Raw genomic sequence first — 144,179 nt, forward strand, 5'->3', positions numbered from 1 at the left:
AGGTTTGTCAGTGCGACTGGATTTTATTGGCCCTGTGGTTTCGTTTTCTGATATGCCCTTTCTGTCTGAAAGATCGAGGCCTTTTATGTCTTGAAGAGAAGATTCTACACTAGCAGGTTCTTCCAGCATTCTATTCATAACTATGGTATCTGAGGAATTGGAAATTGAACTACCGATTTTTACAGTATCTACATACAATGTTTTCTTAGCTTGTAGAGTGCTCTGATAGGGTACTAATTCCTGTGAGTAGTTAGTGCTATTGGTATGCTTAACCAACATATTTGCTTTGACTTTCTCAGCTTGTTTAGGCATGCCAAGAAACCCCCTCCACTAAAGGGAGATTGAGGTCTCTTTCGACGATAGGGAGCATGTGGGATTCAACTCCACTATCTGATTTTTTTTTCTAGAAGCCTACGCGATTGAACTTCATTATCTGACTTGTTCTCTGGCGGCCTGAAGGATTGAACTCTACTATCTGATTTGTTGTTACAAACATCCCAAGCATTCTGCATTGATACAAAACTGTAAATGAATAGCAATGAAATAGAATCTTTTACGCTTCTAAAGAAAATAGAAACGTTCCACACTAACCTTTTAAACAATTTGGTTGTTAGACAAGATGAAATCGAAGAGCGAGTCCTAACTTTTAATCAGATCACAGGAATAAAAAGGCACAAAAAGTTCATGAAGCCTAATCGAGACAACAAAGCACGTGTTGTTCTCGATAGATTTCCAGGACGCAGAATGATAATTGACTCGTATTGATTAACAATAGGTTCCCTGTCCCCATAAGCCACTTTCCTAACCTCTCTGGGTTTATTAAGAGACAGAGATCACTTCGTTGAAGCATGAGGTGTCTTCAGAGTCATTGCTCTGGCAGCAGGTAAAGTGCGACTCAGCTGTTGGTGATCTGTAGAGAATGTTCCTGATGCTTTCGCAACTGGTCCGCTTATACTACAATTCGTGAAGAAAGAATCCGTTTGAACATCAGAATAAACATCATCTTCATCCTCCAACTCAGAGATGTATTTCTCAGTCATTCCCTCGTTTGAACAGTCTAATCCAGACACATTATCATTCATAGACTGCGGGGGCCTGAGAACATATTGATTTCCAGATTCTCTCTCCACGTGATACTTTATGACATGAGAAACCCTCCCTGGCGGAAGCTTAGGAATAACAGAAGCTTCCTTATTAGGCTGAAACTCGTGCTGTGGGCTAACGTTTGCTTTCCCAGGGATTTGCTCCCATACAAAAGGAACTGCAACAGGTTCTGTCACCTGATCCAAACTCACATCCGAGTTATTGGAAGAAAGAATGTGTGCCCTTGTGTAAGAAGATTTCTCAACTATCTTCTGCTTATCACTAGCTGAAAAAGATTGCGTTGAAGAAATCCGCCTCACCGATAAAAGTGGTGCATTGAAATTTAATTTGTCTTCCTCAATCTTCAATCACCAATTCAAAACATCTCTAAACCAACATCACACACAACCCAGAACTGAGTTCTATTTCCAGTTTATTGTATACCTTTTGCAGGAAAAAATATCATTATATGATGCAAAAAGAAAAAGAGGACGTGGCTAGAAAAGAGTAAGGGAGAGGTGGATGAAACGTTTGACGTTTGGGGCTTTGGGGTGTCCTAAAATGATGGCAAGTACTCATGGAACGAGTAAGTATAAAGAAAAGTGAAGAAGGGAGAGGGACGTTGGGCACTGCTGCGCTTTTTGGCTTTCTTTGAGCTTTGCTTTCTTTGTATTTTGCATTTGTGAGACAGAGCCGAGTCATCGAGGGTGGATTGTACAACACTTAGGGCATCTCCTATGCATATTCAAAGTAGATAAAATCTCTATTTTGGAGATGAATTTCAACTCCAACTCATCTCTAGAGTAGAGTCTGAAATGTAAAGATGCTACAGTGATACTCTACATATAGCACAACACTGTAGTTTATCTCTAGAGTAGAGTCTGGTTTTTGTTTTTGTTTTTTATTTTTTTACTTTCTTTTGTTATTTTTTTTTTGTTACTTTGTGGAATAAATATTTTAATTTGAAGAATTAAAATATATAATTATGCAACTTATGTTTTTTAACATTATTATTATGAATCGTAATTTTTTTATTTATTTGTATTTTCGTAATGTTATTTATGAATATTTATTTATATTTTTTATCTTGATATTTATTAGAAATGCATATGTTTTATTTTATATTTACAAAATCAATATTATAATAGTTAAATATTGTGAATAAAGTAGAGTTGGTGGTAACGTAGAGATAGTGCTGGAGATGAATTGTTGTTTCATCTTTAGAGTAGAGATAGAGATGTTGTATAGTAGAGATGAGGGCTGGAGATGTCTTTAGACAGGGAAAAATGTTCTGTTATGCTAAAGAGCATTGCGTCTGCAAATCTCAATGTTTTTAAAATCAAACCAGACCTTAAACCGGTGAAGATACTGGTTCAACCGTGGTTAAACCGCGGTTGAACCTGTTTATATAAAATAATATTTTTTAAAAAATTTTACATAATATTTAAGTTCACAATATTAAAATGTATAAAAATATCACAAGTCATAACATATATAAGTTAAATACTATAATATCAAGCGAAACAAAATAATTCAAATCAACTATAACATACTATTTAAGGTCAATACCTAATGAAATTCATCAACAACTAAATAAAAAAAGTACATAATTGATACAAGTATTAATCATCATAATATTCATTGAAATTGATTCCCTCAAATTCTAAAATATTGGGAAAACATTCTTCATTAGTTGAACTACCACCGCCATCACCACTTTGAACTTGAAACTCCATAGCATCACTTTGAACTTGAAAGTCCACAGCATCAAGATCTTCATCACCTAGCAATATGATAAATAAATACAAAGTTAAATTTAAATTCCCAAACAATACTTAACAATTAAAGTTTCAATTGGTAGCTAGGTTTAGATGACACCTACTAAATGCATTTAAGGATCATCACTCTTAGCACCTCAACAAATAAAGCTATGCTTTCATCCTTTCAATTTGGACTTCGACTTGTTCCTTATTATATAAATAACATGACACAAGACTCTTCAGCGTCGGTGATGGAGGAGTAGGTTGTTGATGACGGAGTAAGACGCCGGTGAGGGAGTATGATGCTGGAGACGGAACGGTGATGAAGGAAACCAAAGTGGAAAAAAGATAGGGTTTACTGCTTGCAAACAGCCGTGAAAATGGCTTAACCTAGATGCAAAATCAGAAAATAAATTTGGGACTGAAAAAAATCATAACAAACGACGTCGTTTGGTTTAATTTAAAAAAAACATAATCGTGTGGTTCCCAATCGGTTTTATCTGTTCTTTAGCGGTTCATTATAAAACTGATTTTGGAGACTGATCGTACCTAACAGGTAACTGATTTTCAGTTCAACCGGTCGAACCAATCGATCCGGTCTGATTTTGATAACATTGGTAAATGTTAATAACAAAGTATTCTTCGAACGCATAGGAGAGGCAAATCTTTTACCCTCCGAACTCGAAAAGAATCACTTTTACCAAAACTCCCCTGCTAGATTTAAACCTAAAACCGAGCCTCCCATGAACATGCAAGCTCATATTCGACCCCTCATCTTTTACCCTCGACAGTTATAACGTCGGCGACGAACCACAACAGAAGGCAAACCAAACACTTCCTTTTTTCATTTTTCACTCGAATGTTCTATTTTTTTTTTTTTGCCCATTTTGGCTTTCTTTGAGCTTTGCTTTCTTTGTATTTTGCATTTGTGAGACAGAGCCGAGTCATCGAGGGTGGATTGTACTTAAAGACTTAGACAGGGAAAAATGTTCTGTTATGCTAAAGAGCATTGGCTGCAAATCTTGACAGTATGTAAATGTTAATAACAAAGTATTCTTCGAATGTATAGGAGAGACAAATCTTTTACCCCCGGAACTCGAAAAGAATCCCTTTTACCAAAACTCCCCTGCTAGATTTAAACCTAAAACCGAGCCTCCCATGAACATGCAAGCTCAGATTCGACCCCTCATCTTTTACCCTCGACAGTTATAACACCGGCGACGAACCACAACAGAAGGCAAACCAAACACTCCCTTTTTTCATTTTTCACTCGAATGGTTCTGTTTTTTTTTTGACCTTACACACACACAATGCTTTGAGAAAGAGAAAGAAGATGAGAATACTAAAAAATTGCTTTCGTATTGCTTCCTCGTAAATATGGGTCTCGAGTCCTTTTTTACATTTGTTTTTGTTTTTTCGAACGGTGAGAGAGGTTACAAAATTTTTAGGGTTTCCCTTTTCAATTGGAGGGCTTCCTTTACAAAATGTTTTTTTGTAGGTTTTTATAGACCCGATTAAAAAATTGAAAAGAAAATTAAAAATGAATTTACAATTATCCCTTTTTGTTTGTTGGTTTGTTTGTGCTGATGAGTGAAAATGGGTTATTGCTGTGGAGTTGCACGTGAGGAAGGCTGTTGGAAATCATTGTTGGAGCTGTCAAGATGGTTATGCTCGATGTATGGAAACCATGAGCTTGGTTCATGGTTTTGAAGTGTAATCAAATCTCGTATGGGTTTTGTGTGTAATGAAGAAAGTGTGTTTGTAAATTTAAATCAATATGGTGTTGACACGTGTCATTATTTTATTAGATAAAAAATATTAAATAAAAATATATAAATGTTAAGAATAATATTTTAATTTTTTAGTTAAAAGTCTGATGTGGTAGTGTCATGTCGTCATCTATCATGATTTAGACACGACACATCAGTATATGGGTTCGCGTGTTCTTATTTGGTTAGCATCATGTGTTGAACGTCAGTTGACTAACGATTTTTATCAAACAAAGATGTTTTTTTTATCCAAAATAAAATGTTTGGGGGTCAAATATTCTAAAAATATACGGATAAATTTAACAATATTGTCAAACGTTTAGATTATTTTATTATATTATGAAAAGAAAAGAAAAACATATATATCGGCCCATTATAAGAAAAGGAAAAACCTATGAAAGGTTCCGGTAATGGTGGAAAACTTGTTTATAGTCTCTCTTTTTAAACGAAGAAAAAGATTTAAAAAAAAATAATTAGAAATAGTATAGAGAAACTTTTAAAACTTAGCCATTTTTTCAGTTAGTGTAGCTAAAGACCTCAAGTTACACCCTATGATCATATCAGCAAAGCAGCAGGTATCCTCTTTGCTGTTCCCCACTGGAACGTCCACCACATACGACTCTACCACGACCGTTTACCCACCGTCGTTTCCTCCGTCCCTAATCTCATGCAGCGTAGTAGTAGAACGGTAATTAACAAGCCTATGATCACCTCCGATAATGCTAATCATCATAACATGACAGTCATCATCAAGTTCATCTAGTCTCTCCGTGCTGGTGGCAGCCGGCAACCCTGACACCACCACCACTTCACGTATACTCCCGATGCCTCCGTTGCCCGTACTCAACTTGCAGCTCTTCACGAATTGCTTGTACAATTGCGGGTTGTCAAAGCGCCGGATTATGGACCATACCAGAGGAAGTGGTGCATCGATGGTTTGAACTAAGCTGGAACCACATTGGTTGGATGATAGCATAGGGGTGTGATACTAAATTTTCATCGCTTCTGTTTTGGGATGGCGTTGAAGTTCTATGATTGGTCGGTTATATAGCATTTGAAGCATCAATTCTAGCATAAGGTCTGCATATTACGCACACGTATATAGCAGTAATGAATTCGAAGATGATAGATATTTTATTTTGGAAAACCTTTGCATTTATCGGTTATGTCGGTTAGTTTTTGTCTCAACATTAATTGTCTCCATGCATTGTTTTATGGTGCGAGGCCCATCGCCAATGTTATATCGTATTATTTTAGAACAAATATTAGATTAAAAATTTATTAAAAAATTAATCATACCTTTAATATTGTCCAATAAAATATTAATCCTTAAATTTTTAGATGTGAACGGAGGATGACAATCCGAATTATTTTCCAAGTTGGTTGAAATTTGAAGGCAGTGGGACTGTTTGCTGTATCGTCGAAATTGTCCTTTTGTAGTTTTAGCGGTTCATCTAGTCCAGATTGCTTTTCATGGGGTTATAAACAATAATATAATATAATAAGAATGGATCAATAACTGTTGGGGAATCATCGTATTTTCATAAAGTTTTCTATTTTTATATATTTTAAATGTTTTTCGTATTTATATTAATAATTTAATTTCACATATATTAAAATTTTATAATTTTATACTTGATATAATTCTCTAAAAGATTTTATTCTTAATCCTTCTTAATAAAGTAGCTAATTTTATTAAAACTAGAAAATATTCGAAACAATAATAAAGTTTGTAAATTAAATACACAATATAATATTTTCTATAAACCACAAACGCACAACAAATTAACCACTTGATATCATATATGAACCATACAAGGAAAATGTTAAAATCCATCTAAAAACCTCGAGCAAAAACAAATATGAACAAATTTTGTATATATCAACAAACGAACTACAAAATGAGATTAAACTACCGAAACACCACAAAAAACTGTGAATTAGAGTCGAGCATCGTGAGAAAATTATCTACGAACGTAAATTATGTGTCCGAGTCCTATCCGATACCCAAAGAATGTAAAATTATATATAGTGAATAAGCAACATCTTTATCGTCGGACGATATCAAATAATTTAATTTCACATATATTAAAATTTTATAATTTTATACTTGATATAATTCTCTAAAAGATTTTATTCTTAATCCTTCTTAAATAAAGTAGCTAATTTTATTAAAACTAGAAAATATTCGAAACAATAATAAAGTTTGTAAATTAAATACACAATTATAATATTTTCTTATAAACCACACGCACAACAATTAACCACTTGAGATCATATGAACCATACAAGGAAAATGTTAAAATCCATCTAAAAAACCTCGAGCAAAAAAACAAATATGAACAAATTTGTCTATATCAACAAAAGAACTACAAAATTAGATTAAACTACCGAAACACCACCAAAACTGTGAATTATAGTCGAGCATCGTAAGAAAATTATCTACGAACGTAATTGTGTGTCCGAGTCCTATCCGATACCCAAAGAATGTAAGATTAATATGATAGTGAATAAGCAACATCTTTATCAGTCGAGACGATATCAAATGCAATCATATAAGAATGAAACGAATAAAACGTCAAACAACCTATATCGAATACAAAAGATAGGAAAAATATATTTATTTAATATTAAAAGTGAAATCACTTAATTTAAGTAAAACAAGTACGAACACATGATTTTAGATGAAAAATACAATTATAATCTTTTTACCATCACGAAAGAAACACGAATGTGTTAATAATTATTCAAACCAATACAGAAGAAAGAAAAATCTATTTACACAAACTCGGTTCGTTTATATTGGTAAGTTAAAGAATATAAATCAATATTCAATATGAACTTATTTGTTTATATGAAGATTAAGGAGTTTGGTCCAGTAGGATTGATATAGGAGACTCTCCTATTTTTTAACATATAGTTTTGTATACACATGGTTAAAGGTGATTGAAAGTGTCTTAAAATTAGATCCCACAAACATTTAAACAAAAAATCAGAATCCAATGGACCCTCCTCTTTTTTCATACCATCACATGTTGCCCGCTAACTTTTAATTTGTAGGCCACAACTGGGATGTGACATTACTTGTATAAGATTATCAGGCAAAGGCGAGCAAACCATTCAAATTTAAGCAGTACTTAACTGCTAATAATGATAACAATCTTGTTTTCTTGTGTGGAAATTAAAATCATAGGCATCAAAACAAACCATCAATACCCCACTTTTAAGTGATCAACAAAAACATGGCATTAAGTCTCAAAGGCATATAGAGTGATTTGACAAATACATTGGAGCACGCCTTAGACTCTTACCACAAGACTAGTTATTATTTCTTAACATACTCATAAATACAAATGAGTTTAATAGGACTAGATTATTAATCACAAGTTTAATAAGTTCTTGACAGATCAAATTAAATGAGTTATTACACATGTTGTCGTTTGATAGATAATTACATAAACACGGGTTGTAGTTGTTATCAAAGAGTTTCATAAACACGTGTAGTTTGAAAAAGCTGCATGTATGATATAGGCGTCACGTGCCACTAGGATTAGATGTCGAAAAGATAACAACAATTAACCAAGATGTTTGTTCAAGATTATTCGTGATGTTGATTGAACACGAAGCATGAAGATCATATGAAGTTATCACAATTATCTTAATTATATTACTAAATAAAATATTTGAGTGTAAAGACCAATCTAAATTCCAATAAATCCAAGTGATTAGCGGGTTCGTAAATAATGGGATATGAATACTCGTGTACAGTGAGTTTTATCCAAAATTTTCCAAGTGAATCTTGATTTCCATGGACCTACAAATAATTTACCATTAAAATCACACACAATTTGGAAATAGTTTCCCAATAACCTTATTTTGAAAATTCATGTTTTAAGTTCACTAGTATTAATATTAGCAATTTATTATAGGTATGATGATAAAATAATACGTATATGATAATCTAGGAACCAAACCTTATGATAAGATTTAAATCTCATAATAAATTTAAAAAAAATACATGATAATCACGTGTGATGAAATTTGAACATAGAGGTTTAAAATGTTAACATTGTAACTTTAAAGAAAATTTAGTATTTAAAAAAATAGATGATAAAAGTGAAAATGTTTAATAAAAGTTACATAATTTGCGGTACTCACTTTAAATGATGGATCTAAAAAGCTAAGATGCAATTATTTATGGCAAGTGAAGGCAAAATTCCCTTTAAAAAGGAACCCTAAACTAAAGAAACCAAAAAGTGGGGGGGCTAGGACTAGTTTATATAATTCTTCATAATAAAAAATCATTAGTTATTTCGGATTCCCAACCTCTCGTTTGAGTTAGCCAAGGCGAAAGAAGAAAACGCACTTGTCTGTCGCTGCATACATTTCTCCAACACTGGGTTTATAGAGAGCGATGAACAGCATACGTTGCTGCATCTCTTGCATTCTTCCGTGTGGAGCTCTGGATGTGGTTCGAATAGTGCACTCCAATGGCCACGTTGAAGAGATCAGCGGCTCCATCATGGCCGGCGAGATCATGAAGGCTCACCCTAAACACGTCCTCAAGATACCCTCGTCTCCTTCCCACGATGGCATGGTTCCAAATATTGTCGTCGTCCCGCCTGACGCAATGCTCCAACGCGGGAAGATTTATTTCCTCCTGCCTCTGCCCTCTTCACCCCATAAATCTTCCTCGACAAACATGAACAATAGAAGCCAAGACAACGACAGTAACAGCCACAGAGGCCACCAGCATCGACAGAGCCGGAGTATGAGCAACGCCGACAACAATGACAGCAACACGGTTCGGTGGTGATTCTTTCGACAACGGATAGAAGAAGAGGAGAGTTGGGTGTGGAGACCACACTTAAAGATCATCTCCGAGACCCCAAGTGATGATGGTTGACCATCTCCAACTACGCTGTGTCATACTACTGTTAATTATTAGTATTAATTTGTATTACAAATATGCTGTTTTTTTTATTTTTCTATGTAGGAGGAGAAATAAAAATTTTGCTCACAATAGATCTTGAATCCACAATTTAGGGAGATAAAAATGTTACCGGATAACTTTAACTGTATGCATGCTCTAGAGATTGTATTCATATGGTATAATGAAAATAATATCATTTTAGAGGTTGAGTTTTTTTTACCAGATAGAAGTCGCTAGTTTTATTAAAATTAGAAAAATATTCAAAGTATAATAAAAGTTTACAATCATAACCGTGAACTAAACACATAATAAGAAATATTTTTCTATAATTGTTAACATAAGAAATTAGTCACTTAATTCACACAAGAACCACACAAAGAAAAGATTAAAAAAATATAATCAAATAAACTCAAACAAAAGGTATATACGAACATATTTTATTGCATCGATAAATGAACTACAAAAGTGAATCAAACTTTTGAAAGATCATAAAAAATCGTAAATCATAATCGAGCGACGTGAGAAAACTATCAACAAAAGCAAATCGCGTATCCAAATTCAATCCGAGGGTCTAAAGCGGGAAATATCAACATGATAACAAATAAGCGTCATCTTGATCAGTTGTGGCGATGACAAATCTAACCTTGAGAAAAGGATAAACAAAAATATCAAACAACCGAAAATGTGCCAAAGACATGGAGAAACATGGTATAAAGGCAAAGTTATTAAAACTAAAAAGCAAGAAAATAGCAAAGATGTGATATAATAAAATAAAGAAAGAAAGAAAATAGCAAAGATGTGATATAATAAAATAAAATAAAATAATAAATATTGACGATTGACATGGAGATTAGTGTCGTCATCAATCACAAAAATAAAAGAAAAAAAGAAACTAACAACAACGTAAAAAAAATTAAGTAAGAAAACCCTTAGAAGTCGAGTGCTAATTAACGTGTTTAGTCTATAAAAAATAGACAATGTAAACATTTGAGTTTGTATTGCTATAGCATAATGAAATTAATACAATTTTAATAAGTAAATATAAAAGTCTATATATTTTTTAAAATAAATAATACGTAAAATTTTATAATTAACCTTATCATCAGATCAGATGTTGTCATACCTACACGTGATTAAACGAAAATATTTTTGTAAAATTGATTTAAAAATGATTATGGATGGAGTAATAAAATTTGTATTATAAATCATTATATGCTTGATTTATAAATAATTTAACAATAATATTAAATATCTTTTGAAAAACATTTTAATGATTTTTCGTAGTTTGTACTCAATCAATTATTTTAAAGTGGTATACATAGATATTAAATGAAAAGAAAATGAATTTTACGTGTAAATTAATTTTTTGGGTATAGAAATACTCACAAGGTAATTTATATAGGTGCTGTGATGATAAGTTGGAGTTTTGTTGGAAGATGCTTTATTTTCTTTTCCTAAACCAAAAGAAAATCTTCGTGAAAATATAGCACAAAAATGTTAAAAGTTGGTAACAGTAGTAACATAATGGGTGTCAAATTAGCATCATTAATGGACGGCTAAATTGGTCATATATTGGCCACCAAATTATTGAAAAAGTTAAATGGAATAATTATAATTTAGTCATTGAACTTAGGGTATTTATAAATTAGTCCTTAAAACTTCAACTATAAATACCCTAGTTTATTTAGCTTCAAAATCATCCCAAAGCATTCTAACTTTCTTCCAATACTAGAGAGAATATTAGAGAGTTTTTTTAAAGTTGTTTTCTCCTTTTTATCAAGAGAGAATTATAATTGTTTTCTCCTTGGTTGATCGAGAGAAGTTGTAATTCCTATTTTCTCATAGTGAAATTCTTATACCTTTGCCCGTGGTTTTTACCCTATATTATTTAGGGGTTTTCCACGTAAATTTTGTGTCTTTATCTTCATTTTTATTTTCTCAAATTATCAGTTACGATTTTGCTCTATCCGATAGCCGTCTTCCGTAACAATTGGTATCCGAGCCAGATTTGAGTGTGTAATATCTGCTTATTGTCTTTGTGGTTGCCACCAAAAGGTGGATCCTCCAACATAAGAAAGTAAGAAGTTATTACCCATTCTTTGAAGGTTCTAGAGAACTATTCACGATAGTGAAATAGTGGGAGTTATCCGTAAAAGAAGCTATGGCAACGAAATTTGATATTGAAAAATTCAATGGGAGAAATTTCTCATTGTGGAAATTGAAGATGAAGGTCATCCTGAGGAAAGACGGTTGTCTAGCAGCTATCAATGAAAGGTCGGTGGATTTCGCAAATGACATCAAATGGAACGAGATGGACGGGAATGCTATGACAAACTTTCATCTAGCATTAGCAGATGAAGTATTGTCAAGCATCGAGGAGAAGAAGACAGCTAAAGAGATATGTGATCATCTCACCAAACTGTACGAGGCCACATCGCTGCACTATAAAATTTTCCTTAAGAGAAAATTGTACACTCTCCGTATGCCAGAATCTACTTCAGTGACGGAGTACTTAAATACACTGAACACTTTATTTTCTCAGCTTACATCCTTAAGCTGTAAAATAGGAGAACAAGAACGTGCTGAACTTCTACTTCAAAGTCTACCGAATTCGTATGATCAACTCATCATCAACTTGACAAATAGTAATGTCACCAGTCTAGTCTTCGATGACGTTGCAGCTGCTGTTCTACAAGAAGAAAATCGGCGCAAGAACAAGGAAGACAGACAAGTAAATCTGCAACACAAAGCGTTGACAACGATGACAACGATGAGAGGAGATCAACAGAACGTGGCCAAAGCAGCAGTCACAAACATGGTAGATCGAAGTCGAGAAGCAAGAAGAATTTAAAGTGTTATAACTGTGGAAAGAAGGGTCACTTGAAGAAGGATTGTTGGAGTCTAAATAAAAACTCCAATCCACAAGGCAATACCAGAAACACTTCAGATGATGGAGATGTTCTATGCTGTGAAGCGTCAACCACCGTGGAAGGAAGAAAATGATTTGCAGATATATGGCTCATTGATTCGGGAGCAACATATCACATGACCTCAAGAAGAGAATGGTTACATCATTATGAACCTGTCCTCAGGAGGATCTGTGTATAGTTGCAATGATCATGCCTTAGAGATCGTTGGCGTGGGAACCATCAAATTGAAGATGTATGATGGAACAATTAAAGTTTTTCGAGATGTGCGGCACGTGAAAGGTCTGAAGAAAAATTTATTATCCTACTGATTGTTGATAATATGCAAGCAAGATTGAAACACGGAAATGAATCATGAAGGTGTTCCGTGGAGCGCTTGTGGTGCTGAAAGGTGTAAAGATAGCTGCAAACTTGTACATGCTGAAGGGAGAGACTTTGGTAGAAGCAGAAGCCTCTGTTGCCTCATGTAGTTCAAATTCGGCAATGCTATGGCACCAGAAACTTGGACACATGTCAGAACAAGGAATGAAAGTCCTTGTGGAGCAAAAGCTACTTCCAGGCTTAACAAGGTATCACTTCCTTTGTGTGAGCATTGCAAACAAGAAACACCGGTTGAAATTTAACACATCAAATTCTAGAGGCAAAGGTGTTCTAGAATTGGTTCACTCTGACGTATGGCAAGCACCAGTTACATCCCTAGGCGGAGCAAAATACTTTGTCTCATTTATTGATGACTACTCCAGGAGATGTTGGTGTACCCTATTAAGAAGAATTCATACGTGTTTTCCACTTTCAAAAACTTCAAAGCGCGAGTGAACTTGATTCTGGAAATAAGATCAAGTGTTTCAGAAAGATAATGGAGGAGAATACACAAGCGAAGAATTTGACTTTGCAGGAAAAATGCATCAAAAGACATTTCACAGTGGCAAACACTCCTCAACAAAATGGAGTGGCAGAGCGGATGAACAGAACCTTGTTAGAAAGAACAAGAACATATGAGGATGCAGACCTAGAAAAATCATTATGGGCAGAAGCAGTCAATACCGCCTGTTATTTGGTGAATCGAGCTCCATCAACTGCAATAGAGCTGAAGACACCAATGGAGATGTGGACTGGTAAACCATTGATTATTCAAACCTCCATGTATTTGGAAGTATTGTGTACGTGATGTACAACTCCCAAGAAATCTCAAAGCTGGATCCAAAATCCAGGAATGCAAATTCTTGGGTATGCTGATGGAGTCAAGGGGTATCGCTTGTGGGATCCCACTGCCCGCAAAGTGATCATCAGCAGGGATGCTATCTTTGTAGAAAATAAACTACAGATAAAAGACGATGATAGCACTGAGAAGTCAGAGACTACACAGATACATGTGGAAAAGGAGTTAAAGAAGGAGATTCTTCTGAAGCAGAAGCAGAACAGCACATAATGAACAAGAACCAGAGAGTTCTGAAGCTCCAACAACTCGTCAATCAGATTATGTGAGAAGACGTCCCAATTGGCACTCAGATTATGTTATAGAAGGAAATATTGCATACTGCCTTTTAACAGAGGACGGTGACCATCAACATACGAGAGGTCAAGAGGTCTGGTGATAACATTTTGTTATATTACTGTTGTATGTGGATGACATGTTGGTTGCAGGACCCAACAAAGATCATATTGAAGAATTGAAGGCACAACTGGCTAGGGAATTTGAAATGAAGGACTTGGGATCAGCAAACAAGATTCTAGGGATGCAAATTCACTGAGACAGAAGTAATAGGAATATTGGCTTTCACAAAAGAATTACTTGAAAACTTGTCACGATTTAGCATGCAAGATTGTAAGCCAATTTCTACCCCTCTTCCTATTAACTTCAAATTATCCTCCAGTATGAGTCCTAGCAGTGAAGAAGAGATGATGGATATGTCTCGAGTACCATATGCATCAGCAGTGTGAAGTTTATGTTTGCTATGATATGCACAAGACCATACATTGCACAAGCAGTGGGAGTGGTTAGTCGGTACATGGCGAATCCAGGCAAAGAGCATTGGAATATAGTAAAGAGGATCCTGAGATACATCAAAGGAACCTCAAATGTTGCATTATGTTACGGAGGATCAAACTTACTAATAAATGGTTATGTAGATTCTGACTATGCAGGGGATTTGGATAAAAGCAAATCTACTACATGATATGCGTTCAAAGTTGCTGGTGGAGCTGTAAGCTGGGTTTCAAAATTACAGTCATTTGTGGCTACGTCCACAACAGAGGCAGAATATGTAGCAGCTACACAAGCCAGTAAAGAAACAATTTGGTTGAAGATGCTATTGGAGGAGCTTGGGCACAATCAAGAGTATGTCTCTCTGTTTTGTGACAGTCAAAGCGCATTGCATCTAGCAAGGAATCCAACATTTCATTCAAGGACAAAGCACATACGAGTTCAGTACCATTTTATTCATGAAAAGGTTGAAGAAGGGACAGTAGATATGCAGAAGATTCATACCAAAGACAACATGGCAGATTTCATGACGAAGGCGATCAACGCTGATAAATTTACCTGGTGTCGATCCTCTTGTGGCCTGACGGAAACATAAGCAACATGATGGTACAAGGTAGAAAGAATGGTGTGAAGATATGATTGTTCCAATCAAATCTTCAAGTGGAAGATTGTTAAAAGTTGGCAGCATTAGTCAACATAATGGGGTGGCAAATTGGCATCATTAATGGCGGCTAAATTGGTCAAATATTGGTCACCAAATTGTTGAACCAAATTGTTGAAAAAGTAAATGGAATAATCACATTTAGTCATTGAACTTAGGGTATTTACAAATTAGTCCTTAAAGCTTCAACTATAAATACCCTAGCTCATTTAGCTTCAAAATCATCCCAAAGCATTCTAGCTTTCTTCCAATACTAGAGAGAATATTAGAGAGTTTTTTTAGAGTTGTTTTATCCTTTTTATCAAGAGAGAATTATCATTGTCTTCTCCTCGGTTGATCGAGAGAAGTTGTAATTCCTATTTTCTCATAGTGAAATTCTTCTACCGTTGCCCGTGGTTTTTACCCTATATTATTTAGGGGTTTTCCACGTAAATTTTGTGTCTTCTTTATATTCATTTTTATTTTCTCAAATTATCAGTTGCGATTTTGCTCTATCCGATAGTCGTCTTCCGTAACAAAAAAATGCTTCCAATAAGAAAAGTGAAGTGGAATTTAATTATTGCCAAAGAATTTCCATTATTGAACGACAAAACCCATGGATTATAGGAAGGAATTGAGTCAATCTCATGTGTCATTTGTCATGAAAGGTGACACTTCATATATTGACATGTGATGCATCAGAGCACAAGATGAAGATCAATTCAAATATATATACGCGATGTTCCACAATCAAAATCTAAATTTATATGGTCACACAATCAAGATCAAATAATTTTACAGGATCATATATGCTTTAATATGCTGGAGCCCATAAATATTCATGGACATCGAAACAACAATAATAATATTTTCTGCTTTTTCATGAATGAAATGATAAATAAAAATATAAGAAATGAAAGTGGCTTGGGGGGTTGTGACTTGTGAGGAATAATAGTCCCCACAAAAAGACTTTTCAAGCAAAGAATAATTATAATTGAAAGCAGTTTCACTTGCTAGCTTGCACTAACAGAGTGGGGTTTGGGATGGCATATGTTCAGCCGTTTCTTGTTCTCTTACAAGGACAAGAGAATCATGTAAAGCTAATCTTAACAGTGGCGTTTGACCCTCTACATTGGCTGCTGGAATTTAGGTTCAGCTAGCCAGCTTCATCATCGCTCTCCTGTGCTGAATAGCAATTATCCCCATTCCTACAACTTTATTCGTACACATATTAGTGTGTGTTGCTGAATCCTGATCTGCAGATTTCTTTTTCTTTTGTGCCTTTTTGCAGTCCCACCATCTGAGGACAACAAAAAGGGCTACAAGAGTTGGATTAGGATAGATATCATATCATTGGATTGCCATCTATTTCAATGGATGCCTTGGCATGTCAGAATTTCACTTCCTTTTATCCACAACTATTCACTATGTCTTTTTCAATTCCTTTCTCATTTACAGATGAAACCCATTTTTTCTGTACGTTATGAACCATGAAAGGAACTGTTTGAGGCTACCCAACTGCTTTAGTTTTTTTTTCACTGTTTTTTGAAGCTTTTGAGATCATATTCATGAGACCAATATCTTGTTGTCACTTATCTTTACAAGTGGCAAATTAAGAAATTAGTCCATTTGGATTTATATATTGGAATGGACATGACTGGTAATGCTCAATTAACCATGAGAAAACCAAGTTTTGTCTTCCGCAACCCCACGATATTTATAATGGCTTTGTTGAGTTTGGAAAAGAGAAAAATTATCTTGCAATTTGAACGTAAACAACTCTACATTATCAAATCATTTCTTCTTCTTTCTTTCATACATGTAATCCACACTCAACCAGAGAGAAAAAAGGGGTTAATATAGCACACTTTTTTTGAACAGGGGGAGGGGTTATAATACTTTATGCAGTTGACACACATGTTGAGGCCCCAGCAGCATGCCAGCTAAGCGAATTCACGAGAACTGTTTGAAATCTAAATGATTATTTAAGTCAACAGTTTTTAAAGCTCGTGGTTAAAAAATCTCCATTGACACCTTCTTTGTATCTTGTGAGTTCAATGCTTGTTAATAGCAAAGTTTCTCTTTCCTTCCTCTTATGTAAACATTGTTAAAAAAATATTTATTTAAAATTTATACATTTAAATCACTAAACACTTTACATAAAAAAAATACAATATGTAACAGACATAGTATAAAATTGCAGTTGCGTATTTTGTTGCGGATGCGGTTGCGTTGTTAAGGTTACAGATGTTTCGGACGTTACGTAACGTGTTGCGGGTGTCTCGGGCGTGATCTCTTCCTCAAAAATCACAATACGTCTAAAATATTATATTTATATATTTTACAGTTATCTTTTAATGTACTAATATTAATATGCTCTTTTAATATTTATTTTTGAAAATAAAAATTTAATTTCATAGATAAAAAATTATTAAAAATATATATATAAAATATAGAAGTGCTATCATACTGGATAATGGATAATAACAATTATAATGTTAATGAATAACATATAACCAATATCACTAAAATCACATCAAATTTTTTATATTATAACATAAAAATGTTCATTTTACATAACTTAGAAAGAAAAAAAAATACATAACTACAAATATAAAAATTCCATATCTTACAGTTCACCACCAAAAAAAAAATAATTTAATTTAATTCAAATTTAAGTAACTAATTTTAAACATAACTATTACGATATTATTAATGATATATATTTATAATCATTTTAAGAATTAAATTAAAACAATTCATCTATGTAATTTTATATTTCAGATAATTTAAAGTTTGTTAATGCGCAATTTATAGCGTGTTGCGTAACGGTTTTTTACTGCAACAATCGTGATGCAGTTCCCTTATCACATTTTTTTTTGGATAAGCAAATTTTATTATCCAAGGAAAATTACATCAGAAACATCCCAATTAGGGTAAAAGCCTACTTACAACAAAATATTCACTCAATACCCCAATAATTACATAAATTTACATTGACATAATAAGTTCTATTGAAATTTCTATCACTGAGTTTGATTCGAACAAGATCCTTAATGGTCTTTAGGACTTGATCAGGTGATCTTGATTCTCTTCTGAAGATTCGTCTATTCCTTTCATCCCATATCGTGTATATGTAAGCTGTCCAAGAAAGTTTCTGAATGATGTTGAGAAGAGATTTACTTTTCCAGTGATGAGAAGCCCAACAAATCCTTGAATCCCAAGTGTTGTGCGTGTTGTGCATATTGTTGAGACGCATGATAGAGTTCCACAGAGTAGTAGCAAAAGAACAATCGACGAACAAGTGGTTTCGAGTTTCTGCCGAGTCAAGACAAAGGATACAAGAATCATCTGAAGCAATACCTATTCTAGAGAGTCTGTCCCTAGTAGGAAGACGATCCAAAATAGCCATCCATGAAATAATACTCAATTTTGGGATGTGAAGTGGGAACCATATTACTTTGTGCCATGGTACCTTAGCTTTATGATCTCTCATTTCCTCCCATAAGTCTCTGGTCTTTGAAATTCCAGTGCTAAGGGATAGGTAGTACTTCACTTCTAAGATTAATCAGTTTCCTGAAACACCAGCTATATGAAGAGCTATCATTGACATCATTGAAGTTACTACCTTTAAGCACATAGCAATGAATCCATGCAACCCACAAAGAACCTGTTCCTGCGAGAATTTTACGAATGAGATGAACCATGCAGGTTTTATTCCAAGATTTGAGGTCTTTTAAGCCTAGACCACCTTCAGATTTAGGGCAGCATAATTTTTCCCAACCGATTCTTGCTCCAGTAGCAGCTGTATCTGAACCTTTCCAAAGGAATCTGGAGCAGAGTTGGTCCAGTCGTTTAAGAACTTTCTGTGGCAATAAAAACTGTCTAGTCCAATAGTTAATCACACTGTGTAGGACAGTTTTAATCAGCTCAAGTCTACCTGCATAACTAAGAAGTTTCCCAGACCATTGATGAAGCCTATGTTTGTTATTATCAAGAAGAGGGAGACAATCTTTTTCGGTTAACTTTCTAGTAACAAGAGGAACACCAAGGTATCTAACAGGTAGATAACCATGTTTGAAACCTGTAGCAGATATGATGTTATCCAGGTTTCTAGATGGAATTCCGGCAGAAAACAATTATGTCTTGCTTATGTTAAGCTTTAATCCAGACAGATCATAGAAGTGATTTAGGACAGTCTTAACACCAACAATAGACTCAAGGTTTCCTTTGCAAAAAATTAAGAGATCATCAGCAAATGATAGGTGAGTAATGCCAATTTTTTTGCACTTAGGGTGAAAGCCGAATATTCCTCTTTTGGCAGCAATGTTAAGTAAATTTGAGAGAATATTCATTGCAAGAACAAATAAGATTGGTGATAAGGGATCACCTTGTCTTATGCCTCTTTGACCCTTAAAGTAGCCTATCAAACTCCCATTGAAGGAGATGGAATACCTAGCTCCTGTGAAACAAGCTTCGATCCACTTTATAAACGTGAGAGGCAACCCTATAGCATTAAGAACAGAAGAAAGAAAATTCCAGTGAAGGGAATCAAAGGCTTTATGAAGGTCAATTTTAAGGGCACACCTAGGGGAAATGTTTTTTCTACTGTAACCTTTCACTAATTCTTGAGCAAGAAGGGTGTTATCGAGAATCGATCTGCCTTTCACAAAAGTTGTTTGATTTAGAGATATAAGATCAGGCAACAGTAAATTTAATCTTTTGACAAGAATTTTAGTGACAATTTTATAAATCACTGAGCAACAGGAGATAGGTCTATAGTCATTGACTTTATTGGGGTTAGGAATTTTTGGAATCAAAGCAATTATTGTGGAGTTGAAAGCCGGGCTTATGTGAGCCTCTTTAAAGAAGTAATTAATAGCGTTAATGACATCCTCTCCTGTTATAGTCCAAGATTTTTTAAAAAACATAGGGGTGTAACCATCATGGCCAGGAGCTTTATCATTTCCTTGGCTAAATAATACCTCTTTAATCTCATCAGTAGTGACAGTTTTGATAAGATCAGAAACAGTCTCACTGGGTAAATTTACTTGGAGCAGGTTTTTTAGGTAGACAGGATTAGTATTATGAACTTTAGGATCGGACGTACCTAATTGTTGTTTGAAGAACCCAATTATTTCAGAAGTCATATCATCATAAGAATCAAGCCTTTTACCATCATTGTTAACAAGAACTCTGATGGTATCTCTCTTGTTTTTAGAGGCTATGGTAGAATGGAAAAATTTAGTGCATTTATCACCATCTTTAATCCATTGCATTTTAGATTTCTGTTTGAGGAACATATGCTCATTTTCCTCTAAAACCTTCAGCTCTTTTTGAGCTATCAATTCTTTATCAATTGAGATGGAGCCTTTAAGAGTTTCAATCTGAATTTGTTCCAACTCCAACTTCTTTTGATTTACCCTAGCAGAGATATTACTATAATGATCTTGGTTAAGCTTCTGCAAACAGGGTTTAAGACGTTTGAGTTTAGTAAATAATTTCTGCATAGGGTTGCCGTAGGAAGGATGTTGCCAAGACTGATGGACAACTTCAAGAAAGTTAGTGTGGGTGGACCAGAAGTTAAAAAATTTAAAAGGTTTGGGTTTATTGATTTGACTCTGTTTGTTGATCCATGCAAGACCCATACAGTGATCTGAAGGTCCAGGGGCAGTGAATTCAACAAAAGAATTCTGAAAAGTGGTAGCCCAAGGAGAGTTTATAAGAACTCTATCAAGTTTCCTTGCAAGGAAAGAATCTCTTTGTTTGTTGCTCCAAGTAAAAGTTGGACCAAAAAAAGGGTGGTCTTGTAAGGAAATATCTTGAATAGCATTTTGGAAATCAATCATATAAGAAGAAAGATAGGGACCTAAGAGATCAGAGTCAGTACTTTCTTTGGAGTCAAGAAAGGTATTGAAATCCCCTCCTAGGATCCAAGGAAGATAGCCAAACTTATGATCAATATCTCTAAGAGTTTGCCAAAGAATTCTACGGGTAATACCACAATTACTGCCGTAGACCGCAGTGATGATAAACGGATAGTTATTAAAAGAGCAATTGACAGTGATATTTTGGGCAGAAGAGTGGCAAAAAGAAATATCAATACCTTTCTTCCAAAGGAACCAGATTCTACCATTGGAAGCAAAATCGTAGTTAGTAAAGGCATTCCAGCTCGCAAAAGTAGAGTTTAAGATTTTATTAGAGTTTTCAGCTTTGACACGAGTTTCTAACAGGCATAAGACATCAACATTGTAAAGATTTGCTCTGTTGAGAACTTTTTTCTGTTTTTGAGGATTGTTAAATCCTCTGATATTCCAAAAGCAGATAATCATTGGGGAGTGGGGGAGTTTTGGTCCTCTAAGGCTACTTCTGAGGTACTAGTGAACTTAGAAATTTGTTCTTTCTTTTTCAATTTTAGTTCCTTGATCAGTTTTGCAACTCCAGCAGCAGCAGGTCTTTGTTTTTTAACTTGTACCTCGTTTAATGAAGGACTCTCATCAACAGTGGAAAGAATATCAAATCTGTTTGTTGTGCCTCTCATCACACTTTTAGAATTAACTTTAATAGGTCGACCTCTACCTCGTTTAGGGAGAGCATGAGACCCAGTTTCTTTAATAGTTTCCACTTGAGAAGAAAATTCGCAAGGAGGCGGATTTAGTTCATTTTCTTCAACTGCTTGCGAATCAGAAAGATCGACATTAGAAAATAGATTCGGATTGTGAGGAAGAGTTGAGTTTGAATCTTTCCCTGACTCTAGTTTATTGAGATCATTGTTAGCGCTGGAGGAGGAAGGTTCTGTCATTGTATCACCCTTAGGTAACAGGTTCGAATTGGAAGGAAGAATTGGTTTTAAAACTTTCCCCGTCTCTAGTTTATTTAGTTCATTATTAGCTCTAGAGGAGGATGGTTTTGACTCTGAGGCATGTTGTTCATCTACTGTTTCTGTAGATTTAGGGGCAGGGATTTCATTCTTTTTTCTCCATATTTTCGAAGTTTGGGGAGCAAGAATATGATTGTTTAAGCAGCCTTTTTCTGAATGGCCAAAGGTTTTGCAGTTAGTACATCTAGGAGGGAACCAAGGAACATCAACGTTGATAGTAGTGGATATTCCATTAGCAAGAACAACCTCTACAGATTCTGGTATTTTCTCCTGTGCACCTACCTCTATACAGACCTTAGCAAAATTAAGTCTGGATTTGTTAGCAGTAAACGAGTCCATAGTCAAAGGTATTCCTAAGGCACTAGCTATATAGCTAAGGCCTTTTCTAGAGAATAGTTCTAAAGGGACATTAAACAAGTGCACCCAAATAGGCAGACGAGTTAAATCAAATTCAAGATTATGCAAATTTGGTTCCCACTTTCGTAGGATTAGAGGTTTATTAAGAACATGCCATGGGCCATTTTCAAGAACCCAGTCCCGAGCATTAACAGAGTTGAAATTGAAAACATACAGGTTGTTGCCAACGATACTTACCTGAACCCTAACCCCTTGCGAAGGCTGATTCCAGAGGTTCTCGATGATACTTTGCAGATGGATGAATTTTGGAGCAGCACCTAGTATCTGGCCAACGAGAGAAGAAGACCATTCTGCAGAGCCAGCCTCGAGAACTTCTTGTGGGGGTTGTACAATAGGGATTTTATCCTTTGATTTTGGGGGAAAATACGATAGTTCTTGCCCGGCTTGACATCCGAAAAGCTTTCGCCAATCCATGGAAAAGCCGATTGAGTGAGGAAGACCCGTGGAGGAACTGTGACGGACAGAGGGTCACCGGCGAACGCGACGCGACGGAGTAAACTAGGTATCGTTAGTCCAGCTAACTTGCGCCTAGGCAAAGCGTATCGTGCGCCTTCAGAGAATATGACCGTTTTTTCCACTAAAGCTTTTTTTCCCTCCCTTATCATATTGCGCCGATATTATGTCACAGTAACTTTTAAAAACGTTACAATGTGGGCGTTACGCTGTGTTGTAGCTGCAATTTAGTACTATGATAACCGGCAAATCCCGAATTTGTGTGGTCAAAATACAGGCTAAGGGCTACGTCGAAGAGGCACAGAAGGAGAGCCTGAAATGATATTTTCCAGCAATATCATAGGGGGGCTAAGGCATAAATTAAACCCAAAAGACATGATAAAAGGACAAAAATGGTAATTGGACCTCTTCAACCTCCAAGTTTCTATTTTCAAACTACAAATAGCTAGTACGTAGAATAGCAAGCTAGCTGCAAATATTGAAGCAGAAGAGAAAACCCACTTCTGGTCCAATTCTGCTTTACTTTAAAGAAGAAACACAGAAACAAGAGGTACTTGATGTTTCTATAACCTTAATTAATAATTTGTACGTCTAATTCATGGGACTTAATGATAGAATAACTCAATAAACTTACAAAGTATCGATGGTAAGAACCGTAACTAACAACCGATGGACCCACAGATTTACTAAGACAGTAGCAGTACTTGTATAGTAGTAGTGCTAAATTTAACTTCATACTCCTTTGCCTTCTCCCCTTGGATCTTTTCCCTCCACTCTGCCATATTTTGCTACTTTTCTGAATGCCGATCATTCTGCACCAGCACAACAAAACCCAGAAACGATAAGCGTTACTTCTTGTCATATTATAAGTTATCTCACTTGTAAATTTTTTTTAAAAAAACTCCAATATATATAAGTTAATAAAAAAAATATGATACTTCTGCTGTCATTGAACCCCGTCTCGAACATATTAATCCTTGACAGAACAGTTTCCAGGGAAAATGGAACATTGATCATCAAATCTTCTAATTATTAAGCAACTAAAGCAAAATAGATGAAAAATGAAAATATAATCACAGAATATGGTACAATAATCTACCATGGTAAGTGGAGAGGAAAAATAGAAAAATTCATTATAATTAATTTGAATTATGTTTAAATAAATCTATAAAAGTATCTATTTATTAACTCTTTAGTTATTCTTGTTTTATTTTGCTCTGATTTATTGATGGTGTGTTGAATATTCTTCCTGACTGATATGGTGAAGGTGTATATAAGTTCATACTTGTTAGTAGTTAACTATATCTATCTGTTTTTAAATTTAATTAACTACTAAAAACAAAAACCAATTATTTATATTTGTTTTCAAGGGTTTTAATGAGTGTCTATATATCATAATAGAATTTAATTTATAGATATGTGAATAAATGCCTAAAACTTTATCTTTACCTGGTTTGTTAACAATCTCTTGGTCCTGAAAAGAGCACAAGACCTTTTGATGAAATGCGATTCATAAGACTATACTGACAGTTATAAACAATAAACTTAACCCTATAACTTATACATATAGGGTAATAAGGGATATGGTACCGATTGTGCTCCTCCATTTCATAGGCTATATATGCTTGCTAGTGGAAGTGTGGAACCCCTCTTGTACAAACTTTTCGGGTTATATGGTTTTACTTTTCAGATACCAAACGATGGTTCATGCCCTTTTCGAGATTGGGGACAAGTCTTAATCTAAAATAGATATGTAGAAAATACTAACAATTGTTAATGTTGATATTTAATTCTAATTAATTTTATAAATTCATATAATAACTTTTGAGAGATGATTCTTCACAAGATTTTCTTTAATAAAGTTGGATAAGATTTTTAATAATCGCACATAGAAATTCAAATTATTATGTGTATACAGAGTATAATGCTTGACATGATAATTATGACTCGTTTTGATTTGCACGACCGAGAAAGAAAAAATTTGTATATCTAGGGATGGACTGAGATGGAGTGGGTGAGGTGGTCGTCCCTCTAAAAAATTAATTTTTTATATATTTTAGATATTTTTATATTATAGATTGAAAATTATTTACGCTCTCTAAAATTTTATAAATTTGTTTTTTATATAATTTTATAAAAGATTTGTTCCCTAACATAAAATTATATGTTCGTCCCTAAGCATATTATATATATACTCCGTTCGAACATTCCAACTTAGAAACACTTTATATGTGCTGCTAAAATGATCCAAAGACCTAAGAATGCAAACGCATGAAAAATCTAGCGAACCAACAAGGTATTTGTTAGGTTCCTCATCATCATATTGATTCTGCTCTAATTCCTAGTGACACTGGTATGCTATGTATAATATTTTTCTGCTCATTAATATATATCAATACATACACCTATATCTACTCTTTCCAAAGGCATTGTAAGGAGGGGAAACTAGATTTCCTAAGAAAAAGTTGTTTCTTATTAATCTCCGTACTAATCAGAGCAAATAAAAGATAGAAAGAGCAGGGAAAAGAAAGGTAGCAGTACTAACATTATTCTCTCTGATATTCCGATTCAGTTGAACATAGAGTGGGTAATGGCAGTAGCTAGCTTTTTAGTGTTTAGAGCTCTTGGCTTTAGAAGCACGTGTGTACTTGCCCTCTCAACTCAACTTGCTTCCAAGAGGTCAAGCTAGTTGGCATTCACGGGCATTTAATTTCTTATTAACACCAAACAACAATACTATTACCATCTTTTTTTTCCTGTCCCTGCTTAACAATTTGAAATATTTGTACACCCAAAACCTAATTAAGATCGAAATCCAAATGTGTAATGAGGTTTCCGAAACCACTATCACAATCCGGACAGAGGAAAGCTAAGAGACTAAGAGATCTGTTATCATCTTCGGTATTATGGTTTTAGTGAGGTTGATTATTGCTTTGGGGTTTGCCTGTGTTTACATGGTGGGTTGACTCGGTTTAAACCATCGAAAAAGAAGAAGTTATCCAACAATTGAACTCAGAATTTACAATAAATATTGAAAGTTTGATGATAAATCATTCTATTTATTATTTAATTAATTTAATTATCAAAACTAATGATGTATCCCACTAGATTATATATGTTGACGAGAAGTGTAATTCCTTGTAAAACGCAATGTATAATTACACACCAATCGTACAAAATAAAATAAAATCATAAAATAAAGAAAAAAGTATATACGTAACGTAATGGCAATACCTTGCGACCACAAGTCCGCAATCGTTTGATATGGATTCTATTACCATTAGCTTATAAAGATGCAATCAAAGAAGGGATGCGATGACGTACCTACTGTTAAATAAATTAATTTAAACTGTTAATCTGCTATTGGAGAAAATCTAGTGTCCGTATGAATTGCCACCACTCAAATATTAATATAACTAATTTTGGACCATGTTTTCTACGAGAAATCACCAACATATAGATATTGATAATCTAACACACTCATAGAATATCAACATGGACATTCATTTCACGGGGAGCACAAAATCAAACAGAATCAGAAAAGACCCCCCAAAAAAAGCAAGGGGAAAAGTAAAGATTTGGGAAATATTTTTGTACGATATTTATTTGTTTATTTTGTGTGCATGATGGGGGGAGAGAGAAATAGAGAAAAGAAAGAGAGAGGGGGTAAGGGCAATCTTTCTCCTTCAATCAATGCCACGCAATAGTAAGAAATGATCGATGGGTAAAAATTTAGAATTAAAATTACTTGCCACACTTCTGCAATACTGCAGAGGCCCCCAAGGCCTGAGTTTAAGAATTAGGGTTTTGGATGTAAAGCTTTTAGGGTTTTTTACCATCGAAAGAAGATCCTATACTTAAAATACTATCTTCATTGCGGTTCTGAGTTAGACTGTAACTTTCTAATAAACCAACCAGTTCCAGTTATTCAAGCAGTCTAGTTTTATTGTTCTTGAAATTTTATTTATGCAGAATTTCTTTTTATATAGTTACTTTTTAATGCAGCTCACTAGATGGACTTGACTAGATTTTGAGTGAAAAAGAGAAAGAGAAACAAATTTTAAATGAAAAGCTAATGATGTGTGTGTGTATTGTATCAAAGTAAAAAGAAATACCATATATGTGAAGAATCCAAAGATCTTAGGCAGCTAGCGAGGAGGGCTGTTGCTGGGAAGATGGTATAGGTTCGTCGACGTTGGGTTTAATTTGAGTCCTCTTCTTCTTCTTCTTCCTATATGGAATCCCTCTGGCCTTAGCTTGACAGTCCCTCACTTCACGCAAATAAACCCGAATAGTTCCGTTTCCAAAAGGGTTAGTCTCCGGTGACCCACCATGCTCTTCATAAGCAGCTCTGAGACGTCCGATCAGTGCATCAAGGCTCCCCCAGGCTTGCCTAAGTGGACAAGTACAAGGAGCAGGCGGGTCAGGTTGTCCGAAAAAGATGCAGCCGTGTAGGTGAACCTTAGTCTTCCCGAACTGATCCAGATATCTAAGGAAATCAAGAACATGGTTGCAGTTGCACTGTGATAGTGCAACCGGGGGCCTTTGGTTCTTCAAATACTGCCCGAAAGTGTTCCAGTCTCGCCGTTTCTGTGACCCGTACCGGCTCAGCGGAGCCGTCGCCTGAGGTTGATTGTGGTGTTTACTGAAGGATCGTGAGGACCCTTCAGCAGAATCCCTGGCTATATCACCCGACATGATTACTGAGAAAAGATGTTCGTTCCAGAGGAATTATTGGGTATTTTTGGCAAGAAATGATCATTAAAAATTGAAAAAGAAAAAGGTGGAAGAATAGAGATACTGCAGTGGAGCGAAAGATGAAAATCACATCTCTGGGTCTAACTGAGGAGACATGTCATGGGCCCCCTATCAAGATGCTTTTGCTTCCTCCCCTTTTTCTTCTTAAATTTTCTCTCATTCTCTGTGTTTTTTTTCTTCTTTAAAGAAAAAAAAACATTAATAACTTTTTAATATAATGTATAATTACAATTATCGTATACCAATGCTACTGTCATCGTTTTCATATATATATATATATATATATATATATATATATATATATATATATATAACCCTTTTGGTGACTAGAGCTAGTATTTAGTCGGTGCAAGAAAAAAATATTTATAACCTGTAACTTGTAAACTTGAGTAGTTGTTTGATTTCACCTTCTTTTTTCACAAATAAAAAAGAAAAAAATTAAACCGAAAAGAAGTTGGTGGTGTTTGACTTAGTGCGAAGAGCAGTTTAAGAGTGTAGAAGAAATTGCTAACAAAAAATTATTACCACTTTGATATTCTATCCATCACCACTAATAAAATAATTATGACTGATAATACATACATTAATAGTTTAGTGCTATTGCTGATGTTTCCTTTATTTATAAATTTGGACGAGATCACCATCAAGAGTGTGAGTCGGTGGACTTCATAAAAAGATATTATTTTATATAAAATTTTTATGCAATATAAAAATATTTTACCTCATACAGATTTTATTTTCTATAAAACAATAAATTAAATTAAATAATAATATAAAACCTTTAAGCGCTTTCAATTTTTATACTCTTAATATTACAACAACTATATTCTTTAAGTTAAAATTTAATAATCTTATCATTTATATTTTATTATTTCACCTCTGTTGATAAGTACATAAAAATGTTAAGATATTATTTTTTAAAATATTAATTGAGATAATGTCCCTGTCTTCATATGTGCCTTTTAAGTTTAATCTCGAAAAGAAATTATTGATCCCAAACGTTTAATCTCGTCCATTTTAATAATGTTTACGACTACTTTTTGTCATTTGGGTGACAATGGTTGCATGCAATTTTAGTTTAAATGTAAAGATGTAATTTACTGTCGTAAATAACATTTTGGACGTAGCCGCTAGAATAGACGATCGATGACCCACTCCCCTTGCCCAATGACCATGCATCTTTATACATATTTGCATGTTACTCATTAATAGCGAATGACAAAGCTATCAATGTGTGTTGAAACATCTCGAAATTTAAAGGGATTCACCAGTAAACATGACAATGAAATTGGGAGAAAATTTTATGATCTATATTTAAATTAATTTATGACTATAAAAGATTAATGTCTAATAAATTATTATTATTATTGTTTGATTTGAGTTTTGGGAAGTTGATAAGAGTAGACCATAATGAGACCAACTTTTGCATGATAACGAATGAAATCCCACATGTGGGCAGTGGGGACACATGTTTCAAATGAGGGGCAACCAGTAAATGTGCAAATAGTTAGCCTCCCGTGAGGAATCCTACCACCCACCCTATTTAGTTCTTCATAATCTTTTCTACTTCTAGTCGTCTCTTATTCCCAGTCCTTTTTAAAAAGTAAAATTTGTGATGCATTTCTGTTATTATTGTAATTTGAGATTTTCTTTTCAATCATCCATTTTCGTCAAAAACAAGCTTAAAGTTAAAATCTATTTGTCAAGATAAAAGGGTTGTTAATATTTCCTCAATCAGTACACAGAATATAGATATATAATTAAGTAGTGGGAAGTGTATCAAAGACTGGAAAACGTGAACAAGTGAAGAGTGCCAAGTCAATGAATATTAATTATGAATGGGGTAGGTTAATGAATGAAAAGACAAGAGGTTATTCTCCACCTGCATCAGTTTTGCTTTCGTCCAAAAAGAGTTTGTGGAGGGGGGGGGGGTGCATCTATAAGCGGAGGTTCTTTTATAAGTGGACATCAATGGTGCTTTCTCTATCTCTGCCCATATCTGCTTCTATATATTAATATCAAATATTCACTTCAAATTAATAATAAGACACGATTGAGGCCAATGTGCAGTGTTTAGCCATTCAAAAGAAAAGCTAAACCCAACTTTCTGCTCAACTATTTGAGACAAAATCTTGTGTGAAATTATGCATCAGCTTTTAATTTCCCAGCAAACCTTTTAATTGCCTTAACCTAGATATTCCAACTTCTTCGCTTCCTTATTGTTTTTAATTATCTAACAGAAAGACGAGGCGATCCACGTGAATGGGTCCATCTCCTTCACCAATTGTCTTTGATTGCTCCATCGTGGACCCTAAGTATATGCAATCCAAAGTATATGTTGTAATTTTTTAAGACAAATTTGGATTTTCTTTTATACTCTGACCGACCATCGAGTTGTGATATAGGCACATTAGCATCTTAGCTTCACTGGGTTTGCATATATTTTTCCTCCCCCAACAAGTACGCCAAATCGACAGTTTCAGGCTTGTTTGAATCATCGGACCGTAGGGCTTGGCCCACCTAAAGTGTTTACGTTGAGTGGTCAAACTCTACTCAATAAAATTTTCTTTCTTATCGTACACACACCAACTTATCTTTAAGTGATAGATCCAATTAGGAAGGGCAATGGAGCATGAATTGTCTGTCATCTTCGCCGCGCATTTACACGGACATATCACTTTCATAATCACTCTATGTTATTTCACGTCACTCTACCTCGTTTCTTTTACTAATATTTTTTTTAAAGTTAATATAATAAAAATCCTGAAAATGCATTTACATTATTACACGAGTAGTAGGTCCATGATTTCTGAAACTGGTCCAAGATGTTGGGCCTCCTGAATTTTAAAGTATATCGATTCCATTCCCAATGCATGGCTTGGAGAACAGAGGTGTGTCGGGTTTAGAGGTGGGTATACGGGCTACCCACCCGTTTAGCCCACGGGTTTTGACGGTGCGGGCTTAAACGGAGCGGGCTAAAAAGCCGGCATTCATAAACGGTTTTAAATTTTAAGGCCCGCGGCCCGTTCATTTAACCCGCGGGCTAAACGGGCTTACCCATGGCCCGTTTAATAAAAATAATTTTAAATGTTTTAAATACAATAAAAAATAATGTTTTAACTTACTACACCTTTAAAAATGATCGAGCAACTTGAAAAGAAAGGTAACATCGTCAAAATAATAAATAATATTTAAATTTTATTTTAAATAGCCGGAAATGATTATAAAATAATATTTTTTTAAATTTTTTAATCATTAATATATATATATATATATATAATGATATAATTACTTAAACTCAAATTAAAAAAAAACAATATTCACTTATATCACCAAATTGAAAAACAAATAAAACAATAATCACATTATACTTTTATAAAACACGATTATTCAAGGCTATAATACGAAGACACAGAAGTGTCTGAAAGCATAAATTCAAACATAAAAATTCAACAAAGTCAAACATTATACAAATCTAACAAGAAAGTTGTCAAGTGTTCCTAATAATTGTATTTTATAGATACATTAGAGAAATACTAAAACATAATATGAAAATATGAAATAAAATACTTACATTATAAGAGTAAATTTGAAAGATACAATTATACTAAAATTGATAAAATATAAGTCATTAATTGTTAAAATATATTTATTTTGTAAAAGTCTTTAAAAGTTGAAAAGTATATTTTTAATTTTTCTTTTATTTTTCTTTCTTATTTTTAATCCAAATATTATGTGTCATGTGATATATTATTAGAATATCACGTGACTTTTTATAATTAAAGAACAAAATAGATAACATACTTCATGAAAAAAAAAATGTCAAAACTAAATAAAAAAATCTTTAAATACCAAAATGATAATGATGCATATTTAAATGAAAAAAATATCAAGCAACAGTAAAATTATGAAAAACGCCCTAATAAATTTAAGAACTACAATAGTTATAAGTAACATCATATTTATAGGTAATTTATTTTCTTTTTCTATAAAATTCTTTAAGTTTATTTTCTCTAAAATTTTATAAATTTTAAATTAAGTGGGCTTTAACGGATTTAACGGGTAGCCCGCGGTTATACCCATTAAACCCGCGGGTTTAACGGTCCGGGCTAAAAAACCCCGCAATTTAAACGATCTTCAATTTTTGAGGCCCGAAGCCCGCACGGATGGCGGGTTAAACGGGTAACCCGCGGGCCTTAACCCATATACCCAGCTCTAGTCGGGTTACATTTCATTTGGACAATCAATGAAAGCTTTTCACAAAAATTCATTAATTTATCCAGTAGCTAAGGATAATTATATTTTCCTATTCTTGTATGAGTTAAAATCCTATATTTTTTTCTTAAAAATATAATGTTTCTCTACTTAATAAAAAAAGGAAAGCTTTTCACATCTTTACTTATTATCCCATCATCCAAACTATTTTTACCATATGAAGTTGTAAAATGTTATTTATGAAAAGAGATCAGGTTGCATTAAAAAAATCTGCAACATGGACCGCATCTCTGCACATCATTGGCTGCATGTTCACTTCTTCACTTAAATTGCCAACCCTTCTCTCCTCTTCTCCTCTTCTCTATCGCTTCAATACCGTAGGTCCAATCTTCCTTTTATTTTCTCCTAATAGAAATTACACAACATTTTGTTTAAATAATATAGTTTTTTTATATAAATAAAAACACACACTAAGGAGAAAATGACCCATTGGCAGAATGGGAGGGCGTCCGTGTCTTAATTATGATGCGAAGAATGTGAGATGCAATGCTACATGCTAGGTAAGATGGGTTATGTTTGTTACTTCTGCAGAATATGGGCTCCAAATAGACTACCGCTCGATTATGATCTTCTAGGTATTTCCCCACTTTTCATAAAATAAATTCACTTTAAATCAAAATAAAAATAGAAAAAAAGTGAGGATTTAGTTTAACGTAATAAATATGTAAATGTTTAGTTAAAATAATACTAAGTTTAAAGTATTTTTTTTTATAATCAGATAAAAAACTAGTGATAATTGTCCAAATGGTCCAAACTTATATTAATGGATCGTCCTAGCTTTACATTGATGACTCATTTAATTTATGGGTCCATCGCTATTTGATGCTCTTCTAAATAAGAATGCATTTTATTTCTCATTAAAAAAAAAAGGGGTTTGGATCGAATCTCATGATGGACTTGGAATGGCCGATATTAATTTATATGGTAGGCAAGTGATTTTGAGTTTTTAATAATGGACAGTCAGTGCCAGAGTCAGAGTACGTACCTAAACCAAAAACAATAAGGGTTAAAATAAGTTATAATATTATACCGTGTTTTGATCCAACAACGTACTTGCTCTGCCACGCATTAACTTTGTTAATTTTAGGACATTTTTTCACCTTGGCTCAATACTTAGGGTGCGTTTGGTTCACGGAATATAAGATTACCAGTGGGAATGTAAGATTACCAAGGAATAGCATTACTGGGAATGTTGTATTTTGTATTTGGTTGGCTTAGCAGGAATGTAAGATTACCGTGTTTGGTTAAAGGAATAAAAGATTATTGGAATGTATATTTGACCAAATTGTTCTAATTATATATTTGTGTAATATTACAAGTTGGAAAATATTTATATATTTTCTTTAAAAAAATTAAATTCATAATATTTATATATTTTTTACAAAATTAAAAATAAAAAAGTTTAATGAAAGGGTACAATTTTATTTAAACCCTTGAACTTATATAAAATTTTAATTATAGATTTTTTTTTGTAAATCTAAATAATTTAAGGATAAATTTGTAATTAACATTCGTAAAATTTTATTATTCGATGACAGAATAAATATATTTTTGAAAAAAATAAAAATTTAAGGGCATTTTAGTCCAAAACGCCGGTAATCCAACAATACATAAGGAAAGGGAGGTAATGACATTCCCGGTAATATACCCCAAAAAATCCACTATTGGTAATCTTACATTACCGGGAATAGGATTCCCGGGCTAACCAAACGGGGGAATGTGGATTCCATTCCCATGGGAATCCCACATTCCCCAATCCAAACACCCCCTTAATACTTTCCAATAATTTACTTTTCAAAAATTATGATATTACTTTCGCTATTATTAATACAAAATCAAGACCAGGTTATGATATTACTCTTCAATAATTTTATGTAACAAATAAATTAAATTAATTAAAAAATCATCTTCCTAATAAATATTTACAATATTAATTCTTTTAAATTATTTATTGATATTTGATCTATTGACGGATTAATTCAAATTGAATTTTACGTAAATTCATTAAACGATGAAATTTCCGGTGTTCTTAAAGAATAAATATTGGTCTTGAAAAATTATAAAGATGAAATTATAATAACAAAATATTGTTCTTGGTTGACTGACTGGGTAAACTTAAACTTCCGTAATCCCAATATATTTGAAAATAGTGTGTTTGCTTGAGATTTTGGTTTTGCAGTTAAAAGGTCAGATCAGGAGAACCAACGGACTTTTGAAATTTTGATGCACTTGGGTTTCATTTCTCCGTCTGGGCTGATTTTCTTGTGCAATCGTAAATTATACTTGGAATACTTATTTTGTTAAACGGACTAACTCGTCCATTTTTTTATCTAATAATTATAATAAATTTATTATATTAGATAGATTTTAATATGCTTTTTTTATTGTATTACGCCTTTTCCTTTGACGATTTCTCATTGTATTACGTTTATACCATATTTTTGTTTACTTCTCATGTTGAATCAACGCCCAACTCGGCCTTTTGTTGCGTGAGAAGAAACTCACGTCATCCCTACTCAATTTATCTTTCAAAAATTGTTTACTACAGGCTGAATTTTTATACTTTATGATTTTTTTTTAAAATTTTAAAAAACATGGACAAAAGAAACATGACAAGAATTTTCACCTGCTTCTTTCCATTTCCTTTTTTTTTTGTTCATTCGCTACTTTCCATTTCATGAGTCTCTGTCGTTTTATAAAACACGAACCAGTATCACTATACATATTTAAAGTGAAAATCACAGCCAGATAAATCACTTTCTCTCATTTTTTTTCTTCACCGATTTCTCTAATAAATCAAATTCAAGGAAGAAAAGAAAATATGAATTTGAAATTTTAGAACTTTTTAAGAAAATTATTTAGAAGAAATATTTTTAAACATTTTATTATGAATCTAAAATAAATATTCAGTTAAAAGAATGTGATGGTCCCCACGTTCTTGCGAGTGTCAAGTCTCCGAACCAACCAACACAACCCAGAAATATATATATATATATATATATATTAACCGCTCTCTTCCCGGTTAATTTCATTGGAAATGGAAGGTCAATTCCGTCTTTTCCGAAAACAGAAGGATTTCCAGGTAAAGGGAATGGCTTTCAGTGTTGGCTCGGCTTCTTTCTCTTTGTCTTTCAGCAGTTTGTTAAGCTGCTCCAATCTCTTCACCCACTCTTTTGCAAATACCAAAATAGATTACTTCAATTTTATTTATTTTAATTTTGTATTTTTCCTTCTTTTATTTCCTAATTCGAAGTAGTTGTATTATAAATTATATATTTGCTGCTGCTGTTAGTACATATCTCTTCTTCTCTTTCCTTTCTTCTTCCCCTTTTCCCTTGTTGATTTTTTTTTAGAGCAAAACCCGAAAATGCCTCTGGTTAGAGCTCAAGTGAGGAATGAATACGGGCTTGGTCAGCCGGAGCTTTACAAGGAAGCTAATAGAGAGGATCCAAAAGCTGTTCTCGACGGTGTCGCCGTCGCTGGCCTCGTTGGGATCTTGCGCCAGTTAGGGGATCTTGCTGAGTACGTTTAATCTTTTAATGGTTTTATTGGCTTTAGGATATCTCTGGTTGGTTGCACGATGAGGAAGATGAAGGAATTAATAGAAATTGGAAGACATGGAGTTGATTAATGAACCTTTAAGCCTTTTGATCATAGGATATCTTCTTTGATTACTTAAGTTTTAGTTCTTATCTGCTTTTAAAATGTTATCTATTTTTTAAAACTGCGGTATTTAACTGGTGTAGCTTGGTTGTTATGAAGCAGATTTGCAGCAGAGGTTTTTCATGGATTACAAGAGCAAGTAATGAACACAGCTTCTAGGAGTCACAAGCTGAAAGTTCGTGTGCAACGGATTGAAGCTGCACTTCCGCCTCTTGAGAAGGCAGTTCTTGCCCAAACAAGTCATATTCACTTTTCTTACACAGCTGGTATGGTTTCTGTACATGTCTTTTGATTGAAATGCCTCTGATTTTTCTTGGTATATATTGCTTCTTCTACACTGGTTTCGCTGATAAGGAGATATATGAATTCAGTACATATTTACATTGTTTCTTTGATAGACACTTATTTTCTGAAGTTCAAATATTCAGTAAGAGCTTAATTTCAAGAACAACCTTGTTTTTAGTTAATCATGTGGCATCAGTTGTTGGTTGCTGCTGACAATTGAAGCAGTATCCTTGTAGAGGACTCTATTGAAGGAAAGTGGATCTATGGCAATGGAAAATTGTACGATGAAAAACATGCTTTATTTGTTTAAATCCTGGGAAGATTTCCATTGATTATAGACTAAATGGATTAGAAATATTTTTAAATGATTATTTTGTTATCAATATATATTTACAGCATTTAATATTAATATTATTGTCTTCGTGGTCTTTGCATTCAAGATAGAAGGAAAACAGTGATGTTGACACAAACTAGGTTCAAGTTTGCACTTTTTATAATGCAAGTTTGAATTTTTTGTATTAGGTATTGGGAATTTTTCATCTTTCTGTTCAAATCTTTATGAAAAGCAGTTTCCCTATAGGTTCTGAATGGCACCCACGGATCCGCAATGAGAAAAATCTTTTCATCTACAATGACTTGCCACGATTTGTTATGGACTCCTATGAAGTTTGTTGTGACCCTCCACGCCTCCATTTGCTTGACAAGTATCATTATTTACATCCGCTTCCACATTTTAGCAATGGCATTCATGTTTAAGAAATATATTTGTGATGTGTATATGTACATTGTTTTGGATTTTTACATCTGCTTTGCAATCAGATTTGATGCTGGTGGCCCGGGATCTTGTTTAAAGAGATATTCTGATCCGACCTTCTTTAAGAGAGCATCAGGTAGCCCTGAAGAAGATGCCGAAAAAGTCCCAAGAGATAAGAGGACTCGTAAAAGCAAGGTATCATTTACTCCATTAACCATCCAGGCAGAGAATCGTGTCTGTTTTGAGTCAATTTTTGCATCCCCTTTCAATTGACTCAGTTCATGTTAATTTATTTATTAAATAATTTAATCTTTAGTGGAATAAAATTCTTCACTACACAAATACTTGCTATGAATTTGTCCCTGGGACTCCTATGACATGGAGGTACACTTTGTATAAGTGCAACCTTTTCAGGTTCATGTTGCAACTGAATAAGCTATTTTATCTTTGGAATAATTTCTGAATAAGTTTTTCAAAAACTTACAGAAAAAAAGATCATCCCACAGGAATGGCAAACTACCACGTAGTGAATCATTATCAAGTCACAGTGGCAGGTAATTCATGTGTATGTATATGCATATAAAATGCATGTATGCACTCGCTTTCATGCAAACTAGCATATAAACACAAAAAACACAAACATGTTTACATTTATGTTTAAACTACTGTGTTGAATACAATTTGATTTAATTAAAATTTACTAAAAAGTGGACTTTGCAGAATGCAATTTACTTCTCCAATTGCTAATGGACGAATGTCCTCTCAAAATGTATCTATGGTCGACATGGCACTGAAATCTGATGTGGGAGGGCATTCAAGTTCTTGTGATTCAATAGCTGGGTCTGGATATATTGAATGTGCTTTCAATCTGGGTTCATCCATGCTCCCCGAGGAACTGGAACCCAAGGAACTGTCCTCTAGTTTGATGCAAGAAACAGATACCCCTGGTTCCAATTTTCCTGTCGAACAAACTGGGGTTCTAGATGATAATTTCTCTCATAGTTCATCACAGGAGCAGATTGCCCCTAGTGCATCTTGTGTAACATGGGATGAAAAGGAAGAAATAGTGGAGTCTAAAGCAGGAAATTGGGATATCGATGATGTTCCTGAGATGAACTTTGATGTAGATGTGCAGGAAATTGGAGCTTCCAATCTTGGAAATGGTGACCAAATGGATGTCCCCTTTAATGACATGGATGCCCTTCAATCAAGCACTATTGAGAACCAAAACGATGAAATTGAAAGTGAACCAGACAGTTACATGGATGCACTGAACACAATCGAGTCGGAATCTGAAAACGATATTGAGTGCCACAGAAAACTTGTGGAACTTTGTTCTGAAAAAGATGTTGAGTGCCAAACAAAATTGGAAGTGGAACGGACTGAAGATGCTAACATTCTCAGTAATGAGAATAGAGAAGATGAAATTCAGATGGTTGTAGATGATAATGCAGACCATAATTCATCTGTAATTGAACTGCCTGCCTCGACAGCTATTATTTCAAACAAGGGGATCTCCGAGAGTTTACCTGATTCAGTACCCTCTGAAACTTTTTCCTGTGAACAGATGCCTCAAGTCTCAGGCAAATTTTCTGAACCTGCTCATTCACCAAGTGCTAACGTAGGCATGGGTAATGAAATCTGCAGTGGCTCACTAGAAGAATCTGTCATCAGTGATCCACCATCATCCTCTAGCTCCCCAAAATCTAATATGCATGATCCAGCCAGTGATACGATCATAACCAGTGTTACTGACTCTCAAAACTCCCAGACTGAATTTTCTGTTGTGCATCCAGTTGGGTTCTGGACAAATGGTGGCCTTTTGGGACTTCAGCCATCAAAACCTCCTGATTTTGCCGTATCAGCTGGAGGTCAGGGTTCTGCAGCTAAAACTAGTGAAGCATCTGGTCCTCCAAATCAAATTCTGATGCCTTCGCATGATGGACCCAAAGGAAATTCAGGTTCAGTGGTTGAGAATGCGGAATTGAATGAGAAGGTTCCAGGTTTAAGTAGTGAGAAAACATCCCATCTGGTAACTGATTTTGGCGCCAACCTTGAAAAACCTGTTAATTCTCATTATAATGATAGTCTTCATAATTTAAATGTTGGCTTGAGCCTAAACACTTCATTGCCACATGGAAACAAGCACCCAGTCAATTCTAAAATCAAGGCTCCGTCTATTGAATCTGATGAGGAGAATGATGACAACTCATCTAGGACATTTGGACTTGGCCATAAATTACTTGTAAATGGTTTTCGCAGAAAGATGATGATTGGCCATGATGATGAATCTGAACCAGCAACTTCTACGAAAACTGGGGTATTGGAGCCAAGGAATTGGCAGCAGGCCTTGAATTGGCAGATTGGCAACGGATCTCCAGTAAATTCACTTACTTCTTCTCCTCCGCTTGAGCATATGAAAATATCTTTCAACCCTATAGATGGATTTGAGACTTCTAAACTCAAATTACAATTTCCTGATGGGAATCATCATCAAGAAAACATTAGAGACACGTTTCCTTCATTTCAGTTGGTCCCAGTGCCTGCTATTCCAGTGCATGTTGTTGCTTCAGACTCTGATGGTGATACTTTCTGCAGATCATCCCCTTATATGTCTGATGATTGCCTTAGTCATTGTTCCGACTCAAATTCTGAGCAGTGGGAATCTGGTGAAACACCTGAAAGCAAGGACCCTGAGCTGTATGATGCATTGAGCAGATTGTCATCAATAGGATCAGTTTCAAACTGTTTACAAGCTGGAGAAACAGCTAACTGTGGCATCCATGTTAATGAGATAAACAAAACTATGGTTCCTGGGTCTGATGCAGAACCATCACTTTCTATGTCACTTGATCTCCCCAGTTTTGATTTCATTAACCCTATTCTACATGATGAATCCAAAAGCTATTCTGATCAAAAGAATCTAAATGTGCAAAATACAACAGAACTCAAACCAGTGCCTCCACTCCTCCTCCTGCACGGTGGCGGATTTCAAAACCCTGCTTCATTGAGGCAGAAGAAAGACAACATGCTTTATCAGAGTCACTTAGACACGAGCTTGATCTGAAACTTTTGGGATCTTTTGCCTCTCAGAAGCCTGAGCCCCCTTCAGTTAATCAACAACAAACGAATGATGAGGCAATTGCATTAAAGCCTGAGAAGAAGGTACTTCAGTAATGTTGTCATTCTGTTTTTCTTTTTAAATAAATGTTGTGAAGTGGGCATGGTTGTGTATAAATGTAAAAAAATGATGAATGTGGCAGGTGGGACAAGAGAATATGAATCGGCAGAAAGAGGCAAAACAGCTCAGTGGTTACCGAGGAATGGATGAAAAGGAAGATTTCTTGCATCAGATCAGAACTAAAGTGAGTAGTCATTTCTTCTTGTTATGTCGCTAGTCATCATCGAGAATAATGATTCCTTAATTTAGATGCTCCTTTACAAATGTGAATTTTACTGTTTGAAGAAACAATTTATTTGATCAAAATCTGAAAAAAGAAAGAAAGTAAAGCTGTAAATAACTATGTTATTTCATAAAATATCATTGATTATATCACGGCTTTTTTGTCAATACTTCAAATTTAACACTATAATTCATATGCCCTATGGATTTGTTTTTTCAAATATAAAATTTTCCTGCCTCTCTTCCCTCTTATTATCTATAGAACAGGAAAGAGAGAAAGAAGTGCCTTTGCTACAAGAACGAGTTGGTGTCTGTGTGTGTAGCTTGGGCATTTATGTTCCTCTTGATTACGAGGATGAGAAAGATTTCGACTAGCAGCACTTCCAGAGTCAAGTAGACTTCCCTGCGTTCTCAAGGGCATCCCTTAGTATCCCTGGCCAGTAGCAAGACTATACGCTGCTCACGCTTTTCTTATTTTGAATTCCATCTTTCGTTCATTCACCTAGAAAGACAAAGTCATTCGATAGCTATTGAATATAGGATTGGAAAAGCTTAAATAAAATAGATAGCCCTTTACTTTAGAGATAGGTGCGGCACCGGACTGGGGCATGGTCTCTTGCCTGTATCTTCTCTTCTCTTTCCTGTTAAATGGAAGATTTAGGCTCAAAAGAAGGAAAGGAGGCCCTTTTGATTGAAGCTACCATTCTTCCGGGGATACTACTATTTGATCAATGATCATCATGTTGTAGAACTTGGATCTAGTTTCATTTATTTCAATTATTAGGCGCCCAAGTTTAAATGCATGGTCTCATGTATTCTCTGGAGTTGATGACTTTTGTGATAAAATGGAGTATAATTCATTCACTTACATTTTTTTTTCAGTCTTTCAACCTAAGACCTACAGTCACTGCAAGACCAACTGTTATTTCCGGTCCCACTACAAATGTCCAAGTCACCGCAATTTTGCAGAAAGCAAACGCAATCCGCCAGGTCTCCAATTGTTTCTCTTTCACTTTTTCCTCGTATTTCTTTTTTCCCTATTTTGTTCTCTTATGAATGACAACCTGGTTAACACTTTTGAAACTTGTTCAGGCTGTTGGGAGTGATGATGATGATAACTGGAGTGACAACTAATTATTTTGGAATATGGATGCAAAGGATAATCCGAAGTTCTCCGGGTCTCAGGTTTTCAAATTTGGGTGAGGCTGTTTGATTGTGTATTATCCTTGTTTCTTCTTGTAATTAGTTACTGGGGCCTATCTTGTTTCTGATAGTGATTACTCGCATTCATTTCTGGAATTGTTAATGTTTTGAACATGTATTTAGTTGAATCAAGATGCAAGGTAATTTACAACATTGAGGCAATGACTCGTGCATAATGCATGATAATACAACTTGATATAGATAAATTGTTCAGCGTCCGATAAGTTAGTCCATGTGTCTAAGGAATCGTTTCATTTTGGCCGTTAAAAAGAAGGAAAAGTTGGAGTCTTCGGTCGTCTTTAGAATAAGGATATTGCCAATTTATGAAGCAAATAAAGAATGATCGCAATAGTTTGGCCGTCTGTCTCTGTCTTGCGTAAAGTATAATCTCAAGGCAATTGTCAGCGGCAGCAAAATCAGGGAGGTGCAGTGCCGTGTGATTCCCTCAATAGTAACTGCTTTACATTCAAATTTCATTTTAATAACGGTGTTGAGTGTATTCAAGACAAGGCTAATGGTTAGAATATTGGGTTTTCGGATTTCGCTTAATGTGGCATATGGCAGTATGTTTTGCTCATTCAATTTAAATTTGCTTATTTTAATGCCAAAAATCAAGGGATAAGAATCCACCTCAAAAGAATAAGAAAGAACTAATATTATTTTGGGTAAATTACAATTTAGTAATTGAATTTTACTCTATTTATTTCACTCACCGTGCTTTTATTTTTTTCAATTTAATAACTGAACTTTATACATTGATTTTTTTTCACTGCTATTTTCCATCTGACTCTGTTATGATATGGCAATTTTTTTTTATCATTTTTAACCAATTATTAATATTATTTATATTTTTTTTTATTAACCCCCATTTGTCGCTCACCTTCCCCTTCATTTGTTGCTCACCTACAAAAGTCTAACTAGATGATTTGTACGAGTACAAAGACCTGTCGTTAACTGAACTTATTCCGATGGAATTAGAGATATTCTCTTAAGAGTTGAAGCTTCTTTCCCTCCCACACATTCTCTTCCTTCCATTTCCTTCTCTTCCCCTCGTACACTTTCATCGAATAAAAACTGGAATTGGAGTACGTAAACAAAAGTGCATAAAGTTAAATGAACGGTTAAAAAAATTTAGCTACCTTGGTTAATTAGTTCCAGTAGTTCGTTACACGGAAGCATGGATGGAGCTTTTGCGATTTGTCCATCTGCCACTGTTTAGAAGTTTGTGATAGCCGAAGAATTGGGTTCCACTCCTTTATTGCTTTGGCATGCGAGCCTGAAGCCTTTTCTTCCATGCGCCCAATGCAATAAAGAAGCTTTTACGTGATTAAACAAAGCAATTAAGTAATGTGGATCAACTTTCTTTATCAGTTCATTTTACTCAACCAACTTCACATTTGTCATCAATAACATTCAGAATTGCATTATTTTACCAATCACCCCCATTCTAAACCAAAATATCTTACAAAATTGATTAGACCACTGTCTTTTATTATATTTATATGCCTAACTTATATTAATTTTTATTGACCACCAATTAATCTAATAAGATGATGTATAAATTTAAAAAAATGAGCATTTATTTTGAGAAAAAGTTTACTATGAGAGATTATTAGAGTTTATTGTGTTATAAATATACGAGAATATCAATGAATTATGATAATGACCAACATCTATAAATAATTTAAAAAATAAATTTGAAAATCAAATTTCTCTTCTTGTTCATTTGTCGGAAAGAGAGAATTTCTTTTGATGGGTTTAATATTTAAATTAAATTTATGTTCCTTTTGAATATTACAAATTAAAAAATGTTTTTAATTTGAATATTTGTAGAATAATTATTCTTTAAATATGTCAAATTAAAAGGTTTTTGTTACCTATTTAATTTTGAATATTAAAGATAATTATATCCTTTTGAATAATTCAAATTAAAATAATATCTATTTAAGTTTAAATAGTAAAAATAGTTTATATCTTTTGAATATTTTAAATTAAAATATATTATTATCTGCTTAATTTTGAATATTAAAAGATATATAATTTTCTATATCTTATGATTCAATATCTTTTACTTTCTTGAAAATATTTGCCCTCCATAGTTTTCTGGTGATAGATAAGGTAAAAATAGTTTGTGATCTCTACAATTGCACTATTGTAGCTGATCATCTAGTTGTTGTATCCTGGAAGACAAATGACCAACGATCTCGAATACTAAAGGAGTGATCGATCGAAAATATGTCTTAAGAAAATTGTATAGTGAGAGGCCTCAACTGTTTCGATCAAAAGATCAATCAAGAAAAGAGTATTTCTTTCAAGTTATTTTATTTATTATAAGAAGTTTAATCTGGTTTGTTTTATCTTCTCATGTTTGATTATGGTCTCGAATTGTTATAATTTTTACAATCCTAAGACATGGTAAACTCATTCTCTATTATTCATTATTTATAATAATATTTGATCATTATTATCATTATTATTTATCTATATTATTCTCTGATTAACGATTTTTGTCCAACACCATTTGCTCTTGCCATGGTCTGTTCATCATCATTAAGAGGCCAGTACATGTTGACATTTGTTTCCTTTTGTCAATTTGGCATATTTCCTTTATATAATTATATTACTTTAAAAAAATATTTAAAATTTAAATTTTAATGTTACGAATAAAACAAGTTGAATTAAGTTGTTTGAAATTTATTCTCATCAAATCCACACCCGCTCATGCGGGTACATTTCAAATCTATCCTCACACCCACTACCTAACTAGAGACGTATCCGGCTAGACCCGCTTGACGCCATATATCTTATACAATATTAAGATTTATAAATTAATCTCTAAAATTATACTTAAATTTATAATGATCTAAAATTTAATGGGTATTTAGTGGGCGGACGGATGCGGGGCGGGTAAGGTCTCAAGCCTATCACCCACCCACTACCCACGATGTGTACTACTTTCTAAATCCACACCCGCCCACTATCCACTAAAGTTATACCCATCTCTGCCCAAATTGAAACAAATACGGTACAGAATCCACGAAATTATACCCATTTGACATCTCTGAGTGCAAAGCATCGAAAAGGAAAAGTGCATCTTTTTAATTACACTTTCTTTTTTCCAACTAAAATAAACAAAATTTTTTTTTAAACATTATAGAATTGGATATGGTGATGGTAATGAGGCAGCTTTGCATTAATGATTCCTTTATTAAAGGAAGCATTAAACAAACTAACTATTTAATTAGCCTACTTTAATTCCACATCGAAAAGCTATTTGCAACAAAATTATCACTAAAACTTTCAAAATCCATCGAAACCCGAAAAAGATAGGATGCAAAAGGCGACTGTAATTCCATTTATATATCTTTAAAATTTTGTTTAAAAAGTCACCAAATAATTATAATTAGTGAATTTTATTAAATAAGTATAATTTAAATCTTGTATTATTCTTAAAAGAAAGAATAAGCACCTAAAAGTATCTTTCATTTATTATCAAAACATTTTTAATTATATATGATGCATCATATTGTCACAAAAAGAGAAGAAAAATTCTTCAAGAGAACCAAGTTCTTATGCTTTATTAAAGAACCAATGTCAAATTGATGTGCAATGCATCCATCATTTCATGCAACAAGTGGAATCCTTTCTATTCTTTTTATTTGGCATGCAGTTTATATAATCTCTTTTTCTTTAAACATATATATCCATGAAAAGTAAAAATATTAATTAAACCAAAGAAATTGTAGATTTCAAACCCAATATTAGAAATATAGTTAATTACACACAATAATTTTTTAAGTTTTAAAAATTATTATAATTATGTAAAATAATTATTCAAATTAGACAATTTTAAAATTGAAAAATAAAACCTCATTGGCCATTGCCATTAGAACCAAAACTTTACCTCTTTATTTATGGACCGATTCTCCATCATTTGGACGCTCTGTACGCAAACCTACTTGGATTGGACTCACTTTTGGATATTATGCATAAGAATTACGAGTCATGAGTGCATGTACACAGTGCACTAGTTAAAATTTATTCAATTAGTAATTTAAAATTAATTTTAAACTGAAAGCATCATATTCAAGCAATTTAAGAAAACAAATTGTGATAGTTATCGTGTGGGACTAATATATTTGTGGATGAGTTGGAGTAATGATTTGGAGAAAAAGCTCATCATCAGCTTTTCCACGCCACTATTCTATGGCGTTGGCGGCTACTTCCATCACATGCCTTGCTCTTTTTTTCCTTCAAGCACCCTTTCCTATCCCTTTCTTCCCATATATACTCATAACACCCCTTCGCCCCAAACCAAACAAAACTCTCACTTCTTTTGTCGTCCCTTATTTCTGTCGCTTTCTGTAAATGGTGATGGCTAGCCAACTAGGGCAGGGGATCAAGCTATTTGGGGCAACGATTACGTTGCATGGAAGACAAGTAAAAGAGGAACACGACCAAGCTGACAGTCCAACGCTCCACAATAGGCCTGACAAGATCATACCTTGTCCTAGATGCAAGAGCATGGAGACCAAATTTTGTTACTTCAATAACTACAACGTCAATCAGCCTAGACATTTCTGTAAAGGTTGCCAGAGGTACTGGACGGCTGGTGGTGCTCTTCGGAACGTTCCGGTGGGGGCTGGTCGCCGTAAAGCCAAGCCAGTACCGGGTATTGGCCTTGCTGGGTTTCCGGAGGGGAGCTTGCATGACGGGTCTTTTGGGGTGCACCACCAGTTTGAGTTGGAGGGGATGATGTTGGATGAGTGGCGATTGACAGCAGCAAATGGTGGTTTACGGTAAGTTTCCCCGATAAAGCGGAGGCGAATAAGTTGCTCAGGTGGTCAACCTTATTGATCTCTTTCATTTTATTTTTTATTTTGTGTGAGCAGAAGTTTCAACGAAGATTAGAAAATTGAATGGATTATATTATGCTTATAGACTAATATAGATACATGCTGGTCTCTGAAGAGTTTTCAAGTCTCCTACTGTTAATAAAAGAATCAATAAGATCAAATTAGATGGTAGCATAGGGAGAATCATTGATTAATAAAATCTTGGATTGAAATTTAATTAGGGAAATGTGGTATTGGCAGATGATGGGGATTCACGTGGGATGTCAGTTGGGACACAATCAACCCACTAGTGAGGAGTCCATCATCCAATTTCATTGATCCAAATCAGCTATGGAAGCCACATGGATACGAAAGTGAAACCATCACCAGTATCGGCATCAGAATCATCTTTGATTAAGCTCATGCCAAATTTTAACGGATAAGATGGGAGGAGGTAGATTCTTCGAACAAAGGGCTAATTGCTTCAAACACTTCAGCTAGTGTAAATGGATACGTTTACATTTAGGGTCAATGTCCCATAAAACTTTAATCTTATCAAATCGTATTCATTAGTGATTTTGGTATAAAAAAGCAAACTAAAATCAAGACTATATATACTACTTACAGATGTTGCGGTAGGGAAAACAGATGCCTTGAGCTTATAGGATTAGGCGTCTTATCACTCAGATTAGTGGAGATAGTGTCTTTAAGCTTAAACAAGTGCATTGACCGAGCATGTAGCTTGAGAAAGAACAAGAATAACATTTCTACACACTTCTATTTCTTTATATCTGTTTTGTCAAATAAAGTACCCTACTGACAAGATTCCTGCCAAGTGCATGGCTGAAATCACAGTAGAAAGTGTAGAGAATTTTGGATTAAAAAAACCCAATGAATTGTCATATGCCCACAAGGTTTTCATGTTTCGGACAAAGCAAAGGAAGAACATATGAAACAAAAACAAAGAAATAGAAGGGGTTTCAAATCTCACTGCTGCAGACTAATATCTAAACTAATCAAAGTTAGCCCCAATTTCTTCCTTCATGTTCGCTTAGTTGCCGGGCTTATCCCCTGGAGCTGCTGAGCTGTCGCCTTGAGACCTGATTAAACCAATCAACGAAGATTAATTAGATTCAATAATAAAGAGCAAATGAACAACACATTATTGCAGGGAATTTTTCGATAATTTACAGGAAAATTTTGCAACATGTCCAGAACATATATATTAGGCTTTGAGAGGTTGAAAACCAGAATGCTGAAACCTTTTTGGTTGGGCTGGACATGAAATTAAACCGTTCCAGAATTTGAGTGGTTATTGAAGGGAAAGCCCGGTTGGAATGGGTAAATGTACGTACTGAAGAATTCCCAACCAATGAGGTTACAAACAATGGAATCCAATGCTGGAAAATGGAAAACCAATATTCTTTAATTCACCCGTTGACCACCGTAGACTAGAATTAGAAGCTCAAGTTATGGTTTAGAAATCAAGAACTTCCAGGACCAGTATGTATTATAGGAAATGCTAGCTAGAAATACTACGAAAGTCAAGATTAGAGATGCCAAAAAATAGAAACCATTTGAATCACTACCATGTAAGACAAACAATAACAAGAGCTCAACAAAGAAGAAATTAATCAAGATTACTTTGAAGATGATAAAAAGAAAGCAAGATTACTGAGTTGCAGGAGAGAGCCAAGTCCCATTTTGCCATTCAAGATGTCGCCTAACTTTAAAGAAAGGACAATGCGCTTCGTTCCCATTACAATCCAACTTCACGTAGTAGTTGGGGTCAACTCTTTTTGTGACGGTTCCAACCCTCCAAGCTTTGTCGACAAAGGCATCAATCCTGTGAGAAACCACGAAATCGAAGTAAGAACTATCAGGGGGCCAAGGCCGGACTTCATCGGCGCCAACGACTTCGGTGAGCAAACGTGTTCCGTCGGGGATTAAACGGGTCTCGTAACGTACCAAGTATCTGGTTCTTCCTACCGCAGCTAGGAGAGCTGCCGAGTAATAGACGCACGAGGACCCCTCTTCCTTCCTGCATATCTCCACCCAGTCGTTGATGTTGAAAGCCATTGCTGTACAGCTTTCAAGAAGGAGAGACGATGGGTTTCAAGAGGGGGTTAAGGCCGCAACAAAGTGATGTGTTAACTGTCGAGAGGATCCTGAAAATGGGAAGATCACAGTTACTAAAGAAGTGACAATTGGAATCTTGAAAGCTATGTATGGGGAAATTCTTTTTATATGAAAACCAACGGTTTTAACCCTTTGTTTTTATACAGGAATTTGGCGTCCATTGCCCCTTCCTTTTTAAGGTAAATATAAAATAATTTGCTTCAAAAACACTTTACATTAGAAACCAATGCAGTTGTTGATCATGCATAAAAAATTAACTTTAGAACTTTCCAAATTATAACCTTTATAAATTAATAATATTACTGAAATAATAATTTTCTTCGGTCTCGATTTGGGTCCCACGTTTAAATTAATAATTTTGATAAATTAATAAGATAATAATTTTTTAAAACTCTTATATAAATTTATTATCCCTTCAATATTATAAATTAATAATTCTATAAAATTACAAATATAACTATGACAACTTAGTAAAATATGATTCTATTTTTGTTTGTTTCTTCTTAAAAATTAAATCTAGTTATATTTCATATCTAACTTTCCTTATTGCATTCAAAAGTTTCGGTGTTGCATTCTCATACTGCAACAAAATAATTGTGAAGAGTTGTTGTCGCTATGAGTGATTCTTTTTTTTATGTAATTAGGTATTGAACATGACTTTTTGTTTGATTTAAATTGGTAATTAAACTTTATTTCTTGATTCAATTTGACATTTACGATTTTTTGAGATACAATTAGGTATCTTAATCTTGCCTCTTGATTTAGATTTTCCCTTGAACTTATGATTTTTTGGTCTAATTAATTATTACATTCGAAGAAAAAATATTTATATTTTATAAGATTTCAATATTATTTGAATTCATTTAAGTACTTAAACGATCTAAATATGAAATAATCTAAATTGGACCAACAACTCAAATTAATGTGCCTAATTGGACAAACATTAATTTCAAATTGAGGTACCAATTTAAATTAAGAAACCAAATTGATCTTGAAAACCTAGTTCAAGTACTAAAATGTATTTTTATTTTTATTTTTGAAACTCCAACCAATTTTCATTTAACGATCTTCTTTCATCCACGATCACTGAATTCTGAAGTTTTTAGGCATCAATTGTCTCTTTGTTTTATGGTAACCATTGAAGAATTTGCAGCTAAAATGCTTCACCAAAGCATTAAATTAGGGACCAATGCACTTGCTGATCATGCATAAAAATTGTAGTGTTTGAACATATCAAGAACTTAACAGCAGGATGGAAGATCCATACTACAAACTTCAAACTATATATGTATTTATACACTGCCATGTCTTACTCAGATTACAAATGGCAGTTGTCCCCGCAAAACTTTCCGTCCACCGTGAATTTAAGGGAAGGTTTATCGGCACGAGCTGTATAAGATGAAGAGGGCTGAGGGAAGGAAGAAGATGGCTTTGAGGATTGTTTCCGCTCTACCAATGCACTGTTTTGCTTTGCATCTCAGATAACTACTAATTAGATAACAAAGCAGGAAAAGAAAAAAAAACATTCTGAAAAAAAACTCTTATTTGATCAAAGAGGGAAGGGTGTAACAGTGAAACGGTAAAGATGTAAAAAAAAGAAAAGAAAAAAAGAAGCCATTGACAATGCACAATCCAAACATGAAATATTAGCTATTAAAATGAGAGAAAGCAGTTGAATCTCTTTCGAAAACTGGTTAACTCCAACAGTTTCATTCATATCCGTCAGCAACCTTAGCAGCATCAAGCTCTTCTGTAATGAAACAAATACATGACACTGTTAATTAAGACCATACCAGAGACACACTCAGCAGGGTGAAAAGCTTCAAATGGAAGAAGTATGATAAATTTTCGAATACATAATGTAATAATAAGGCAACGAATCATAGTCTTGCTATATTCACTGGTGCAAAATCCACAAGGTTACCTCCATCCTCTGGGATGTCAGAGGTCCATAAAGTAAGGTTGTCCCTTAAAAGCTGCATAATCAAAGTGCTATCTTTGTATGAATCCTCGCTTAGGGTATCCAACTCTGAGATATCTTCATCAAAAGCTTGCTTAGCAAGGTGACAGGCCCTGTTTTACAAGTTTAACATGTAACATGGCTTTCTAATATTATCCACAAGTAGCTCAACCAGAACATTAAGACATGGGAAAAAAACATGCATGCGTACCTTTCAGGAGAGTTCATAATTTCATAATAAAAGACAGAGAAGTTCAAGGCCAAACCCAACCGGACTGGATGCGTAGGAGGCAACTCGGCTTCTGCTGTAGTTGTTGCAGACTGCAACCAAAATAATACCCACAACTTATATCCTCAAGCTCAGCAGAAGCGATCAAGCAAATATCATTCCAGTTGCCATAATTAAATCATAGCATTAGTCTCGGAGTCAGGAAAATAAAAGACGGGAACAAAATTTTCTTCCTAAAAGAAACATTTATTCGAAGATTCTTAATAAAAACATTACACGTATTAAGGATGCCATGAACAAAGCCATTTTCCCTACATCTATTATGTTCCTTCACTTCTCCATATACTATAAGGAACATACATCAACCAACCAACCAACCAACCAACAATTCATAAGAAAAAGAGGTACATGTTCAACATTTTATAAAATCAAAATTAAACATAATTGAACTTGCCTGATATGCTTTCATGGACTGATCAGCAGTCTCTTTCCTCTCATTGCCCTCTTAAACTCCGCCATGTACCTGTAATAATCCCCTTTCCTGCAACCAAACAAACCCCAAAAATCATCAGGAAAAAAAAGAATATTAGTAGAATCAATCAACAGAGAAAACCCAATAAAAGTACACAGATTTTATAATAAAAACAGTAGACTCTTCACCGGAGCAAGAAGGGATGAGATGCTCATTGATCACACCCATAATATCTTTACAAATATTGGACGACTCCAATTCCACTTTCTGCCTATACTCTTTGATTTTCTTAACATTTTGATCATTCGCTTTGCTCTCTTCTTTTTGCTCGATCGAAGACAAGATCCTCCACGATGCCCTTCGAGCACCGATCACGTTTTTGAAGCCGACAGAGAGTAGGTTCCGTTCTTCTACGGTCAGTTCCACATCAAGCTCCCCTAGTTTTTTCATAGCAGTCATCATATCTATAACACAAAAAATCCCACAATTTTAAAATGTTAAAAGAGGAACAGAACCAAAGTCTATGACCTTATTAGTTAGATCGGACCATCAAATCGTTCAGCTTGCTCAGCGAGCTTGGCCACATAAACCAAGTTTTCACGTTCTTTGGAGAAATTCATGGCCGATAACAAGCGAGAAATGGAAAAAGGAAGGAGAAGAGATTCAGAGAGGAAGAAAGGTGATCTCTCTTTTCCCTGTTTAATTTTTTCGGTGTTGGCTAGGGAGCACCAATGGCAATAAGGGAGAACTAAGATGGGAAAATGTGGAAGCGGGGACAAGACATAATGCCCCGCCTCTATTTGGAATGTCAATTACCCACGCGAAAATAGGGCTGTGGTTGACACTCTTTATTGAATTAGCCATTGTTACGAGGTCGTTTAAAGGAGTTTGGGTTGCAATAGTTTGTCTGAGAGTGTTGGTACTTGACAAGTTAGGATAGGAAAGCCAATGATGGAGACAGGCCAACTTTTAAGTGAATTTAAAGTTTACCTTAAAAGCACAGAAACTATTCACTGTTAGAACAAGATTTAAACCCCCCAAATCTACCAGTTTGCAATAGTTTGTCCTGTGAGTGTTGGTACTTGACAAGTTAGGATAGGAAAGCCAATGATGGAGACAGGCCAACTTTTAAGTGAATTTAAAGTTTACCTTAAAAGCACAGAAACTATTCAACACTGTTAGAAACAAAGATTTAAACCCCCCAAATCTACCAGTCAATTTTTGTTGCCCAGTAAAAGGTATGGGCTTCACTGATCCGAATTAAGAAAATGGGCTTTATATCAACAATAGGCCATTTAATTTTATTTCATCATGCACTTTGTTTTATGAGTTAATATTTGATCTTTATATTAAAAATGTAAATTTATTTTTCCAAAAAATATTAATTATACATCATAATTTGATTTGTCAATAATATATAGATTTACAAGATCAATACATCAAATATAAACTTGGTTGGACAGACCAGCACAGTACATTATACATTCAATTAAAGGCAAGTTGAGAGTAGTTGGTTATGGAACTTGTATATATATATATATATATATTGAAAGGAAAATGAGATTTGTTAGATACCAATTGCATCAACCAGTACATCATTTTTAATGCAGTTAGGTTCATCATGATAGAATCAAATCGAAAAGGATCTTGACAAAGCCCATTGAGCAAGAGAGTGTGCAATCCTATTTGCCGCTCTATTAACGTACATAACTTTGATAAAGGGGTGCCTTGTGAGATCTTCCTTAGCTTCTTTTAGTATTACTCCTATCACGGACAAATCGTTTTGTTGGTTTGTAAGCCGATTGACGATAGAGATAGTGTCACCTTCAACGATTACCTTATCCCACGCATTCTCAATTGCCATACGAATATCATAGGTGAAGGCCATAGCTTCGGCTGATTCCGCTGAGTGGATGCCTTCTAGTTCACGTGCGCAGCCTTCAATCACCATTCTGTTTCTGTCACGAGCAACGATCCCTACTGCAGCTTACTTGAATATATGATAAACTTGATATGGATCTTCTTGATCAGATGTTAGATTGGTTGAGTGGATGGCAAAGTCATGGAGAATCTTATTTGAATGTGATTCGGTCATACTGTGAAGATTAGTTGCAGAGTTAAAAAAAACATTTTAAATGCGATAAAAATGTATTTAAATAGATATTGATATAATTCTTCATCTTCAACGCACAAAATTTAAGCAGCTCTTTCAAGGGAAATTCAACGCTCAAATACAAGTTTATATTTACACACAAACATATGTATATATGTATACGATTACATCACATTATGGAGCAAGCATGGGGATTTTCATCGCTGAAGATGGAGCTGGCTTGTTCATCAACAAGAGTAGAATAAGGCGGTGGCTGATAGTAACCATGGTCATGTCCGTCATACCCATGCTTGTAGTAGTTGTAGGATGAAGAACGGCCAGTTGCATTGTAAGTAATCATGGGTTGTCTCTCATAGTATTCGTAGTAAAATTGGTTCTCAGGTCCGTACGGATACGGCCACAGCTCAGCTCTCCTTCCACCTTTTCTCACTTTTTTCAACATCTTCTTCTGGTCTGCCGCTGCCCAACCCATGACTGTTACCTTTTGCATCCCCATATCTACCTCTACACTGTCCACTCCTGAAACAAATTAAGTCATTCACATTAACATCGTTAGTGTTTTAATATAAATAATCATCATTAGTGCTATAATATCATGCATGAAGTTGAAAGTTTGACGTACCCTTGAGTTTTCCAAGTTCCTTCTTTATCTTGGTGGCGCAGCCCTGGCAGTCCATACGTACTCTCATCTCTATCATCTGCAGAGAAAGAAGACCAAAAAGTTCAACCATACAAGTAATTAGGCAATAGTTTGGTATTGAAATGATTCTTTTTTCTTTGCTAATGTGTTATATATGAAAAACGAAAGAAACTAAACTAACCCCCATGTTGAGTATCTGTGGTCTTTGTCTTTTAGAACAGAAACTTGATAGATGAAAAATGAGAGCCGTGGGGACGTACTTATTTATAGGGAAGGCCAGCACGTAAAATGCTTCTTGGGGACCAAGCTTTGTAGAAAAAGCTTGGTAACTGCTTGGATTTTTTTTATAAGGTGCTAAATATTTCGCAAACCTAACTGTATGAGTAATTTCATTTCAATTTAATAGAGTAATATTTATATAGCCAACCAGCTTCATAAACATTAGTCAAACACTGTATCGGGAAGATTCTCCGTCGTTGCCTTATCATTTTAAGTACAACAAGTAAATATACCGAGTTAAGAAATGATTGATTTTGTTAGCAAATACAGTAATTCAAGCCGCAATCCCTTTTGAGACTCTCCTGAATCTGAGTAAATCAGTTACTTGAAGATATTGCTAATTGTTGCTTTCTTATAATATAGGCCTGCATGGAAATTAATTATTGTTATACGTGTGGGAGAACTAGTCAAAAACCAATACTATGCGACAACAGTTTTGTCTGATAAAAGTAGGTATATGATGAAGAAGGTTAATAGATTTCGGTGAAAGTGTTGAGTAATTTACATGACAACATCGCTGGTTCACTAAAATGTCTCTTAAATTAATATTAGCATATTCAACGTAAGTTCCTGTAATTTATTTGGAGCAGCAGGTATGGTCAACATTATCGTCCCCCACTAGTCGGCATAGTGCGAAAAGGAACGCAACTGAAAACTTTTGGGGACAAACTGTTGCTAAAACAAAAGTGACCGTTTTTAGTGTTTTAGTCAGTTTAACAATTTTACAGTTTTATTTGAAATTCGAAATTCGAAAAATAAAGAAATAAAATTCCTGAAAATAGAAGTAAGAGGACTGAATTATAAATATATGTAAAGTACATGGACTTGAAACATATTTTAACCTCATTTTCTTTAAGGCCAAATTCATCCTGTAGAATAAATTAGGCCCAGATATTTCCTTCTCATCTCCCCTCCCCCTGATTCATGGCTAAACAACAAGAGAACCCGGACAAAAACTGCAAAAACGATGTACATCAAGCAATATGTACAACTGGAACATACTAAATACTAATTACAAATCCTGACCTATTTTTCATCATTACATATTAAACATCGTTGGCATTGGTAATTGTTTATGTGATTAACTTGCAACTGGACCGTTAATGGCCGGTTTTAAGTGAAAAATCCGCACGAGTGCCATGGCTCACACAATGCAATTAACCTCGATTTCCCCTTCACTTTTGTCATTAGTGTGCTTGCAAGCGGTACAAATAGTCTCCTTACTTCATGCTCAAGGGTCACGATAGAAAGTAGTAAAATCCATTTACAATGGCAGAGAAGGAAGGAGGGATTGTGAAGAAAGGCCATGAAGAGGGAATGAAAATGGCAATAGGTCTTCTGGAAGAATTTGGGCTCCCAATGGGACTTCTCCCTCTTGTTGATGTTGTCCATGTTGGTTTCGTAAGGAGTACGGGTTACATGTGGATTGTGCAGAAAAAGAAAGTGGAACACAATTTTAAGATGATCAGCAAACTGGTGAGCTACGACACTGAAATCACTGGTTATGTTGAGCAGAAGCGTATCAAGAAGCTCAAGGGAGTTAAGGCGAAAGAGTTCATGTTATGGCCTCCGGTGAATGAGATCATATTGGATGATCCACCCACAGGCAAAATTCACTTCAAGAGCCTGGCTGGTGTAACAAAGACCTTTCCCGTTGACGCATTGCTGCCGGCCAGTAAAATGCACTGTTTTCTTCTTTGGGAGCCACCAGATTACACTAACCCTGCCCTGCCCTGCAGCTGCTATGGGTTTTTATGCTGCTTTTGTGTTTTTTTCCTTGTATGCAATTGTTTTGATATGGATTGGTGCATTTCTCATGCCAATCTTCAACCAACCAAATATATATACATATAAATAAAACGGATATGGAGGAGCATTGGGCCAGCTTCTTAATCTTCCCAGGGTAATCAACTTTTCGAAATAAACAACATATTATAGCCATTTTCATACCAGGCTATTAGACTTTTTCTGGGTAGATCTGTTCATGGTATCCATTCCAGCAAGCAAAATTTATACATATCTTTTAATAAGATTCAAACTTTGAACTTGATGTAAGCATGTTTGAAGCCAATACAAAGTTTTTACCATTAGGTTTATAAATTTTATTTATCTAATTATCTATTATACTTATTATTTTTAAAGTCAAACTGAGTTTGAGACATCAACTCTATCTGATTAATTAGACATCAACTATATTAAAAATTATTAAATTACCTTTATATAAAGTTTTTGTTTTGAGACAATTTTTTTATATAAAAATATGATTCAATCTGATCGGCACTTGGTAATTTAATATTAACTCTTTACACGGATTAAATTAATTTATTGTTATTGTCACGGACTGCGAACTTGTGGGTAAGGTCGGCTCAGAATAGACTACCCGTGGGGTCGCAACCAGCACAAGACAGGCTGCTCTCGCTGTGGTGCCGAGACTAACACCCACTAGGGTGTGACAGACGCGGCCCAGGCAACCCACAAGGGCCACGTCGAGACCAAGGCGCACACAGAGTCGAATAGGGTCAAGACACGCCCGCCCCAAACTACCTACAAACACGACCATCAAACGACAAGAGTCGCCTAGGGTCGTGACCACCGCACACCAAGATGCACTTAGAGTTGAGGCCAATGCACGACAGGTCAACCAAGGGCTCTAGCCAGCAAGCAATGGGACACACTTGGGGTCGGGGCCAACGCGCACTTGGTGTGCGCCTAGAACCGAGATGAATGCAAAAAGGGCCGCTTGGGGGCAAGGGCAGCACACATCGGGGGCACACAGGCCGATGCCTGCGTACATCGAAGGTGCACCGAGGGCCGAGGCCAACAGTGACTTAAGGCATGTCCACCTAGCAAGGCCGACCATTACTTGGAAAATAAAGCCAAGTAGCATAGTCCTTATTTGAATATGACTCAAATATTAAGTTTTAACTTAAGTAAAGAGTTTTACTTGCAGTTAGACTATGAGTAATCATGAGATGTAAGGGGACTTCATTATAAAAGGATGTCTCACCACCTCCATTGGATATAGAGAATTTGGTGTGAATAAACTCAGACATTCGGGCCAAAAACTTCCCACACACACATTTTTCAGCGATTTTCCATCGTTCTTATCGCTATAGCAACAGTAACTGAGGAGTTTAGGATGAGTTAGACGTCGAGTAACCGAGCAAGGAATCTAAGGGCCGCACAAACCAGCTAGCCGATAGTCTAGCCCCGTGTCATTATACTATTTGGGTTTTACAACGATTGGTTTATTAGAAAATATAGTTGGTCAATGAATTTTTGATTTAACGGCAAAAAGGAAGTATTGGGTAATTAGGTTCATTTCTGTATACCGAAATAATTACATAAAGTATAGATCCAGATGATAAGATATATTACTAAAGTACGAATCAAGATATTCTACTGTCTAAAGAGATGGTTGTTATCTTTAGAATTATCAGGTTTGAGTACTAGAAACTGTAAGGTTGTTTGAGTTTTTATTATCAAATGATTGTAAATCTTTAGAACATATACTATCTATAATCACCTTAAATTAATAATAAGAAGATATATTACTAAAAATATTATATATGAAATAGCATAAACTGATAAAATAATGTAAATCCAGTAGGAATGTACACATGTTTCAATTCATGTGTAATTTTTGTAAAAATATATAACAAATTAATATATTAGCCTATCCAAGATTATATCTGAATTGAATTAGAGTAATAAATAATATAAATATAAAAGAAATAATACATGACATGAACATAGTATAAAAAATAATTAAAACATAACATGATAACTAATATAAATATAATACTATGGGAGCCTATAAAAATAAATAAAATGAATTAGAATCGCTGAATTTGTAATTGAAGAACAGTTATAATTCATTTACTTCATCAAAATTTTAATTCGATTTTCAGAATCGTAACAATGACATTCAAAATTATAAATTGAGTAATAACTAAAAGTAACTGAGTGCAGACTAATAAAAAATGAAGTCTGAGAAAGGGCATCAACAGATCAGGGAATAAATTTCCAATGGGGTAAAGCAGAGGTTTAAAACTTAAACCCAAACAAATAAAGGTCCTTAATTTCATGATTTAGACTGAAATGGTATTGGAATTTGCAATCATCCCAGCCTTTTTGGATTGGAGCATACTTGACGTAATAAAGTTTGCTTTCCCAGATTGATGGTGATGCATACATATTCTGTTATGAGAAAGGATAAGATTCACAAAAAGGAGGGATTTGACTTGCACGGCTAGTGTTTCAATGATTGTTTTCATGTGGACGACCTCACTTCATCACTTGGTTTTCTCAGGCCTGCTGAGAATTCTATCAAGGAATCTTACTGTGATGGAATCTGCATGATTTTGATGGATAACCTCATTCAAATTCTGGAGGCTTTCTCTGGACCAATCAATTGAAAATGCGGCACGATATTCACAAAAGGGTATCGCAGTCGTTAGTATCTCGCTATATTCTAATCTTCTTGTCGAGCACCATGATTCACCTCAGCAAGTACTGTTACTGTTACATCCATTTTAACTTTTGATGAGTTCTCTGATCAGACTACATATAACCTTGTTTCTCAAGATTACAAGGTTTTATCTCAAATGATTATCTTCACTTTGATCCAGGTACATCTGCCATAAATCATGATTAAGAACCAAATAGTCCTGCTTAAGTTATCGTAATCTATGCCTGCATATTCCTTGTCAAACATGACATAATGAAAGCGAACTAACTGCTGTTTTGTTTTGATATGTGTTGCTTGTCAAACATGTTTTCATGTGTTTGTAGACTATCTGGACCCTCTTATGTTTGATCCCACTTTACTCCGTTGCTTGTTTCCCTTCATTCGATATCTATCTAACGTAATGTTAGAGTAAGCATTCTAATTAATCTTCCAAGTTCCAAGGAGAGAGTTTCATTACAAAATCACAAACACAAGATCCAATGAACTGACTTCTAACTATATAGAACCTCCTTGGAGATTAGTTTAGACATTTTTTACCGTGTTTAATCGTTTATTCCACTTATATTACTTGCTATGAGGTTTCATGTTATGGTTTTAAGTTTTGATTAACTGTTATCAACCTAGTTTAACAGAGTATTCCATTCTGATTCGGGATTTTAGTCTGAACATGATTTAAGGCAAGTTGAAATGGAGCAAGTACCACCAAAGCACCAGTGAGGTGGGGATATAGGGTGATGAATTGACTGGTGAGAAAATGCTGTCTATAAAACCCTCATAGCTCGTTTGATATTAGTGTGCCTATTGCATAAAGCTTCATATTCAGTTATTCACTTCCATAATCCTCGATAATCATATTTCAATGGCTACAAATGTATGCCAAAACATTTGCTTGGCCTATCTCCTTGTTTTGTCCATCTGGATATCACATGCCCACTGTCGCCCTCTAAATGAGGAACACATGGTTAAGAGACATGAGGAATGGATGGCTATGCACGGTCCGCGTCTACACGGATGCGGTCGAGCAGGAGAAACGTTATGCAATATTTAAGGAAAACGTTGAACGTATCGAAGCTTTTAATAATGGTGTGGAAAAAGGATATAAGCTAGGCGTAAACAAATTTGCAGACCTAACCAATGAGGATTTCCGTTCCCTACACACTGGTTACAGACGTGGGTCCTTTGATTCGATGATGTCGAATTCAAAACCCTCATATTTCCGCTATGGAAACGTTACCGCTGCACAAGCTGTCGTGGACTGGAGAAAAAAGGGTGCCGTGACCTCTGTCAAGGATCAAGGCACCTGCGGTGAGTGAGAATTCATTTATTTCAAGCATGTTATTAGTTTATTCCTTTATCTTAATATGACAGGTTAACATATAGTACTTGTTATATTTTGTATCAAAATATAGGATGTTGTTGGGCGTTTTCAGCAGTGGCGGCTATAGAAGGAATAACACAAATCAAGAAAGGGAAGTTAATTTCATTGTCAGAGCAGCAGCTTGTGGACTGTGATATCAATGGGGAAGACCAAGGATGTGAAGGTGGCCTCATGGACACCGCTTTTCGATTCATCAAAAGCACCCATGGCTTAACAACAGAAGCCAGCTACCCTTACCAGGGTTCAGACGGTACTTGCAAAAGGAAGGAAGCAACTCCTGCTGCAACTATAACTGGCTACGAAGATGTGCCACCTAATAACGAGAAGGCCTTGTTACAAGCAGTGGCAAAGCAACCAGTTTCCGTTGCTATAGAAGGAAGTGGGTGGTCTTTCCAGTTTTACAAGAGAGGGGTGTTCTCGGGGGAGTGTGACACTTACCTTGATCATGCCGTCACGCTAGTTGGGTATGGAACCAACTCGGATGGGACCAAATACTGGTTGGTTAAAAATTCATGGGGCACTGGCTGGGGTGAGAAAGGGTATATGAGGCTCGAGAGGGATGTTGCTGCCAAGGAAGGTCTTTGTGGCGTTGCCATGAAAGCTTCTTATCCAATTGCTTGAAAGAAGGAAATATTATTAATACTATCATATTAAGCTGCAACCTGTCAATATCAATACCATCTTATTTTGTTGAAGTGTAAAACTACTGTAAAATTTGTGTGTTGTGCTGGTAATACTTCCTGTAGGAAACTGTAAAATAAATTCAGCAATAAAGTGTTTGATTTGATGATCTGATTACTAATCAAACTCCACTTGATTATTTTGGTTATAAAACAACTATTTGCCTGTCATCACCCTGTAAGTTACTGTAAGATATAGGAGGGATTTGATAAGAGCTCCAAGTTGTTAAAAACCATGCCATATCTAATAATGAGCACTACGAGTATATAAGATTTAGATACGGGAGACTTTAAGATTATTGGTTTAGGCGTCACAAAATAAATAGTTTCATGATGAATCAAGCCCCCTTAAACCCGTCGGAAACTATACAGTAGAGTCGATCAAGATTCAGTTTATGTACAGATTTCCGTTCTCTGCATCAATCTTTAAGAGTATATGTTTCTTTCACTGTGCTGTTCTTTAGGGAGCTAAACTAAGTTATTTCGTTAATTTTCCATTTTGCTTGTTGCTTTGGCCTTACGGAACCTTGAACTGAGCTTGGAAGAATAGGAAGTATTAGGCAAAACTTAAATTGCTGATTTGAGCTTAGCCATACCACATTAAACTTTAGTTATAGTTTGGGTACTTGATTAGCGATAATAATGTAACATATAGTGGCTCCAAAACAGAGACATTCCTTGTTTAAAACTGCCGACTGCCAAGGGGTTTCTTGACCTATTAACAGAAAATCCCGTAAAGGCTAACGAACATAGGAGGATCATTACTGAAGAAACCTCTTTATTTCAAGGTATAGTACCACTGAGAACAAATGAGAAATGATCATGCAGTTGCTTTAGTAGTTCGAGTGTTAAAACTTGTTAGGGGGAAATGAACAATGAGATGGTCTGCAAGAATGGCCTACTTTTCTGATGCAATTAATGAATCTATCTGTCTACTGAACTCGTTCAGAACGCTGGTGGTATATATACGAGTAGAAAAATCGAAGGAAAGTGAAGGTTTTTCTTTTGTTTTCAACTTTCAAGACGTTTATAAAAGGTACAGAACAATAGTATTGGAGCTATACATATATAGCGTTGTTTCATATAGTTTCGTATGAATAAGCTTAACCACTTAGGGTGTTTTTTTTTTCTTTTTCCTTTGGGATACTAAGAGAGGACTATAAATGCTTCATAGACATCATCATGAGATATTGTGCATTTATCTTCAAGCAGTGGGATAAGAGGCTTCCATTGCAATACCGCAAATACCTTCTTTAGCATCAATATCTCTTTCCATTCTAATGTATCCATCCTCTCCCCAGCTAGTGCCCCATGAATTCTTCACCAACCAATACTTGGTCCCGTCATCATCTTGTCCATAGCCAACTGCAGTAACCCCATGGTCTAGGAAGGTGGTGCATTCGCCGGTGAAGACACCACTTTTGTAGTGCTGGAAGTCGGCACCACCAGCGTCAATGGCTACTGAAACTGGCTGATTGGCGACAGCTTTTAAAAGTGCCGACTCACTGTTTGAAGGAACATCTTCGTAACCGGTGATCTTAGCCACTGAGTTGGCTGATTCTTTCTTGTTACAGCTTCCATCAACTCCTTGATAGGGATAATTGGTTTCGGTAGTAAGTCCTTGTAGCTTCCATCAACTCCTTGATAGGGATAATTGGTTTCGGTAGTAAGTCCTTTGTTTGAAATGATAAATTCAAATGCATCGTCCATGAGACCACCATTGCAGCCTTGGTCTTCACCATTGACATCACAATCAACCAACTCTTGCTCTGATAGTGAGATCAATGTGCTGGTTTTGAGCTTGGTAATCCCTTCCATGGCTGCCACAGCTGAGAACGCCCAACAACATCCTATATCATCCGAACCGAAAGAAACAATTAGCATCATGGAATCTAATTATTTCAATTTCTCTACAAATTATTTTGCTTACCACATTGACCTTGGTCTTTGATCCCGGTCACGGCTCCTTTCTTTCTCCAATCCATGTTAGATGGAACTGCAGTAAAATTTTCATACCTGAAAGAAGATGTTTGTAAGCTGGAACAGTGTTGGAAGGTTGCATTTTATAACCGTTTCTCATGGCTTTAAACTCTTCATTGGTCATGTCCGTGAATTCATTAACACCTAGCTTGTATTTTTTACCGGTATCAGCATTGTGGGATTCGATATATTCCACATTTTCCTTGAATATTTGGAAACGTTTCTCCCTCTCTGTTGCATCTTGATAAACTCGGCTATAGGTAGATGCCCATTGTTCAAACTTGTGGGACATGGATACCTCATGAATAGAACGGGAAGAGGCTTGAGAAGCCCAAATTCCCAAAACAAAGAGTAAGACCAAACATTGACTTGTCGAAGCCATTTAGAGACGAGACAAATTCAGGAACAAATGCGAGTTGTGAGAGATGCTAAATCATAAGATGGATTGCGGTTTATATAGGGAGTGTTTCCCAAGCAAAAACAAACCCCTCATTCTACGTGCCCTGCAAAATGTTCCGACAGAGACTCCATGCTGGTTACTTAATAGGATTCTATTTCGTATCAATATGAAGTTCTTGGATTACATAATTCGTAGTTTGATGGAATTGTTAGAATTAGTGTATGTGACAAAATAAGGATCGAAAATATTTAGTTGACATTAAACAGAAGAATTGATGGGGGCAAGTTAGCGTGCCAAGGCTGGGTAACTGTGATTATATAATCCCTCCAAACTTGCAAGTTACGACCCTGGGACGATTTAGTCTAAATCAAACCGACAATTTTGCGTGCTATGCAAAGAGAAATCTTTTGTCCTTTCCCTACAATGGTGCCGAGGGGAACACATATTTGAAAACTCAAAACTTCTTTTATGTTAGTTGATTGAGTTTAGTTTAATTGACATTATTGTTAGTGCAGTATGCACAAATATGCGGGATCCAACATATTTGAATATTTAATCTATTTTTGTTTATGATTATAAAGAGTTTAAGGATTTGCTTGAGAAAGTAAAAAAAATAATTAGAAATTAAAAAATAAAAAGATGAAAAATTATGGGTTTTTTTTTGTTATAGAAAGCGTAAACTATTTTCATTTTCTTATAAAATATAGAAAACGTTAAAGAAAACGTGTTTGGTTGTAAAATTAAAAAATTTTTTCTAGAAAATAAAAATAAATGAAATATAAAAACATAAAAAAAGATATTTTCAACAAATTTTAACTTACACAGATTTAAATCATTCTAACAACAATTTTTTTATTTAATGTATCTAAAACTCTTAGGTGGCGTTTGGTTCGCTAGAATGTTTTTAATCTGAATCTGAAACATGTTTGGTTGGCATGAAATTGAATTGAAATACAATTCCATATTTTGTTTGGTTTGCAGACATGTCAGATGAATTTGATTTCAGTAATATAAAATGACATGATTGCCCTTCTTTTTATTGCTTAATTTTAGTTTATTTTATAACATACATGTAGCAATATATTATAAAAAATAAAAAAATATTAAATTTTAATTTTATTGATTGATTATTCATTTCAATAAATTATAAAAATCATGCTAATAAACATCATAAGTTAAAATCATCCCAATTAGGGATGGCCATGGGTCGGGTCGGTTCACGTTTTTTGTCCACCCGACCCAACCCGAGAACAAGGGAACCTCCACCCGAGACTCGACCCGACCTGAATATATGAATTAGAAACCTGACTCGAACCGAAATAATAAAAAAATATTTTTATTCAATAAAAACAGTGACTTAATTGAAAAAATTATATATAGAGGGGTATTAATGTAATCATTCTTATATATAAGGAAAATTATATATTTTTTTGGGTCGGGTATTTTTCACCCTAAACTCGAACCTGACCCGACCTGAATATCACACTTAAAAAAAATCAACCCGGCCCGACCAAAATAAAGTTTCACCCGACCCGAATATATGAATTAGAAACCCGACCCGACTCGAAATATTAAAAAATTGTTTTTATTCAATAAAAACAGTGACTTAATTGAAAAAATTATATATAGAGGGGTATTATTATAATTATTCCTAAATATATAAGCTAAAATTATATTTTTTCCGAGTCGGGTCGGGTTGGATATTTTTCACCCTATACTCGAATCCGACCCAACCCGAAACCGAATTTTAAAAAAAAAATAATCCGACCCGATCGGGTCGAGTTGGAACCCGTCAGGTCCGGGTTGAGTGGCCATCCCTAATCTCAATAAAAAAATGTTAATAAGTTACCAAAAGATTGATGAGGGTAGTATGGTCAAATTTCACATTCCCTCCAACAAGGGATTTGAATTCCATCATAGAATGGATGAAATTCACTTTCCCTCATTTGATGGAAAGTTGAAGTCATGAGGGATTCCAATTCCCTTTGAAAACTTGAACCAAACATGAGAAATTGGTGGAATTGGATTCCAATTCACCCTAATTCCAAAGAATTCTTGCGAACCAAACGCCACCTTAAACTTTTGCCAAAAAAATTAATGTGGTACATGAACTTTTTTACACTGGTCATTCTTAATAATTTAATTTTATTGTATTTTTATATTTAATGTATTGAATACATTAGGAATTATTTATATGTTATATTCTAAATTTAAATAATATCTTATTTTTTTTTAAAATTAAATAAACCCTCAAAATTTTGAAAAAATCAATTAGGCCCTTCAATTTAGCCACGGGATTCAATTAACCCACAAAAACATCGTGAATTATCACATCAGTATTGTTAGATTACCATGTAAGCTTTGTAGACTATCATGTAAGCTTTGTGACGGTTTGATTTTATTGGTCAAAAGATTATATATATATATTTCAATTTAAGGATCACATGTTACATTTATGTAATGAAGGTTTTTTAATAATTATATTTTAATTTAATTATCTAATAACTATTCACTCATCTCGATTTTAAAAATTATATATACCAAATATATTTTCATTATTTTTATTTTTGAATTTTAGTTTTCTTTTATATTAACCAAATACATTTTCTAATTTAAAAAAAAAAACTGAAAATTAAAATTATTTTATGAAAATAAAAGCAGAAAATATTTTCTAGAACCAAATATGCCATAAGTTTTTCTTTTTATTAATGTGTTCGGAAAGAGATAAAAAAAATATCTTTAAAAACTATATTATTAGAAAGTTGGACTTGGCAAGCTGAGCCCATAGTTTAAGTAAAAAATTCGAGAAATGCTTTGGACTGGATCACCTATGAATCTCTTTTACCCATGCCTTGCCAAATTCATTGCTCAATGTTCAACTTAGCAAAATAAAATTTTAATTTATTTATAGTTATAACTCACAAAAAATATTTTTAAAAAAATATTCGTAATATTTCATCTATTTTATAATTAATATTTAGAATTTATAACTATCTCCATTAATAATATTATCTCAAATATTTTAAACTTAAATTTTCAACAAAATCAAAAGTTGTCTATCCAAGAGCCTTATCGCCACGAAACTCTTTTATGCGGACGTGGTTTGATTTGGGCAGTTAATTTTGATCAATGAAGATATTGATAGTGTTGAACATATAGTAAGACCTTCATAAAAGTTGCTGCTCGCGGTGCCATTGATAGAAAATAACAGAGAAAGAATGTAATAACAAATTGAAATGAAAAATGAAAAGTATTAAGAATTGCACCGTTTATTGATCATCATAGAAAACTGTTAAAGATACTGTCAAAATTTTCGTTCGCAACTTTATCTACCACTTTCTCGAGAATCAAATAGAAACTTTGTTTTCCCTTAATGTCGTTAGGGTACAAAGGTTGTACATGTAGAGACATATACACAATTTTATGCTAGGAGACAAAACTCTAAATTTTTAGAAAGGAACGACTTTATAAAATTTAAGAAAGATAAAAATATTTTTAATAAAAATACAAAAAAAAAATATAAATTATATGATAATTTTAAAATTTTAGGAGGGGACTGCCTCATCGCCCTCTTCGGTCCATCTTTATATACATGGACGAAACTAAATGACATTCATACATGAGGTCTCCATATTTAAAGATCACATATTACATAATAAACATACAAATGAAAGGGACTAATAAAAATATATTAAAATAACTAATTTTATATGAAAGTCGTGCGCTGTAGGGCGTCTTTAGTCGATCATTAACTTTTTTAACAATATGATGAGTTACTATTTATATGATACCTAGAATAGACATGTAGTTCTTGGTGATTTGTGTCAAGTTGAGATTTAGGTTGAATAAATAACTTCATGGGTTAACACTTTGGATTGGAATGTGCTCAGACTGAATGTTTAGAAGGCTATACCAAAGTTGAAATTCTTTTTTGTTCTTTCTTAAATTGTGGGTTTGAAAAAATAGGGTTATATTTAAAGAAGGTGACATTCATGAAATTATATATTTTCCTAGTAATATATGAGTAATATATCTAATGTTTTTTTTGTTAAAAGAATACTTTAGGATAACACACTTTATTAACTTGGGATCGAGTTTGGTTTAGTTTTGTTGATGAATAACCGAAGATTTTATGTGGAATATGAGAGGAAAAGGATTTAGCATGTGAAAGGCTTGTAGTCCTCGAGATTTTTGAAATTTTAAGACTTGATTAGGCATTTTATTTATGAGATAGGTGGCAGTAAGGATGACTTCCCTATAAGTGTTTAGGCACATGATTAGTGAACATTAGTGATATAGTTACCTCCAGTATGGAGGTGTGTTAACACTTAACACAAGAACTCAAATGAATAATTCCTTTCACTTTAAAATATGAACCCAAGGTTGTTAAAAAATACTCACTACCATTATGTGTCATAAGCTAAATTAACTATTATGAACATAATCTCTCTCATAAAATATTGTCATTCACAACAAATTTAATATATTTTAATACAATAAAATAATATATCGAATTTAAAAAGTTCTTGAAATAGTAAAATAATAATTAATAATCATAACCGTATAAAATTCTTTAAAAAGTCAATAAAAACAACAACAGCAATCCAACGTGGCGATTAATTTGGTGCTGAGTAAGGTGCTGGTGGTATCTACTTCAAAGTCTTCTTAACGATACTCTTCCGATTCCGTAAAGAATAACTCAAGAAAAAAGAAAACAAAGAAGAAACGAAGCATAAGAAAGAAAAATCTTCTGAAGAAACGGCTGAGTTAGAGAGAGATTGCAAATCGAAATCGCCGTAAAAAATTGGAAAAGGGAAAGCATGATGACAAAAGAAGGGACTGGATCCATTCTTCAATTCGCGCCACTTCAGAGTTCTGTGGACGAAGGATTTTGGCACCGTTTATCTTCTTTGAAGCTCAACAAGTTTGGCATCGACGATTCTCCTATCCCTATCTCCGGTACCACTCCCTCCCGATCCCTGTTCATTTTCTTTAAGTATGAAATAAACTTCTCGATCTTAATTATCTCTAAAAATCTGATTTATTTGGCTAAATTTTCGTTTTTTACTTCATAAATTCATTACAATTAATTGCTTATTAAACTGGGTTTGATCCAAGTTTCTTTTTTAAAGGTCGCAGTTAATGCAAGAGGTTTTTCAATTTGGAAGCTTTGAGTGTAAATTTGGCGGTTTATGGTTCAAATTCGTTATCTTTTTTTTTACCCCTTCAGGTTTTTATGCACCGTGCTCCCATCCTCAAGTATCGAATCATTTGACTTTTCTCGCTGAATCCCTCCCGTCTGATTCAAATGATGAATCAGCAATGCCGCCTATTGTTCGGAGTAATCGAAATAGGTGCTCCGTTCCGGGGATTCTTTACAATACAAATACAATGGATAATTTCCAGGCTTTGGATAAACAAGGCTTGCTCAAGGCAGAAGCGATGAAGGTAAAACAGTTTGAATTATTTACTAAAGACTATAGAGAGTGTTATGCAGTTGGTTTAATTCAATTGAAATCTTGGTTGAAAAGTTTGTGTTTTATGTACTCTTAGATTTGGGAGGATATTCATAGTGGAAAAGCTGTGGAGGATTGTGCGGTATTGTCAAGGGTCCTTCTTATCTCATTTGCAGACCTGAAAAAATGGAACTTTCATTATTGGTTTGCTTTCCCTGCTCTCGCACTTGATCCTCCTGCTACCTTGTTAATTTGAGGCCAGCTTCTCAGTGGTTCACCTTGGAGGAGGTGCTCAGAATGTGGTTAACACTTGCAAATTGTTAGATTTTTGTGTCTTTTTGAGTGCTCAGAAGGTTTATTTTTGTTACTTTTTTACATGCAGGCAGAATCAGTATCAGCAGCATGTAATGAATGGCGGAATTCGAGTGCGACAGCTGGTAGTGTCTCTGCTGTTGCAAGTTCTATACTTCTTTTTATCTTACTGCACTGAAATTCAAATGTGATTATATTCCTTTTTTTTCTTTATTCATAATTTAATGCCCTTCTCAGCCTGAATATATGAGTCTACTGCAGATGTTCCATTCTTTTTGGTTACTATTGGTTCTGATTCACGCGCTGCCGCAAGGCGTCTTAATGATTTGGAAGCTTGTCAGCATGATGGTCAAAAGGTCTGTCTACCTTTCTCTTCATGTGTTTTTGGAATATGTATTGGTTTATGATTGCAGCAGAGACAATTTCAATGAAAATTCTATACGATATATGATGTCAATAGGCTAAAAGTGCAAAATCTTGGACTTCTCTTTCTCAAATATTTCGCATGTTTTATTGGCAGTTGCTATTTGCATTTTATGACCCATGTCATCTGCCGAACAATCCTGGTTGGCCTCTCCGCAACTTCCTTGCACTTATTTCTGCCAGATGGAATATGAAAACTGTTCACTTTTTGTGCTATAGAGAGAATCTAGGTTTTGCTGATTTGAATTTGTCACTTGTTGGTGAAGCCTTGATTACAGTTCAACCAGGTAGAGTGGCACAATTTTGGGTAACAGCTTATTTTCGGGATAATTTTTTAGCTGTTCCAACTTCCGGTATTATGAATTCGTTTTACACAATCTTTCTTGACCTACAATGTCTCTTTAGGATGGAGAGAACGGCAACATGTGCCCAATGCCGTAGGATGGGAACTCAACAAGGGGAGAAAAGTACCGAGGTCTATTAACCTTGCTAAATCTATGGATCCAACTAGGTAAATTTTTTTATATTGTCGCCTTATTAAGCATTATACTATTATTTATTTTTCTGCCAATGAGTCCTAAGCTTAATGGCAAAGTTGAGGCTCTGGAAACTTTGAGATCCTAGATTCATGTCCTACCATGCTGAAATACTATGGGTTCAATTCCAAATTTATTATATAGCTCAAGATCAACCATCTCTGGGCCTTGTCCAGATTATTCTGGTTTAGGCCTAAATATATTCCTATTATCAATCCGATTGTACATTGTCATAATTTATTCCATTTGTAGTTATTTGGATGCTGTGTTGTACTTGGAAAATAAAAATATTGTTTATTTTAACAAAATCATTTTGAGATCGTTCCCACTTTTTTCCACAGGCTAGCCATATCTGCTGCAGACTTAAACTTGAAACTAATGAGATGGCGTGCTTTGCCATCCCTCAACTTAGATATCTTGTATTCTCTTAAGTGCCTTCTCCTTGGAGCAGGTACCCTTGGATGTCAGGTTGCTAGAATGCTTATGGTATGTATTCAGAAAGCAGAAACCCCCAATTTTAGATATTTCATTTCTCTTGAGACTGAATACTGTGTGTTGTAGGCTTGGGGTGTCCGCAAAATTACACTACTTGATAATGGCAGGGTGGCCATGTCTAATCCACTGAGGCAGTCTCTCTATACAATGGACGACTGCCTTAATGGTGGTGATTTTAAAGCCACGGCAGCAGTGAGAAGTCTACAGCGAATATTTCCAGCAGTTGTAATTTATTTCTTTTGAGGCCTATATCACAAAGATCAACACTGAACAGAAAAATCTATCCTTATCCTCTAACCATGTGTCTTATGATTGGTTTCTTAGGAAGCAGAAGGCGTTGTTATGGCCATTCCTATGCCTGGACATCCTGTATCCAGCCAAGAGGAGAAAAGTGTGCTTGAAGATTGTAAAAGACTCAGTGATTTGATTGATTCTCATGATGTAATTTTCTTGTTGACTGATACTAGAGAGAGTCGATGGCTCCCTGCACTTCTCTGTGCCAACGCAAACAAGGTTCATCTCCTTTATCCATATATCAATTCCTTTGATGTTTGGCATTCTGTTGTGGCATCATGAATTAGTATTTGTAAAGACCTGTCTTGGATTTGAGTCATTTGACGAAGGCATATTTTGCTCATCCTTTCTTATTATGCAGATAACCATTACTGCGGCTTTAGGGTTTGACAGTTTCTTGGTTATGCGCCATGGACCCGGTCCTCTTAACTCCACCCCTAACTTGACAGCTGAAACAGAAACTTCTTTAGCTGCTGGCATAGCCAACCTTGCCCTAACAAGTAGTGACGGACGGCATAGATTGGGTTGTTACTTCTGTAATGATGTGGTTGCCCCAACAGATGTAATTTCTGGAGTTTCTAGAATGCAATAGATGCTATTATAGCAATTCTGTCTGTCCAGCTTTACCATTTATCTATGGTTGTCTGTGCAGTCAACTTCAAACCGAACATTGGATCAACAGTGTACTGTTACACGTCCCGGGCTTGCACCTATTGCTTCTGCACTGGCAGTTGAACTTTTAGTGAGCATATTGCATCACCCTAATGGGTAAATCCTTGGAATTATATGAAGAAAGTCTCTCACTGTAGTTTCTTTGGAGATTTAATAAGCCTTTAGTTCTAATCATCATGAACAAATCAGAAGTCTATGTCGCTTTGTTAACCATCCAATCATGCATGCAGGATATTTGCTGAAGCTGAGATTGCCGACTCCAACAGTGGTGGGAACTTTGAGCTACCTCTGGGTATTTTACCCCATCAGATTCGAGGTTCCCTTCCCCACTTTCAACAGATGACCCTTGTGGGGCACTCCTCAAACAGTTGCACAGCATGTTGCAGCACTGTAAGCATAGTGATTCTATAATTATAGTTTCTTTGCTTTTTTTCATTCAGTTTTCCCTCTTTTTTGTTACTAATCCGTTTAAGGTTACAGTGTGTGTATGAATCTTTCAGCAACACTGCGTTATATGAGTTCACATGGGTGGATTTCTTTTTAGTTGATATTGAGAAATTCAGAAATCGACAAATTAGTTTGATCTTGGGTAAATTCAGAGCCTACGGCACTAGGGTTTCTATCCCAGAGGGTATAATAAGAGACACATGATTACATATTCTATAGGAGATGAAGATTAATAATAAAGTGTACATTTTCTAGCATTCTCATTTAAAATTTGATTTAGCTTTGGGTTTAGTTGAGATATATTTTGCCCTAGTTTTACGTTCTGATAATTAGGAGCCAATCCTTTTTAGGTTGTGTCCGAATATCGCAAGAGGGGGATGGAATTCATACTTCAAGCAATCAACCATCCAACATATCTGGAGGATGTTACTGGACTAACAGAGTTGATGAGATCAGCAAACGCTTTCCAACTAGACTGGGATGATGAAGTCGAGGCCGCAGATGAGGAATGCATCCAACTATGAAGAGGTCGGTTGTAGTTTTACAGTTTTCATCGCAATTAACTCTTTGTTATACCTTGTTAATTTTAATGACAAACGTGGAAAAAAATGTCTATTCTCAATTTCCCATCTTCCGCTTGATTTCTGGAGAACATGAAGCGTGAAAACGTTAACGCACAAGTTGATATTGGAGCAAAAATGTTATTGCTGTTTACTTTACCTAAAATGGATTCGTATTTAATATCTGCATTTGACATGTACTTGGGGCATAGGACACGAAGTATGATCATTCAAATACATGAATAAAGCCAACATTTCTGTGTTGAACACATGGCACTTGTACGACACTAGATAACATTTTTTTAACAAATTAATTAATTTTATCCGAAAGAATGAATCTTGTACGGATGATCAACTTGTCCATTCTGTAATTGGCAAAAACATTGTCAAAATACCCTTCATTCGATCTCCGAATTCTTTTATATCATCTACCATGAGTCGTGAATATCTAACATCACAATCGACTCTTAGTTCACAAATAAAGCACTGAATTTATTAAGTCTTGGTTGATTGAGTGAGAGACGCTCACGAGTGTTTTCTTCATTCTCTTTTCGTGATTATGCAGTGACTGGATAGACTCAACAATCAAACACGACAAAGCAAATATTGCATTATTTTTAAATGTCGAAAAATGACTGCTGCACTTTTTTCGCTTGTTTGCTTCGGTTTATTGTTCCGTGATTGTGCAGTGAATTATTCTACAACCGACAGCGAACAAGAGGGAAGCAAATTTGTTGATGACAAACCTCACCCCATCAAATTCATTCATTCTCTAGTAACTAAAGTTACCTTTACATTACCCATGTTTGTTGGAGTGAGTGGCAAAGAGTTCAATATTAAAGATTTCAAATTCAAATATTGTGAATAGAAAAAAAAATATCTTCCAAATTGATACTTGACTTGGATCAACATCGAATTTTATCAGAACCTTTACTATTATTAGACCAAGAAGGATATTTTAGCAAATAAAAAAAATTACTTTTACATTTATAAGAATAAATCGGTGAAATGTCTTATCAACTTCGGTTGGTTATTTAGGTCAAAACTCAACAACCATTTCTTCTTTGGGTCCTGAAAAGTGTAGACATTTTCTGTGCTAAAACACGAGAAAGTGCAACAAATATGACCAACATGACATGGCAGAACCTGGCAGCTTAATGCTTTACCCACCACCCCATAAAATCTTATCTTTTTCACTTCAAAGGCTCATCTAATGTATTTTTCCAGAAACCCCAAAATGCAAATAATTAATACTTGACAGCTTTCTGAGAGTCTTCAGTTGAAGCCACCAGAAGAAGAAGAAGAAGAAGAAGAAGAAGAAGGAACAGTTGCTCAAATAAGACTGGAATTTTTAAAGTCTCCAGTTCTCTGGAACCTCAAAAGACTTTCAAAAAGGTCTAAGGTTATAGGTAGTGGCTTTTGCACTTTTGGATTGTGGCAAAATAGGATTTTGATTCATAACAATCAATGTTCTGTTCGATGTTTGTACATCATGGATGATATAATCATCCAACAAACTTTTCTAACCTTTTCTATTGCCATTGTTGGTTGTGGCCATTAATTTTCAAGCTACATCAGTGAGATGTGCCCATTACTCCATTATAGGCTTAGATAAAAGCTGATTTTGCAATTGCTTCCTGTCCCGTGACACTAGTTGAAAATTGACACGTGTTTTTAATTTTTCATTTTTCATTACTTTTTTTATTCATCACTGCATCCAAAATAAATTTTCACATTTTATGAATAGACCCACACATTTGAATGATGATAACCAATGTATTAACAAAATTAATAGATAAAAAAATAATGGACTGAACCCCAACCTAATAAACAATATAAGTTCTGGAAACCTTTAAAACTCATGTCATTTTAAAAGAAAAATGAAGATAATTTGATAATAAAATAGCATATAATTAACACAGAAAAAGGAAGTTTTGGTTGCTCAAAAGTTAGTTATTGGTAGTTGAAGCGCACTGACCTGAAGCATTAAAAATGATTCTTTGGATGAACATTGCTTTCTTCTAAAAATGAAGTTACCTGACAAACATAAAAAGGTCTTTTAGCCCTTCAGATAAACAGTGATCATTGACCTTTCTTATAAAACAAATGCTTTGACAGATGGCAAGATTGAAACATTTTTTCAAATAGCATATCGAGAAATTAAAAACGATGTTGCTTTCTTTTAGAGCATGTTGTAGTTCAGAACAATCTGAAGTTACAAATTCTTATGGGAGTTGAGATTGAAGATGAGTTGTGGTACACCTCATAGAAGCACCAAAGTCATGTTTTGCAGTTAAAATCTAATTACTACTGCAGAGCCAGTAGGATTGTTTGGTATGTGTATTGATATTGTTATATGCCAATGGATTATGGGGGGTGAAAAGATGGGATAGTGGAATCTGACGTTAGAATTTCAACGACATTCACCAAAGGTTTTAGAGATAAAAGGAAGCGATGGAGAGGTCAACTTTGGTGTTTCTAAGCCTAAAGTGAAGCACTAACAGATATTTATGCTCTGCACAATCTTCACCAAATTGCTATGCAAGCCTACAATTTCCGGGTCTATAAATAATTCAAGTATTTTACTCCTACATATGAATAAACTAAGTTCTGATGAACGTCTGGAAAGAGACAAGAATACGTGATTAAGAGAATCGAATTCTATAGGATCGACCAGGGAAATCCCAAAACCAACCATGCATATGAAATTATCAAATTCATTGATACAGATGATCAATATTCTTTTGCAGTAGTTGAGACTTTAAAGTTTTTTTAATTTCAAATCATGTTTCTTAGCATGGAGTCTATACAAAATATAATATATTAGTCTGCTGCTCCCTGTTCGCCCATGACTCGCATCAAACCCCACGTTAAGTTTTTTAAAAGAAATTAATATTGGCTCAAAAATCTATGGTTTTTTGGTTTGAAACGTGGAGGGGACTTTCCTAGAAAAAAGAAACACAAATGAAACAGTGTGTCAGGGTCTGGGAACTGGAAGGTTAAAGAGACAACAACTTTGTTTCCTTTGCATGTGATTTATGCTCCCTTCCCGCTGCCTTTTCTGATACAGAACCCTTTCTCTCTTGTCTCTTACTCATCCTTATATATTCTCTTCCCTCCTTTTTAATCTCTAGCAAAATCAAATTCCAAGTTCTAGACCTTTAGCTCTAGTACTATATAAACAATGATCCTTTAAAACAATTCTAAATAATTTCCCTTCTCAAACTCAGAGCATGTCTTCTACTTCACATTCTATTTGGTTACTTTCTTGTATGAAGCTTAAGTTCTTCACTAGAATCCGAAGGTTTTTACAATCCAAAGCAGCAAGGAAACTATGCGTGTCATCATCATCTGATCATTCAAACGAGTCAATAATTAAAAGCAATCGCAATGAAGAGGAAGATCGGGTTATCATAGAGAAAACTGAAAGTGAACTCGACGGTTCGGCGGCTTTGCGAAAATCGATCATGAGACTTCACTTTGGGAGCTGGGAAGAGAAAGAGATGGCTGCTAAGGCGATTGAGAAACTCGCTAAAGAAGACGTTAAGGCTAGGAAGTTGATGGCAGAGCTCGGAGTTATACAGATGCTTGTGTCCATGCTGGCCACAGAGGTGACTGGCCGCTGTCTGGCCGCCATCAAGGCCTTGATTGAGCTAGCTGACGGAACTTTTACGTAAGTTTCCTGTATCATTTAGAACTCTATTCATGTTAATTTCTTTCGAGACATGAAATGGAATTCATGTCAGCTTTCAAAGTTCGTAGTTGGTTGAAGATGATTCTTATTGATTGATATTCTTACTTAATCGTAAACGAAATTTAACATAAACATAAATGGTTGATTAGATAGCGACTTGATAAGGAGAAAGGGTCCTTGTTTTTTCTCCCGGAAGTTGTAGTTTACTTATTATGCTTCAGAAAAAAGATGCTGAAATGGAAAAGAAAGTTGTTCATAAGGCTGCTCGATACTGGACATTTTCTGCCAAGTTTTGAAATAATGGAGCTCTGTTTTTGGCACATTCCTTAGAAAAATTCATCAGGATCGGGAACAGGGGTCCTCTATGGCTTATCAAAACTAAGTATTAGTGATAATGTTTATGAACTATTAAAGAAAATGATTATAGGTGGATGCTCCTGGGTAAATATTTGCTCTTGTAAGATCACGTTAAGGACGATTTTACTACCCTTATTATCTGATTTAAAGCCTAAATCTCCATAATCAACCGCCCTACAGGCTGTACTTTGTTATAATCACATGCTTTGCATCTGCTGCACTTCCTTCAGAATTTATGGTAATGGGTAACAGTCCATGGGCTTTAGATGTTGCTTGCATAGGTGTCAAAATGGATTAAACATTAATGACAACAAAAGTGAAATAAAATTTACAGATGATTTGGCAGCATTAATACTGTCATTAAGAAAATGATCCTGAAATCCTGCGTACGGTGGCTGTCGACTGTCCACTGGATTCCCTTGATGGTAAGAGTTGGAAAGGTGACAATGATGCTACAAGACAGACAACTTTGTCTCCCAAATTAATTAATTAATTAAGAAAAATAGTAAGTATTTGTTGACCTACACCTTCCTACCCTCAACTTAAATCTCAGATTCTTATTATTTTTTAATGTTTTATTTCTCTACTAGTTAGTTCAGCTCCCACGTTTTGTTTGACTTGTAGGGATTCTCATTCCTACTTTATGCAATAATGGACCACTAATTGCTTTGTTTTTCTGCTTCAGAAACAAGGCACTAATGCTAGAGGCTGGAATATTATCAAAGTTGCCAAAGGACAATGATGTTGTAGACTACCAAACGAGGCATGAATTTGCACAACTGTTGCTACCATTATCTTCAATATCAAATGCCCATTTCTCCCTAGCTAAAACAGAGGTCCTCCAGTTTCTTATTGGCATTCTTGAGTCTGCCTCTGCCATTGAAACTAAGGACACCTGCTTAGGTGTTGTTTGTAACCTCTCTGCTGTGTTAGAAAATGCCCGTCCTTTGGTGTCTAATGGAATTGTGGGCACTCTTTTGAAGTTATCTTCGTTCAAAGAACTTTCAGAGAAAGCCCTTACAGCGCTTGGTCACTTGGTGCCGACCTCAATGGGAAAAAAGGCCATGGAAGATAGTTCGATGGTGCCAGGGAGCTTGATTGAGATTCTAACATGGGAGGATAAACACAAATGCCAAGAATTATCAGCCTACATTCTAATGATTTTAGCTCATCAAAGCTCCACTCAAAGGGATAAAATGTCGAAGGCAGGAATCGTTCCTGTTCTTCTCGAAGTGTCCTTATTAGGAAGCCCTTTAGCCCAGAAGAGAACAATGAAATTGTTACAATGGTTCAAAGATGAAAGGCAAGCAAAGATGGGGCCTCATTCTGGACCACAAACAGGAAGGGCTGCCACTGGTTCGACACTGCATCCGGGGAGGCTCAAGAAGGGAATAAAATGATGAAGAATCTGGTGAAGCAAAGTCTTCATAAGAACATGGAAATGATCACCCGGCGAACCAATGCCGTTGGCGATTCTTCAAATCTCAAGTCCTTGGTCCAAAGCACAAGCGCTAAGAGCTTGCCTTACTAAAACGTTTTATGTAATTAATAATTATTGCAAATGATGGAAAAGAGAGATAATGAAAGGTATTTCCCAATTTAGATGGAAGAATCCAGTGCCTGGCACTAATTAGCATAGAAAAAAGAACCGTATATAATCATGGCTCCAGCCTCCATGACCAACCAACAAAAGTATAACAAAGACAATAATCCAGATATTGGGGAAATACTAAAAAAAAAATCCCCTTAATGGCATGTGATTAATTAGACATGAGATTTTCACTTCTTTACTGACATTGATTTGTATAGTTGCAAATGAAATAAAGCGCAGAAAATAACTCAGATAAAGTATCTCTTTATTACTAGAATGAAATTAATGACATTATAGTACCCAATCCATGAGCAACAAAGCTGCAAGGATTGCATAAATTTGCAAACATTTATTAGCATAGGAAAAGATGTTTAGCAAAATACAGACATCAGGCAAAATGAGCTTCATACCCAGGTCTACAACTAGGAAAAGATGCATGCAGGCAAAGCATATAAATATTATAAATGAATTATCAAATTAGAATTATCAGCAGAGTTCAAACAAATCATTCATCAGGTAATATCAACAGAAACAAGTAACTATTAAACAAATATTGCCGAATTGAACAAACAAAAGATGCATTGATTAAGTTTTGCCTCAATTATCCTTTGGACATCATAAAAAAGAAATGATCATATTTATAAGATGCTGCAAACCGAAACAAAAAGAAATAGTTCAGCTCTTCCACTGGTGGTTCTCATCCTCCTACGGAAACCATGGGTTCGAGCCAAGGGTTTCCAAGTCCTGTTCCTCTTTGTTTGACAAAGGGCAGCCTTCCCAGCCCTAACCACCAGGCCTCGCCTTTTCCAATTCCTTAGCCCGTTATTTGAACTAAAATCCATCCCCAAAGATAGCCCTACATGCCGAATTGAAATTTAAACAAAATAATAATTATACCCTTGGAAGAGTGGTGAGCAATTGAGGTGACGTTAATACAGACGTTGAAGACATTGTTTTCTAACACACTATCTCAGCTCTTTCTTATCTAATTCTTTCTCGTCGAGAGCGTCACGACCTCAAAAATGATTACGGATAGAGATGGAATGTGAATTGAACTTGTTGTATGTCCAATCTAGAGCTAACTAGACTGGATAACATCCATATTGGAAACGGTGCAAGTTTCTTCAATGAGCCCAAATTCTTCTGTAGAAAAATTTTCAGTTTCTATAGAGGCAATAGGTCATGCCATTAGCCCATTTCATAGACTCTTTGCCTATTAAACAAATAGTTTTTACTACTAAGATTTAATTAGAGAATTAATTCAAGTAATAACTAGAAATTTTTTTCATGTTTTATAAAATTTAATAAAATTTATATATAGAAAAAATTTCGATTTTGTAGCAAACTATATCAATATTAATAACAATAAAAATTTAAACATTTAAATTATTAATATTTCCAAAAGTTTCAATTTTATAATCTACTTTGAGCATTTGTTTTCATAATATATAAGAACTCAAGAAGTGTACTTCAGGGATTATTGTTCTTTTTAAAATGAATCGATGATGTTGAATTTAACTTGGTTTTGCCTGAGAAAACTTGTGGTGTTCTTTGGATGCTAAAGTGCATGACGGCCCGCGGCGGTACTCCATCTACACCTCGGCAGACCCACGTTCTGTCTATAACAAAACCAGTGCCAGAGACCATGTGATCAGCGTTACCATAACTAACAATGTTCAAAACATCTCTTTTTTTATATATAAAATAAGATTTGTCTCTGTTTGTGGATGTTGATATTTTAGGTTCTTAACGAGGTTATGAGACTAGTGGACCAATTCAAGAACGAGGAAATAAGCATGACAGTGAGTCAGTGACCGGCCACAGCGTGGGTGCAGCCCCGCAACTCTGAACGCCGTAGACATAGTTGCCCCCTTTCAAGCATCTAATGCATGTGTCTCGTACAAAGAGTTAGTAAGTTTAAACGGTCCATCTAAGGGTTTTATTAGATAGCTGATAGATCCATTTTAAAGTTGTGGAATAGGCCCTAATAACAATGATAGAAAAAAAAAGCAGCAAATTACTATCTTTTACCAATAGAAAAAAATAAGTACCACCAATATTACCTGAACAGGTAAGTAACAAATCGTACGTCCACGCAGATACGAACTCCTCGATCCTTTACTCGTTTATAAGAAAAGCTCCATTGACGGTGATGAAATAATTTGTCTTTTACCATGCATTAACTTATTAGGTTTCATGAGATTTCACTTGGAGTGTACCAAAAGAATTAAAAGCAAATTACTATCTTTTACTAATAGAAAAGAATAAGCACCATCAGGGTTACCTGAAAAGGTAAGTTCATGTAACCCTGCAGTATCTTTCACCATAAAGAAGTTGAGTAGCGCAAGAAAGAAAGGCTTAGAAAACCCTATTTAACATGCACACTCCGTAGAATGACGACAAGGAAAAGAAACAATTAAGAGCTCAACATCTTACATTGTTTTGGCAAAGAAAAAGAAAAGATTGTTCTTGATGGGCAGCATAGCAGAAAGATGGAGAGAACTAAGTGGCGAGAAGAACTGGGTGTGTTTATTTCTAGATGCTCTTTGCCTTTAATGGCGAGAAGGTATCGAAATGGGTCGGATTTAGCCGATATTCTATGGAGGATTTGTTCTCCAAAGTGGGACTGGAGATAGGCAATCCATACAAGTACAGAATAACAAAATTCTTTTATGCAAGATCAGAAATCCAAATCCTTGATTGGTGTTCCCCGGGGGAGTCCAATTGGATTGGCTATGTGGCGGTGACCACCGATGAAGGGAAGACAGTCTTGGGAAGGAGGGAGATTTTGATAGCTTGGAGAGGAACCCAGCGAACCTATGAAACGATTAATGATCTTCAATCAGATTTAGTTTCAGCTGCTGATATCTTGGAGACAATGATGAAGATCCCAAGGTGCACCATGGTTGGCATTCTATATACACAGCAAAACACTCGAAATCCATTTACAATCAAACCAGCGCTAGAGAGCAGGCAAGTTTAATTTAGCCTATACATACTTAATCCATTATTCATGATCTAATACGAAGTTATTTTTTCATCAGGTTCTAAGCGAGGTTAGGAGACTGATGGATTTGTACAAAGACGAAGAAATCAGCATCACTTTGACAGGACATTGCTTAGGTAGCGCAGTGGCCACTCTCAATGCAGTTGACATTGTTACCAACGGATTTAACAAGCCGACAACCAGATCAGACAAGGCTTCCTTGGTTACTGCTATTGTCTTCGCCAGCCCTCACGTTGGGGACTCCGGCTTCAAGAAAGTTTCTCACGACTGAAAGATCTTCGTGTCTTGCGCATCAAAAACGAGTTTGACATCGTCCCTACACTGCCACCATCACTACCATTACTAAATTATACCCATGTTGGGGAGGAATTATTGGTCGATGCCAGAAAATCTCCAAACCTAAAAACTCACATAGATTTGACTAAGAACTTGATGATTGCTCACCAGCTGGAAATTTATTTGCATGGAGTAGCGGGTACGCATGGGGACAAAGGAGAATTCAAATTAGAGGTCAATCGAGATATCTCACTTGTAAACATATACTTGGATGCACTGAAAGACGAACTTCAAGTTCCAGCTGAATGGTGGATAGAGAAGAACAAAGGTATGGTTCAGCAAGATGATGGCTCCTGGATATTGGATGATCATGAACCAGATATTCCTCCAACTCTTTTAACTTAATATATATTTCTAGATAAGCTTCACTTCATGAGAACCATACGCTTAACTTTTTAAGATCGAAGATTATTGCAGTTGTGTATATATTGCTTATGAAATTATTCATTGGAGTTGATCAATCAATTACTAGAATGGTTTTATGTACGTAGAATTTAGTGGGGGCTTTTCTTCAATTTTTTTCGTTGGTTGTCGTCAATGGATCAAGACAAAGAAGTGCCTAGATTGGCCACATAGGTAATTGATTCCTTTTGACAATTAATGGTATACACTTAGTTGCCTTGCCTTGTAGCATGGGGCCTGATCATGTATGACTATTTGTTTAAAGAAATATGGATAGAGTTTTTAATTTTCTAATTTGTGTTTGTATACATAAGTCAAACATTATAATATTATCATTTTGAGAATTTTTTAATTAAAAAATGTTTTAGTTATTAATTAAGGTGAACTAATATTCAGTTAATCAAATACATAAATAAAATAAATTGATTTAATTAATTTTTTAGTTTATTCGATCAGCTTGTTTAGTTTGATAGTTAATTCATTTTACTTTTCATTTTAAAAATTCAAACAAAATAATTTTTTTTTCAAATAATACATTGCTTATATTGTAATTCCTCCGTCCCATTAAAATTGTCTATGACATTTTTCTGGTCAATTTTTTTAACTTTGACTATTTATTATTTAAAATTTATTATTGATAAAATATATTTTAAAACCTTAAATCAAATATGAAACAACTCAATCTAATTACTATATTATTAGTCTAATGATATAATTTTTTTCTAAATAATAAATTATATATATTTATTTAAAATTGAACATCAATTAAAATATTAATTTATTGATATATTACTCAATCTAATTTTATTAATTTTATTAATGATATATTAATCAAAGTATAATGTAGTATCTGTTTAAAGGTAACTCTCAATCATTCAAATTGAACGCTCATACCCTTAGTATTCGTGGTGCTCGAACTCGAGGCCTCAAAGAATAACAATAATTTTTACCACCGAAGCCGCTAAAATAACAATAATTTTTATCACCGAGGCCGCTTGCTTCGTGCAATTATCTTATTATATAACATCTTCATTTTTCTAAATAAGATTTTCTTAAGCCAAATAGTTAAGAAAATCTTTTTAATGATTTAAAAAATTATTTTAATTATTGAGAAGGGTATTTAATTCAAATAAGTTTATTAGATTAAAATGATTCGAAATTGAATTAAAAGTGATAAATGAAATTTAAAGTTCAATACCAAATTAAAAAGATGTCAAAAAATGAAGTTTACATGGCTATTATTCTGAGAGCAAATATTAATGGATTTGATGAGATTTCATGATTTAGGTGTGAAGTTATTATGGTATATATTTTAGTATTTGATCAATATTTTATAATATAATAAACGATTAATATTTGATATGGTAAAATCGCACATTTGCCCAATTTTTTGTATATAAATTTGTTTCTGTAGAGTATTTGAACTGTTGAATCAACTTTCCAATATGTTATTGTCGTAATCGATTTTTGTCCGGGTACGAAATTTTTAACTTGGTGGGAAAAATAAAACGAATAAATAAATGATTTTGATTTTAAAAAAATATTTTGGGAGTCGCCATTAATCTTTTGGGATTAGGTAGGTCAAATACCTGAAAAAACAATCTTTTAAAATAGTTTTGAATAAAACATAATTTAAAAGATAAAATTGATTTGCGTATAACAAAATTTTTTAGTAAAACAGGATTCGTGGTCGATTACGTTTAGGGAAGTATTAACACCCCTATAATGCCCAAAATTAGTACTTTATTAATTATAATTGTCTCTATTATTGAAAATTTAAAATTTCAAAGATATATTTAATTTATAATCTTATTATTTCAAATTTATTAGTATCTTTAATAAAATCTATTAATTTATAAATAAGATATTTATTTATTAAGAAATATCAGAAAAGGACTTCTAGGTGCCTTAAGACAGCTCTTTTCTTCGATATTAAATAAATATTAATAAAAAAATTAATATATATTTTATAGAGTAAAAAAAATCAGAAAACGGACTTCTAGGTGCTTTAAGACAGTCCTTTTCTTTAATATTAAATTAAAACATGCTTATAATAAAAAGTAATCTATATTAAATTTATAAATAAGATTTTGAATAAATAATATATATATATATATATATATATATATATATATATAATGATTAAGTAATAAAAAATGATAAATAACTAAAATATAAAAGAAATTACAATTATAGAATTAAATCACAAGATATATAAAACTTATGGTCAAAATTATATAAAATTTAATTATTAAATTATAGAATGTAAATAATTAATGGCCATAATTATAAATATTATGTAGTATATACATTAAAAATGTAATTTAACCCTAAAAAATTAATACGGGACTAAAATAAATTTTAATAAAGTTTAAGGGATTAATTATAATATGTACCTAAATTACTAGTCAGGATTAAAATAAATATTATTGAAAGAGTAAGGACTAAATACATATTTTACCTTAATTATTTATATAAATATTCGGTCAGGACTATATTATAAGAAAATAAAATTAAAGGACTAAATCACGACATATAGGAAATGATTTTAGTGACTAAGATGGAATGTTACAAAACTAAGATGGCTGCAGAAAGGGTTTGTCCATACGTGTAAATTACGCATATACCCCTTCCCAAAACGACGTCGTTTGGGAAGGGATATATATTTCCCCAAACGGCTGGCCCGAAGGGCCAGCATCCTCATTTCTTGTCTTCTTCTTCTCTCTAAAAAATGAGAGAAGAAGAGCTCTCTCACTTCTCTCTTAATTTCCCTCACCGGAGGGAAACGATCTCCGGTCGGTCACCGCCAAATCCGCCACCGGCCACCACATCCGGTGGCCGAAAATTACAAAACCCACCCCAAATTAAAGCATGGTTTCCCCTAAAGCTAAATCCGAAGGTTTTTTAGCCTAAAATACTACTGAAATGCGTAGATCTAATTTTTTTTACCTTCGACCTTTGGCTTTCTGACGGCGCAAGGAGTCTTTGATGACCGCTGTTCCCTCGGTAAGTTTCTCTTCTCTCTTTTCCTTTGTTTTGGTGATTTGTGGTTGCTGGATTGCTTTTTATTCTTTTCTGTGGTTGTTGGATCCCTCCTTGTTTGCAGGTGGTCGATGGCTTTTATAGCCATCGACGGTGTGGCTCTCGGACCAGTTAATAAGGTGGCTGTTTAGTGAGTCACCAGACTTCTAGTGGTGACTCACTGTAGAGCGACGTGTGTGGCTGGAAGGGCTCTTCTGGAAGCCTTTGGTGGACGTCGTGGCAGCAGCATCGGCAACGTGGAGCGGTTGGAAGCAGAGGCGACGCCGCGTGGTCCTAGGGTATCATACCCTAGGGTTTGCATCTGGAACCATCTGGGCCGTTGGATCTAACCTAGATCCAACGGCTGGCAAGGAGAGCGGCGGCTGGGATGATATAAACCCTAATTAATTTAGGGTTTCCATTAGGCTCCCGATTTAGGTTTGATTGTAAGTGGGCCTCGGGTATTGGGCCTGTCTAGAATAGTAAATAATTTTTTTAATAATAATAATAAAAATTATAATAATAATAATAATAATAATAATGATAATAATAAAATATAAATAATATTCAAATGAAAAAAACGAGTATCTTCAGTTGCCTCTTTTTGCTTATTCTTATGTTAAAAATAACAGGGCAAAGATGAAAAGATAATAAGTTTTTTTCATTTGACTTCACTTGATTATGATGGAAATGTTGAACAAATTCTTCTTTGGGATTAGTTCTTCTCATTATGAACTTTTCCACTGGGGATGACAATTTATCTCCTTCTGTGATATAATCATGTAAAGGTTGAATAAGTTCTGCTCCTTCTTCTTCAGATGAGTTCTTCTCATTATGAACACTTCTGAAAATATTGATGCTGGTCTATCTTCTTCTGTGATAGAGTCATGCAAAAGGTTGAACAAGCTCTTCTCATTATGAACTTCTTCTTCCTCTTCAGATAAGTTCTTCTCATTACGAACTTTCTCTGGCAATGATGATCCATCGGGTAATGAATTAAAGCAAAAGGTTGAACAAGTTCTTCTCATTATGAATTTCTTCTTCTTTCTTCAGATGAGTTCTTCTCATTATGAACGCTTCTGGCAATGCTGATCCATCAAGTGATGGATTTGAGCAAAATGTTGAACAAGTTCTTCTCATTATGAACTTCCTCTTTCTTCTTCAGATGAGTTCTTCTCATTATGAACTTCTCTGGCAATGCTAATCCATCGGGTAATGAATTAAAGCAAAAGGTTGAACAAGTTCTTCTCATTATGAACTTCTTCTTCTTTCTTCAGATGAGTTCTTCTCATTATGAACGCTTCTGGAAATGTTGATCCATCAAGTGATGAATTAAAGCATAAGGTTCAACAAGTTCTTCTCATTATGAACTTCTTCTTCCTTCTTCAGATGAGTTCTTCTCATTATGAACTTTCTCTGGTAATGGTAATCCATTGGGTGATGAATTCAAATATTCAACATGGATAAAATGAATGAAAATGCCCCTATTTGAAAATGTCTAGATATGATGCATGAATGTTAAGTTCATCTCAAAGTGGTGAACTGGGTCTTTCTTCAATTGTGTAGAAATTCCATAAATCTTTCTTCTTTGAAAAGCGAATCTATCATCTTTGGAGAATATAGATGTAGATATGCCTGAATGATATCACAAAACCACTTAGAGAACAAAACTCAATGGTATAGGCTCTTGAAAAGTCTGCACTCATGTAACATGTTGATTCTGATAACTGCTCATCTGATTATGAAGTGATATTTCAGGGTGATTTCACAGATATTGATAGTTCTTCTAATACCGAGGAAATCCTGAATTCTGATTCTGATGAGGAGAGTAAACTGTTATACTTGACAAAAATGGGATACTCAGATACTGAGTCTTCAATAGTGTAGAGATGTGGTCCTGATTCATCAATTGTAGAGTTGACAGATTTTATATGTGCTGCTCAAATGGCTAAGGCTGCTGACACACTTCTTCTGGTAAAAGATAGAAAGCCATTATGCAATGATCCCAATTACAAGAAAAAGTGAAACTTGGGCTATGGTTTTCTTAAAAAAAGAAGAAGCAGAGGTAGCTTGGAAAGAAGCTTCTTGATGAAGACAATCATGCAGTTCATCTTCTAATCTAATGATTGGTTTTGGAGTTCTTACTGAACCAGATCAGATAACTCAAGAACACTTCCAGAAGATGCTATTGGGCCTCCTTATTTCTACCATGATAACGTGGTGGTTGCTTCAGTTGGTGTTTGGACCAAAACATCATAGTACTTATACGATGTAGAGCCATAATTTGTAAATTCGAAGCATTTTTGTACTGCTGTATGGAAAATGGCTATATTCATAATCTGCCAATTGAGAACAGATTTCTTCTTGTTCCGTTTCCAAATAACTCTATGATGGTAATAATTTGTTTTCTTTTCAACAATGATTGCAAATGTTGATAAGACTTACTTTGTATTCTATGCACTTAAAAGTATTAACATAAAGTGATATTCAAAAACTTTAGCTTATTTCAAAATTATGTTAATCCATTTACAAAATAAAAGAATAAATTGAATTTCGAAAATAAATTGAATCTCAAAAAAATAAATTGAATTTAGAGAAAATAAACTTAGAATTTATTAATAAATAGATAGAATTGTATCCAAAGTTATGGCAAGCATAGGAATGATAAAAATTCAAATGACTCAACAAATTATTAGCATAAGTATTTCTAAATTAATCAAATTGATACAATTTAGAGCACTGATGTAAGCTAATATCTGGAAGATCTCAAACGTTGCCAGAATGCTTGTAGATGTAAAGTTCCTCCCAAAATATCAAACTCTTAAGAGGGTTCAATTGCCAGATGCCTAATATCAACATACATTTGAGCCGCACTTTCAGGTTTTCAACTCAAATCCTTCCTTGGTTGTAAGACGCCCTTTGCGGGCTTTTATCTTGACCCTCTTTTTTATTTTCTTCTTCTTTTTTTTCTTTTTTTTCTTTATTTCATTTTTTTCTTCAAGCATAATATTTCTTGACAGAATCTGAGTTTATTGGGTTTCTCAGAACTTTTCCATCCATTTCTGCCAAGATCAACGCTCTTCCGGAAAAGGCCTTTTTTACAACGTATGGCCCTTCCCAATTAGGCATCATTTCCCACGGAAATCTTTATGTATAGGCAAGATCTTTTTTAGTACTAGATCACCCTTTTGGAATTCTCTTGGATGTACTTTCTTATCATGAGACTTCATCATCCGTTTTTGATACATCTGTCCATGGAAAATAGCTTTTAATCTATTCTCCTCAATAAGGTTCAATTGATCAAATCGAGCTTGGATCCATTCAGATTCATCCAATTTTACTTCTCTCAAAATTCGAAGTGATGGAATCTCAACTTCAATCGGTAAGACTGCTTCCATTCCATATACTAAAGAAAAAGGCGTTGCCCCAGTAGATGTTCGAACAGTAGTTCGATATGCATATAAAGCAAAATGTAACTTCTCATGCCAATCTTTGTAAGTTTCAATGGTCTTTGTAATGATTCTCTTGATGTTCTTATTTGCCGCTTCAACTGCCCCATTCATCTTTGGACGATATGCCACTGAGTTTGCATGTTTGATCTTAAACTGTGCACAAAGTTCAGTCATCATTTTGTTGTTCAGGTTCAGAGCATTATCTGTAATGATCCTTTCTGGTAGCCCATACCGACAAATTATTTCTTTCTTTATGAATTTTCAGACTGTAGACCTCTTAATATTGGCATATGAAGCAGCTTCAACCCACTTGGTAAAATAATCAATTGCCACAAGGATGAAACAATGTCCATTCGATGCTTTTGGTGTGATTGCCCCAATGACATCTATTCCCCACATAGAAAATGGCCAGGGTGCTGTCATTACATGTAAATGAGATGGGGGTACATGAATCTTATCTACATATATCTGGCATTTATGACATTTCTTGCATAATCAATGCAATCTGTGTGCATGGTAGCCCAATAATATCCATATCTCATTATTTTTCTAGCCATGGAAAAACCATTTGCATGTGTTCCACATATTCCACTGTGTACTTCCTCAATGATGCTTCTGGCTTCGCTGGTATTTAAACATCTCAATAGCATTTGATCATTGCTTCTTCTAAACATAGTCTCGCCATCAAGAAAGTATCCAGCATCCATTCTTCTCAAGGTTTTTTTATCAATTTCAGATGCATTTTGTGGATAGCTTTGATATTTGATATATTGCAGGATATCATAATACCATGGTTTGCCATCTACCTCTTCTTCCACACTGTAACAATGTGCAGGAATTTCATATACTTGTATTTTGATTGGCATCATATCAACTTTCTTAGTTGCCTAAAACATAGCAGCTAATGTAGCCAAAGCATCTGCCATTTGATTTTCTTCTCGAGGGAGATAATTGAAGGTGACTCTCTCAAATTCTTTCACTAATTCGAGGGTAAAATTTCGGTATCCCAATAATTTGGGATCTTTTGTTTCCCATTCACCTCGTAATTGATACACCACTAACGATGACTCTCCATATATCTTGAGACATTTAATTTTTCTTTCTATGGCTGCTTTCAATCCCATGACACAGCTTCATATTCCACCATGTTATTGGTGCAAAAGAATTCTAGTCTGCTTGTAAAAGGATAATAAATATTTTCTGGAGAAATTAACACTGCCCCGATTCCTCGTCCCAAGGCGTTGGATGCTCCATCAAAGTAAAGCTTCCAAGATTCATCATTTGTTTTGACTTCTTTATTCATGGATATGCACAACAAATCTTCATCTGGAAAATTAAAGCTCAAAGGCTGATAATCATCTAATACACGACTGGCTAGAAAATCAGCTATGACACTTCCTTTTATCGCTTTTTGGTTGACATATACAATATCAAACTCGGATAATAACATCTGCCATCTAGCCATTCTGCCTGTCAAAGCTGGTGATTCCATTAAGAATTTCAAAGGATCAAGTTTGGATATCAACCAAGTAGTATGATATAACATGTATTGTCTGAGTCTTCGAGTAGCCCATACCAAGGAACAACATAATTTTTGTATTGGTGGATATCGAATTTCACAATCAGTAAATTTCTTGCTCAAATAATAAATGGCTTTTTACTTTCTTCCAGATTCATCATGCTGTCCCAGTACACATCCCATCGAATTTTCAAAGACTGTCAAGTAGAGAATTAACGGTCTATCAGGCATTGGTGATACTAAAATGGGGGCATTGGATAAATATTTCTTAATAATATCCAAAGTTTCTTGACATTCATTATTCCAGACTTCAGGATTGTTCGTTCGAAGTAATTTGAACACTGGATCACATTTTTAAAGTTAATTGAGAAATGAACCGAGATATATAATTTAATCTTCCCAAAAAACCTCGAACTTCTTTTTTTGTATTGGGTGGTGGAAGATCTTGAATTGCTTTTACTTTATCTGGATCAATCTCGATTCCTTTTTTGCTGACCACAAATCCCAAAAGCTTCCCGGAAGTTACCCCAAAAGTGCATTTAGCGGGGTTGAGCTTTAATTGATACTTCCTTAATCTCTGGAAAAGCTTTCTCAAATTTTGAATATGTTCTTCTTCGGTTCGGGATTTGGCAATCATGTCATCCACATATACTTCAATCTCTTTGTGCATCATGTCATGAAACAAAGTTACCATGGCTCTTTGATACGTTGCCCCTGCATTTTTCAATCCAAATGGCATTACTTTATAGCAGAATGTGCCCCAAATGGTTATAAATATTGTTTTTTCCATGTCTTCAGGGTTCATTTTTATCTGATTATATCCTGAAAAGCCATCCATGAATGAAAACCATACATGTCCTGTAGTATTGTCCACCAAGGTGTCTATGTGGGGTAATGGAAAGCTATCTTTCGGACTAGCTTTGTTGAGATCTCTGTAATCCACACACATTCGAACTTTCCCATTTTTCTTTGGTACTGGAACAATGTTGGCTACCCATTCTGGGTATTTGGCTGCCTGTAGGAAACCTGCATTAATATGCTTCATCACTTCCTCTTTGATCTGCAACAATATTTCTGGCCTCATTCGCCTGAGCTTTTGTTGGACCGGTTTATATTCTGGACTGATTGGAAGTTTGTGCATCACTATATTTGTACTCAAACCAGGCATATCTTGATAAGACCAGGAGAAGATATCTTTGAACTCTTGAAGGAGATTTATCAATTCTTGTTTTTATCTGGATTGTCAGAGTAGTACCAATTTTCACCTCTTTCATTTCTTCATCTGTTCCTAGATTTACAGTCTCAATATCTTCTTTGTGAGGTAAAATTTGTTTATCTTCTTTTTCTACCAGTCTTAATAATTCAGTAGGAACATCACATTCTAGTTCATCCTCACACTCATTGATTTCCTCCAGACATATGGGCTGCTCTAAATTTATCTCTCGATTAATTTAGGAATAAACATGCTATTAACATTGTGACACCTACAAATTTAAGTCGGACATATTTCTGAAAGGATATAGTAAATTTAGGAAATAAATGAAAAATAATGAATGTAAAAATGTAAAGAATGATTGCCATTTGAGAATTTTAAAGAAAATTTCTTATATTTGATATTAAGTGAACTTAACATAATTTCCTTTACAAGATAAAAAAAGTTTTCATATTCTTGGGCTAAACATAAAGATTAGTTCTGAATATTACTCTGTGTTAATATTAAAAACTACAGGGAGGTCTTCAACAGTCCAATTGTTGAGTGTTTCTCCAGGAAAACAAGTGCGAATCTTAGCCAAGTATTTGCCAATCTTGTTGTCATTCATGATCATGTTGATAAATAATCCTTCCATAGCTTCTTCAACTCTGCTTTGATCTTTTGTCAACTTTTCTTCTTTAAAAGCATCAACAAGCTATTGTTCTACATTAACCATTCCTACTGATCTGAATGTGGTCTTTAACTGCGGGAAAAACATGTGTTCCCAAGGGATTTCTTCTCCTTTCAACCTTGCCTTTCTATCTTCACATCTTCTTTTCATCTCTTTGTTCTTTTGCTGAAAATTGGGCTTAAATCCAAGCCCAAAATGATCTTTCTTCATCTTCATACTTACAGGAACTGAACTCCCTTGAAGATTCTTTCCCAAACCTTTCCCAGTTTTAGCTCCGGTGCCTAAAGTCTGTCGTACAGTCATCTTGGTGCAATCAAACAATCTGGGATGTGGAATTTTGCTTCCCTCTGTAATAAAGGTTGCATTGACAAATTCAAAAGCTCGGAAAGAGCATTCGAGAGCATCATCATTGGTTTCAATATACGGAACATCACTTGTTATAGACGCAATGATTTCTTCCTCAGCTCCTACGCATATTAGTTGTCCATCAACAACGAATTTCAATTTCTGATGTAATGAAGAAGGAACAGCTCCTGCAGGATAAATCCATGGCCTCCATAATAAACAATTATATGTAGGGTGGATATCCATCACCACAAAGTCAATATTGTACACGACTGGTCTGATCAACAACGGTATTTCCATTTTCCCAAGCACCTCTTTTTGAGTGCCATCAAAAGCTCGCACTATATTCTGATAACTTTTCATGTGCGATTTATCCACCGGCATTCTTTGAAGTGTGACCAGAGGCATCAAGTTAAGAGCGTATCCATTGTCAATCAATACTCCTGGCAAAATATGACATTTGACAATGTGTGGTAATATTCAAAGCTTTTACTGACCCCATTCCGCCTTCAGGTATTTCATCATCCGTGAACGTTATGTAATTGTCAGCGGCTATATATCCCACAATTATGTTAAGCTTGTTGAGGGATATATCTTTAGGGATAAAGGTTTGATTAAGCATTTTCATCAAGGCATTTCTGTGTGCTTCTGAATTCATCAATAGATCAAGAATAGAAATCCGCGCTTGCTGTTTATGTAGCTGTTCAACCACACTATTCACTATGTTTAAGGAATTTCAAAAATTCTTGCGCTTGTTTTTCTGTTACATGCTCATTGAATGTTGGAGGGGATTCATCATCAAATACCTTTTGGGGTATTACCATGGCTTTTCCTTTTACTTTCACCTGTTTTGATGTATTTGATGTTTCGGGAGAGTAATATCTCCACTTCTTGTAAAGAATTTGACTTCACTCACTGCTTCAGACGTAGAATCCACACTCTGTATTTTATCTTCTGATTTTTCCAGAGAAACAGATCCTCCTACCATTGAAATATTGGTAGTATAATTCCAAGGTACCCTACGGGTGTCTTTATATGGAAATAATAAAGGAGTTGTGATAATCACTTTCGGCTTTGTTGATGCAGAATTCACTGTAGATGATTTCACATTAATAATCACGGGATCACTTGTTCTCTGATTAGGTTTAGAATCTTCTGATGAGCAAACATCATCTTCTCTTTTCCCTGGTTCTTCTTCAAAGAATTCTATCTCTCTGTTATTCATCAATTTTTGCACCAAATCCCTAAATTTAGGACATAGTTGCATTTCATGTCCATTCTCTTGATGATATTCATAATAATTCTTGCCTTCATTATGCTTTGCCCTGAATTCTTGTGAATTATACCGGATAATGAGAGTTGTTGAAATATCCAAACAAAAGGAGATTTAATTTCAGAATGTCAGTTTTTGCTTTCTTTCCGTTCTCTTCCTGGATTGCGTTTATGTTTTTATCTCCATGATTTGGCAGCGGATGATTTGATGTAGTTGGCGAATTGAATTCTAACTTTCCAGTGTTGATCAAATTTTGGACCACCCTTTTGAATGCTAAACAGTTTTCGATAGAATGACCCGTAATTCCTTATGGTAAACACAGTGCGCTTTTATATCATACCATGGAGGGAATGGTGGTTGCATGGAACCAAAGGATAGGGCCGTATGATATCTGCTTTTAACAGTGAATCATAGATTTCAATATAGGGTTCACTTTCCCTTCGAGATCCTCTAGACTCTACTCGATTAGTGTTTGTTTATTCTTTCTTAACCCTTGGCTGGGTTATTTTAACACTTTTCAAAGAATCCTTGTTGTAAGAGTTTGCATTGTTGACTTCATTCTCTTTTTTCCGGTACATAGGTCTTTTGGAACTAGACCCCTCATTTGATTCAATTTTTCCACTTTTCAAGACATTTTCAATGAGTTCTCCAGAAATGACCAAATCTGCAAAATTTCTGGTTGCATTCCCCATTAGATGACTTAAATAAGGAGCTTTTAACGTATGGACAAACATTACTGTGGCCTCTTTTTCTGATAGAGGTGGCTGAACTTGGGCTGTTGTGTCACACCATCTATGAGCATACTGTCTGAATGTTTCGTTATTGTTTTTCTCCAAATTTTGGAGAGTCCATCTATCAGGGACCATATCTGTCACATGGTGGTACTGCTCTAGGAATGCCTTAGCCAAATCCTTCCAGGATCTAATGTTGGCTTTGGTCAGTTGAGTATACCATTTTAAGGCTGGTCCTGTCAAACTATCTTGAAAGCAGTGAATTAACAATTTCTCATCTTTCACATATTCTGCGACAAAACATAGTAATGTGGGATGAAGGGTATGTGGTACCGTCATATCTATCAAATTTGAGAACTTTGAACTTGATGGGGAGGATTAGGTCTGGAACCAAACTCAACTCACTAGCGTCTAACCCATAGAATGATTTAGTTATTTCCACGGATTTCATTCGTTCTTCTAAGCTCCTGATCTGTCTGGTCAATTCTTCATTTACTTTTTCTTTCTCATTCAGCTCATTCAAATCTGGGATTAGATGCTCAGCATTAAAATCCCCTATTTTCACATCTGATATAAGTGGATTTTTGCTTGAAGATGCAGGATCCACTTGTTGATTTTCATGTGGTTTGGCCTCTTGAAGTGCTGATGTGCGGGCATTGATTTGTATAGGTGTAGTACCAGAGTGATAAATTGGTTCCGGTGGGAAACCTAGAGGATACATAGGTTCTTGGTCGAAAGATACAGGATTTTCATGAATTTTTCCAATGATAGCCTGCTTTTTAAACATGTCTTATATTTTCTGCATCATGCTGTCTTGTGAGTTTGCACTACTGGCTTCAATTTTCTCTAACTTCATTTTCATCTTGCTTGTTCTTTATTATGTTGTTACTCAATACGTTGTATTTTATCCTCCATAATTTTCTTAGTAGCTTGTCTAGTACTTTAGTGATGTTGTATTTCTCGTTTGGCCAGAATAACTACGATTGAAAATTCTTTTGATATTATTTTTTCAAATTTTAATTAATGAATGTTATCTTAATAATAAAAATTATACATAAAGAAAATAATGAAATGAATAATGAATGTATGCAAAATGCATGTATGCAAAAGGTATTGATCCCAAAAAGTTAACTGTCATAGAACAACTTCCATCGGCATACAAAAGTTTCTTTATAATAGTTCATAACTACAGATACGGCGTAGCTTTCCTATTAAGATCTATAATTTCTTTCATCAACCATGAAATCTTCTTTCCGAACTTAAAACTGGATCAACGTGATGCTCAATTATTTTTGCTTCAACAGCTAGCTCCCCAACATATCTGGCAACTTCGCTCATTTGTACCATGGCCTCGAATACCATATTGCTCCTTTCTTCACTTCTTTCTACATAGAAATTAGTCGATTTTTGCCATTGTTCATTAGTTCATTCGAGAGTTTGCTCTAACTCAGTGATTTTGACTTGACAATTGTGTAGAGTTTTTTCAAGATCTCTAATGCATCTTCGCAGTGCAGCACTCTCCTCGTTACTTTCTTTAAGATCACTAGGTCCTAGACGAACTTTTTCTTGAAATAATGACTCTTCAAGTTGCAAAATGTAAGCATTAAACTCTGAGTTTTTGTTTCTAGACTGATCCAGATATTCTTCAAGTTTTGTTCGTGCTTCTTGCGTCTTTGATTAAGCTTCTGGATTTGAACATTCTTATTTCTGCATCTTTGCATCCAATTGCTAGCCACTTCTTGCTCTACCTCAAGTTTGGTGTTGAAATTCTTCTTTCCAGCTCCCATTTTTCTTTTTCAATATCGAACTCTTCAATCCTTTGGCCCCTAACTTCAAGTTCGGCAATCAGATGGTTCATTTCAGATTCAAATCCCTTGAACATGGTATTTTTCTTACCTTCAAATTTCTCAAGCATGTCGTTCTTTATCTCTTCTAAATCTTTGGCTCGATCCATTTCTCTCTGCATTTCATTCATGATCTCGCGGTGTTCATCTTTGTGTTTTATAATTCGCTCTTTTCTGTCAACCTCAAAATCTTCCATTTTCTGCTTTCCTTTCTCAAGGCTTTTGAGTAGACGGCTATTCTTTCCTTTCAAATCTTCAACTCGACTTTTCTCGATGTTCAATTCTTTGGTCATCTGTACTGTTGATCGGCTCGGTCCTGATGCTTTCCGGGATTTATATAGCTCATGGTAATTCTTCTTTAACGTTCTGAATTCACCATCAACTTTTTCTTTGCTTTCTCTCAGCATTGCACATTGTGCTGAATGAAAGTCAACGTCAACACCCAACATAGCTTTATCTTGTCTCATTTTCTCTAATTGTTTTGACCAACCTTCTCTTTCCGCTTCAAACTCAACTCTTAGGATTTCAATCTCTGATGGAACCACCTTAATACGATCTTCCATAGAGATATCCTCATTTTGGTCTGGTAGAGGAATATTTTCATTTTTCCTGATAGATCTCCATTCCTCATAATCAGGAGTTAACATTTCTTTTGCTGCTTTAGCTCGGATACAAAAAGTTGTTTTCCAAGCTGTAAAGGCCTCCATGATATTTCTTTTATAATTTTTGCTGTGGAATGCGAACTCACACGAATGTAATCAGTAGTGACAGGAACAAATTGATGACCTTCATACTGTCTTATGACCAGAAGTGGTGCATATCCGATTCCTCCCCACAATCCGAGTAGCATTACCCAGTTGTAATCACCACATTTGTAAAATAATCCCCTTTGGATTTGCCACGGGGCTCGCCAAACAATGTCATCACTTTGCGGATTTTGAAAGGCATTAATCCACATATCTTTCTTAATTTCTTTCGGCCATTCTTGCTCCAGAAATTCTTTCAATGGTGAGTAGTCTGTATTAAAGCGACGGCATGAAACCTTTTCTGTCCTCCAAAAATGGCTACGGATCCAGACATATAATAATTGGGCACATCCTGAGAATCATCCACCTCCTAGCTTCCTACAAGCGTTAACGATCTGAAAGTCTCTGCTAGAATTGCAGAAGCAGGATTAACCCTTTTTGGTAGCTGCTCAAACAAATCTACTACTGCAGCTTCAATATATCCCAATACTTTCGGGAAGATGACCATACCATACATACCAGAGCAAAGAGATCGAATCGTACTTTATCATTTGGATGACTCTGAATAATTTCTTTAATGTTGGTCCAAGCAATGCCTTCGCTTTTGCCCTTTTGTTTTGTACGGGATACCACCCATTCCTCTCGTACTCTGGAAATCTTTGCTAATTTAACTCGAAAAGGTTGAGTTTTAATTGACCTTGAATAAATTCGATTTTCCAAAGCCCCTTCTATATGTAGCAAAGTTGTGTACTCTTCAATAGTAGGAACCAAGTCCTCCTTATTGAAGTGAAGTAATTGTACCCTGGATTCCATAATTGAATTAGGGCTCTAAGTAAGTCATCATCAACTTCTACATAGAGCAAATATGGGATGTCCCCGTAAGTCTGATAAAACTGCAACTTTTTGTTTGAGTCCCAAATCTCCCAAATGCCTCGAAAATCTTGTATATCATTTCTTTTTAGCGAAACTGGAGCATAACTGACTAACTCAGATACATAGTCATCCTGTAGATTGTCTCCCCCTTGTCTTTGTAAGTCCTCAGCCCACTGTCCTACTTCTGAGTTTAGAACTATTTGATTTGAACACTTTTTATCCATGGATGAAGGTTTTCCAATGAGACAATTAACACGAGGATCAATGCCTTTTATCCTATATGATGTTATCCAAACAGAAGAAAAAACACACACAAAAAGAAATGAATTATTTACATAATAAAGGAAAAATAATTTAATAATGTCTACCTAAATATCTTTATTTAAACATGCTTTCTTCATACTTTAAATAATTTAAATTCACATACAATTTATTCAGTAAGAAAATAAATGAAAAAATTAAAAGGAAAAGTTAGAATTCATTTCTCCTGTGTGTACACCTATTTTGGACAAAATTTCGGCATGGCTTCAGATCAGAAGAGTTTCTAGGGTTTATTATATGCAGGGTTTTAGATCTAAGAATAAAGGTACCCGAATTGTCCTTGTTAGTGCCCCCTTGGGCTGTTAACCCTCAATCCTAGTCCATCACAGACTAAAGTGGATCGAGTTCAATTCGAGGGGATACACTTCTCTATGCCTGACACGGAGAATAAATTCCCACTAAGACATAGAGCATATAAACCCCGAAAGTTACTTGCTAGGTCTGACACGGAGAATAAATTCTCACGAAGACGTCGCTTTCACTCCCACTTAAAAGGGACAAGCTTGATTAAAAAGCTTATGTTATGCAATGCATGTGTTTGTGTGAGGAGAAATGTTCAAACCTCTGACAGACAATAAATAATGAAATTTAATACTTGAAAAATAAAATAAAACATTAAAAATAATATAAATATTATGAAAATAATATATAATTTTATATGAATTTTAAATTTCTAATTAATAGAGACAATTTATAATTGATTTTAAAAGCTTGATCAGTCCCCAACAGAGTCGCCTAGCTGTCGTAATCGATTTTTGCCCGGGTACGAAATTTTTAACTTGGTGGGAAAAATAAAACGAATAAATAAATGATTTTGATTTTAAAAAAATATTTTGGGAGTCGCCATTGATCTTTTGGGGTTAGGTAGGTCAAATACCTGGAAAAATAATCTTTTAAAATAGTTTTGAATAAAACATAATTTAAAAGATAAAATTGATCTGCGTATAACCAAAAATTTTAGTAAAACAGGATTCGTGGTCGATTACGTTTAGAGAAGGATTAGCACCCCTATAATGCCCAAAATTGGTACTTTATTAATTATAAATTGTCTATATTATTGGAAATTTAAAATTTCAAAGATACATTTAATTTATATTCTTATTATTTCAAATTTATTAGTATCTTTAATAAAATCTATTAATTTATAAATAAAATATTTATTTATTAAGAAATATCAGAAAAAGACTTCTAGGTGCCTTAAGACAGCTCTTTTCTTCGATATTAAATAAATATTAATAAAAAATTAATATATATTTTATAGAGTAAAAAAAATCAGAAAATGGACTTATAGGTGCTTTAAGACGGTCATTTTCTTTAATATTAAATTAAAACATGCTTATAATAAAAAGTATTCTATATTAAATTTATAAATAAGATTTTGAATAAATAATATATATATATATATGATTAAGTAATAAAAAATGATAAATAACTAAAATATAAAAGAAATTAAAATTATAGAATTAAATCACAAGATATATAAAACTTATGGTCAAAATTATATAAAATTTAATTATTAAATTATAGAATATAAATAATAATGGCCATAATTATAAATATTATGTAGTATATACATTAAAAATGTAATTTAACCCTAAAAAATTAATACGGGACTAAAATAAATTTTAATAAAGTTTAAAGGATTAATTATAATATGTACCTAAATTACTAGTCAGGATTAAAATAAATATTATTGAAAGAGTAAGGACAATACATATTTTACCTTAATTATTTATATAAATATTCGATCAGGACTAAATTATAAGAAAATAAAATTAAAGGACTAAATCACGACATATATGAAATGATTTTAGTGACTAAAATGAAATGTTACAAAACTAAGATGGCTGCAGAAAGAGTTTGTCCATACGTGTAAATTACGCATATACACCTTCCCAAAACGACGTCGTTTGGGAAGGGATATATATTTTCCCAAACGGCTGGCCCGAAGGGCCAACATCCTCATTTCTTCTCTTCTTCTTCTCTCTAAAAAATGAGAGAAGAAGAGCTCTCTCCCTTCTCTCTTAATTTCCCTCACTGGAGGGAAACGATCTCTGGTCGGCCACCGCCAAATCCACCGCCGACCACCACATCGGTGGCCGGAAATTACAAAACCCACCCCAAATTAAAGCCTGGTTTCCCCTAAAGCTAAATCCGGAGGTTTTTTAGCCTAAAATACTACTGAAATGCGTAGATCTAATTTTTTTACCTTCGACCTTTGGCTTTCCAACGGCGCAAGGAGTCTCTGATGACCGCTGTTCCCTCGGTAAGTTTCTCTTCTCTCTTTTCCTTGTTGTTTTGGTGATTTATGGTTGCTGGATTGCTTTTTTTTCTTTTCTGTGGCTGTTGGATCCCTCCTTGTTTGCAGGTGGTCGATGGCTTTTATAGCCATCGACGGTGTGGCTCTCGGACCAGTTAATAAGGTGGTTGTTTAGTGAGTCACCAGACTTCCAGTGGTGACTCACTGTAGAGCGACGTGTGCGGCTGGAAGGGCTCTTCTGGAAGCCTTTGGTGGACGTCGTGGCAGCAGCATCGGCAACGTGGAGCGGCTGGAAGCAGAGGCGCCGCCGCGTGGTCCTAGGGTATTATACCCTAGGGTTTGCATCTGGAACCATCTGGGCCGATGGATCTAACCTAGATCCAACGGCTGGCAAGGAGAGCGGCGGCTGGGATGATACAAACCCTAATTAATTTAGGGTTTCCATTGGGCTCCCGATTTGGGTTTGATTGTAAGTGGGCCTCGGGTATTGGGCCTGTCTAGAATAGTAAATAATTTTTTTAAATAATAATAATAAAATAATAATAATAATAAAATATAAATAATATTCAAATGAAAAAAACGAGTATCTTCAGTTATGTTGTATGAAATTATTTTATCTATCTTGTTATTCGGGATTCTGAATATTTAAAATTACCGTATATTTTAGTCTACTTTTATTTTCTTTAAAATTTATAAATTCACCTCTTAATATAAAATCATGTGTATGTCCTTACTTATACGTGAATAAAGGAATTCCTCCTCTTCTTAGCCCACAATCAAAGAGAAATATCAGAGAGAGAGATTGAAAATTGAATTAAATAAAAAAGCATTACTATAAATTAAGATTGAACAGAGATGAGTTCGTGTTCTATAATCAACCACTTCATGACTAGAATGGAAGCCTTTATCAAACCAAGTGCGAACTCTACTATGATGGTTACGCACAAGCAACACGGGCAGATTCAAGTCAACACCAACCTGCCATCATCATCACAACCAAAATAGAAACAACCCCATCAATTCGATTTTGCATTGAAGAATTCATCAAATCAGCAAGAAAAACAATCTGAAAATAAGAGAAAGACTAACCCTACAATCCAGACGATGATGCCGACGATGGAGATGAGGAGGGATAGAAAAGCAAAGGGTAAACCCAACAGGAATCCTAAGGGCCTGCATTCACAATCATCGCCACAGCAGCAACACGTATTTGTTTCTTCTTCCGAATACTCAAACTATGTTCTTTGGTTTTCTCGATTGCTTCTGATATAACAATGTTTGATGAAGTAGAGCAAGAAATGAGACAAGCTAGGCTATACAAATTAATAGGATAAATCATTAAATAAAATCGGTACGTGGCGTTTACATTAGGGCAATCCACAATTATTGAAAGGGGAGCGATGACCAATTAACCAATACCAAACCTCCACCTGATTTGCTTACAGTACTTTATATGGTCCCTTGATTATCCCTGGTTTCGGTTTCTTCTAGGGTCACGCTATTATCTGGGTTTTTATCGCTATTATATAAAGGGCGATGCCAAATTTGCCAGTAACATGTTAAATTGTCAACATAATTGAAACACTTATTAGTATTTATAAGAATTTGATTAGAATTAGATGTGACACAAATTAATTAATATATAATTGTGAAAAAGTAAGAAATCTGGTTTGATTAGAAATAATTTTTTTATGTAGAAAATTTAATATATAATTTTTTTATAATTGAATATCTATCCTTATAAATAAATATTAAGTCAGAACTTTGAATATCAATCCCTATAATTGAATATCTTACCAAAATATTTTTGTATTTTTCTTCTTTCATATTTTTCCGGAAAAGATTTTTCACATAAAATTTTAATGTCTATTTTATTGGGCGGTGGGATAATTAAGTCGGAAATGACTAGGCGGCTTGCCCCAAGTAGTTCGTGGCTGCTGTAAAATTGCTTTCAAACAAAACACGATGGAGGGCTTGATCCACCTTCCTCAGTGTGGGCTGGACGGCCTCCCATGATTATCTTCAATAAAGCAAAGACGTAAGGAAAACATTCCACCATCATGTGGATACTGCTCAAGGATTGAAATTGACTTTCATGCAGCAGTTTTAAATCTCAGATACATGTTTCTGAAATTACTAATCAACCTGTTCTGGTGCAACTGAGTGAAAATTACTTGTATTCAAGCATTCAAGGACCATGGTGACTGTGGGACAAAACCTGAAATAGCTTTAGGAAGATGAAACATTATAAACCACATCATTCCCCACCCAACTGCAGGCAGTATCTTTTGACATCCCTCTAACCTTCATCATCTCCCTCAACTCACTCACACCATCCCATTTTCCAGCAGCTGCCAGAGTATTTGACAATGCGACAAATGCCCCTGGCCTGCTTTCAGCGTTTAACTTACAAAGTTCGTTGGCAGCTAAGCTAGCCATTTGTACATCGCCATACAGCCTGCAAGAACTGAGCAAAGCTGCCCACACATCGGAACTGGGCTTCTGAGTCATCCCCATTACAAGTTCCCATGCTAGATCTAAACGCCCTGCACGTCCCAGAAGGTCAACCATGCAAGCATAGTGCTCCATCTTCGGTTTTATTGAATAATCTCTCTCCATACTCTCAAAGATTTCACGGCCTTTGGCAAGCAAGCCGGCATGTCCACAAGCAGAGAGAGCGCTAAGGAATGTAACATCATTTGGTTCGACACAACATTCTTGCATCACATAGAACAGCTCGAGCGCTTCATTGGAGTTCCCATTCTTCCCATATCCATCAATCATGGAGGTCCATGTGAAAACATTCTTCTCCGGCATATAGTCAAAAACTCTTCTGGCATCCTCAATTCTTCCACATTTTGCATGCATATCAACAAGAGCACTCGCAATCTTTATGTCCACAAAGAACTCGGTCTTCATTATTTGACCTTGAACTTGTTGACCTATCTCAACTGCTGATAAAACAGAACAAACCCCAATTACACTCGCAAAAGTTGAAATATTAGGCCTGAAACTCAACCGTTGCATATCAACAAAAATCTCAATTCCTTTCTTAGCAGATTCAACCGATTTACTGTAACCTTCGATCATTGCATTGAAAACTACCACATCTTTTTCAATTGTTTCGTTAAACACATTTTCAGCCTCCTCCACTGATCCATTGTTCATGTATCCAGTGATCAACGCCGTTGAGCAAACCACATTATTTTCCGACATCATATCAAAAACAGTCCTCGCATATTGAAACTTTCCAATTTTCACATACGAGTGAAGCAGCGCTGTGTAAAGCACTTCATCAGGCTCCACATCTAATTTCACCATCTGGGCATGGGCCATCTTTCCTAAAAACCGCGGTAACATCACCCTACTACTCCCACAAGCAGAAGCAGAAGCAGAAGCCTTTAAAATCATCGAAAATGTGAATCCATCAGGCTTTTCACCTGAATAAACCATCCTACGAACCAAACTAAGTGACTCCTGAACTTTCCCGTGTTTCAGGTACCCGCCAATTAAATAATTGTAAGCGGACAAAGTATGCAGCGGCAATTCATCGAACATTTGGCTGGCATATTTAAGGCACCCGGTTTTTAGATACAATATAAGGAGTTTGATAGAAATATTGGTATTAGGAGAAAACCCAGATTTTATAATGTGGGCATGTATCTTTTGGCCATGAAAAGGGGTATCTGAGTTAATGAAATGTTGAATAGCAATGGAAAGAGTTGTGGAGTTTGGGTTAGAGAGAGAGCTTTGGTCGTTTGCCGACAAGGTAGTATTAGGCCGGATCAGGAAGGTTGGATAGTTGGGTGCTGAAAAAAAGGACGATTTGATTAAGGGAAATCTACAAATTTTCATTTCCCAGTTTGATCATTATTTAGAGCATTAACTGGTTCATAAATTTATCAAGCAGGCGCCCTTTAAATGGTTTTGCTTTTCTATAATTTCTTTCTTTCAGGTCCAACCCAACCAAGTATTGATTGCTAGGCCTATTTCAATCAACGCTTTCACATCTTATTTGGGCCGATGCTTTGGAAGAAGAACCCATGACAATGGCTAAATTACTCCCTTTATTATTATAGGAACTATAAGTACCATAAATCCACAAATCACATTTGGTTCAGCTAACTCTATGCTATGAGAGATTGTCCTGAAACAAACTCTATCCTCTCACTAGCAGCGGTTGATAGACGAGTCCAAGAGGTCAACAAAGCTCCTGTAAGTCATGGCTTGAATATGCTTTGCAGGTTTTAGATTTAATAAATTTACGTTCCTCATTACACTCCTATGAAACGTTTGAAATCGAAGGAACACCTTGGTACATGAGAATAACATTTAACCGGCTTTCTTGATCGTCAACAGCGCTCATCTATTATATCAGGAATTCTCATCTGCACTTGCTTATTTTAGGCCTGCCTTGACTAAGAATAATCATCGTTGGACGACACCGTCTGTAGGAGTTGTTAAAATTAACTTTGATGGAGCTTTGTGACGAATACAAGACATGGAACAGTTGGGTTTGTGGCTCGTGATCATATTAGCCAAGTGATGGCTTGTCATGCCCGTCCAATAAGAGATATGCAGGATGCAAATTTTGTTGAAGTCTACGCTTTTACGGAAGCTATTATGCTGGCGGTTGAAAAAGATTGGAGTGAAGTGACATTAGAAGGAAATGCATCGAACATCATAAATAAGCTGACCTCTCCGAAAGATTTCTCTCTCGTGGGGTTCCATCTCCGCGAAGCGATGACTATATTTCTAGCTTGCAACAAGCATATCAAAGTCCGATTACTTCAACGAGAAGTAAATGGCACAGCTCATGCTTTGACACAATGGTCTCTAAACTTAGACTCGTTACTGGTTTGTGAATTTGAATGTTGGGACTATATTTTAAACATTATACTCCATGAGGTCATTTTTAATTAATAATACATTATTCCTATGTTAAAAAAATATATATCAGGAATAAATAAAAGAAGTTGAATCTGTGTCTCTGCTTGTATAAAAATTTTGAACAATACAAATTATCCTTAATAATTGATAATTCAAAATTATATTTAAAACTGATTTTTTCATTTTATCTGGATTTTGGTGGTTAACATTCTCATACAAGATTTTAATATTTAGAATTACATATATTTAATAAATAAAATGGAATAAAATTTTGGAAATGAAATACTTTTATAAAACATTTCAGCATAACTAAAACAACATATATACGAAAGTATGTATTCAAGAAATGCAAATTCTTGGGGTATGTTAATGGTGTAAAGGTGTATCGCTTGTGGGATCCCACTGCCCGCAAAGCGATCATCAACAAGGATGTTATCTTTGTAGAAGATAAACTACAAAGAAAAGAAGACGATGATAGTGCTGAAAAGTCAGAGACTACACAGATACATGTGGAAAAGGAGTTTGAACAAGGAGATTCTTCTAAAGCAGAACCAACACATGATGAACAAGAACCAAACAGTTTTGAAGCTCCAACAACACGTCAATCAGATTGTGTGAGAAGACGTCCCAATTGGCACTCATATTATGTTATAGAAGGAAATATTGCATACTGCCTTTTAACAAAGGACGGTGAGCCATCAATATACCAGGAGGCAATAAACAACTCAGATGCTTTACTGTGGATGATGGTGATGCAAGAAGAAATTGAAGCCCTTCATAAAAATAATACATGGGACCTTGTGCCACTACCACAAGGAAGGAAGCCAATTGGTAACAAATGGGTCTTCAAAATCAAGCGAGATGGTGACGATCAAGTTGAGAGGTATCATGCAAGACTGGTGGTCAAAGGATATGCTCAAAAAGAAGGTATTGATTTCAATGAAATATTTTCTCTTGTGGTTCGACTAACAACAATTCGAGTAGTTTTGGCAATGTGTGCTACATTGAATTTACATCTAGAGCAACTAGATGTTAAAACACTTTTCTTCATGGAAATCTTGAAGAAGATATTTATATGCTCCAGCCTGAAGGTTTTGAAGAAGATGAAAAGAAGAACTTGGTTTATAGGTTGAACAAATCTCTGTACGGTCTAAAGCATGCGTCGAGGTGTTGGTATAAAAGATTTGATTCCTTCATTATGTGCCTTGGATACAACATACTTAATGCAACCCTTGTGCTTATTTCAAGAGGTTTGGTGATAACGATTTTTTATATTGTTGTTGTACGTGGATGACATGTTAGTTGTAGGACCCAACAAAGATTATATTGAAGAATTGAAGGCACAACTGGCTAGGGAATTTGAAATGAAGGACTTGGGATCAGCAAACAAGATTCTAGGGATGCAAATTCACCTAGACAGAAGTAATATGAAGATTTGGCTTTCACAAAAGAATTACTTGAAGAAGATATTGTCAAGATTCAACATGTAAGATTGTAAGCCAATTTCTACCCCTCTTCATATTAACTTCAAATTATCCTCTAGTATGAGTCCTAGCAGTAAAGAAAAAAGGATGAAGAAGTCTCGAGTACCGTATGCATCGACAGTGGGAAGTTTGATGTTCGCTATGATATGCACAAGACCAGACATTGCACAAGCAGTGGGAGTGGTTAGTCGGTACATGGTGAATCCAGGCAAAGAGCATTGGAATACAATAAAGAGGATCCTGAGATACATCAAAGGGACCTCAAATGTTGCATTATATTATGGAGGATCAAATTTACTTATCAATGGGTATGTTGATTCTGACTATGCAGAGGATTTGGATAAAAGCAAATCTACTACATGATATGTGTTCAAAGTTGCTGGTGGAGCTATAAGCTGGGTTTCAAAATTGCAGTCAGTTGTGGCTACGTCCACAACAGAGGCAGAATATATAACAGCTACACAAGCCAGTAAAGAAGCAATTTGGTTGAAGATACTATTGGAGGAGCTTGGGCACAATCAAGAGTATGTCTCTCTGTTTTGTGACAGTCAAAGCGCCTTGCATTTAGCAAGGAATCCATCATTTCATTCAAGGACAAAGCACATATGAGTCCAGTACCATTTCATTCGTGAAAAAGGTGGAAGAAGGGACGGTAGATATGCAGAAGATCTATACCAAAGATAGTATATCAGATTTCATGATAAAGGCAATCAATGCTGGTAAATTTACTTGGTGTCAATCCTCTTGTAGCCTGTCAGAAACGTAAGCAACATGAAGGTACAAGGTAGAAAGAATGGTGTGAAGATATGATTATTCCAATCAAATCTTCAAGTGGGAGATTGTTGAAAAGTCAGCACAAGTGGCCAAGCCACTTTCGGTGCAAAGGTGCAAATGGGTTTGCTTTCGGTGCATGCACTAAAAATGTTGATTTTTGAACAATGGTAAAATCATAATTTAGTCATTGTACTTTAGGGTATTTATAAGATTATTCCTTAAACTTCAACTATAAATACCCTAACTCATTTAGCTTCAAAATCATCCCAAATCATTCTAGCTTTATCTCAATACTAGAGAATTTAGAGAGTTTTCTTGAGAGTTATTTTCTCCTTTTTATCAAGAGAGAATAATTATTGTTTTCTCCTTGTTAGATTGAGAGAAGTTGTAATTCCTATTTTCTCATAGTGAAATTCTTCTACTGTTGCCTGTGGTTTTTACCCTATATTATTTAGGGGTTTTTCACGTAAAATTTGTGTATTCTTTATCTTCATTTTATTTTAAAAAATTATCAGTTGCGATTTTGCTCTATCCGATAGTCGTATTCTGCAACAGTAACTCATTGCTTCTATAGTATTGTTAAATGCATTTCCTGACAAAATAAAAAAGATGAGTAGGGAAACCTGGATGATGGTTGAATTAGACATTATTAATATAAGCTGAATATACTGTTATTCCAGTGAAACTGATGATCAGTGACAATGGAATGGATGGTGTGTTGAAAATATTAGGTTGTTATTGAATTCAAATGGGGTTGTTATTGAATTTAAATGGGGCTGCAAAATTGATTAGGTTAGGCAGCATGATTTTGATGACTTTGGAAAGGAAAATTATTTTTAGTCCCTAGACTTTAGAGTATTTACAAGATTAGTCCTTAAGCTTAAACTATAAATACTCTAACCCATTAAACTTCAAAATCATCCCAAATCATTTCTTTCTCCCAATACTAGAGAACTTTATTGTGAGTAGTGAGTGTTTTGTAAACACCTGTAAATTTTCTCTCTTTAGTAAAAGATCTACAGCAGTCTGGAGACGTAGGCATAATTGGCTGAACTCCGTTATTAATTTTGGGTATTATTTTTTTGCTTTCATTTCGCATTCTCACTAATATGGTTAAAGGGAAATTACTCGATTATTTTCCAACAACTTGCATCAGAGCTTTTGGTGGTGAATTTTTTCGGTTTTTTCTGCGAGGTTACTATATACATGAATAGTGAATTTCATGAATAGTAAAATTTGGTCGGCGACACGAGTTTGTCAATGATGGTGTTTTAATACACGGTGATTTGCAGAAATTGTCAGAAACAATTCAAACGAAGCCAAATTCGAGTGAGAGCGATGGCTGTAGACGAAGGGAATGTGAAAATTGAAAAGTTCGATAGTGAGGACTTTGGCTTTTGGAAGATGCAGATTGAAGATTTTTTATACCAGAAAAATCTATATCAACATCTCTCAGGAAAGCAACCAGAGGGCATGAAGAACGAAGACTGGGCTCTTCTCGACAGACAAGCCCTCGGAGTTATCCGACTGACGTTATCCCACAATGTTGCTTTCAACATAGCAAAGGAAAAGACCACAGTGAGTCTTATGGCGGCTCTCTCCAGTATGTATGAGAAGCCATTGGCCTCAAACAAAATCCACTTGATGAGGCGATTATTCAATTTGTGGATAGCGGAAGGGACATTAGTGGCTCAACACCTAAATGAACTCAACACAATCACAACCCAGTTGAGTTTCGTGGAAATTGAATTCGATGATGAAATTCAAGATTTAATTCTCTTATCATATCTATCAGACAGTTGGAATGCTACTGTTACAACAGTCGGCAGCTCGTCGGGAAATAACAAATTAAAATTCGACGATGTTCGGGATCTGGTATTGAGTGAAGAAATTCGACGGAGAGAATTAGGTAAAGCATCAAGCTCCTCAGCCTTCCACACGAGTCTAGAGGGAGAACTTGAAAAAGAAATTAAATCGTGGCAGATCGAAATCCAGAACGGGAAAATCAAGAACGGGAAAGAAAGATCTCAACTGCTATAATTATGGCAAAAAGAGTCACTTTAAAAGAGATTGTCGAGCACCAAAGAAAGATACAAGCGCATAAGAATCTGCCAACATGACAGATGAGACAGGTGATACCATGATTCTAAACGTCAACAGTCGATTGAATCATAGATCTTGGATTTAGGGGCATATTTCCACTCCACCCCATGCCAATAAATCATGGAGAACTATGTCAGTGATGATTTTGGGAAGGTTCATCTAGCTGATGATGAAAGCTTGAAGATTATCAGAAAATGAGACATCGATTAAAGTTGCCAAACCAGACGACCTGGAAGCTAAAAGGAGTGAGACATATTTCCGGCCTCAAAAGAAATTTGATTTCTATAGGACAACTTGATGGAGAAGGATATAGCATAACCTTTTCAGAATATGAATGGAAGATTACCAAAGGAGCACTCGTCATTGCTCGTGGTAAGAAGACTGATACTCTCTATGTAACCTCAAATTTAGAGAATATCGTTGCAGTAGCAGATGCTGATGGAAAATCAAACCTATGGCACCAAAGGCTTGGCCATATGAGCGAGAAAGGGATGAATACACTTTTGTCAAAAGGAAAGCTACCGGATCTAAAGAATATAGATATCGGACTATGTGAAGATTGCATCTTTGGCAAACAAAAGAAAGTCAGTTTTGCAAAGATTGGCAAGACACCCAAGGCAGAAAAGCTAGAGTTGGTTCATACTAATGTATAGGGACCACTCCAGTTCCATCTCTTGGAGGCTCATTATTATGTCACCTTCATTGATGATTCTACAAGGAAGGCGTGGGTCTATTTTCTGAAGAAGAAATCAGAAGTCTTTGATACCTTCAGAAAATAGAAGGCCATGGTGGAAAATGAGACTGGTTTGAAAGTCAAGCGGTTGAGGTCTGATAATAGAGGAGAGTACAAAAATAGTAGATTCAGAGAATTTTGCGCAAATAATAGGATCAAGATGGAGACAACAGTTCTCATGACATCGCAACAGAATGGCGTAAATGAACGTGCCAGAAGCATGAGGATACATGCCGGATTGCCCAAATTACTATCAGCTGAAGCTATCAACACTGCAGCTTACCTGATCAACCGTGGGCACTCAGTTCCTTTGGATAGCGGTATACCAGAGGATGTTTGGAGCAGAAAAGAAATAAACCTTTCACACTTAAGAGTGTTTGGTTGTATTTCTTATGTACACATAAATTTTGCTGAAAGAAGTAAACTTGATGCCAAGTCCAACAAATGTGTCTTTGTTGGTTATGGTGGTGATGAGTTCGGTTACCGGTTTTGGGACTACGAAAATCGGAAGATCATCAGTAGCAGTGTAACATCCCAAACTACGAGTTAGTGATCAAATTGTAAAATTTCAGAATTTGGTGATTAAAGTTGAAAAGTTCAATGATTTATTTGAAAGTATTTCCTGAAGAGTTGTTAGTAATTATTGAATGATTTAAAGGGCAAATAGGTCATTGAATAAGAAAAAATAATTAAATAAAATTTAGTGGGTATTATAATACCCATGTGATGCATGTGTGAAGAGATAAGTTTCCAAACTTATCTTCTTCATCTTCTTCTCTTCTCCAACGTGCCCAAGCTAGAGAAAAGGTGAGTTTTATATTTTGTTGATTATTTATTAATTTTAAGAGTGGGTTTTGATCATTAGATGATAACTAAGCTTAAGGAAAGCTTAAGTTATCTTAAAATCAAAAGATGAAAGTTATAGAAGATTAAAGAAAATGGGGTTTTAAATGAAATTTTGAATAAGAAGGTTTAAATGAATTTGGAAGATGAATTTGACTTGTCATCTATGAGAATAAGAAGTTAGAAGTGTTAGAATGAAGTTTGGATAACATGTAAAATTTGGTATGATTCTTAGCCTTAAGAATTTGGATGAAATATGGAAGATTATAAGGTGTTGGAATGATAGGAATTGGTTAAAGTTATTATAAATGAATTTAGTAGCATAATAAGGATTTTATACATGAAAATTTGGGTGACGTGTTGATGATTTTTCGGATGAAATAGCTTATTCTGGGCAAGTGCATCGATGCACTATGAGTGTGTATCGACGCACTATGATAAATTTTAAAGGTGCATCGATGCATTAAGGGGTGCATCGATGCATGAATATTTCGAAGCTATTTTGTGTACCGATGCACCCATAGTGCATCGATACACCCCTATAGGAAAAATGGAATTTTGGTTCATTAAATTAGCCTAAGTTATTAAAACCAAGTTATAAGGTTAGACTTTTGATAATTGTTTCGGAAATTATGTTTATGTAGATATTGAGCCTAAACAAGTTCCGGAACAATCAAAGAGTTAGGATCGAATCAAAGCAAGGCTAAGGTGAGTGCAATTTAATTTGTACTTAGGTTATTGAACAAATATTGGCTTGCGATGAGCCAGTGACAGAGTTACTATGGTAATAAGTAACTTCTGAAATTTTTGTGATTATGATTTGTACATTAGTACATAGAAATGGATATATGTTATTATATGTTACATGATTTACATGCTTAAGTGAAAATGCAACATGTGATATATGTTATATGATATGACATGCAAGTTTACATGAACAAATGAGAAATGATAAAAGCCATATGAAATGATCTACATGAATACATGCACTTGTGATATGATATGAGATATATGGTTACACATACATGTGGTATGTGACAGAAGAGAAAGAACAAGTGATATGAAATATATAAATGATAATGCCCATGTTATATGATATGAGAGCTAGTAGTATAGTTGGCATGCCAAGAGTCGAGGGTTCTACGTGGTCATTCGGGATATATATGTATTCTTTGGAACATTTACAGGGTCTTTTGAGACAAATTTGATCCACTAGAATATGTATATGGTTCTTAAGGAGTGGTCATTCGGGACAAATACAGTACATAGGCCATTCAGAACAAATTTCATAGCCCCTAGTGGGACCCCATACGAGCTGTGGTGACAGCATAGTGCACAACCTTAATGCACTCATATACCTTAAGTTCTCACTGGTGTACATGGGCTAATAAAGAGATTAAACAAATTTACTAAAGGTGATATGCATATGTGATTTATTATGTGGAATAAATTACAAGGATATATGTTTTAGTTATATTAACTATATTACATGAAGTATATGATTTGTATAAACAATAAGTATATGATTATATGATAAAATGTATTAATGATAATAATAGATTAAAGATAAAGAAGAAAATAGTCATATATGTACATGGGTGGATTTGATATATGAATAGAAATATGATAGTATATGTGCATGCATGTAATTTAATATATGAAATGTTTTATGATTTTTATTATATGTTTTATATGCCTCTCTAATTCAACGACTTAGCGTGTGATTGTTTCACACGTAGGTTCCGAGAAGAGGAAGATGAATAAAATTTATGAACGACATGTCAGTTCCTCCTTTCCAAAGATCATATCAGAAAAGAAATATATAGTATGTATTTTGTAATAAGGATAATGGTTGGCATGTAAATAAAGGTTTAAATCCGATATGTTCTAATCGGTTTGTAAAATCATATGATAGAGTTTTGTAATATTTTAAACGTATTTATGCAAATGTAAATGTATAATAATGAACGGTTAAATTTTTATGAGTTTTATGAACGTTTTACGAAAATCATTGTAGCAGTGCATCGATACACTGTAGCAGTGCATCGATGCACAATTTTGCTTCGAAATTTTGGTGCATCGATGCACTGTAGCACGATGCATTCATAAATACGTTTTTATCTCAAAATTTTATACCAAACACAATTGAACAATATATGATCGTATTTTCTTAATATAAGTTCAAATGTTCAGTTATTTTACAAGAATAAAGGTTTTGAAATGTCAATGTGACATCTCGGACTCGTATCCGAGTCGGGTACGGGTTGAGGTGTTACATTTAATGGTATCGGAGCTACGGTTTAGCCGATTCTAGGCTAAAAATAAAGTTAAAAGTATTTTAAAAAGTATACATGCCAACACAAAGTGGAAAATTTTCTGATCTGATAGGGTAAGGAGTGTGATGTCTTGTTAATAGAGTTAAATTGTTATGTTATATAAGATAAATGAATATCTGAGAATTATTTATGAGATATATATGTTTATATAAAATGATAGATGATATGTGAACATATGCAAATGACATATGCTATATGATATGAATTGGATGATCATATACACACGTGATATGTGATAAAAGAAATGATATGAGCACATGAATATATGAGATCTTCCAAAGTGAAGCACATGAATATATGAGAGCTTCCAAAGTGAAGCACAAGGCGATAGATCTGAAGGTAATAGCATTCACTTGCCCTGGCTAGGCAGGGAGAAGAGCGAAAACCTTAGGGAATGCCTGTATAAGATTAGAGAATGATTCATGATGTTGAATGATATTCTGATGTGTTTTCAATTGTATACTTCGTTAACTCATAGAATGAATGTATCGAAATAGTTAAAAGAGTTAAGAGCACCTGAGTTCTAGGGTGAATTTGAGAAAGGTTATGTTGTTACAGACATTTGAATAAATGATATGAAGATAATGTTAGATGATTTTTATTTCTCCAAAGTGGAGAATTTAAATTGAGAAGTTTCATTATTATGAGAGAAAGCTAAAGTATGGTGGACAAATGTCATCATAAGAACGTTAAAAGATCAAATGACGTGGTTAGAATTGTAGAAGAGTTTAACAACAAGTGCATTAGTGATACATATATAGAATGATTGAAATCAGAGTTATGGATTTGAAACAAAGAAATAGTATGGTGTATAAGCAAGAGTGTGGATATTGTTGAGTTAATTGATCGACGGAATCGGCCAAGAGGGGGTGAATTGGCAATTAAAATTTTGGTGGAAGCTTTTGCAAAAAATTGAAAGTAATTGTACAGCGATTTAGAGTGGTTCAACTTTCTCAATCAAAGTCTACGTCCACTACCTTAGCTATCCACACTAAGGATTTTCCAACAAATTCACTAATTTGTTCTTTCTTTTGAGGCCAAAGAGATAACCTTACAACTCCCTCAAAAATATACCTCAATTCTTGAGAACACTCCTTCTCAAAGAGAATATTACAAATTTGCAAACTTACAAGGAAATCCTCATAAGGAAGATTGTTTGCACAATTCTAGAACAAAGAAAAGAACACTAAAAAATGAATACAATTGAGTACAAGTAGTGTTCTTGAAAGCAAAATGAATATTGAATGAAAAATAGGCTTGAAATGCTCAAACTTGAGGTTTGATGCTTTCTCTTTGATTCTCTCTTGATTCTTGTTGATTCTTGTTTCTTGTTATTGATCAATAGCTTCTAAGCTTGTTTAAATACACCTTCAAATGATTCTGAACGTTGGGGACGCTTAGTGGAGTCAATATAGTCGTTTAAGTGTGAAAACAATTAATAAATTCAGTTGGGAGTGTCAGTGCATCGATGCATACCCATGGTGCATCGGTGCATCAGTGTAAAATTCAAATATTTTGATCGTTGGACCCTTAGTGCATCGATGCATCAAGTGCATTCGATGTTTCAAAATAGCCAGAGTGCATCGATGCATGGCTGGTGCATCGATGCATCAAATGCATTCGATGTTTTTCATAAAATCCTCAGTGCATCGATGCATGGTATGTGCATCGATGCATGAAATGCATTCGATGTTCAATTTAATTCATGGTGCATCGATGCATGGATTGGTGCATCGGTGCATCACTTCTGAAAAATATTGATTTTAGGCTTGATTTTGGTTCAAAATACTTTGTGAAAATTGTTTCAAAAATATATTAAGTATAAAACACAATTTTACACATTTAGTAAGGTTTGAATTTGAACTTGGAGTAATAATTTGATATTCGATTAATTAAATCGAATATACTTAGAAAATCATTTGTAAAATCTTAATATTCTTTTAAACTTAATTTGTTATATCAAAACACAAAAATGTTTTCAACAATCTCCCCCTTTTTGATATAACAAAACATTTGTGTTATTTTAAGATTTTCTAAAAATTTGAAATCAATTTTGAAAAATTACTCCCCCTTACTATAACACTTCTCCCTTTTAACATTTTAACACTTAACACTTCTCCCCCTTTTTGTTAAATCAAATAGACTTAAAAATCGATTTAAACAAGGTTTTGAAATAACATAGCCAATTGATTAAATATATATATAGCTTAAACTGCTAAGATCATAATCAAAAGAGAGATTAGTCATTAGTTCCATAATCAATATTCATAAACAAATATGAAATGACATAAATGGTCATAATGAAACTAATATGTAAATGATGCAAAAATAAAATTAAGCTCATAATGAAAATTCAAACCAAATATATATAAATATTAAGTTTAAAATCCATAAACAACAAATAAATTCAAAACATCCACAACCATCAAATTTAAACATCCAGAAACATCAAAATCAATCCAAGTTTGAAAATCCAAGAAAACATAACAATGAAACAAATTCACTCTATCGGAGGATCAGGAGGAGGAGGATAATGAGCTCGAACTTCAAGAGTTAGCGCGTCCATATGTTCATGCATCTCCCGCTGAAACTCAGTAATCTGAGACTCTACAGAGGCAAACCTTAGATCAAACGACTCCAAGAAGTATCGAAAATATAGTGGCATTTGATCTTCTTGCCGTGCCGGTTTCGGTGCAAGCTCATCGTCTGGAACGTGATCATTGATATCTTGCATAAGTTGTTGAAACTCAGGATCATCGTCAGCAGCCAGTGCCGGAGGAGGAGGAGGAGCACGAGAAGAGCTAGGAGCAGCTCGTGAAGAGCTAGCTCCCGGGGTTTGCTTACTGGGTCAAAATACCCAAAGACCGGTTTCCTCGTCTTGTTTCCAATCCGCTTTCTTCAAGAAAGTAAGATTGATTTGGTTTTAGAGTGGGATAGGATTGTCGAGAGAGACGTCTAGACCAAGTTTGATAAAGAGGTTACTCAGAAGACATCCATAAATCAATGTTTCGACATGTTATGAAGGAACAATGTTTATGATGTCCACTAGTTGGCTAAAAATAATGTGGGGCAGATTTATTTTGATCTTATTTTTAATACAGTGCATCCACCATAAATCCCTAGCACGAAGAGTGGAGCACCTACCTCCGGATGGTCTAAACTACCAAGAGATCATCAAATGAAAAAAACGATCATGATGAGATCGTAGAGTACTAACACTAGAATTTGGAACATTGAGATATTCCACTTTTTCAGTCTCATTATATGACCCATCATCATCAAACCCAAAACAAAGTTATAGTCTCGGGGTCAATATTAATATATTGGCCTAAAAAATAGGATCTAATGGCTATAGTCCCATATTGAGTTTCGTTTTGAATACATACCGCATTGGAATATAAAATACGACTAACTGTTGATAAACAATTGGTTTGAGCTGAAACATTTTATCAAACTTCCAAGCTTTAAGAATCAGAACGTATTCAAAGTCAATATCTATCATAGCTTGAAGAGAAGAATCCTCTTCTCGGATTCTATAAGTTTGAAAAGAATTTATGTACCTAGAGTACAATTCGTCTCTACGAAGCTCAGGCATGTTAAAACAAGATCCTAATAGAGATGAAGGTGGAGGAGGAACGAGATTAAGAGGTTGGTTTGAACGAGAACGACTCGATGAAGTTCTAGGGTGTTTAACGAGAACGACTCGATGAAGTTCTAGGGTGTTTGGGATTAGATATAGTTTAGGAATCGGAAAAAAAAAGGAATATAACCTATATATTGGAACACATGCATATAATTTAATCAATCCCAAAACTCAATTGAGTCCTCAATAATTCAAGGTTCTCTAAATTAAATCCTAATGGGCAAGTTTTTGAAAATAATTTTTGAAAAATCATAATACGTATATGAAAACAACATAATTAAATCAAAAACATCAAATTTAAAAATTAAATTCAGAATTTTGAAATACACATTTTTTTAATTTATTTTTTTTTGAAAATTTGTAAGTTTTTGATGAAATTGGTTGTAAAATCTAATTTGAAATCATCAAATACTCAATGCCCGATATAATGTTCATCCTAGAACTAATTAAAACTAGTCCTAAGATTAGAATATGATAAAATAGAGGTTTTTAGAAAAATACCTTGAAAATTTCAGGTTTGAGAGGAATGAGATGTTGTGTTGCACGATTTAATGATAGTATCAGGATATAGAGATAAATATGAAAGATTTTCGATCAAACTGAGGATTTGGAGCAATTTTGAGAGTAGGAGAGGGAGAGGAGGCGTACGGCTAGGAGAGTTTAGTTTTAGGGTTTGAAAATAAAAGAGAAAATAAGCCTTATAAACCCCAAAACCCAACGGATACATCGATGCACATTCAAGGCGTGCATCGGTGTACCTTCATGGTGTATCGATGAACATTCAAGGATGCATCGATGCACTGTTAGGTGTATCGATGCATGAAGCACAAAAATGTCAAAAAATCTGTTTTAAACACTCAAAATGCTAAATTAATTGGCTCTAGTGGTATTGGTAACTCATCAAGCAACATAAACTCCCCCTAACTAATAGCAAAGAATGCAATCAAAAATTATTATTATAAGCATTTTTCATTTATACTTAAAAGTGCTAAAATTATTTTAAACACTAAGTGAAGATAGGTCAGTTAAACCTAATTCTCTCCTAAGTGTCCAAAATCTTTCTTTGTCTAAAGGTTTTGTAAAGATATCCGCTAATTGGTGCAAAGTATCAACAAATTCTAGAACTGCATCTTCCTTAACGACATGGTCTTTAATGAAGTGATGTCTAATTTCAATATGCTTAGTTCTAGAGTGTTGGATTGGATTTTTAGTGAGACAAATAGCACTAGTATTGTCACACTTAATAGGAATGGTACCTACTTCAATTCCATAATCAAAAAGTTGTTGTTTCATCCATAAAACTTGTGCACAATAACTACCGGCTGAAATATATTCCGCTTCAGTGGTAGATAATGCGACACAATTTTGTTTCTTTGAAAACCAAGAAATCAACATATTTCCAAGGAATTGACAAGTACCTGAGGTGCTTTTCCTATCTAATTTGCATCCTCTATAATCCGCATCAGAGAAGGCATGCAAGCTAAAGCTAGAGTCTTTAGGATACCAAAGTCCTAAACTAAGAGTGTCCTTAAGGTATCTAAAGATCCACTTAACAGCTAGTAAATGTGATTCCTTAGGGCATGATTGAAATCTAGCACATAAGCAAACACTAAATGTAATGTCCGGTCTACTTGCAATTAGATAAAGCAAAGAACCAATCATTGACCTATATAATTTAACATACACACATTTACCTCATTCATCTATGTCAAGCTTTGTCGATGAGCTCATTGGAGTGTTATGTGGCTTCCCATTTTCCAGTCCAAACTTCTTGAGCATATCTTTGACGTACTTAGCTTGATTGATGAAGATGCCATATTTTTTTTGCTTGATTTGGAGTCCCAAGAAAAATGAGATCTCCCCTATCATGCTCATCTCGAATTCACTTTGCATTAGCTTAGAAAATTCTTGGCAAAGAATATCATTAGTAGAACCAAATATTATATCATCAACACATAAATTTGAACTACTAATAAATCTTTACATTTATGCTTTAAAAACAATGTAGTGTCAACCTTCCCTTTTGAAAAACCTTTTTCAATTAAAAAGTTTGACAATCTTTCATACCAAGCTCTAGGAGCTTATTTTAAACCATAAAATGCTTTTGTCAATTTAAGAACATGATTTGGAAATTTTAAATCTTCAAAACCTGGATTTTGTTCCACATACACTTCTTCCTTTATAAAACCATTTAAAAATGCACTTTTAACATCCATTTGATATAATTTAAATTCATGAAAACATGCAAATGCTTATAACATTCTAATTGCTTCCATCCTAGCTACGGGAGTGTATGTTTCATCATAATTTATGCCCTCTTCTTGAGTATATCCTTGAGCAACAAGTCTAGCCTTGTTTCTTACTATATTACCACTTTTATCAAGCTTATTCCTAAACATCCATCTAGTACCTACAGTAGATTTATTACTAGGTCTTTCAACTAATGTCCATACTTTAATTCTCTCAAATTGATTAACTCTTCTTACATTGCCATAATCCAATGTTCTTTTAATGCTTCTTTAATATTCTTAGGCTCTATGCATGAGATAAATGCAACATAATTACAAATATTTCTAAGAGAAGATCGAGTTGTTACCCCTTTTGATGGATCACCTATAATCTCACCATCCTTGACATAGTTGTACTCTCTTGGGTAAGATACTTTCCTTTCTTCAATGGTTGGATTCTCGAGAGGATCTTGAGTTTCCTCATCTTTCGTTTCTTCCTTTGATGATGGTTCTCCAACGTCATGTTCAACGTCATTTATATTTATAATACCTACATCATCATTCAAACAAGAATCATTCCTCGGAAGGGGATTATCATAAAAAACAACATGTATAGACTCTTTTACAACTAAAGTTCTTTTATTAAATACTCAATAAGCTTTAGAATTTAAGGAATAACCCAGAAAAATTCCTTCATCACTTTTAGCATCAAATTTGCCAAGATTGTCTTTATCGTTGTTTAAAACAAAACATTTACATCCAAAATGATGAAAATAGCTAATGTTAGGCTTTTTATTTTTGAAAATTTCATATGGAGTTTTCTTTAAGATTGGCCTAATCATTACTCGATTTACAACATAACAAGCGATATTTGTGGCTTTCGCCCAAAAATATTTTAGCAAATTGTTTTCACAAAGCATGGTTCTAGCCATTTCTTCTAAAGTTTGATTTTTCCTCTCAACAACTACATTTTGTTGAGGGGTTCTAGGTGCTGAAAAATTATGGCTAATACCATTAGAATTACAAAAATCAGTAAATCCAAGATTTTCAAATTCAGTTCCATGATCACTCCTAACACTAGTTATAGAGTAACCTTTTTCGTTTTCGATTATTTTTGAAAACGTGATGAATTTTTCTAATGCTTCATCTTTAGTAATTAAGAATAGAACCCAAGTATATCTAGAATAGTCATCTAACAAGATAAATGCATATTGTTTTCCACCCAAACTGGTAGTCCTAGTTGGCCCAAAAAGATCTATATAGATCAATTGTAATACTCTACTAGTTGATACATCATTAATGGATTTAAAAGAAATTCGCTTTTGTTTTCCTTTAGCACATGCATCACAGATTTTATCATTATCAAATTTAAGCTTAGGTAACCCTCGAACTAAATTTCCTTGAATTAGTCGTTGCAAAACACTCATACTAGCATGTCCTAGTCTCTTATGCCATAACCAACTATCATGCTCATCCTTAGCAACTAGGCATAAATTAGTCATATCAATAGAGTCTAAATGTGCCATGTATATGTTTCCTATTCTATGACCAACAAGTATAATTCGATTAGATGCAATGTCAATAACTTTACAACCATTAGTTTCAAACATGACATTGAATCCTTTATCACATAATTGACTAATACTTAAGAGATTATGCTTTAATCCATTCACATATAAAACATTTTTAATTTGTATGGAAGAGGTATTACCTATAGTACCTATACATTCGATGTGACCTTTTGAATTATCACCAAAAGTCACTTCTCCTCTATTTTTGGCGTTAAGATCTATAAACCGGTTTTTGTCTCCGGTCATGTGTCTTGAGCATCCACTATAAAGGTACCATGAGTTTCAATTTGTTTCTCGTGCCTTGTAGCAATGCTCCTTTTCCTACAAACATAGATTAATTTCTAATTTTTGGTACCCAAATTCTTTTGGGTCCATATTCATTAGTTTCCAAAATCCTAGTCCCCTTAGGTATCCATTTGTGTAGGATATCTTTATCTTTAGTAGTAATGAGTCCTTTAGGAACCCATATACTTCTAACGATTTTTCCATTAGAGGTTCTTCGGGAACCTCTATGATTGTAGTTTTTAAAACTTTTTATAACAAAGTTGGATTTTGAATTTTCTCCATTTTTAAAACATTTTGTTCCATCTTTATCAAAAGAAGTTTTAAGATCATCAATTTTCTTTTGATGATCATCATTGACCTTTGAAAGTAAATTTTGCAAATCTAAATTTTTCTTTTCAAACTCTTCTAGTTTGATTTGCAAATCTTTGATTTACTTCAAGATCGTTGTGGTTTTGGATATGAGTTTATTTTCATTTTCAATTTTGAAACATCATTTTTATATTTTAAAAATAATTTCTCATAATCCGAAGCCAACCCATTATATTCCTCTAATAGATCATCATAAGATAATCATCAAATTCATATGATGAGGATACCTTAGAATCTTCCCCGAATGTCATCAAGCACAAGTTTGCTACTTCTTGTTCCTCTTCATCGGAACCCTCTTTATCACTCCATGTAGCCACATGAGCCTTGTGCTTATTTTTTGATTGACCCTTTCTTTTCAATTGTAGGCAATCATATTCGACATGTCCCGACTTTTTGCATTCATAGCAAATGATAGGGTCATTCTATTTTGGTTCATTTTTTAGGCCTTCATTTCGTTTGAATTTTCTTCCTCGGTAAGGTCTCATCATTTTTTTGAACCGTTTGGAAAACAATGTTGCAACACCCTTAACTCATATTCGACCTGAATACAAGTCCGAGATGTCACATTGACTTTTCAAACTTTGATTCTTAAAGAAAAATCCCAGGAATTTAAAACTTTCATAAACAAATACTTTAATTACAAAAAGAGATCACTTAATACAAAATCGATCAGAGCATTCGAAATTAACCACTTATTACATACCAACACTTTATACACAACAAAATACCTACTTTGTCAATTACTTCTGATCTGATTTCTTAGTAATGTTGCTGTCCGTGCCACTGCTATTCCGAATCTTCTTATTTCTTGATACCTACGTGTAAATCACTTACACGCTAAGTCATAGACTTAGTGAGGCAATAAATGAATATGCAACAATATCTTCATGAATATGCATTCTTACCATTTCCTTCATGACATTTCAATATGAATGTATCTATTACACAATAACATATATAATCATATCATGCATGTACAAAACTTACCTTCTTGTACCACTTTCAATTTACTTTGTATTTCAATTGCTCATGTATATTATTGAGAATAGATGTATGTGAGTGCATTGAGGTTATGCACTAATGCTGTCACCACAGCTCGTATTAATTCCCTCATGGGGCACCGAACCTTAGTTCAGTATTCGTCCCGAAGGACTGTCATATATGTCCCGTAGGACCCCTATGTCTCGTAGGACAATACATCCCGAAGGACTATTATACCCTCGACTCTTGGCATGCCAATTACACCTATAGCTCTCATATCGTATACTATGGGCATTACTCTTATATTTTATATGTTCATGTACTCATGTCATTTCTCTTGTGATCATGTAGTTCATGTCATTTCTCTTGTGATCATGTAGCTCATGTCATGTTCTCATATCACATATCATATCACATGTGTATTTGAATCTATTCATATATATACATCATTTATCCAATCACATGAACATATATATGCCTTATGCATGTATTACAATAATTATCATGTATGCATGTTCACAACTATTGTACTATGAAAATCAATATAGAAATTAGACTTATCACAAGTCTTATTCCATTACTATACATATAGTATGCACTCACCTAGGTTGCTTTGATTCGATTCTAATCCTTTGATCGTTCCGGAATAAGCTTACTTTTAGTATCTACATAATCACACATGGATCTATATCAGTATTATAGCTAATATACTCTAATGGTTCACTCTTTAGATTAAGATAAATGCCAATTTCCTCTTTTAATGAAGGTATGCATCGATGCACTACTTGTGCATCGATGCATAAAATGCATTCCATGTTTTATTATTAATGGGATGCATCGATACATGCCTTATGCATCGATGCACTAATTGCATTCGATGTTTTTATTTTAAAAGAGTGCATCGATGCACTACCTAGTGCATCGATACACCTTCAAACACTTTCTGTGTTTTAACCTTGATGCATCGATGCACTATGAATATGCATCGATGTACTCTGCCCAGAATCCGCTTTTTGAACCCGAAAATTCATTCATTTTGTATTAAATCCTTCATGTTTAATCCTATTTTTCATTCTTAACTATAGTACACATCCTTAAACCAATTTATACTCATTTATTTCATCTTAAACCTCCAAATTCTATCACCTCCAAATTCTATCATTCATATGTAATTTAAGAATTACATCAATAAATCAACATGTTTGAATTCCACTTCTAACACTTCGTATATTTTAACTAGATTGATGACAAGTCAAATTTAACTTTCAATTCTAGTTATGAACTCTATTTTAAGATTTCATTTAAGAACTTCAAATCTTAAATCTCTCCTAACTCCATCATCCTTTGATGTTAAGATAACTTAAGCTTTCCTTAAGCTTAGTTATCATCTAATAATCAAAACCCAATATTAAATTTAACAAGAAATTCAATAATCAGAAATCTTACCTTTGCTTTGGTTTACACGCACAAGGAAGAAAGAAGAAGAAGAGAACTCTGGAAGTCTTGGGTGTTTTCTCCCCTTCCACCCACGTGTATCCTTATATACATACTTATCTCTTCTTTAATTATTTTTCCTTGCAATTACTCTATTGTCCTTCTATTCTTTATTCCTTTCAATTATATCCTATATAATAATTTACATGTAAATCTTTATACTATTCATTTATTTTATTTTAACCACCAAATTCTGAGACTTTACAATTTAGTCACTAACCCGGTGTCGAGGATGTTACACATTCGATGTTTCAAAATAGCCAGAGTGCATCGATACATGGTTGGTGCATCGATGCATCAAATACATTTGATGTTTTCCATAAAATCCTAAGTGCATTGATGCATGGTATGTGCATCGATGCATGAAATGCATTCGATGTTCAATTTAATTCATGGTGCATCGATGCATGGATTGGTGCATCGGTTATCACTTCTGAAAAATTGATTTTAGGCTTGATTTTGGTTCAAAATACTTTGTGAAAATTGTTTCAAAAATATATTAATTATAAAACACAATTTTACACATTTAGTAAGTTTTGAATTCGAACTTGAAAGACTTGGAGTAATAATTTGATATTCGATTAATTAAATCGAATATACTTAGAAAATCATTTGTAAAATCTTAAAATTCATTTAAACTTAATTTTTTATATCGAAACACAAAAATGTTTTCAACAGATATGATAAGGGTTTGTATTATAGAAGGAAAGAGTTAGCGTGGGCTAACAAAATTTCATGATGAAAATGTATTGGATACAGTTGTATATTTTGATCATAGTAAGGTGATATCGTGAAGAAAGTGAGGATTCATATAGTTGAGTAAAGCTGGGGATTGATAAGAAGAGTTTAAGAATGAGTTTAAGAATGAGTATATTGGTGAACAATTTATAAGACAAAGAAAACTACAACGTTTGACTCTCAAACAGAGGAATAGTACAGTGTACGAGTAAAAGTATGAGTTTGAAAAGTTGAGTACGATACCGTGGAGGGAAATTTTGACGGAAAAGAAGATATATGATTGGATGATTAGGGCTTGTGCCCTAGATTGAACAGTTGATGTTTATTAACTGTAATAGTAACGGTGATGGAGTTGTAAGATTTGGAAAATATATAAGGCTAAGTTAATTAAGTATGATGAATCTAGATTTGGTTGTGTATTCTGATCATATAGATATGATGTAGACAAAGAAATAAGTAGTTGTATAAGATTAAGGAAGAAAATATCAGTACAAGAGATGGTAAAGGAAAAGGTTCTGTATAAATAAATGGAATTATCAAAGTTACAAAGATGCGATGAAGATCGATAATCAGTAATAAGTATAAGCGATATGATAAGAGTATGAGAGTCTGAAGAAAAGATATGAAATATGTTACGAGGAGATTTTGATTTATGGTGGAGTAAAGAGATAAGGAAATTAAATGGAAAAAGGAAATTAAAGGGTTAATTATGATAAAGGTTATATGGAAGTGTAGATGATAAGTTCGATATAGAAATACGAAAAGTATGCAAGGTGATGAAAAAAATTGTTTGATTTTATAAAGTATATGTTTAATCACAGTTGAAGAAGATTTAAAGTTGTATTTTGGTCAAATGATGATGGAATAAGAATTTGGTTACTGTTATGAGGAATTAGAGATGGATTTATGATATTGAGTAATGGAAATGGATGTTATTGTTTATGTGATAAGTGACATGATATGAATGTATAAAGGAAAAAGTTAGTTGAAGAACTAAAGGAAGGAAAGTGTAAGTAAAGGAGACAACATAAGAACATTAGGAGATATGTTATTATCAATGTGTGTAATGAAAATTCGAGGACTAATTTTCTTAAAAGGATGGAAGATTTGTAACATCCCAAACTACAGGTTAGTGATCAAATTGTAAAATTTCAGAATTTAGTGATTAAAGTGGAAAAGTTGAAAAGTTAAATGATTTATTTGAAAGTATTTCCTAAAAAGTTGTTAGTAATTATTGAAAGAGTTAAAGGGCAAATAGGTCATTGAACAAGAAAAAAAATAATTAAATAAAATTTAGTGGGTATTATAATACCCATGTGATGCATGTGTGAAGAGATAAGTTTCCAAACTTATCTTCTTCATCTTCTTCTTTTCTCCAACGTGTCCAAGCTAGAGCAAAGGTGATTTTTATATTTTGTTGATTATTTGTTAATTTTAAGAGTGAGTTTTGATCATTAGATGATAACTAAGCTTAAGGAAAGCTTAAGTTATCTTAAAATCAAAAGATAAAAAGTTATGGAAGAATAAAGAAAATGGGGTTTTAAGTGAAATTTTGAATAAAAAGGTTTAAATGAATTTGGAAGATGAATTTGACTTGTCATCTATGAGAATAAGAAGTTAGAAGTGTTAGAATGAGGGTTAGATAACATGGAAATTTGGTATGATTCTTAGCCTTAAGAATTTGGATGAAAACGGAAGATTATAAGGTGTTGGAATGATAGGAATTGGTTAAAGTTGTTATAAATGAATTTAGTAGCATAATAAGGATTTTATACATGAAAATTTGGGTGATGTGTTGATGATTTTTCGGATGAAATAGCTTATTCTGGGCAAGTGCATCTATGCACTATGAGTGTGTATCGATGCACTATGATAAATTTTGAAGGTGCATCGATGCATTAAGGGGTGCATCGATGCATGAATATTTCGAAGCTATTTTGTGTACCGATGCACCCATAGTGCATCGATACACCCCTATAGGAAAAATGAAATTTTGGTTCATTAAATTAGCTTAAGTTATTAATACCAAGTTATAAGGTTTAGGCTTTTGATAATTGTTTTGGAAATTATGTTTATGTAGATATTGAGCCTAAACAAGTTCCGGAACAATCGAAGAGTTAGGATCGAATCAAAGCAAGGCTAAGGTGAGTGCAATTTAATTTGTACTTAGGTTATTGAACAAACATTGACTTGCGATGAGCCAGTGACGGAGTTACTATGGTAAGAAGTAATTTCTAAAATTTATGTGATTATGATTTGTACATTAGTACATAGAAATGGATGTATGTTATTATATGTTACATGATTTACATGCTTAAGAGAAAATACAACATGTGATATATGTTATGTGATATGACATGCAAGTTTACATGAACAAATGAAAAATGATAAAAGCCATATGAAATGATCTACATGAATACATGCACTTGTGATATGATATGAGATATATGATTACACATACATGTGGTATGTGACAGAAGAGAAAGAACAAGTGATATGAAATGTATAAATGATAATGCACATGTTATATGATATGAGAGCTAGTGGTATAGATGGCATGCCAAGAGTCGAGGGTTCTACGTGGTCCTTCGGGACATATATGTATCCTTTGGAACATTTATAGGGTCTTTTGAGACAGATTTGATCCACTGTAATATGTATATGGTTCTTAAAGAGTGGTCCTTCGGGACAAATACAATACATAGGTCCTTCGGGACAAGTTTCATAGCCCCTAGTAGGACCCCATACAAGCTGTGGTGACAATATAGTGCACAACCTCAATGTACTCATATACATTAAGTTCTCACTGGTGTACATGGGCTAATAAAGAGATTAAACAAATATACTAAAGGTGATATGCATATGTGATTTATTATGTGGAATAAATTACAAGGATATATGTTTTAGTTATATAAAATGTATTACATGAAGTATATGATTTGTATAAACAATAAGTATATGATTATATGATAAAAGGTATTAATGATAATAATAGGATAATGATAAAGAAGAAAATAATCATATATGTACATGGGTGGATTTGATATATGAATAGAAATATGATAGTATATGTGCATGTATGTAATTTAATATATGAAATGTTTTATGATTTTTATTATATGTTTTATATGCCTCACTAAGTCAACGACTTAGCGTGTGATTGTTTCACACGTAGGTTCCAAGAAGAGGAAGATTGATAAAAGTTATGCAAGACAGGTCAGTTCCTCCTTTCCAAAGATCATATCGGAAAAGAAATGTATAGTATGAATTTTGTAATAAGGATAGTGGTTGACATATAAATAAAGGGTTTAAATCCGATATGTTCTAATCGGTTTGTAAAATCATATGATAGAGTTTTGTAATATTTTAAACGTATTTATGCAAATGTAAATGTATAGTAATGAACGGTTAATATTTTACGAGTTTTATGAACGTTTTACGAAAGTCACTGTAGCAGTACATCGATGTATTGTAGCAGTGCATCGATGCACTGTAGCACTGCTCATGGCACTGTTCATTATTGTTCACGGCATTGTTCATAAATACGTTTTTATCTCAAAATTTTATACCAAACACAATTGAATAATATATGATCATATTTTCTTAATATAAGTTCAAATGTTCAGTTATTTTACAAGAATAAAGGTTTTAAAATGTCAATGTGACATCTCAGACTCGTATCCGGGTCGGGTACGGGTTGGGGTGTTACAAGCAGAGATGTCATTTTCAATGAGAATGTGATGTACAAAGTCAGGTCAACCATAGAATCAAGTAGCTCCAATACCAAAGCTGAAACAAAGGAATTTGTTGAGTTTGAGGAGATTTCTGGAAATGATGTTCAGATCAGTCCTAAATCAGTTCAAGAATAACCAGACACACCAGAACTGAGACGCTACACCAGAACTGAGACGCTCCAGAATTCCTAAACCAACCCAGCGTTATTCGCCTTCTTTGCAGTACTTGTTACTGACTGACAATGGTGAACCAGAGTGCTATAATGAAGCAATGCAGGTGGAGGATTCAGTTAAGTGGGAGTCTTCCATGAAAGATGAGATGGACTCGCTTATGTCAACAAAGACGGTGACTACAAACAAATTGAAGTTGTGTTCAGCTTCAGTTGACATGCTAGAGTAACAATACCAGAAATGTTGCTGCATTGATCGAGGTGTGAAGACAGATTAAAATTAGTCTTCAAGTGGGAGATTGTTGAAAATATTGGCAGTCGGGCTGTTATTGAATTCAAATGGGGCTGTTATTGAATTCAAATGGGGCTGCAAAATTGATTAGGTTAGGCAACATGATTTTGATGATTTTGGAAAGGGAAAATTATTTTTAGTCCTTGGACTTTAGGGTATTTATAAGATTAGTCTTAAGCTTCAACTATAAATACCCTAACCCATTTAGCTTCAAAATCATCTCAAATCATTTCTTTCTCCCAATACTAGAGAGTTTTCTTGTGAGTAGTGAGTGTTTTGTAAACACCTGTAAATTTTCTCTCTTTAGTAAAAGATCTACAGCAGTCCGGAGACGTAGGCATAATTGGCTGAACTCCGTTATCAATTTCGGGTATTATTTTTCCGCTTTTATTTCGCATTCTTACGAATCTGGTTATAGGGAAATTACTCGATTATTTCCCAACATGGCGGTGGCGGTGGCAAATAGCATTATATAGTAACATATCCATTTGCAATATATAGTTGGAAATGCATGGCAAGCGTCCAAAATTTCACACATCAGGGGATAGTAGTCGAGTTGACAAATCCTGAAGGGATATTTGTTTTTGTTATCTCATATGGACTATCCCACAAATTGCATAAAGGCTGATGCATTTGTCTCTGCTCCCCACATGAGCATTCCATACTGTTCATATAAATTTATATATTAGCTTGGTCATTCATTTCCCATTAAAAGTTGCCTGCACAGTCATCATCGATATCGCCTCTTTTAACATCCGAGTAGGACTCGGGGCATGTGCTTAAAACGTCAACAAAGTTGAGCAAAATGTTAAGAGGATACAATACAAAATCCAATTCAACTACGAGACAAGAAATACACAAATATTGCCAAAATTCAATTGATGCCATTCTTGCATTGATTTTTGTCGTTTGTTCATCCCAATGTGAGCGAGACTGAGAAAACTAATGCTTCTTCGCGCGCTTTACATGCTAAACATAGTGTTCTTCGGTGTATGTATTATAAAATATGTAACGTACGCTGCACCTATTTGATTCCAAATTAGTTTATTTTTGTTGCTACTCCAACTTGAATTTCTTACTTTTTTTGGATTTTGGCTCCACGCTGACTCGTAACTTTTTTTCCCACTTAGCTTTAATCTTATTACGTCCATAATCATTTTATAAGAAGTTGGTTTCTTCTAATTTCTCCTTCTCTTGGACAAAAACTTTGGAACTTTATAATTGGTTTTGTCAACACACGGGTGAATGATGTTTCAGTTTTTGTCTTTTTAAATTCCCAATCAAAATAATATATACATGAATCTTTTGATATAATCTATCACATTGCCAAAAAAAAAAAAACATACATTATCAGTATTTATTATTTCTTAATGGAACTTTGAAATTTGTTATGTTAATAATAAACATATAATCAAACATCAATTATCAATCATTAGTAATAACATCTTTCTAAATAAATCTGATAACGAGTGCACGTATGAAAATAATGGGTAATCATGTTACTATATATTTATTAATGTTTTATTTTATTTCCATATAAACATCATCTTAAAATTTTAAATTTAAATTATTGTTTTTAAAAATATAAAATATCTTATTGATACATCTAATATAATATCTAAATTCTTCCAACCTATATTCATAATCCACACTACTGAAAACTACTCATCTATTTAATATTTTATGTCATTGATACAATCAGGGACATAGCTTCCTTAGGACCCAAGAGCCCCGGCCCATGTTAAAATTGATATATTCGATATAATTTTGGTTTAATAGTAATTTGGTTCATGTAAAAATAAATATTTAAATTTAAAAAATATAAAAATTTATTAAATATTTAATCAAGTAGGGGTCGAACTAAAGAATGATAAGTCTATGCTTTCAAATTTTTGGTCTAATTACAATTTAAGTCATTGTAAGTTTAAATATTAGACAAATTAGAAGTTGTCTTTTGAGATTTTTAATTTAAGGTGAATACAATGTAATATTTGTACAAATACTTTCAACTATTTTACAATGAACACTCATACCCCTACATACGTATTTGAACTCGGGACCTCAAGGATAACAATAATCCCTTAATCACTAAGGTCGCTTCGTTCATGCTGAATTTCAAGTTTAAATACCTAATAAGTCTTTATATATTTCGTAAATAGTCTAATATTTCGGCCCTTCCAATATTTAATTCTGGCTCCGACCCCGTATACAATCAAGTTTTAACTTTCAAGTAATCGTCCAAGGAACAAATGGACTGAATATTATTAGCCTATCAAAATGATGACATAGGAAAAAATGAAAAGATAATTATAATTGTAAGAACTATGGTTAATGTGGTAGGAACAATTTATTGTACACATGGAAATAAGTAAAAACAAAAACTATATGTACTCAATGTAACACAACTTTTTTTCCAATTCGGATTGCTTTTGTATAATCTTTTTTGAATATTTTTTCTATAAAAAGTTCATTGATTTCAATATATATATCACAGAATTTCATATTTATGTAAAATATTGAGAATATATCTTATTACCAGTCATCAGAATATAAAAACCGGAACATTCTCATTCATACCCATCTAAAATAATACAAGCGTATGTAAACAACATAAAACAAAACATTTTATGTTTACTGTCCCTCTTTTCTCAATTGGAATCCACATTTGGATGCACTTATCTTTCAGTAGAGGAGAGGGAGAGAAAATATATCAGGCTTTAAGGAGATATGAACTGTGTTCCCAGAACAAAATAAAAAACCTAGTTATTTACGATGATGGTGCGGGTCAGGTCCCCCCGGGCTTGTTCTCTCAGGATGAACATACCCGTTTCTCTTAGCTTCTTCATTCAGGTACCGTCTCAAGTCCTCTATGGGTTGTTTTACATTCGTCTTCTCCACCAAGGGGCGACTCTCAGAGCCTGCACGCAAAAGTAAAATCAAGGTGATCACGCATACCACACACCTAGAGATAGACATTGCTGCTTTTACGTATGGAAAGTTTAGAGGCTTTCCGTATTTATATTGTTCATTACAAAGTGGAGGAGGAGATCATTAATCAATCACTCGACTGTAAATTGTCATCTGACAGGTAAAGAGAATTTAGATCATGCTGGCAGCTGGCATAACGTTTACTTTGGCTTATTGTGAGTTGTGGAATATTTAAAACTCCATTTTTGTCTATTACTGATTCTGATTTTGATTTACAAGGTTCGCAACTTCACAACCGCGCATGGATAACTCAAGAATACGTCACTTGCATGTTAGGCAAGGCCATTCATGTGGCTGCCATGAAGGATTAGTGGATAAACCTCACCGACCAGTGACGAATGATAATAAAAATAAGCTTTTCATTCAACCAATTGTTTCAGGTAATTAAACTATAAAGCCCTTTCACCGGTTAATCATTTATTGGTAAGGTCCTCAGGGAATACGATAAGCGTCAGATTAATATAGATAACGATCCTTTCGAGCAATCGAGGTTTTTGCCTTTAAATTTACCCTTTTTTAATTTCCTGGCTGGTTTGCAATTCTAGATAAGATCAACAATCAACATCACCTAATTAATTTAGCTAGTTTACTGTCATTGGTGACACAACAAGGGTTGGAAAGTTACTGAATATGTAGCCAGTTAGTTACTCTTAGCTGACAAAGGAACAGTAGAATCCCAGTCGTTTAGATGCTGGTGGTCGATGACTCAGAAGAGAAACCTAGACATGAAACGTTAAATGAGATTGAGACACACTTAAAAGACTTATTTCTAGTCTTAATTAATTTCCTTATTTGATAGTTAAGTTAGGCCTGGACCTTTTCATTTTTTTACTTCTCTAACATCAGCCTGCCCATATCATGCGGTAGTTATTTAACTTCAAAAGTAACACAAATGAAACAAAGAACTGAGTAATTTGTGACTAACAATGAGTTGTCCATCAGAGTATCAACAAATGCAGACTTTAGGTTTGGATTCTTTTGATTCACCAATCCACATCATAAAATGCACGCCCGAGTCTATTTCTCCAGTAAGGAATTTGAAGTACACCCAGCAACGTCTCATCTCTATCAAGGGTCGGGGCTTTCCTTTTTGTTAATAGCCATAGGGTAAAGTAAAGACAAAGATTTTTTGGCCTTAATCAATGTCCAATACTTGGGACGAACTTTAGATTTTGTCTATTCTACATATTCTTGAAAGCTACCAAACAAAATTGAAACCTTGTTTTTTTGTCCTTACATTCCGTCCCACTGTTTGCCCCTTTGTATTATTCTTAATATTTCTTGCCACCCACACGAGCATGGATGCAGCTGTAAATATTTAAATGATCATTTTCCATTAAAATATGCAGTCCTGTAGAAGTTTTGTGCACTCAATGTAATGGTTCAGCTCAACTCTCTGCCCTTACCATTGCAGATTGAAGGGGAGTCGATATTTATCAACGAACTTCAAGTGAATTTAAAAGACATAAATGGTCTTTGATTCAAGCATAAAGAGGATCCTGCAAACCATGTACCGTAACTCAAGAGCTGGTCTTAGTTTAAGGTATGTGCTCAAGTTAGGTATTTTAACTTTTTTTATATAATTTTTTTCACATATTTAGAAGATTATATCTCATTTTTAGGCCTGAATATAAAGAAATAAATAAATGTCCTGTAACAAACAAAATAATATTTTCTCAAGATAAACAGGATATCATTCCATGATCTCCCTTATCTATCCTATTAAAGCACCAATTCCAGTTAACACAATTAATTGGAGTTCACTTAAAAAATGGTGCTACGAGTTCATAGAATCATAATGGATAAGCTTGAACCATGTAGTGAAAGAGACAATAAAACTTTTTCAAATCAACTTCTGATTATTCTTTTCTTCGTATGGATAAGCTATTAGTTATATAGCATTGCCTTTCCGTCCCATAATATGCAGAGATAAACATAGAAATAGAATAAATCTCCATGGTTTAGTTGCTCTTACTTTAGCTGTATAACAACAATATATTTTAAGTTGCACATATTCGACACCGAACTTGGACCATTTGCTAATGGGAGTGGGAGTTTTGATATCAAGCATTACATTCAATTCATAATGTTGTTAAAATATTTAAAATGATGTAAATTAAAATATATTTGAAATATGTATTAATTTATTATTTAAAAATTGAGAGAGAATACGTAGTAAAAAAATTCTTCCACTCTAACACATACGTATCTCATTATATATTTAGAATGTAGCGAATACAAATTTTATTTTAATAGCTTGCCAGTTAAAAAGTGCCGAAAAGGGGGTGTTGCTTTATTGCTGGAGCAAGGCATAGTTTGGATTTTCTATTTGTTTAACTTGGCAAGTGACATAAAGGTGCCTGCAGCATGATTAAATATCCTTTGTTTTGTTTACCGATAAGATCGGATTTAATCTGATTTTATATGGGTTAAATGAGTAATATTAGGTCATGTAGTGATGCACTTCTTTGTAATATTTATCAGTGTGAAGATTTCAGAATCGGATTAAGATAATGCAACTTGTAGGCTAGTAGGACATCGTAGGCTTGTTTTATTATCCAGGAATCATGGTCACTTCAAAATCCTAACTAATGCAGCCATTGAGCACCGTCCAACAGTGGTTTCAGTAATGTTAATTCCTAATCTGTAATTACTTAACTCCAGCTTTTCAGAAGCTATTCTCAGTATAATATAGAATCATTAAGGCACTGTGCACACCCGTCAGAGGGATCCTCAGTCCTATTGCACTGGAATCGTCTTTTACTGATGTAAAAAAAAGTTTAGAAACTGCAATAGGCTGCTTTTATCTGATTAATTAAATTAAAAGGCAATAGTACTACCACACCTTAAGAACAGCAATAGGCTACAAAATTTTACGGATATTACGATTAAATCTCATGCCATCTTTTAAAGTTGATTACAAGAACCAATCAAACTAAGTATGAGTGCTAGTGATGTTGGGGATCAGGTCCGCCGGGACTCGCTCGTTTTGACTCGTACAGATTGTTGTTATTGATTTCATTTTCGGTCCGTCCAATCTCATGAGCTTCCCTGGCAGCCAATGCTCGAATGGACCTAATCAGGTTGCGTCCCTCTGTGTGTTGAAATAGAGAGAAGAGTAATGAGAAACAATGGCTTGAGTTTTCCATTGATTAAGAGTGAATATATATACACAAAATTGGACACATAGAAATAGGAAACTAGCCTAGAGTTAGGGGATTACAACTAATTACAAGGCATAGAAATAGGAGACTAGCCTAGAGTTAGGGGATTACAACTAATTACAAGAATATTATAATTGATTACAATAATTTAAAATATAGATAAAATCTATTATAATTAATTCTCTAATATGCCCCCTCAAGATGGAGCTCCGGAGGAGACACCAATCTTGACCCTTAAATCTTGGAATCGGCTTCATGGAAGCGGTTTGGTAAGAGCGTCGGCAAGTTGATCTGCTGAGGAAACATGAGTAACACGAAGAGCACCTGATTGAACTTGACCCCGAATAAAGTGATAGTCAAGTGCCACATGTTTCATGCGCGAATGAAAACTGGATTAGAACAGAGATAGGTGGCACCAACATTGTCGCAGTAGATAACAGGCGGTGTAGAAAGAGTGATGCCAAGTTCTGTGAGAAGGGAACAAATCCAATTGAGTTCAGAAGTAGTAGCGGCAACTGATCGATACTCAGCCTCCGTGGAGGATCGAGCAACTGTACGTTGTTTCTTGGATGACCAAGAAATAGGATGACGACCAAGATAGACAATATAGGCACTCGTTGAGGTATAATCATCTTTGTTTCCAGCCCAATCAGCATCTGAGAATGCATGAAGGGAAAGTGGATTTGCCTTGTGAAGGAATAATCCATGAGTTAATGTGCCACATAGATATCGAAGCAGTCGTTTTGCAGCATTCCAATGTTCAGACGTCGGGCGATGCATGAATTGAGAAAGCTTGTTGACAGCATATGCTATGTCTGGGCGAGTGAGGCAAAGATACTGTAGACTGCCAACAATTTTCTATATTCTGTGCAGTCAGTTAGAGCTGTACCTGAATGAAGTGTAAGATTTCCATCTGTAACAAGTGGTGTAGCAACGGTTTTGCACCAATCATTTTTGTCCGGGCAAGAAGATCAGTGATGTAGCGCCTTTGAGTAAGCAGCAGACCGGATGGAGTAGTTAGAACCTCAATGCCGAGAAATAAGACAATGTGCCAAGATCCTTGATTGAAAATCTTTGTGCCATGAGGTCAATGTAGCGCTGAATAATATTGGTGTTGGTGCCTGTGATAATAATGTCCACATAAACAAGTAGATATATAGTACTGTCACCTGAGTGAAGAATGAATAGGGAAGTTCGCTTGAGAGTTTGTGAACCCAGACTCAATGAGGAATTGGTGAAGTTCAAGGTACCAAGCCCGTGGGGCCTGCTTGAGTCCATATATTGCCTTCTTTAGTTTGCATACATGTGTTGGATTGTCTTTATCAAAAATCCTGGAGGCTGGGCCATGTAGACATCTTCGGAAAGATGGCCCTGAAGAAGGCATTATTAACATCCAATTGTCGCAATTGCCAACCTCTACTGACTGCCAGGCTTAGAACAAGTCGTATTGTTGTCGGCTTGACAACCGGACTAAAAGTGTCATGATAATCCCTCCAGGTATTTGATGAAAGCCTTTGGCAACTAATCTAGCTTTGTACCTGTCAATAGAACCATTAGGAAGCCGTTTAATACGAAAGACCCACTTACATCCAACAAGATTCTGCAGAGAAGTAGATGGAACAAGCTCCCAAGTTCCATTCCGAACAAGAGCATCAATCATCATTCATAGCTTTTCTCCATTTGGGATCTTTAGGGCTTGAGAAACAGTATGAGGCTCAATGTCTGATGGTTGAGAAATGATAGCAGTGAGGTTTATTTTGGTTAGGGGTTTGTGGATGTTGTTTTTTCGATCTAGTGGTCATGGGATGGGTATTTGATGGGTGGGTTGCGCTATGATTGCAGAAGAGGTCTCAGAATTGTGGGTTCTAGTGGTAAATGGTCGACGATGGTTTCTTGGCGATTAACCGAGCTGTGTTCGGGTAAAGGGAGGTCTATGGATAGGGATCGACGGTCGATGATGAGGAAGGGCAGTGGTCTGTTTGGTATTTTGTGACGGATGACATGAGGAATCCCTTTGTGGAGGCGTATTGAGTGAGCCACTTGAAATTGGTAAAATTTGGACCGGGGAAAGCCATTTGGAAATGATCTCTGGGTGGGACGCGCTAGATGGATTTGGTGAGTGCTAAAGGGAAATGAGTTTTCAAGAAATTGACATGACGAGAAATGTATATTTTAGAAGTGGATAGAGCGAGACAAATATATGCACTTTGTGTTAAAGAGTAGCCAAGAAAACACAAGGAGTGGAACGAGAGTCAAGTTTGTGCTGAGAATAAGGACGAAGCCACGGATAACATAAGCAACCAAACACCGAAGTTTAGTGTAGTTGGGTTGAGACTCAAAGAGTTTCTCAAAGGAGAGAAAATGTAGTGTGGGTGTGGGCATACGGTTGATGAGATATACAGCAGTGGCAAAGGCGTAAGTCCAATAGTTAAAGGCATTGATGCATGAGTAGGAGAGATAGACCAGTTTCAACAATATGTCGATGACGTAGTTCAAAAACCTTATGTTCTGGTGTATGGGGTGGTGTAGTAAGATGTGATATACCATTGGTGGAGAGAAAACGATCAAGGTCTTGATTCACCACCATTATCTGAATAGAGGGTAATAATTCGGTGTTAAATTGGTTTTCGACTAATGCCTTGAAACGTACAAAGACGTCATGCACATGAGATTTTCGTTTAAGGGGATAATACCAAATATATCGTGTATAATGATCAACAAAAATAACATAGTATTGAAAACCATCAACAGAATAACAGGAGAGGTCCAGATATCAGAAAAGATAAGTTCAAGCGGGTGAGATGAAGTTAAGGTAGAAGAAGAAAATGGAATTTATGACTTTTATGCATGAACATGCATTGCAATGTGTGAAGGAGGATAACGGACTAGACAATGGTAAAGGAAATTTGGAAACAATATTTTCATAATAGTAAATGACGGATGACCTAGTCTAGAGTGCCACTCGGACGAAGTGGTCTTGACACTGGAAATGCAAGCAATGGTGAAGGGAAACTGAAGGGGATGTAGTCGGCCACTCATATACGCCATCTTAGGTTCACCCATCAAAAGGATTGTCCCCGTGTTTAGATCCTTCACCTGAAAAGCAGAGGGTGAGAATTCAACAGAAACATGGTATGAGTGCAAAATTGATAAATCGAAATTAAGTTCTTTTTCATGGAAGGGACACAAAGGACATTTTGTAAAGTAAAGGTGCGAGAGGAAGTTGGTATGGTGGTAGAACCAGTATGGGTTATGTGAAGGGCCGATCCATCGCCAATCATGACATCATCAGATCCTTGGTACGAGCTATGAAGAGAGAGATTGCTCAAGTCAGACGTAACGTGGTGAGATGCTCCACTATCCAGCAGCCAAGTGGTGTAGTGTTGTTGCCCAGAATAGTATGATTGGCTCGTGGTTGCCAGGGTGTGGAAGGGCGTATCCTGAGAGCCTTGAGGACGAGATGCTGGTGATTGTTGATTATTGACAAGCCGAAACATCGGGCATCGTTTGGCAGTGTGTCCTTGAGTGCGCATGCTTGACAATGACCCAAATAAGGTTTGGGTGGCGTTGATCATGAGGAGAAAGTATAGTGGTGGCCTGATTGTTGTGAATTGGTGGCTGTGGACGCCAATTTGGACGATTCCGAAAAGCCGTGGGATTTGCGTGGCTGGTAGTGATAGGGAAGGTGGGTGAGCGGTCTGAAGAGATGTTTCTTTGTTGAGAAGTTTCTCATGAAGTTCAGCAAACCTTCTAGAACCCGATCAATAAGATCCATCATCAATGGCTTCCCTAGAAGAGCTCATCGGCACGAGTCTTTATCGCTTGCATGTATTCACTAATTGATTTTGAGCCCTTGTTACACCGCTTTAATTGTTCCTTCAATTGTTTAATATGACCACGAGATGGTTTGGCGTAGGTATTAGCTAAGGTTTGCCATGCATCAAGGGAAGTGGTGGTGCGGGCAATAAGCGGTTGCAATGAAACGGAGATGGCACCAAGGAGAGCGCTAAAAAGGAGACGATCCTGACGCTTCCAGGTTGTGTACGCCAGATTTGGAGATGTAACACCATTGACGGTGATGGGGGGTGTGGAGTGAGTTGAGTGCCATCATAAAGTGATGAAGATCATACCTTCAAGAAGAGATTGGATTTGAAGGCTCCATGTGAGATGATTGGTGGATGACAATTTGGTGATATTGGAGAGATTTATTGTAAGGAGAGGATGTTGAGGATCTTGAGAATTTTGGATAGTAATAAGATCGTTGGTGGAAGAGGAAGTCGTATGGGAAGCCATTGAAGGGACTAGTGGCGTAGTTTTAGATATATGTATATGAAGGATCGTGGTGTTTTTGAACCAAAAAAAAAGGAGAAGAAAATATGCTCAGGAAGATTAGGCTCGTGATACCATGTTGAAATAGAGAGAAGAGTAATGAGAAACAATGGCTTGAGTTTTCCGTTGATTAAGAGTGAATATATATACATAAAATTGGACACATAGAAATAGGAAACTAGCCTAGAGTTAGGGGATTACAACTAATTACAAGGCATATAAATAGGAGACTAGCCTAGAGTTAGGGGATTACAACTAATTACAAAAATATCATAATTGATTACAATAATTTAAAATATAGATAAAATCTATTATAATTAATTCTCTAATACTGTGTACGGACCAAGTGGACGACCGTCTGAGCATGGAAAACAAACGAGTAACAGTACAAGGTAGAGATGAAATTTGGTAATTGCCATTTTCTTGCAGCAATCCCAGCCAGAAGAATTAGATATATATAGCGCATGTTGGTGAAGTTAGCCTTGACAACATAATGGAATTTCTTTTTTATTGTTATTATTTGTGCCGTTTGTCGTTTCGTATCCTTTTTAGCCATCATATAAACAAAAGAATTACCAACCATTGAAGAACCGGATAGGTGAAGTACTCTTTTCAACCATACAAATTAAAACCTATGATCTGATCTTAAAATGTAAGAAAAGGCCTTGAATTTCTTTGTAGCATATCTGGAATCCCTCAATTCTCCAATCGGCTGAAAGAATGACATGGTCTTTCTTTGTCTTCTTCTAGAGCACCCCGGGCTTTTCTCTTGTTGTCTGTACTCTGTATTCTTTATGAAGGTCTCAACTCTTGTTTCTTTTTTCTGCATCTTCAACTGTGATTTTCTGATGAATGATGAATCCAGTAAGCAGAAGAGTGATAAATCCAGTATGGTTATAATCAAGGCGATTTTCTTTCTCTTTGAGCCCCTTGCTTTGTGGATCTCTTATTTCGTTATTTGTTCGTTGCAGCGTCTCACGCTTTATGAGAATTTTGTAAAGGGGAGAAAGAGCCACGTGTTCCTTGACTGTACTTATGGACTAACATCTTAAGTTGAAGCTTCAAAGTATTGAGTTTTGTTTCGACCGAGATTGGGCTTGTCTATCGCAGGAAAGAGACCTGCGTGTCATTTTGTGGACATCACTCTTTCCTTGGTATCTTCATGCTTAAGAGGCTTTCATAACTATTGACACATCTACTTGCTAATCATATTATTTTTTAAATAAAAATTATTCTTTAAATTTAATTATACAATTTTAAAAAAATAATAGAATAAATTTATCCATGACCCATCGCCGATAAATATCACATGTAATCAGAAGCTTAACAAAGTGATTAGAATGGAATCCGAGTCCAACTTGGATTAGCAGATTGACAAACATGATACTTTAAATTTAATTATACAATTTTAAAAACATAATAGAATAAATTTATCCATGACCCATCGCCGATAAATATCACATGTAATCAGAAGCTTAACAAAGTGATTAGAATGGAATCCGAGTCCAACTTGGATTAGCAGATTGACAAACATGATATGGGCAGGTCCATTATTTATTTATTTATTTATTACAAGTACTTTATATTCGTTGACCAGATAAATGACAAAAAGAAAAATTAATTACATGTTGCTTATGATAGTGGATTTGAGTCGGTTTTGGTACTTGTGGACACCACGTATACGGAAAATTTTAGAATACATATCGTGTATCAAAAAAAAATATTATTAATGTGATACATTGATGCACACTATTAATTAAATTATTTTTTAAATAAATATAAAAAAAATAAACGACCTGTCACAATTAGTCTTTTAGTATTATTTAGTTTAAATCTATTTTGACCACTTCTTCAACGTCTTTATTGAACCTTGACCCGCGTAAAGCTTATTAGTCTTTTTCTCGTCTAAATCTGTCTCGATTTTTAGATCAAAACTCCGATCTCAATCCAATTCGATCAAATATATTGATACTTTAAAATAATAATAATAAATAGTATATTTTATAACAATATATTTATAATCAATTTTTATATTTTAAATGTTAAAATAATATATTTTATAATAATTTATTGCATTTTTTTAGTAACAAGAGTAAAACCAATGAAGCTAGACTACGCTCCTAACTTCCATCATTTACAGTCTGCGAGAGCGGGAGATCATCTTGTAGTGCAACAACAATCTTAGTAGACGGGTCATCTTAAATATTATATATATATATAAAGGGATAATTTTGTATTTAAATCAGATCGGGTCGGTGATTTATATATGAAAATAATATATTTTATATTTATTTATATTTAAGATCACTGCTGCCATTAGAGAAGTTAGGAATGTCAATGTTAGTGTTGCAAGGCAAAGACGAGCTTGGCGATGTTTGGTTAAGAGAAAGACTAGTTTCCTTTTGATATAGTTCTTTGGCAGCAATATAAGTTGAAGAATACGATTTTCTGATGATGAATAAAATCATCGATGGTTGATTTTGATGATTGTTGTTGGGATGAATATGTAGTTTATATAAATTAAGTGTTTTAATTTTAAACAAATAAAAATTTCTAAAATAATTATAATTTTTAATAAAAAAATAAAATTTAATTATATTCCTATTAAAATTCAAACTAACTAATAATAAATGATTAATTATGGATAAATCATTATATTATTTTATATTTATTTAATAAGATAATTTAATTAATGGTATACATCGGTGTGTTATAATAGTAGTCTGTTTCGGTGTGCAACATGTGCTCTAGACTAATCTTATATATACGTATAATGTAAAATAAATTCATTTCACGAATTTTAGTCATATATTTTTTTCCCCGAATTAGTTTATCACTTCTTTATTATCATATTATTATGCAAGAGTTGAATAAATCATATTTTGTTATCAATCTATCGAAACTGAAATTTGATAAACTACACGTTTAATACTAAATTTGTTATCAATCTATCGAAACTGAAATTTGATAAACTACACGTTTAATACTTAAACTAGTAGTTTTATTTTATTTGTACCTAAATTTTTATTTGTTTTAAAATCATATTTAACGTTTACTTTTTAATTTGTTTTGGTACCTCACGTTCAAAATGTAGCGGAACTATTACAACATGACACTTTTTTATGGATCACTCAACTATCTTCTCACACCTATTTTGGTCACTAAAGTTTAATTTTTTAGTTTAATTACTTAACTTTCAAATTGCTCATAATTTAATCACTCTAACTTTCAAATTTAATTTTTTTTAATTTTATTTATATATTAATAAAATAATAATAAAAATATCATGATACAAAAATTATTAATAAAATAAATTGGAGTGATTGAAACATGAGCAATTTGAAAGTTGAGTAGTTAAATTGAAAAATTTTAAACTTTAGTAACCAAAATAGGAGTAAGAAGATAGTTAAGTGATGAATGATGTAATTTACTCATAAAAAGTCTATTGCGGCAGTTCTGTTAAGTTTTCAACGGCAATGTACTAAAATGAAAAAAAAAGTAAACGTTATGTATGATTTTGAAACAAATGAAAGTTTAGGTATTAAAACGAAATAAAATTAATAGTTTAGATACTAAACATGTAGTTTACTCTTGAATTTTTGAAGTTTCAATTCATAATTCGGAGGTCTCCACGGAAGTTGCTCTCAACCTGGCGTTGGGGGCAACCTTCTATCATACCTCCCTCTTACCCTATTACATATGGGAAAAAAAGATCAACTAATTTTTATCTTATATTTTATATCAAGTTTAATCTATATATTTTAAATAAGTTATATTTATTCTGTTTGATAAAACATGTTTGAGGTTTATGATTATTCCTTCCCATAATATTTATGATTCATAATTATTTAGAAAATATGATATCGTAAAGTGATAATTTTTTTATGCATGATTCATATTCGTTGATGAAACTTGTTCGAGATTCATAACTTATTAACTATCCTATGTATTATCTTTTTTTGAAGTATATATAGTGTTTATTACTACTGTCACTTGTTACTCAAAATTATAATTACTTTCAATATTATTTATTTATCCTAATTTATACAAACGAATAAATGCTAATTCAGCTAAGGCGAATAATTATAGTTTCTCCTTGTAGCTACTAGACCCGATCGTAGCTGGGGTGATTCCACTTGTAGAAAAACGGATACTGTCTTATCCAAAATGCATAAAAGACTGCTTTCCTTTAACTAAATTAGTAGGTCATGCTTTCTAATCTAACCATGCATGTTTATCATCTAACAATACATACATTACAGCAAAACTAATATGTAGCGGTATTTTTAGCGGCGTTTGGAGAGAAAACGCCACAAAAGTTAAACATATAGTAGCGTTTACAATCGCAGTGCCACAAATTGATACTTTAGTGGCGTTTGTTGTAAAAACGCTACAATAGAGTTGACATATAGTGGCCTTTTTTTGTAAAAATGCCGCAATATGGTGGTTTATTGCGGCGTTTTTATCAAACGCCGCAATAAAGTGGTAAATTAACGGCGTTTATACCACAAACGCCGTAATATATTAACATATAGTGGCGTTTTAGCCAAAACGCCGTAATAGATCGATAAATTAGCGGCATTTATACCACAAATGCCGTAATAGAGTACACATATAGTGGCATTTATTCTTAAAACGCCGCAATAGTGATAATAAATAGTGGCATTTTTAGACAAACGCTGCAATAATGTTAATCACTAGTGGCATTTTTAGAAAAACACCGCAATAGTTTTAATCAATAGTGGCGTTTTTTAACAAACGCCACAATAATGTAATCAATAGTGGCGTTTTTTTATAAACGCCGCAAAATGTTAAATATATAGTCCTCATTTTCTCCTACTCAAACCCTAAAATCATTTAAACTCTTCTTCTCTCAAAGCTTCTTCTCTGGAACAACAATAGCTCTCAAACGATTCCTACCGACGTCGTCGTTTGTATGTCCCGGCGACCAAATCGGGCCTCTCACCGACGAACTATAACATAACTGCACGGTTTGATCTCTCTTATCATTAATTATCTTTTTTCATTTTTTTGGTCTTCTGAAAATGGGGACAACCCAAAAAGCTAACGTATTTAAGAAAAAGAGAACAGGTGTTGCCTTGAGTAAGAGAAATTATAATCGACGGAATGTCTAAGTGACGTATTTGCTCTGATGATGGATCAAATTATCGTTGGGAGGATATCGGTCCGGTCTCGCCGTCGAAACTGGATGATGACCCGAAAGGAACTCCTATTGCTTCATACCCTTCCATGGCTGATCTCCTTCTTGAAGGTAATTATCTATGAATCTTTCAGCCGCTATAATTTATTTTTCTACGCTCAGTCAAATTTCATAGATTGTATGCATATAGGATCTTCGAAGCTTATTGAGAACGATGACAGAGGAGTGGATAAATACCCGATGTTTAGAACTGAAT

General features: G+C 34.6%; 7 protein-coding genes and 7 pseudogenes across 7 annotated transcripts; 7 read left to right on the forward strand and 7 right to left on the reverse strand.

The window, feature by feature from the left end:
* Positions 1–5,093: 5,093 nt before the first annotated feature.
* Positions 5,094–5,676, reverse strand: LOC120190376 (annotated as a pseudogene).
* Positions 5,677–23,330: 17,654 nt separating this feature from the next.
* LOC120190400 (protein LIGHT-DEPENDENT SHORT HYPOCOTYLS 10-like) lies at positions 23,331–27,671 on the reverse strand. Its single transcript, XM_039193483.1, has 2 exons — positions 26,962–27,671; positions 23,331–23,658 (listed from the first exon to the last, which is right to left on the reverse strand). Exon 1 carries the CDS (start codon positions 27,542–27,544, stop codon positions 26,987–26,989), a length of 558 nt encoding a protein of 185 aa, XP_039049414.1. The 5' UTR covers positions 27,545–27,671; the 3' UTR covers positions 23,331–23,658; positions 26,962–26,986.
* A 1,797-nt stretch (positions 27,672–29,468) lies between these two features.
* Positions 29,469–41,349, forward strand: LOC120190500 (annotated as a pseudogene).
* A 4,135-nt stretch (positions 41,350–45,484) lies between these two features.
* On the forward strand, positions 45,485–46,935 carry LOC120190438 (dof zinc finger protein DOF1.5-like). The gene is made up of 2 exons (XM_039193520.1): positions 45,485–46,027; positions 46,284–46,935. Exon 1 carries the CDS (start codon positions 45,556–45,558, stop codon positions 45,988–45,990), a length of 435 nt encoding a protein of 144 aa, XP_039049451.1. The 5' UTR covers positions 45,485–45,555; the 3' UTR covers positions 45,991–46,027; positions 46,284–46,935.
* Positions 46,935–48,201, reverse strand: LOC120190437 (protein AGENET DOMAIN (AGD)-CONTAINING P1-like). Its single transcript, XM_039193519.1, has 2 exons — positions 47,698–48,201; positions 46,935–47,122 (listed from the first exon to the last, which is right to left on the reverse strand). Exons 1-2 carry the CDS (start codon positions 48,099–48,101, stop codon positions 47,074–47,076), a joined length of 453 nt encoding a protein of 150 aa, XP_039049450.1. The 5' UTR covers positions 48,102–48,201; the 3' UTR covers positions 46,935–47,073.
* A 1,794-nt stretch (positions 48,202–49,995) lies between these two features.
* On the reverse strand, positions 49,996–51,565 carry LOC120190414 (annotated as a pseudogene).
* A 1,470-nt stretch (positions 51,566–53,035) lies between these two features.
* On the reverse strand, positions 53,036–53,832 carry LOC120190101 (heavy metal-associated isoprenylated plant protein 28-like). Its single transcript, XM_039193232.1, has 3 exons — positions 53,757–53,832; positions 53,558–53,633; positions 53,036–53,454 (listed from the first exon to the last, which is right to left on the reverse strand). Exons 1-3 carry the CDS (start codon positions 53,760–53,762, stop codon positions 53,105–53,107), a joined length of 432 nt encoding a protein of 143 aa, XP_039049163.1. The 5' UTR covers positions 53,763–53,832; the 3' UTR covers positions 53,036–53,104.
* Positions 53,833–55,123: 1,291 nt separating this feature from the next.
* LOC120190537 lies at positions 55,124–58,272 on the forward strand. The gene is made up of 2 exons (XM_039193606.1): positions 55,124–55,602; positions 58,167–58,272. The coding sequence occupies exons 1-2, from the start codon at positions 55,124–55,126 to the stop codon at positions 58,270–58,272; spliced, it is 585 nt and encodes a 194-aa protein (XP_039049537.1).
* A 912-nt stretch (positions 58,273–59,184) lies between these two features.
* LOC120190294 lies at positions 59,185–60,488 on the forward strand (annotated as a pseudogene).
* An 867-nt stretch (positions 60,489–61,355) lies between these two features.
* On the reverse strand, positions 61,356–62,745 carry LOC120190411 (annotated as a pseudogene).
* Positions 62,746–67,429: 4,684 nt separating this feature from the next.
* Positions 67,430–72,075, forward strand: LOC120190409 (ubiquitin-like modifier-activating enzyme atg7). The gene is given in 15 exon segments (XM_039193488.1): positions 67,430–67,722; positions 67,994–68,211; positions 68,317–68,458; positions 68,461–68,507; positions 68,602–68,656; positions 68,793–68,887; positions 69,052–69,241; positions 69,360–69,465; positions 69,832–69,976; positions 70,052–70,210; positions 70,310–70,498; positions 70,641–70,841; positions 70,932–71,047; positions 71,182–71,341; positions 71,749–72,075. Coding segments are annotated over 15 exon segments (2,136 nt in total). The 5' UTR covers positions 67,430–67,583; the 3' UTR covers positions 71,923–72,075.
* A 514-nt stretch (positions 72,076–72,589) lies between these two features.
* Positions 72,590–77,647, forward strand: LOC120190538 (annotated as a pseudogene).
* Positions 77,648–80,011: 2,364 nt separating this feature from the next.
* Positions 80,012–81,331, forward strand: LOC120190410 (annotated as a pseudogene).
* Positions 81,332–101,593: 20,262 nt separating this feature from the next.
* Positions 101,594–103,546, reverse strand: LOC120190427 (pentatricopeptide repeat-containing protein At1g28690, mitochondrial-like). Its single transcript, XM_039193512.1, has one exon. The coding sequence runs from the start codon at positions 103,466–103,468 to the stop codon at positions 101,843–101,845; it is 1,626 nt and encodes a 541-aa protein (XP_039049443.1). The 5' UTR covers positions 103,469–103,546; the 3' UTR covers positions 101,594–101,842.
* Between the last annotated feature and the right edge of the window lie 40,633 nt (positions 103,547–144,179).

The sequence above is a fragment of the Hibiscus syriacus genome, unplaced genomic scaffold, assembly GCF_006381635.1.
Source record: "Hibiscus syriacus cultivar Baekdansim isolate YM2019G1 unplaced genomic scaffold, ASM638163v2 tig00116962_pilon, whole genome shotgun sequence".
In the NCBI taxonomy this organism is placed as follows: Eukaryota; Viridiplantae; Streptophyta; class Magnoliopsida; order Malvales; family Malvaceae; genus Hibiscus; species Hibiscus syriacus.

What these genes read in the sequence shown, in the direction of transcription:
- LOC120190400 (XM_039193483.1), bottom strand. Translation starts at nt 27,544, where the DNA reads ATGTCGGGTGATATAGCCAGGGATTCTGCTGAAGGGTCCTCACGATCC.
- LOC120190438 (XM_039193520.1), top strand. Translation starts at nt 45,556, where the DNA reads ATGGTGATGGCTAGCCAACTAGGGCAGGGGATCAAGCTATTTGGGGCA.
- LOC120190437 (XM_039193519.1), bottom strand. Translation starts at nt 48,101, where the DNA reads ATGGCTTTCAACATCAACGACTGGGTGGAGATATGCAGGAAGGAAGAG. An exon ending in TGGCTCTCTCCTGCAACTCA is followed by an intron (nt 47,123 to 47,697) that starts GTAATCTTGCTT and finishes TGGTTTAATCAG; the next exon opens with GTCTCAAGGCGACAGCTCAG.
- LOC120190101 (XM_039193232.1), bottom strand. An exon ending in GGAACTTGGAAAACTCAAGG is followed by an intron (nt 53,455 to 53,557) that starts GTACGTCAAACT and finishes AATTTGTTTCAG; the next exon opens with GAGTGGACAGTGTAGAGGTA.
- LOC120190537 (XM_039193606.1), top strand. Translation starts at nt 55,124, where the DNA reads ATGGCAGAGAAGGAAGGAGGGATTGTGAAGAAAGGCCATGAAGAGGGA. An exon ending in CTGCCCTGCAGCTGCTATGG is followed by an intron (nt 55,603 to 58,166) that starts GTTTTTATGCTG and finishes TGGTTTTCTCAG; the next exon opens with GCCTGCTGAGAATTCTATCA.
- LOC120190427 (XM_039193512.1), bottom strand. Translation starts at nt 103,468, where the DNA reads ATGAAAATTTGTAGATTTCCCTTAATCAAATCGTCCTTTTTTTCAGCA.